This window comes from Erinaceus europaeus, chromosome 5, assembly GCF_950295315.1.
Source record: "Erinaceus europaeus chromosome 5, mEriEur2.1, whole genome shotgun sequence".
Lineage (NCBI taxonomy): Eukaryota > Metazoa > Chordata > Mammalia > Eulipotyphla > Erinaceidae > Erinaceus > Erinaceus europaeus.
In genome coordinates, this window is record NC_080166.1 from 82,977,448 (window position 1) to 83,121,626 (window position 144,179).

At 43.3% G+C, this 144,179-nt stretch overlaps 2 protein-coding genes across 2 annotated transcripts; one reads left to right on the forward strand and one right to left on the reverse strand.

Moving 5' to 3' along the window:
* Nucleotides 1-2,453: 2,453 nt before the first annotated feature.
* Nucleotides 2,454-100,075, reverse strand: SLC38A1 (solute carrier family 38 member 1). Its single transcript, XM_060191456.1, has 17 exons — nucleotides 99,939-100,075; nucleotides 76,577-76,688; nucleotides 71,240-71,470; nucleotides 58,778-58,853; nucleotides 57,872-57,987; nucleotides 28,120-28,193; nucleotides 24,984-25,076; nucleotides 23,625-23,706; nucleotides 22,517-22,599; nucleotides 20,051-20,109; nucleotides 19,814-19,930; nucleotides 17,392-17,471; nucleotides 14,875-14,975; nucleotides 12,004-12,122; nucleotides 10,247-10,388; nucleotides 10,036-10,133; nucleotides 2,454-8,146 (listed from the first exon to the last, which is right to left on the reverse strand). Exons 3-17 carry the CDS (start codon nucleotides 71,359-71,361, stop codon nucleotides 8,054-8,056), a joined length of 1,455 nt encoding a protein of 484 aa, XP_060047439.1. The 5' UTR covers nucleotides 71,362-71,470; nucleotides 76,577-76,688; nucleotides 99,939-100,075; the 3' UTR covers nucleotides 2,454-8,053.
* LOC132538628 (uncharacterized) lies at nucleotides 98,482-104,571 on the forward strand. Its single transcript, XM_060191457.1, has 2 exons — nucleotides 98,482-100,201; nucleotides 100,832-104,571. The coding sequence occupies exons 1-2, from the start codon at nucleotides 99,508-99,510 to the stop codon at nucleotides 100,843-100,845; spliced, it is 708 nt and encodes a 235-aa protein (XP_060047440.1). The 5' UTR covers nucleotides 98,482-99,507; the 3' UTR covers nucleotides 100,846-104,571.
* Nucleotides 104,572-144,179: the final 39,608 nt, after the last annotated feature.

Genomic DNA, 144,179 nt, shown 5'->3' on the forward strand with positions numbered 1-144,179 from the left:
ATCTCACTTCTATTTTTATATCATCACAGGAGCCAATTGATACCCCTTCCTTCTCCACTTCTCTAGACCGAACCTTTTGATTTAGTACAAAGATCAAGCATGTCCTCCCTAACCTTTTGGAAGTATATACTTTGACAACCCTGAGGTCTTGTTCGGTTGAGAAATAGACAAATGATAAAGATAACAAACAGCTTTACTGGTCATAAAGCTTGAGTGGAGTACATATATGGCTTGGACTCTTTGTGTCCAGTGCTAGGTGTCCCAGTGTGGCCTTCCAGAATGATCTGTCACCTGGCAGTTCAGAGAGAATCGAGATGGCCTGGACATCCAGTCATCCTAAGAAAGGCCCAGAATCCTATGGGATTCTTGGGCAGAGACATGGGATAGACTTAGGCTTTAATGTAGGGAGCAGTGTTTATTGTGCTGGCAGACCCAGCCAGGCTCATATCCACAAAAGACTGGGTCTTGAGCACAGTGGCACTTGTCCTTTTTTTTTTTTTTAAAAAAAAAAATTTGTTTATTCCTTTTTGTTGCCCTTGATTTTTTTTATTGTTGTAGTTATTATTGTCGCTGTTGGATAGGACAGGGAGAAATGGAGAGAGTAGGGGAAGACACAGAGGGGGAGAGAAAGATAGACACCTGCAGACCGGCTTCACTGCTTGTGAAGCGACTCTCCTGCAGGTGGAGAGCCGGGGGCTCGAATCGGGAATCTTATGCTGGTCCTTGCGCTTTGCACCACCTGCGCTTAATCTGCTGCGCTACTGCCCAACTCCCAGCACTTGCCTTTATACAGTTATCAGCTTTCCCATAGTAACTCATAGCAACATGCTTAACAGATTTTTTTATACAGAGAGCACAACTTGCTTGGGTTATTAGCAGACTCTTGGGCAGAAGTAGCAGATTCTAAGGCCACCAACCAAGGTCACTTTGGTTACAGCAGTAGAAAGCCCTCTTTATGCTGGGAGGAAGGGGAAAATTGCTGCAAACTACAATTTCTTTCAACTAAGAAGTTAACCCTTGGGGGCCGGGTGGTGGTGCACCTGGTTGAAGTGCATGTGTTACAATGAGCAAGGACTTGGGTTTGAACCCCTCAGCCCCCACCTGCAGGGGGAAGCTTTGTGAGTGGTGAAGCAGTGCTACAGGTATCTCTTTCTCTGTCGCTATCTCCATCTCCCCCTACCCTCTCCATTTCTGGCTCTCTCTATCTAATAAAGATAATAATAAAACAGAAATGATTAAAGAAGTTAACTTCTTTAATCATTTCTGTTTTATTATTATCTTTATTTCTTTCTAGAAGTTAACCCTTGTTTGACTCACACTGACTCTGTTCACAAGAGGATTCTGTCCATCTCATGAGTCCGATAAATCTTTCCTTAGCTGTTGGGGGCGGGATTTGATGGTGGGCAAAGAAAGTCAAGCTGTGTAAGCTTTCCTCCTAATAGTTCCTGGAGAAATAGTGCTGATAAGATTTTCTAATTTGGGGTGGCTATAATATAGGTTAAGTCCCTCCTACAATATAGTATAGAAATTTATGTTCAGTGTTTTGTTTTTTGCCTCCAGGGTTATCACTGGGGCTCGGTGCTTGCATTATGAATCCACTGCTCTTGGAGGCCATTTTGTTGCCCTTGTTATTATTATTGTTGTTGTCATTGCTGCTGTTGTTGTTGTTGGATAGGACAGAGAAAAATGGAGAGAGGAGGGGAGACAGAGGGGGAGAGAAAGACAAGTCACCTGCAGACCTGCTTCACTGCTTGTGAAGCAACCCCCTGCAGGTGGGGAGCTGGGGCCTCCAACTGGGATCCTTACACTCTGTGCCAGGTGCACTTAACCCGCTGTGCTACTGCCCAACCCCCATTCAGTTTTAATAGTCACAGCACAGAGAAAGAGCAAGAGACCACGGCCCTAAAACTTCCTTCAGTGCAATGGAGATCAGGTTCAAACCCAGGTTGCCCACATGGCCAAACTATTCCACCAGACCAAACCTGAGTTTCAAAGGAAGGCTCAAACTACTCTCATAACAAAGAGTGGAAAAACACACAGTGTTTCCAACTAGAATGACTGCTAGCAGAAGGGTTTTCTAAAGCTTGGGTGCTTGGGGATGGAGAGACAGCTTGCTGGTCAGGGTGCATGCTCTGCTCTGCACTCAGCCAAGGATTGAGTCCTCGCACTATTTTATCTGGGTGGTCTGTGGCACCCGGACGGATATAGGTGCTGGTGTCTTTCCCTCTCTGGATCTGAATGAAAAAGTATTTTAGAATGGAGACATCATGCATGTGTAAGACTCCATCTGCAGAGAAAGGGAGTTTTTTTTTGCATTCTTACAAACTTCCATGAAGTCAGTGTTCTGCAGCAGATGTGCAGTTATTCTCTCCAGCCCTGAAGACCCGAGCAGTGTGCTGTGCTGACATGCCCATTGCAGTATTGCACTCCTCCTCCAAGAATGAGCACACGACTTGTTTCAGTTCACAATTTTAATGTTTAAAAACTATAACTAAGGTAGTTATACAACAGAACTTCTTACATTTCTTTATTTACACCACATCCTGAAAAAGAAAAAAAAAAAAACCTATCGGAGTAACAGTGAAGTGCTGTAACTTGTAACTTACTAATCACATTCATCTGAAATCCATTTATAAGGTCTTTGCATGAGAAGATGGCAGTGGGCTACACGTACACTGGGCTCGGAAGATGGAGTCTAAAATACACTGGACTCTACAGAGTGGGCTACATACCAACAATCAGCTGTTTGAGGGGAGGAGGATTACTTAAAACAGTCTAAGTGGTGTCAACACTGAAAATAAAAGGCAAACATGCAAGATGCCCAGAGCTTGAGAAGAAGCTCTTCTTTCCTCCCTCTCACATGTGTGCTCATGGTTCAGACTGAGACATCTCACCTCCCCCTACCTCCCACACCGTCTCCAGTTCCCAAGGTTTCGGAAATGCAGCCATCCAATTTTGAGAAGAAAAGAAAAAAAAAAAAAAAAAGACAGGGGATTAAAATAAAAAAAAAAAAAGAAAAAAAAAAGAAGAAGAAGAACATTCTCTTTCCCACTGTCTGTTTTCATAAAATACTGTGCAGTGATTCAGTGTTAACAGTAAAACAGCATTACAGACAAGTTGTCACTGGGAGTTATGTCTACTTCTATATGACAAGCATTTGTCAGAGGACTTTTAAATAATTGGCCTTGACACCAGTAGAATCAATGTGATCGTGTCTCGGACATTTCCCTTTCTAAGCAAGTGAGAGTTTTAGGTTCCAAAATTACGTGAAGAGAACTATTTTTTTTTTAACCTGGGAGAAAAGGTACATTTTCCTACTAATTTCCAAACAATTCCCCTAAATATCTATGAGAACATTTGTTCTTGATAGGCAGAGACTAAGAGACCTCTATTTCAGTGCGGAATGACAATTGCAAAAATATACAGCCTATTTATTTACAACATATTTACATACAAGTGAAGCACTTCCTACAGTAAAGCCTCTGCTGCATAGATTCTTCCTGATTTGAAAGATACAAATTCAGGCCTGTCTCCAGATGGGCCCAGCTTCACAGTGTTCCCCCCCCACCCCAAGAAAACCCTGAAGAAGGAATGTCTCAGCCTTTGTGACAATTCACATGTTGCTCAAGAACTTTCCCTTGTTGGAGTCAGCATTTTTTTCTGTTGTTAGCTCCCCCCTCCCCATGTGTACGTGAAAGTCTCTTTTCTCCCCAGAAACAATTTACTCTGTGTATCTCTGAGGAAAGGTGTGTTCTGTTGCAAAACTACTGGACTTTCTTTGTTTGAAGTGACCAGAAGCTGGCTGTGGACTGCAATGGAGAATGGCAGACCTTAAAGCTCGGGTCCTTTGTAAGCCTCAAGACAAACGCAAGGGTACACGGGTGGCTTGAGCTCTCTGTTGAAGACCTGCTCTTCACCCTCACTGAAGGTGCCACCCAGCGTCCTCATCTCTGGAAATGGAGCCGAGCCTCCTTAAGTGGTGCTGACTTTACTGAGAAGTATCTTTGAAAGGAGGCCAGGGCTGATCACCTTCCACAGCAGGACCCTCCAGCAGGCCACAACATTTAACCCCTTTACCTCCAAGGGTGCATTTACAGCAGTTATTTCCTCTTGATCACCCCCAAATAAACCTCTTCCCCAAAGCCTTAACACCTCGTTTTTATTTCTGCACAGCTTTCAAGTATGGCAGCCTTCCTGTGCCTGAACCCAGTCACACCAGCCTTGTTTACAACTGTTGCCTGCACCTGTGGGCAGGGGATGAGGGACTCCTGAGGCCAAGGTCACGTCTTACACTCCCACCCCAACCCCCAAGACCTCACAAGTCTTGGGAGCCATCTTCTGAGGTAGGACTAGCGAGGAGGGATAGAGATTAAATGGCTCAGAACTTGCTGTGCTGACAAAGGTTGCCTGGAGGGTTTGTGAATACTGGGCTAGGGTGTCCCGCGAGGTGGTGCAGTGTATAGAGCAGTGGACTCTCGAGCGTGAGGTCCTGATTTTTGGTCTCCAGCATCGCACATGCCTGTTTCTCTCTTATAAATCAATCAATCTTGACAAAATATATACTAATAGCCTGCTGGGCCCTCACTCTTGGGATGTTAGATTTTGCTAGGTCTAGGGGCCAGAGAATTAGCATTCTGAAGAGTTCCAAGACTAAGCTGCTGTTGCTAATCTGGGGACCGCCTGCTGAGAACCTCTGGCTGAGAGGCTTCAGGCCACTCCAGAAGATGTGGGTTTTGGAGGAACTGTCTGAGACACCTCTGACGAAGCGCACAGGGGTCTGATGGCAGAACTTTGTCCACCTCAAGTCCTGCAGCCATGACCCACGTGAGTTGTTCTCATCTGGGTTTACTACCACACAAAACAGAATGGAGAAAGAGGACTGTTTCTATAGCTTACCACCTGTGAAATCATGCAGTATTGGTACTAAATCTATCTCAAGTGCTGTGTTCTGGCTTCAGAGGAGCAGGACTGCAGAAACACAAGGTTTATACAGACCATCAGGCAGGCCAAGCAAAAAAAGAGGGCACCATCTGTGGACTGTGCCTGGTGGCTTAGCCCCATAAGTGGCTCCTTTCATCTTCCCTCACCTCTTTCTCTTCTTCAGGTGCTGTTGGACCTGGATTTTCTCTTCCACCTCAGCTGGAGACCTTGCCTTGGGTGGCTTCTAATGGGTGGTGCCCCCGCCCCCCCCACCGTCCTGCAGGTGGTGTGTGGCTGGGGTGGGACGGTCCAGAGTCCACTAACAGCAGCAGCAAAGCCTTTGTGCAACACCCCCCCCCAACCCCCAAGATTCTCAGTGATGAGGCTCTTCAACAATCTCACTTTATTATCTTCCTGTCTGAGCTCAGCCATCTTTTCTACTGGCTCTGTTGGCCTAACCACTACACACAGCCTGCTTTTCAAAGGGAGCACATCCTAGGTTGCTAATGACAGGCTCAGAGTCTTTGATACCATTGTCTGACCCCAACTGTTCATAGCAAGAGCAGAATTCTGCCCTGTGCACAACCCCACCCCACAACTCTCAACAGCCAACTTTAGGGTTTACAGCAATTGGTGCTATAATGACTCGGATATCAGTGCTTAATCCAAAGCAGGAGATCAGCCCTGGTCACTGGAGTTGAGATTCCCACCTACCAAAAGAAGCCATTATTCCTAAAGGCTAAAGTGCAGTATTCTTTAGGCTAAGATCTAGCAGAAAAAACTTGTGCAGCACTTGATTGTGCTGCTAATGTCTGTAGTGCGTGTTTGGATACCAGTTCATGAGCCTGAACAAGGAGAGTAAGAGCCATACACGTAGTAGCTCATCCCACACAAAATGATAGAATTTTCAGTGGCTGCTGACAAATTCTAGGAGGGTCTATTCTATTCAGTCAACAATCCACTTAAGAGAGATTTCAGATTCCTGTCACTGTGGGTACCAATCTCTCAATAAATATATTTTTTAGTAAGAATAAAAACTCCCTGTACTGGCACATACAATCTAGATGTCTGAAAACATCACCATGCCTCCTAAGAGTGAATGAGAGTATTTTTCAATCGAGGTTATTCCGCTTGGCTATTTCATTATGGGTCGTCTAGGCAATGCCGCCCCCAAACAACCAACTTGTTTGGCCCCATCTCTGCATATGGAAGACACTTCTGAAAAGGCCAGCGGTGGCTGTGCATGTTACGAGGCTAGGTATCCTGTCTAAACAGTGAACTCTGACCTAGTTCTCAGGTGACACTAAAAGCTCTGACGATTCTTCCAAGAGCAGCAAGAAGTGATGTTTCTTCTCCCTCCTCCCTTCCCACCCCCAGAGGATCACCTGCGGGCGCTCTGATACCTGCTTTTCCTCTACGAGACCTATAGCTTGCAAAGAGAAGGGACAGGACTCAGGGCTAAGAACATGGGAACTCTTGCCAAGAGTCTGTGGGTAGGTGTCCCTTATCTCTGGATAAGAAATCAGTGCTCAGTGAACTTTCATGTTTGAGAAATCCAGCCAGAGTAGAGATAAGACACAGGTTCTGTTCCAAAGACCAGCTTAGAGAACACATATGTCTTTTAGTACTCACAATCCAGTCACAGGGGGTAACCTAGCTTGGGGTGGGGAGTGGCCTGGGTGTCTTTGCTTACAAACTACTGTTTCCCCTCTGTGCTTTCCCAGGCTCCATGCAGATTCATTCTGCATCCCAGAAGAGAGGGGATGGGTCAGAGTGCAAGGTAAGCCTATCCTGCCCACACACTAGGGTAGGGGCTAGTGGTGGCCTGCCCCTCCGTTAGGGACCAGACAAGAAGAGGAAACAGCACAGGTACTAACACCACCACCCCCATCCCAGCTGTGGGAAGGAAGAAAATGATTTCTCGAAAGTTCTTCTCCAAGGCCACTAGCTCTGAGAGTTCATCACTGTTTTTTTTTCACCCCCTGAAGATTCTGGGTGGATTGTTAATGGACAAGAAATAGGAATGAGACTTTTTTTAAGGTACAAAAATTCTTATATATTTTGTAATCACCTAGATTTATAGATATAAAACAAGTCTTTTAAAGACCCTCCCCCCTCCCCTGAAGCACCCCATATAAAACAGGAATTCCTTATCCTAGGCTCCTCCTTAGTGGAGACATTACTCTCAGAGCAAAATGGCTGGTGGACATAAGAGCTGCTGGGATTCTAACTGAATGAAATGCATCCCTCTTCCCCATCTCTAATAACATGGGTGGAGGGCTAGAGGCTACTTGCATTAGAGGAATTTTTCGTAGGCATCCGGACACTCCTTCTGCAGTGTTCTCACCACTCAGCTTGTTGCAAAGGTGCCACAGAAGCTGCCTCGGGAGAGTGAACTGACATAAAACACCAAGGGGGAAATGAGGCTTGGTGACCTACCTATACAGCCTCACATATTTACCTAGGCCCTGCCCAGCTGAGAGCACTCCCCGGAGTCCATGTGTGGAGGGACAGTGTGGAGGGCTGCTGGGCTGCAGGGGAGACAGCTGTCAGGGGATCAGAGCCCCCATAAACACGGGGCACACCCTGGTCCAGCGGTGACACAAACTTTACAACACGCCAGCTATCGCCCCTGTGTGCTATGGTAACCAAAATAAGCAAATTATTTAAGAAACCATTATTTTTTCTTCTGTAAAGCAAAATAAATCTATACAATTCAAAGTTCTTTTCTTTTCTAGAAAGATACAGAGAGGATGAGTATCAGGAGGAAAATGGATGGAGCGTCAACACGACGGTCATGTCTTCAAAGTTCTAAGAGACCGTGAGAGCAGAAAAATAAAAATAAAAGAGAATGAAAAGTAACCGACTAGGAGATGTAGCCAGGAGCTACATCTGCATCATTTTTTTTTTTTTTTGGGAAAAAGGAAAATCCATAATCCTTAACGTGACCCCAAATCTCAGAGGGACACAGACCATTCTAGGAAGGGGTCTCTGTTCTGCCCTAAGTGCTGTTCCACGGTGTATCCTGTGCTTGCTGTTGCTTCATAAACTTGCAAAAGATGGGATGAGGGGTTGTTGACGTGTGGTGACTTGACCGGGCAGCTGACAGGAATGCTTCCTCAGCTCGGCTGTCTCAGTGACTGCTCGATGAGCAGGCCCAGTCGTAGATAACCAGGGGGATGCTGACCAGCGAAAACAACACCCCGAGCACCAAGAAAAGGGCAGCCTGGAGCAACAGAAAGCCATGGGTTAGAGTCAGAGAAGTCCACACTCCCCACATGCACCTGCATAGAACCACAAAACCATTTGTCTCCTCCCTTCCTTTGGGTCCCCTTGCCCATGAAGCCGACTACAGCTATTGCTGAGCTGAGTGAGACTCTTCCTAAGATTCTGTAAGGATGGGATGGGGTGGGGTGCGGGGAGCAGTGTGGAGCCTGTCCTTTACCTTCTGTTCTTTAACCTCCACACTCATCTCAGACTGGGTCTGTTCTATAGCTGATGGGAAGGGACCGTACAGCCCCTTTCAAACTAAGATTACACCTCAAGAGAGACAGAGACAGAGAGAGAGAGAGAATATGGCTTTGGAAAATTCCCAAGTCATTGGTTATTCTTTTCCCAACCAGCCTAGGTTAAGGTTTTAACACTGGCAGGTCAACATTTCTGTGTGAAAGAGTGGGGAGGGACCAGGAGGTAGAGTGCATATGCTACAGTGTACAAGGACCTAGAGCTGAGCTCCTAGTCCCCACCTGCAGGAGGGATGCTTCATGAGACACGAAACAGTGCTGCAGGTATCTCTCTTTCTCTGTCTCCCCCTTCCCCTCTCAATTCTTCTCTGTCCTAGCAAATAAAATAAATAACAAAATATTAAGAAAATAAATAGTGGGGAAAGTGTCTATTAAAAGCAAAGGAAATCTGAACAGGTAAAGTAGGAACTAGTGTCTAATGCCAAGGTAGTTCAAAGGTAGTTGAATTCCCTACCTATAACACATGACTAAACCCAGAATCTGGAGCACACAGGGTTATAGACGGCTTGTCCTTAAGAGGGTGTGATGAGGCTTTGCACGGAGATTCACTGAGCAATGTAAGGGCCAAGGGGCCCAGACTGGACCATGTGGCAAAGATTCATGGGCAGCAGGCCTCCACCATTTCCTGACTGAATGTTAGTGCCTCTACTGCTGTGCTGGAGTCACAGCAGTTTCTATCTGTCTCCATGGAGCAACTAACTAAGGAGGTTTAGAAAGAAGTTAGGATCATGGCTTTAGGAGTACTCTTGTGGTGAGCTAAGTGCTCCCCCAACATGGATGCTCCTTCTCCAAATGCCTTCCTCCCTCTGTCTCTTTCCCTCTCTATCTCCCTCACTCCTCTCAATTTCTGTCTCTATCTTTAAAAAGAAAGAAAGAAAGAAAATAGATGCTTCAAGTAGCATCCCTTTCACCCCCACTCCCTTTACTATCTCTATTTTGTGCAGACACCTTTGAGCTTCACCAAACCCAGATCCAAGAATTCTAATACGGAAAGGTAGTTTCTGTGCCCAGGCCTGGTGCTCCAAAGGACTTCTGTGAGATCATTTTGGAAAAATACTCTACGCTGCTAGCTCAGCCATTCCTTGACTAGGAATCTTAGCACACACCACGGGTTACAATGAAAGCTCTGAGTCTCTGTCTACTTCAAATCCAGCTAAAGACAGAGTGTTGCCCTACATTTGAGACACAGAAAGCAAGACGGCCAGTCTCCCAGTTGGCCCTGCTCTCACTCATTGCAAAAACTCAAGTATCAGAGAAATAAAGCCAGAAGAGATATCGAAGGAAACAGAAGGTTTTGATAGCATAGTTTCACCCTCCCGAATGGGGAAACCACAAGGCTGCTGAGGTAACTAAAAGTAGTATTAGATGGTAGGAATGGTTGATTTATTTTTAGATAGAGACAGAGGGGCTGAGAAAGAGTGGGGGCTGGCCTCAAACCTGGGTGGCACACCCAGAAAAGTTGCACGCTATCCAAGTGAGCTATTTACTGAGCCAAAGATGGACTATTCATTTGACAAATACAAAAGAAAAACTAATCAGGAAAAAAGAAAGAAAGAAGGAAAGAAATCAGAGTGGCTGGCAAAAGACATACCCAAATTCTTTGATTTCCTTTATCTCCATCCTGGTTTGTGATTTTCAAATAGAGAGATGAAGGGAGAATGAAAATGAGCATATTAGCAGAGGTAACTCCTGTAAAAGAAAAACAGAAAAAAACAAAGTTAGGCCTGTTAATGTGAAAATGTGACTTTCTACACAGCCAGCGGCTGCCATAGGCCCACAAGGATTAAGCGCAGAAGCCATACCTATGACTCCAAAGATGTCCTTCATGGACTGGATGAAGATCACCAACAAGTTGATAATAACCAAGAGGATCAAGGTCACCACGACATGACGGCATAAATTGAACTTTGTTTTCTTTGCTAGTTCAAATAAAGATGAACGAACCTGCAGGAAAATAGAGATTCCATTTGGTGCCTATGGCACGCCAGCCAACCATTTCTCAGCAGAGACCCCATGTACCAGTGCACAGGAATCTGTGACGTGCTCTGTAATATTAGGTGAATGGATTTGTACAACTTAAGCAGTTTTGAGAGCAGGTAGCCTTTACTTTTGGAAAAAAAAAATTTTTTAGATTTTTTTTTAAAAACTTTATTTTATCTAATAGAGCAGAGAGAAATTAAGAAGAAAGAGATAGAAAGGGAGAGAAAAACAGAGAAACATCTACAGCACTACTTCACCACTCGTGAAGCATTCCCCCTGCAAGTGGGGACTGGGGGCTTGAACCTGGGTCCTTGTGCCTGGTAATACATGCACTTCATCAAGTGCACCACTACCCAGCTCTGGAAATTATTTTATATTAAATATTAAACATTATTTATTTATTTATTTAAGATAGAAATGGGGAGAAATTGAGAGGGAAGTGGGAGGACAGAGAGGGAGGGAGGGAGGGAGAGAGCAGCAGTACTGCCTCATCAGTTGTGAAGCTTCAGCCCTGCAGGTGGGGGCTGGAGACTTGAAGCAGGACCTTGTACATTGTAACAGGCATGCTCTATGGGGCGCATCACTGTCCAGTCCTTGGGAAGCAGTTTAATTTATATACAGTTCTTTTCTGAGGGGATAATTTATGGTTTTGTTTTACATAAGACAGATAAGAGCCAAAGAGAACTGAGTGTTCTCTTTGATCCCTTCACTGTTCATCTATCATGAATTACCAGAATTTGAGCAGACTACCTTTCTCTGTAACAAAAGGGACAGGTGTTATCGATGGAGGATTAGTTAAGTGACTGGTATACAAGTTATCAATGACAGCTGTCTATACACAACAGAATACTACTCTGTTATTAAAATGATGAACTTGCCATTTGCAACGAGATGGATGAGATTTGGAGTAGTAATTATGCTAAGTGAAATAAGATGGAAGGAGAAACATAATAACAAATGATTTCACTTATATGAGGAACACAAAGAACCAGACACATGAACAGACCAAACTAAGTGGAATCTGACGATAAAAGTGAGGTCACCAGCAGGGTGGAGAGGAAAGGGGGAGGCAGGGGGGGCAGGGCCCCAATGCACTGTGGTGGGGGGAGGGGTGTTAGCACTTTGGCGGAGGATGAAGTGTGGCGTCACATATCTGAAAGTGTGAGCCTATATTCACACATATACAACACTGTAAAGCAGTGCCACATCACAGCAAAAAGAGGGACCAACTAGCTAAAGTTAAGTAAGATTCATCCCACCAGAGGCTACCCTATCTCCCTTTTATTTATTTATTTTTTTAAGTAGAGAGTGAAAGACATGGAGGGAGAGAGATAGTGAGGAAGGACACCTGCTGCACTATTTCACAGCTAGTGAAGCTTGAGACTGCAGATGGGAGTTGGGGCTTGAACCCAGATTCTGTCACATGATAATATGTGCACTCTATCAGTACATGACCCAGCCCTGATCCCACTTCCTTTTTGAAGAGCTGTCAAAGCCTTGGGACCCTTCTCTAATGCTGTTTCCACGACACAAGAAGTTGGCCAGCAGTTGGCTTTCTCTGGAATAGTCTTTTACTCACTGTGAAAAACAACACTGGCACCGTGAGGATGACAGCTACGATGACAGCCAGCCGCACCGTCAGGATGAGAATGTCATTTTTATTTTGGTACTTGTGCAAGAGGTCTGACTGCACGCTTTCTAAAAAACAAGGGGAAAGACACAAGAGCACATCACCAGATGGTGGTTTTTCCCCAACAACAAGGACTCTGGAGACTAACAGGCCAGGGAAGAAATAGGTGTTGAAGTGTCCATTCTAATGGTTTATAAAGACAGCTTGGTATGAGCCAGGTTCCACCCATCCGTACGTGACTTTGCTGAAAAAGGCTTTATATCAAGTATTGTACAGCTACATGGGGAGGGCATGCCTAGCTTACCTAACTAAGTCTGGGTCAAGCACAAAGTCCCTCTTAATCTAGACTTTCCCGCCCACTCAGTGCCATGCACCAGACAGAGAAGGCCAAAACAGTCATTCATGGTCTTGCTAGGAATACACTCCCCCAGAGCCCAACTCCTTCTCCTAGTTCAGTAGAGATATGAATAGAATTCAACCACCATCATGAAAATAACTTTCTTCTACATGTTTTTCTTAGTATTACACTAAATCAAAGGATTCCAGGGAAGGTGCGGAAGGAGGGAGTTGGGGATTTCGGGTCTTGGTGCATGATGGTGGGAAAGGACCTAAGTTGGGGTGTGAGTGATTTGCAAACGCCAGCTATGGGGAGATGAGAAACCGTACCCACATGTCAATAACTATACTGTAAACCATTAACCTCCACACCAATAAAAGGGCTTTTAAAAAAATCTAGCCAGCTTATGTACCATGCTGAATGTTTTCTCAACTCTAAACTTAGAAAGTGTTAGTCTTAAGACGCTCGAAGTCAGAATGAGTTGTAAGTGCATGGAAATGCTCACTCTTCCGATAAGATATTTCTTTTGCCATGATTCTCTCTCTCTCTCTCTCTTTTTTTTTTTTTTTTTTTACCAGAGCACTGCTCAGCTCTGGCTTATGTTAGCGCAGGGGATTGAACCTGGGACTTTAGAGCCTCAGGCATGAGAATCTCTTTGCATAATAACCATTATGCTATCTACCCCTGCCCTGCCATGATTCTCATACTCACCAATCCATGACTTCTCATTGTACCATTTAGGGGATGAATTTTCGTCTGTACCTAGCTTTCATTTGGAAAAAAGGACTATAGATGATAATATCTCCTTAGTTCTAATTTCCTTGATTCAAAAACCGTAATTATTTAAATACTACTAGTCCTTTTGTATTTATTTATTTTTTCGAGATTTTTTTTATCACTTCTTTGTGAGAAACAGAGAGAGAATGAGAAAGGATTGAACTCGGGACCCTGAGTGTGAGAATCTAATACTTTATCCACTGTGCCACTTCCTGGGATGCTTTTCTTCTTTAAATGTAAAAATATGAAATGTCTTGATATTCTACTACATGTCGGGGAAATGCAGTTGCTAAGAAAAATCATACAAGATAACAGCAAGACATCCAACTAATATTAAGTTCTGTCTCACTGCCTCTGTAGCTACTCTCAATCCTACAGTTCAGTAGGAAACTTAGAAATACCACATCTGGGACAGTGAAATAGTTCACTTGGATAATGTGCTGCTTTGCTATGTGTAGACCTAGGTTCAGACCTGGGTCCCACTGCATTAAAGGGAGCTTTGCTTTTAGCCCCATCCCCTACCGCTGTCTGTCTTAAAAAAACAAAACAATAAAGAGAAATGCCAATTTTCTGTAACATGGTAATATTCTAGTACCAGGATAAATCAGTGATCGCTAAATGTGCTTTAAGTTCAGAGACACATTTGTATTTATGTTCACGAAAAATGTCCCCCAAGGAATATTACTCAAAAGAGAAGAATGTGAAATCTATATACTTAGATTAAATCCCAAGTTATACTGACAATGAAAGATGTTTAAGTTGCAGGGTAATTTGAATAGTAGATGAAGAAGCTGTGACAAAATAGAAGCTATTCATACTCAGATAGTCAAAATTACAAATAAAACTCTGCTCTCTTTTTCCAAGCTTTAGTTCTTTCAACTTTAGATATCATTCCTTTAAGTATTTGCAAGGATCCAGCTTCCGGCAAGCAAATTAGGCATTTTATTTTTAATTAACTCGGAGTGTCATGAGGGTAGCACTCTGTGCTTTCCCACTTTCAACATCTGTCTCTGACTTGCTTTTCTATTAATGGAACATGACCCAATTTGCAGCAATTAGGAAAGCCTTCCCCAAAGAGGTTTTAACTTCCTTCAGCAAAGGTGGCATGCTTATGAGATGGGATTTCTCTAAAGAACACTACTGGGAAAAAATTATAGTATGTAGTTTCAGTAATTATTCTACTGTATGTAATCATTTACTTTAAGAGAAGGAAAAAAACAAGCAAAAGTAATGGACATATTTGCTGCTTTTTTCTGGCTACCATGTTCCAAGTTATTTATCTTTTTTAAATAGTTTTTTATATTTATTTTCCCTTTTGTTGCCCTTTTTTTGTTATAGCTATTATTGTTGTTATTGATGTTGTTGTTGTTGGATAGGACAGAGAGGGAAGAGAAAGACAGACACCTACAGACCTGCTTTACCACCTGTGAAATGACTCTCCTGCAGATGGGGAGCCGAGGGCTTGAACCAGGATCCTTATGCCGGTCCTTGCGCTTTGCGTCACCTGCACTGAACCCGCTGCACTACCACCTAACTCTCCCAAGTTATTTATCTTTTAAAAAGATTTATTGATTACTGAGAGAACAAGAGATCGAACATGTCTAAGAGTCCAACCCTTTATCTACTACCTCCAGGGCCACATTCAATGTTATTTTGACATTGACCTTGACGGGTTCCTTCACAAGCGTCAGCATTTATGTACTCACCATAGAAAGTCAGGTAACCGAAGATGGCAGCCAGGAAGTACATGACAAACATGGCGAAAAAGGAGATATTTGAAACCATCTGCATCCTTTTCTGTGATCGACTGAAAATGAAGACAAAAGGAGGTAGAAAAGATCAAGATTTTTGTGACTGAATCTAAGCATCTGTATTAACACTGAAGAGTAGTAACTGAATGTCCCTTTTATTTGACCACGGGGCATATCTGACCAGCTAAACTCACCCCAAGTGTGGCCCTTTTACATCATATGGACACCACGAGGGAGTGATGCCATGCCACTAACAAGTGCTACAGTGTCCCGTCCCCCGTTCTTGATGCGTGTGCTTAACCAGGTGCGCCACCGCCTGGCCTCTTTCCCCATTCTTCTTGAAAGAATATCATGTTCTCATCTGAAGGGCAGAGGGTGTTTTTCATTTGTGTTTGATATTATCCCCACATTCAGAATGCACAGGTTAAAAAAGAAAAAAAAGGAAAGAAAAAAAGAAAAGAAAGAAAAGGGCAGAATACATTCAGGGCTGTACTTCCAGCCCCAGAGACCAGTGGCAGAGCTGGAACTTGACCTCAGGTATTCTGCTGCTGTTTAGGTTCCAGGGGTGCCAGAGGAGTCCTCGGGCTGCACCTGGAATCTACCTCCAGAGCAACAGGCACCGAGACCACAGGTAGATCGATGAAGGACTTGCTTGATACTTGAAGGCACATTTCTTTTCAGGATTTGGAAGATCCTTTCTGTCTCTTTTGTGGCTGAGACAGAACTTGAACTCAGGAACAGACCATGGCAGTTCTAGCTTTGGATTGTGTCAGAATAGGGAGTATGGGAAACAAAGAAGCCCACACGTGAGAAAAATACAAATAAGCAGTGGGTGGAGCTCAGGGGTGGAGTATTTGACTGCAGATCAAGAGAAAAATACAAATCGAAGGCTGGATTGCCAAAATGTAAAAGATGCCAAAGACATAGTTTAAATGCCTGCAATACAGGGATCATAAAGTAAATTAAAAAAAAAAAAAAAAACTTTACATCAGTAAACAAGCAGAGCTAGATATTTCACCATTTCACATTTCAAGTCCACAGAAAAGAGGAAGACTCCTGAGTGAATTTTACTCTCAGTGTGAGTGACTTTACTTTATTTCAAAGTGGAAATGGAGAACTATGTCATCTATCTCTACTGAGTTTGAGACAATGCCACAATGACCAGTTTTATGTAGAAAGTCTGACAAAAACAGGTCAAAAGAGAACACATGAGGACATTTAGAAGCAGGTTTCGAGTTTTCTCTAGAACACACAGAGCCAGAAAACAAATCTGTAGAAGGATCTTAGTCATTCCAAATGAACAGTAATAATATTCTTAGGTTATCGAAGAGCTCATTTGGGTAGTACAACAACTTTGCCCAGTGAGTGACCTAGGTGCTGGACTCTCTCTGCCTCTATCTTAAAAAAATAAGAAGAAGAAATAAGACACAAAAGAAAAGAAAACGGGGGAGTCGGGCGGTAGCACAGTGGGTTAAGCACACATGGCACAAAGTGCAAGGACCAGCCTAAGGGTTCCGGTTTGGGCCTCCGGCTCCCCGCCTGCAAGGGGGAGGGGTTGCTTCACAGGTGGTGAAGCAGATCTGCAGGTGTCTCTCTTTCTCTCCCCATCTGTCTTCCCCTCCTGTCTCCATTTCTCTCTGTCTTATGTAATGACAACATCAACAACAATAACTACAAGAACAATAAACAAATAAGGGCAACAAAAGGGAAAATAAATAAATATTAAAAAATTTTTAAAAAGGAAAGAAAACAGAAGAATAATATCCTGTTGTCCAGTTAATGGTCTTAAGATGGATTTTGTTTCTGTCTGATTAAGACTGACTTTTCCCACGTAGACCAATAGGCAAATCAGACATGGTGTCCTTAGCCATTTGGAGATCATTACTATCCATTTACAAAAGAAGTATAAGTCCCATAAATAAACACCCTGGCTTGAGCTCCTTTAGTGTTTACAAAAATCTGTTGTATCTAAAAGACAAAGCTAGCAAAAAAAAAAAAAAAAAAAAATCCACGTAGCCGACCACACTGCATCTTTATGGCCAAAGAATACAATAGGTTTCTGATCGTTTGTTGCTTCTCTCTTAAAATGCAGTAGTGCTCAGGAATGGCACCAAGTAACTGCAGAAGTTGGGAGTGGAATCCATGGGGGTCCATCAAGCACATCTGCCTAATTGTGTATGACTATTATTAGGGGTGTGGCAGGAATAAGATGTGAAACTTGGACCAGTTATGGTGTGCTGCACCAAAGCAAAGGACAAGAGAAAAGGGAAATGGATGGATAAAAGGAGTCTGGAGTTCTGTTGCTGATGGTGAAGGACCTATGCTGGGGAAGAAAGTGACTTGCAGACACTGATCATGGGAGATGAGAAACTGTACCCACGTACCAACAACTGTGCTGCAAACTATTAACTTCCCAATAGTGCGGGAGAAGAAAGGAAGGGCTAAGGCCTAACAGTTAAACAAGTCTCTTACTCTTTCAGTTCACTGTAAATTGGCAGGACAGACGGGTGGCAGACAAACGCAAATGCAATCGTTGGTAAAGCATACACGGTCTGTTTGAAAGGAAACAAAGAATTAGAAAGAGGCATTCCATCATCATGCTCATGGCAGTTCTGGTCTTTTTTTTTTTTGGACTTTCTGTTATTTTTCATTTATTATTTATTGGATAGAGACAGAGAGAAATTGAGAGGGAAGGGGAAGATATTTCTGGTCTTTCTAAGTGGCCTCCTCATCCTACAGCACTTGAGAACCCCCTTGGATGATTTGGTGGTTAGGAGCACCTTTTCTAAGAGAGCTTAATCTAGCTTGAGGCAGGATGCTCTGGGGACAGAGGCGTCTTATTCGGCTCACCTCCAAGTGTGTTTCTCACCTTCTGGGCAGAGCAGCACCTGCATTACACGGCACTAGCTCACCACAAGGCTTTTCCTTTCCATTTTTCCTACATGGCTTTGCCTTGTCCTCCACAGTCCTTAGCAGCAGCTAGACCACTGCTGTCCTCTCAACTCCAACGGGTGAGCTGGTCTACCCAGCACTTTGGCCACCATCTCACTGCTCTTTGCTAGATATTAAGACTTTTTTTCAAAAGGTATCAAAATAGATCTCAAATTTCGCATTAAATCAGGCTGAAAAGACGGTATCTACAAAGAAAGCCACAGGGCATTTGAAAACGGCTCACTGCTTTGCCGTGCATGTCACCCAGGCTCGAGCACAGCTCCTTAGCACACTGAAGGAATTTTGGTGCTGCAGTTTCTTTCACTCTCATAAATAAAAGAAAGAAAGAAAAGAAAGATAGAGGGAGCAAGTAAGCAAGAAGAAAAGGAAAGAAAAGATAGAAAGAAAGGAAGACAGGAAGGAAGGAAGGAAGGAAGGAAGGAAGGAAGGAAGGAAGGAAGGAAGGAAGGAAGGAAGGAAGGGGAGGCAGGCAGGCAGGGAGAAAAAGGGAGGGGGCTTGGGTGATGGCACACCGGGATGAGGACATGTTACAGTGTTGCAAAGACCAAGGTTCAAGCCCTCAGCCCCTACCTGCGGGGTGGAGGGGAAAGCCTCACGAGTAGTGCAGCACTGTTGCATCTATTTCTCTTCCTCTTTTCTCATCTCCCCCTGCCCTCTCAACTGCTGTCTCTACCAAATTAATTGATTATAAGAAAAAAAGAAAAGTGAAAAATTACTTCAGATTCACTACTTCGGCTTTAGAGTTTAAAAAACAAACAAGTAAACTCTTAAAAGCAAGATGAGTTTAGGCAGAAACAATTTGGCAGAGAAGAAAAATGAAGTGACAGTCTTGATGGTTTAGCGCTGCCAAACACTGAGTCAGTCATATTCTAGCGAGATGTTATAACATACATAATAGAATTCTCATTTTTGCATGTAGGTTAACTCACAGGAGGATTCAAATTCAATCCCGACTGTTTCTATTAGCCTACTATTTCCCAAACTATCAATAATTTCTCAATAATAAGAACGTATTTAAGAACTAATTTGTGGGGGCATCATGTTGTTACTGTACAAGTTAGGAAGTAGAGGGGTGCCTAGCTGTTACTCCCAGATAAGAAATAGTGACCTTGAGATGCTACTAATTTCCTTTTCACACAGGAAGAAAAGAGCTAAGATAATTAGCCAGAAGAGAACTTTTCATGGGTAAGAGAGAACATGACATATTTGTATAATTCTCAAAGATCTCTCAATGGTTTAGAAAATATGAAAGCAGCTGTATTATGCTTGACATTTATTTATTTTCCCTTTTCTTGCCCTTGTTGTTTTTTCATTGTTGTAGTTATTATTGTTGTTGTCGTCGTTGTTGGATAGGACAGAGAGAAATGGAGAGAGGAGGGGAAAACAGAGAGGGGGAGAGAAAGACAGACACCTGCAGACCTGCTTCACCACCTATGAAGTGACCCCCCCTGCAGGTGGAGAGCCGGGGGCTTGAACCGGGATCCTTACGCCGGTCCTTGTGCTTTGCGCCACCTGTGCTTAACCTGCTGTGCTACCACCCGACTCCCACTTTTTATTTTTATTTATTTTTTACCATCAAGGTAATCACTAGGGTTTGGTGCCTGCACACCTCCACCATTCTTAATGGTCACTTTTTTCTGGATAGAGAATGATAGACAGGGAGAGAGAGAAACAGAGAGGAGAAACAGCAGCAGCACTGTTCTACTACTCAAGAAGCTTCCCCCACCCCTACAGGTGGGGATTGGGAGCCTGACTTGAAGTCTTTGACCATAGTAATCATATGCTTTCTACTGGGTAAGCTACCAGCGAACCTTGTATAATGCTTTTTGAAAAGAACAAATTCCCCCAAAACAATTTACACATAAAAAATATGAGAAATATAATATCCTTCATAAAAGTGGACTCCCTCTCTTTTTTTTTTTCAAAAGACAAAGAAATTTACCTTTGAATTGAAGGTAAAATATTTTGGTATACACATGTCAGCATTTGTTGAGTTAGCACTTATTGTCGAATTTAGCTCTGTACCAGGGCAGGGGATCTTAAATTTCTTATAAATGACCTAGTATCAAAAACACAAGAGAAGCAACAGTGACTTTGTCAAATAAGGTCAAGTAATAAGTAATTAATACATGCATCACACTGTAACAAAAACAGACCCAATGTTTTAATCAGCACTTACCACTATTAGGAAAAAAACCATACAGCTCAAGGAAAATCCACTTGTGTAGCCAAGATAGCCTAAAAATAATTTAAAACACTCATTGTTATAATTTCATCTATCAACTTGGGTTTTCTTCCTCCAATGTATTAGTACAGACATTAGTTTGGGGTTCTATACATGCCAGTGTGGTAAGATCTATTCTTCGACAGTGCTGCTATGTGTGGCAGCAACAGTGGCTTTGCATAAACTCATTATTACTTTTTTTTTTTTTTTTACTTTGATTCCAGTTCTCCATAACTCACTAGAGAATTCACAACCGAGGGGCAAAGAACTAACTACCCCACTTTGGCCACGATTTGTGTTGCTCGACTCTGATAACAGGTAAACCCATTTACTTCTTGCTCCACGCTGAGCTATGTTCCCCTTACTGTCGGTACAGTGGGTGTCAGCTACAAAATTTGTCTCCCAAGACAGAGGGTATGCAAAGCACAGAGCAAAGGAAGTGACTTCCAGGGCTGAGCATCTGGGGGTTCTCACTGTGCCCTCAACCACACTCACTGACCATGACCTTCCACTAACTCTGGGGACTGCATCTACCTCAGTCCTACAGCTACTTAAACTGAAAAGAGCTACCAGGATGCAGGAAAAGTCCACACATAGGCCCAACAAAATAAGTAGCTTAAAAAAGAAAAAAAAAAGTCTAGTTATAGGTCCTCCATAACAGCTAGGAAGGCCTATGATTTTTTACACAAAATAAAACACTGTGGAGGCCTGGAGGTGGCACAGTGGTTAAAGCACTGAACTGTTAAGCATGAGGTCCTGAGTTTCATTTCTGGAGTAGCGTGTGTCAAAGTGATGCTTTGGTTTGTATTCTCTCTCCTCTCTCTTCCCCTCTACCCCACCCCCCTTAATGAACAGGGTTCGTGATAATTTTTGGAAGGATTTTAGACTTCAGTCTGGAATTAGACTGTAACAAAATGCATTTTGGAGATCCCCCCCTACCCCGAAACTGGGCAACAGCTTCCTCTCACTACTCAGTGTATGACATGCTCATAACATCAGAAGGAGCTATCTCCCAACATGAGCACATAAAATGTCAAAGGTTTGTGCTCCCAGAGGGATAAAGGACAGGAAAGCTTTCAAGGGAGAGAATGGGATACGGAACTCTGGTAGTGGAAATTGTTTAGCACTGTACCCCTCTCACCCTGTGGTCTTGTTGATATTTTTATTTTATGAATAAATTTTAAAAAAGCAAATGGATATGATTTAGTGATTACTCAAGTCTTTGGATTTTCTACTTTCCACTCCTTACAATGAAGTAAATGATCAAGATCAATAGTGCTGTTAAGAGTAAGTTTCTTTAAAATTTTTTTTATATATTTATTTTCCCTTTTGTTGCCCTTGTTTTTATTGTTGTTGTTATTGATGTAGTCATTGTTGGATAGGACAGAAAGAAATGGAGAGAGGAGGGGAAGACAGAGAGGGGGAGAGAAAGATAGACACCTGCAGACCTGCTTCACCGCTTGTGAAGGGATCCCCCCCTTGCAGGTGGGGAGCCAGGGGCTTGAACCGGGATCCTTATGCGGGTCCTTGCACTTTGCGCCACGTGTGCTTAACCCGCTGTGCTACCACCCGGCCCCCCAAGAATGACTTTCATACTTTGGTGGATATAAATAAATCTTTGTCTTGAAAATCGAAGCATCTATTTGACTAAATAGGGTATGTCAGACAGCCTATGAAGAGAATCCCATCCATGTTCTAGACTTTTGTCAGTGGATACTGCCCTCTGTGTTAATGGCTCCAGCCCTCCTGTCTCCTCTCCAAAGATTCATAAAGGGTCGGCTTAGAAAATCCTACACTTGGGGAGTCGGGCTGTAGCTCAGCGGGTTAAGTGCAGGTGGCACAAAGCACAAGGACCGGCATAAGGATCCCGGTTCGAGCCCTGGCTCCCCACCTGCAGGGGAGTCGCTTCACAGGCGGTGAAGCAGGTCTGCAGGTGTCTATCTTTCTCTCCCCCTCTCTGTCTTCCCCTCCTCTCTCCATTTCTCTCTGTCCTATCCAACAACGACAACATCAATAACTACAACAATAAAACAACAAGGGCAACGAAAGGGAATAAATAAATAAAAGAAAAAAAAAAAGAAAATCCTACACTACAGGTTCCATCCCCTGTCTCCCACCTGCAGAGGGAAAGCTTCACAAGTGGTGAAGCAGTGCTGCAGGTGTCTCTCTGTCTCTCTCCCTCTCTATCACCCCATTCCCTCTCAATTTCTGTCTCTATCCAACAAATAAAGATAAAAAAATTAAAAAAAAAAAGAAAATCATACACTGGCCAGTGATTTTATTCCACAGTAAAATCAAGTCCGACTCCTACTTGTAATTTACCATGCACTTAACCTTCAGCCTACAAGTGAAAGCAGGATAACTTTTTATTAGGGCTCTGACCCATTCTGGCATCAGGAGCAAAGTCAGAGCTTTCTTTACCTAGGTTCTTTAGGAGACACAGCGGAAGAATTATGCCAAAGGTCACTATCACTACCAGCACACGACCGTCCACATACCAGGCTCTGAAAGGCAATGAAGCAGTTAGGCCACAGTTTCTTAAAAAGCGACACTTCCCCCTTTCAAATGTAATATCACAATATATCATATATCAATATATGTTGACAGCATTCTTGTTATGTTTTATTTTCATCATTATTCAGGTTTTATAACAATCCTTGAACCCAACCATGACTTGTTACTTCCCTTCCGTGAGATGGGAGGAAGGAAACTGGCCCTCTCCTTCCTGAACCCCCATGGGTGAAATGAGGCATCCCTCTGAATTATTTACTTGTTTTCAAAGCTGAAGGCACACACTGCATTTTGTCAGATTACAACTTGTTCTATCAATATTTAAAGACAGAGTTTCTTTCTGTTCTGCTGGGCCTATATCAACAAGAAACAATTCACCACAGGTAGACATTGCTTTCTCCCTCATTTCTCATATTTGACCTGACTCCTCAGGCTAGAACACTAGGAACTCTACTCTCCCTTGAAAGACAACAGAGATACCAAGACAGACAAGAACTGTGAGAGAGAGTCAAGGCATAAAGGACATGCCAAACACAGTGTCCACATTTTCTAGGGATAATTAATTCCATTTTTGATGGTTAGTCCACGTATATTTTGCTCCCACAATACAATGTTCCTTCTTTAAGAGAGATGGGGGGGGGGCTGGGTCTTAAATTCTTTTTATCATTTTTTTAATGTTCCACTTCTGCAGTAAAAATATACTCCATGTCTACTCTATTTTATAGGAGTTTGATGTAGATTTCCGGCTCTGGGGAAAATGCATTTGCTGCAAGATGGATGAATCTACCTTTTAAATACTCGCTATTCAAATGGCTTCCTTTAAGCCTCAGCTTTATACAGCCCCAAAGAAATCAACTGTTGCAATCACAAAGAATAAAACAAAACAAAGAATAACCACAGTCTCAGGGAAAAAAATGTGTTTCTGCCATTTTCATAAAACTAAAACTTGGGTCAGTCTGCGGGTACATTTAAAACATTATACCTCTTTCACACACACAAAAAAGTATCTATGACTTACGTAAACGCCTCTTCCTCTCCCATCAGGAACTTTATGGCGGAGGGGAGCTCATTTTTTACTATGAAGAGGTAGCTCAGCATTGCTGGAATGAAAATGAGAACATGTTCAGAAAGGAGCTACCAGGACTCCTATTGTCAGGTCAGCGGCCTGTTCCCAGACTAAACTCTCAAGACGCAGAGGCAGCATGTGATGCTGTGAAAATGTGCTTGGCTTTCAACAAGTGGATGCCCGTTCTGTTTTACTTCACACAGCAATGAGAATGACAATGGTCATTGTTGGGAGGTGGCATACCGGGTTAAGCGTACATAGTTCAAGAATGACAAAAGCTTGAATTATATGCTAAAATACACCTAACACCAGAATTAGAAAAAGAGCATCAGGGCCTGGGAAGTAGCTTAATGTTTATGCAAAATATTTTCATTCCTGAAACTCTGAGACTCCAGATTCAATTTCCACCATCACCATAAGCCAGAGCTGAGCAGTGCTCTGGACTCTCTCTGTAGTCTCATTCATTAATAAGCAAGTAAATAAATGAATAAATAAAATAATGTAAAAGAGAATAACGATCTCTCTTTTATTTTCTTTTTTGTGCCACCAGGGTCATCACTGGGGTTTGGTGGCAGCACTATGAGTCCACTGCTCCCAGTGGCCAATTTTTCCCCTTCCTCCTACCCCTAGTTTTTATTAGATAGGACAGAGAGAAATTGAGATGGGAAAGGGAGATAGAAAGGGAAGCATCCTTCCCTGCAGGTGGAGAGCAGGGGGCTGGAACCCAGGCTCTTGTGCTTGTTAATACGTGTGCCTATTTTTAAAATTGGAAGGGGGAGAGAGGGGCAGGGGGGACAGAGGCAGAGAGAGAGGCAGAGAGAGAGAGAGAGAGAGGGAGAGAGAGAGAGAGAGAGAGTTGCAGCTCTGCTTTACCACCTGTGAAGCATCTCCCCTGCAGGTGGGGACTGGGGTTTGAAACTGAATCCTTGTGCATAGTAATGATCTCTGCCGGTTGCACCACTGCCTGGCCCCTGTGTCCAGTGCATGCTCTTTTAAAGTTGCTTTTTTTTTGGAGTTGGGCAGTAGCACATCGGGTTAAGCACACATGGCACGAAGCACAAGGACCGGTGTAAGGATCCCGGTTTGAGCCCCCGGCTCCCCACCTGCAGGGGAGTCGCTTCACAGGCATTAAAGCAGGTCTGCAGGTGTCTTTCTCTTCCCCTCTCTGTCTTCCCTGCCTCTCTCAATTTCTCTCTGTCCTATACAACAATGACATCAATAACAACAACTACAAGAACAATAAAAAAACAAGGACAACAAAAGGGAAAATAAATATATATATTTTTTAAAAAGTTGCTTTTTTTTTAATACCTCCCGTGTTCTGCAACGAGGTGGCTCCAAAGATTACAAGCTTCCCTGTGGTGCCAAAGACTTGTTCTCCCAGCTTTTCATAAACCATGCAGCCTATTTCAAAAATAAAAAACCACAGTTAAGAACAGGGTTCCAAAAATTAAGAATAGCAAAGATTTCACCCTTTTGTTGTCTGTTCCTCAAGTTATTTTTGGTCTTTTTTTCCAGCTATCACACAAATAATTTCTTTGCCTTTGTAAGGGTTAAGGACTACTCATTATAAAACAACCTCTTGACATTTTTAAAATGTCAAACATGGCCACCATTTCTCCTTTTCCTCAGGTTGGTGACAAAAGTCCTAAAATAAAGGTATTAGGTCATAGGCTTCGTTCTTAATCTCTCACACAGACTTCCTAGTTTACTGGAGGGGAATTCCCACTGTAATTTTATTCTCGGGTCTGGTCCTAACATTCAAATGAAAATTCAGTTTATAAAATGCTTATAGTTAAAACATAGACATCCTTTTTAATTAATTGCCTGGACTGAATAAATTAACAAAGGATGGTCCTAATACTATTCCTTCAATGCCTCACCTTCCTCAATATCCTAGCAGGTCTAAAAACATGTAATGGTCACGGCAGAATTCTGATCATTTGTAAATTTAGTTCCAGGGTATGCAGCTCAAAAAAGAAAGCAGCACATCTGTCTTTCAGAGAATAATTTGGTTATGATGAAATTCAGTTGGACATGTGCTCACTGGGTAGGGCACATGCCTTATTGTGTGCTGCTCAGGTTCAAGCCCTGGCATGGGACATGCTATGGCACCGAGGGAACAATCTCTGGTGCTGTGATTGGTGCCTCTCTCTCTCTCTGTGTGTGTGTCTGAAGAAGTGGCCCAGAGCGGTTGGGTGGCAGCATATCTGGTTGAGTGCATATGTTGCAATGCACAAAGACCCAAGTTCAAAACCCAAGTCCCCACCTGCAGGGGGAAAAGTCACAAGTGGTGAAACAGTGCTGCAGGTCTCTGTCTCCCCACCCCCAATTTCTCTCTATCCTATAAAATAAAACGGGAAAAAAGTGGCCCAGAGTTCTCCACAAATGAAATAAAACTTAACCAAAGTGTGAAACTGACTCATCTCAATAAATATTAAAGTTTGAAATCATTCATTTAAAATGTTTTTATACTTTTTCCCCTTTGGGAGGCAGAGCTGGGGCCTTGCACATGCACAATTCAACAATGTTGGGTCAATTTCTGACTTGGGGAGAGACAGAGAGAGCCCTGGGGCATCCTCTGTTGCCAATGGCACCTCCTATTATGTACCAGGGCTCAAACCTAGCAAAGCATGTACCCAAACTATGGCTCTGGTTTCTTCCTCTTTTTCCTTCACCCACCCTTCCTTCCTTCCTTCCTTCCTTCCTTCCTTCCTTCCTTCCTTCCTTCCTTCCTTCCTTCCTTCCTCCTTCCGTTTTTGTTGCTGAAGCTTCACCTCTCTGGGCCAACTTTTCTTCAGGCAGAAAGAGAGTTAGAGACACAGAGACCAGGAGAAATGGAAAGACCCCACAGCACTGAAGCTCCCTCACTGCGGTGGGGGGTCCAGTGTGAACCTGACTCATGCACATGACAGAGCAGGCACCCTTCCAGGTGAGATGCCTTGCCCATTTCTGCTAACCTTTATGACACTTCAGTTCACATTTTCAAAAGGTCCAAAGAAGGCAATATGGGTCAAATTATAATTAAACCTTTGTTTAAGCTCTCATTCCACTGGTGTTTAAACTAGGCAGTGGTGAGAGCCTCCAGCTATTCCAAAATGTCCCAGTAAAATGGAACCACCCATATACAACAGCAGTTGGCTAGTGTGGCTTTGGCTGAGGTAAGAGAGCCCACGCATTGCAAACATAATCCAGTGCCTCAGGAATCAAAAGTAAACACTGCAGGTATTACACTGGCCAAAGAATTTTTAAAAAGGCTCACAGCTCGCTCAGTTCCACCACTGCCTCAGGAGTAACACTTTCTTTTTGGAAAGCGGACAAGGGAGCACAGAAGCTCTGTTTACTTTTATAACCATGGAAGTCACAGTAGGAAAATATGTGCTCACTGTTCTGAGTTCATACGGCCCTAAGGAAGAACCAAAGCTGTAAGACAGAGTCACCTTCAACAAGGATAACTAGAGATTATTTATAACAGCGATGGTCATATATGGGTGCTGCTGGAGCTAGTCCTTTCTTTTATCACATTTTATTTATTTATCTTGCTTTACTGTATTTATGCTTCTTATTAGATAGAACAGAGAGAAACTGCTAAGGGATGAGGGAGTTAGAGAAAGAAAGACACTTGCAGCACTGCTTCACCACTTGGGAAGCTTTCCCCTTGAAGAAGGGGACTAGGGGTTTGAATCCAGGCCCTTGAACATGATAACATGCACTCAACCAAGTATACCACTATCTGGCCCCTATTTATTTTACTTCATCTAATGATTGAAACACAGAGAATGAGAGAGACCAGAGCACTGCTCAGCTATGACTTATGGTGGTGTTGGGTCTTGAACCTGGGGCTTCAGGGCTTCAGGCATGAGATTCTTTTTTTTTTTTTTTTTAAATATTTATCTATTCCTTTTTGTTGCCTTTGTCATCGTTGTTGGATAGGACAGAGAGAAATGGGGAGAGGAAGGGAAGACGGAGAGGGGGAGAGAAAGATAGACACCTGCAGACCTGTTTCACCACCTGTGAAGCCACTCCCTGCAGGTGGGGAGCCAGGGGCTCGAACCGGGATCCTTATGCCGGTCCTTGCACTTTGTGCCACCTGTGCTCAGGCATGAGATTCTTTTTGTAAATAAATGCATTACATTATCTCCCCAGGCTCTCCCTCCTCCTCTTTCTTGTCTCCTTCTCCTTTTAGATTTATTTCATGAGAGGGAGAGAACCATATGCAATGCCAGGGATAAAACTCAGGACTTCCTGCTTCTAAGTGTAGCATTCTACCACTGTGCCACCTCCCAGGCCACACTGTGCCTATTTCTCTAGGTAAATACCACTACAGAGCCTACAGTGACTGTAGGTCAAAGTGCTCTGGCTTTAGCAATTCAGTTGCTGAAGAGGGAAAGCATCATATACTCCTACCTGGAAAACTATGTCACAAATTGACACACAGCCAGCTTACCTGTTTCCTTTGAACAGATCAACAGAAGGTTTATTGAATATATTGACAGCAGTGTCACGGAGGTCAAAAGTATCCTAAACCAAAGAAAACAAGTCTTGCAGTTACTGTATGAGAACATACCCTGCCTTGACATTTCAGGAGGCAAAGGTTTATTTACATGGCCAACACTGCTTGTTGGAACAGTATCCAAATTTTGCAACCTATTAGTCATACTCTGTCTAAAATTCTTAATAACTATGTCCTGCCAAATAAAGAACTTCTCATTACAGCCCAGTAACTTTGACAGTTGAAATCCTATATGTAATTCAGAGGCTTAACTAGATCTCTGGGATCATTTCAGTAGAGATGACTTTAAACCAACATCTATGAAAGAGAGTTTGTACTCTGCTGTACTGTTACAACCAGTAAGAAGTGTGAAAACAGGGGTGTGGGGAGGGGGGTATGCTTTCAGTAACCTTTGGGGGCAGTAACCATGCAACCTGAGGCAACTTGTTTAATTTCTCCCATCCCTAATCCCTCAGAAGTTTTTTTTTTTTTTTTTTTTTTTTTAAACCAGAGCACTGCTCCACTTTGGCTTATGGTGGTGTGGGGGACTGAACCTGGGACTTTGGAGACTCAAGCATGAGTTTCTTTGCATAACCATTATGCTATCTACCCTCACCACAATTTTTACCAGAGCACTGCTCAGCTCTGGCTTATGGTGGTGCAGGGGATTGAACTTGGGACTTTGGAGCCTCAAGCATGAGAGTCTCCTTGCATAATCATTATGCTATCTACTTCCTTCCTCACCTATAAGAAAAAGGCACAAGCTGAGGTTCTTTTCACATAATTCCTTTATGTCTATTGGTGAATCTATACATTGGGTCACTGAGATCATTCACTGACTGTCTGCTTTTTAAATACTTATTCCTTTTGTTGCCCTTGTTTTTTATTGTTGTAGTTATTATTGTTGTTGTTACTGATGTCCTCATTTTTGGATAGGACAGAGAGAAATGGAGAGAGGAGGAGTGATAGATAGACACCTGCAGACCTGCTTCACCGCCTGTGGAGCGACCCTCCTGCAGGTGGGGAGCCGGGGGCTCGAACCGGGATCCTTATGCCACGTATGCTTAACCTGCTGCATTACTGCCCGACTCCCTCATTCACTGTTTCTACACCTGGTTCTTCTTAAAAGAGAAGCGTCTTTTGTCATCCACTCTCCCACTGGAAGGTGGTGATTGGGGCGAAGGAATTCTGACAATCAAAAAAGACTCCCCTGCCATGAATGAGGAATGCATGTTTTTGTTCTAGTGCATCTGGCTTGTAACCAGAAAGACTGTGGCTCCAATGGTGTGGGAAATCAAGAGGTGATTCTGGAATCACTGATTAGCAGACAACAATTGAAGATAAAGACCATGTGTTCAAAGGAGGGTGAGAATGCAAATCTTTACTTGGAACTACTCATTTTCAGATGTGGGAAAATACAACTCCAGAGCAAAACAGGAGGCAACTGATGTCCCCTAGCCTCTGCTGGCCCTCCGAAGCCCCACCCTAGCCTTCACACCAGTGGAGCCTGGCTCAGGGGTTCCCTCCTCCGGGGCCTGCCTTTGCCTCCGCGGAGTCTGCTGTGCTGCATTACTCCTGCTTATAGAGCAGTCATGACGGAATAAATGCGGGGAGGCCAGAAAATCCGGATAAAAGACAGTTTATCCGAGGTGGGGGTGCTCGAGCGCACACACACCTAACGTGTGGATGTCAAACTGAGCTGCTAGTAAAAGCAAGATTTCGATTAATATATGGCTTTATGAGAGGGAATTCAGATATAGACAGAATGAGCAGAGATCCTTCAAGAGGAAGGTGATTAAGAAGGAAAGTCTCTGATTACCTACTAGAGTTCAGAAGTAGGAGAAAACTGAGCAACCAACAATTGGTCCAACATTTATGGACCAATCCAGTAGTTTTGAGACATGTCATAGGAATGTGGTTTGATATGCTCTGTGATTTTTCCTTTTCTCCTTGCTCTTTTTATTTATTTACTTTTAAGATTTGCCTATTACTAGTGAGAAAGAGAAGCATCATTTTGGGCACATACAAAGCCAGGGATCGAACTTAGAACTTCATGCTTGAGAATCCAATGCTTTACCCACTGTGCCACCTCTCCGGCTGTGTGCTCTGTGATTTCCTTCCATCTTGTAAGATAAATGACATTTATGTGGAAGGAACAAGCTTGAATTTCACTCAGAACTCACTCATACTTTTAGGGACACTGAACACTGGCAATTTTTTTCTTTTAATTGGCACCAGTTTGGTGCTTGAAGAATGAATCCTGTGCTGGTAGTGGCCTGCCTGCCTTTCTTTCCTTCTTTCTCTGTTTCTTTCTTTTTTATCTTTTTATATTTATTTATTTATTTTTCCTTTTGTTGCCTTCTTTTTATTGTTGTTGTAGTTATTATTGTTGTTGTTATTGATGTTGTCTTTCTTAGATAGGACAGAGAGAAATGGAGAGAGGAGGGGAAGACAGAGAGGGGGAGAGAAAGACAGACACCTGCAGACCTGCTTCACCACTTGTGAAGTGACTCCCCTGCAGGTGGGGAGCCGGGAGCTTGAACTGGGATCCTTACACCGGTCCTTGTGCTCCGTGCCACGTGCGCTTAACCCTCTGTGCTACCGTCAGACTCCCTCCTTTCCTTCCTTCCTCCCTTTCTTTCTTAACAGGGAGAAATGGAAAGGAGAGGGGGAGACAGACAAGTACACACACACCCTGTAGCACTGCTTCACCACTTGTGAAGCTTCCCCCCTTCAAGTGAGGACTGGTGAGTTGAACCCGGATACTGCACATGGTAATGTGTGTGCTTTACCAGCTGTGTAGGTGGTGGCTTCTACTGTAGCATGGGACAGGACATAGAGGACTTCTTCACAAGATAGGATAACATGGGGCTAGGGTGAATGCAATTTGAAGATTAGCTGCAGCCTGTTCTGGAACAGCCTTGTACTTGTCAAGTCTTCTCCTGGGACTGACCTGAGAGGAGATAGGGTACTGAGGGAACCATGTGCCTAGCAGGAGGGATAATTACTGATACCTGTATATGGTCAAACAAAGGTCCTATGCCTGGGAAGACCAGTTACTCATTAGCAAAAGCAGCATTCTAAGGAAACATCTGCTACATAGATCCTGGGACCTTACTGTACATGGATATGGCTGTCCCTTCATGCAGTCTCTTGGGCGAGTCTCTCTGAGGATGATGCTTAGCTGGTTCATGGCCCTTGGCAAGAGGTAAAAACCTTTCTTTGAAAGTCCCTACCACTTCCTTTTCTTTTACAAGCAAAAGAAAAGTGTTGACCAGAAATGCTTTTAGCAGAGAGTTCATCTATCATCTTCCCCACATTTAAAAACAGATAAAGCCTTCCCACAGCGATGAAAACAACTCCCTCGCTCTCATGTTTCACAGACATAACATTCATGTCAGACAGGACCTGTAGTGAGAGTCTGATGGCCTTTGCCCTAACCCTAACCCCAACCCTAACCCAATCTCAAGTTTCTTCCATCTATCACAAAACAGAGCTTCCCATCAAAGACTGAACACAAGTATCAACAAAGATCTTTGCCTTCTATTAAGAAACAAATTGTGTATGTCAACTTGTAAGAATGCTTTAGCTTTAATAGGACCTAGCATTAATGGGATTAAAACCTAGACAAGAACTTTCTAAATGTTTGGAAAGGTGCAATATGTGATGTCAGTGACAATACTAGGCTCTAGAATTATTAAAGAGAATCCAGGCGGAGAAGTCAAGAGTTGCAGGAAGCACAGCATTTACAAGAAAAACAAAGAATGGCTCAAGAGAATATGATGGCTTACTTAAACAGTTCTATTTTGAGCACAGTCATGCTCTAGATATACAATTAGATATTTGTAAACAAAAAAGTGCTATCTCTCAACTCTGACACCAGCTTCTCAGGCAATACTTTTAGCCCACTTGAATGGTAGCTATCAGGCTCAGGCAAAATCTAAAGTCATGGCCCCCTTGGAACAGAACTAAAAGAGACTTCCTAGCTTCTTCCCACATGAAGACCCCTAGATTCATCTGCTTCATTCCTACCCTTGACTTCCTCTTTATTAGACAATTTTTCCTACTTTATATCTTACCACCTTTCAGCCATCAAGTTGCAGATGCTACTGATTCCATCCTGACTTCTGTGGGTAGACGACCTAACCAATGTGTCCTGGAACTTCAATTCTCCAAAACCCTGCCCCACTAGGGAAAGAGAGAGACAGTCTGGGAGTATGGATCGACCTGTCAACACCCATGTTCAGTGGGGAAGCAATTACAGAAGCCAGACCTCCTACCTTCTGCACCCCATAATGACCCTGGATCCATACTCCCAGAGGGATAAAGAATAGGAAAGCTATCGGGGAGGGGATGGGATACAGAGTTCTGATGGTGGGAATTATACCTCTCTTATCCTCTGGTCTTGCCAGTGTTTCCAATTTATAAATAATTTTTTTAAAGTAATAATAAAATGGGTCCAGCTTCTCACTCCAACCAGAGAGAGTCCAGTCCATGTCAACAAAAGTGCTCAAGTCTTCAAACAGGGCACACATGCACTGGCAGGGAACTAAGCTGCAGTCACTGCTGCTACCACCTTCAACACCTGGGTCTTCATTTCAGCCTCTGAACCAAGCTGAGAACTAAGCCCTCTTTCACCTTACAGATCTGGGGCTTTTTCTTTGAAGAGTGTGCTTTGTTACTTAGACATTCTCCATTCTTCTAGCTGTTCTCCTATGTTATAAAGTGTGTGTGTGTGTGTGTGTCTGTGTGTGTGTGTGTGTGTGTACACATTTTTAAAAAATAAACAGCCTGATTGCAAATCTTTTTTCTTAATTTTTTAAAACTTTTATTTATTGGATAGAGACAGCCAGAAATTAAGAGGAAAGGGGGTGATAGAGAGGGAGAGAGACAGAGAGACACCTACAGCACTTCTCCACTCGCAAAGCTTTCCCCATGCAGGTGGGGACCTGGGGCTCAAACCCGGGTCCTTGCACATTGTAATACATGCGCTCAACCAGGTGTGCCACCATCTGGTCCCACACACATTGTTTTTTTTTTTTTTTTTTTTTTAAATAGAGACATAGAAGCAGCAAGGTAGAGAGAGAAGAGACCACACCACCAAAGCTTCAAAGGTTCCTTCAATGCAGTGGGGGCCAAAGTCAAACCTGGGTTGCAGCATACGGCAAAGCAGTGCACTAGTCGAGGGAGGTATTTTACCCGCCCAAGATTATATTTTAAAGTCCTAGCTATATAGCAAGAAATCATAGGACAAGGGACCAGGCAGTGGCGCACCAGGTCGAGTGTACTTGTTACAATGTGCAAAGACCCAGGTTAAAGCCTCTGGTTCCCACTCACAAGGGGGAAGCAGCATGTGCACTCAACCAGGCGTGCCACCACCCGGCCCCTCACATTGCTCGCAGTGAGGCAGTGCTGGAGGTATCTCTCTTCCTCTCTATCTCCTCTTCCCCTCTTGATTTCTCCCTAGCTCTATCAAGTAAATAAATAAATACAAGAAGAGGGAGGGGGAGGAGGAGGAGGAGAAGGAGAAGAAGTAGAGAAAACTAAAAGAGAAGAAAAAGAAACCATAAGACAGTGCCGTGGGAGGGGCCCAGGGGATAAACTCTCAAGCATGAGGTCCAGAGCTTGACCCCCAGCATGGTATTGTCAGAATGATGCTCTGGTTCTCTCTCCACCTCCTCTCTCCTGTAAATCAATGAACTGATCAATCATGGGCAGCAGCTGGAAAAGTGGCTCAGTAGTGTCTGAGGCTCTGAAGAAAAAAGAGTTGAGCCAGTCAAGTTGTGCATGTGTGAGGTCCCGGTTCTGCATCCCTTCCCCCAGCTGTCTCCCCCCCTGCCTCTCTGCTTCCTGGGGCTCTACTATCCTGAGGAAGTCAACCAAGAAGTGGACAAGACCTTGCTTCCACACTCAGAGCTGCTCAGTCTGCTCCTAGTGAACAGTCTCTCCCATAATATATTCTTCATCACACTAAACTCGACACAGAACTGGAGAGAAGAACATGATTTCAGAAATGTTAAACGTTTATTCAGGGAAAGCGAAAGCACGTGCAGATTCCTGTGGGTAAAGAGCAGTGCCAGGAGGAAGCTGCTCTCTTAGGCACTTCTCTTTCTCTTGCTTTCTTTCTTTTTTCTTTTTAATTTTCTTGCCTCCAGGGTTATTGCTGGGGCTCAGTGCCTGCACTATGAATCCCCAGCTCCTGGAGGCCATTTTTCCCATTTTGTTGCCCTTGTTGTTGCCCTTGTTGTTGGATAGGACAGAGAGAAATCAAGAGAGAGGGGGAGAGAAAGATAAGACATCTGCAGACCTGCTTCACCACCTGTGAAGCGACTCCCCTGCAGGTGGGGAGTCATGGGCTTGAAATGGGATCTTAACATCTGTCCTGTCCTTGCGCTTTGCACCATGTGTGCTTAACCTGCTGTGCTATTGCCCAACTCCCCTCTTTTGCATTTCTAAGGTCCTGCCTTCACTTCACTTCAAAGCCACCCCTATCCCTACTGTCACCTCTCACTGCTTTTCAATTATCCTTTTCCCTCTCAGCTAAGGGAACCAAGGCCCTGGCTTCCTCAGGTTCTTCAGATTCCCCTTCTTCTCAGTGGCAAGGCCAAACACAAAGGTTCTTGGTCACAAAAGTTCTGAGTCCAGATGGAACAGGTATCTCTCTTCCTCTCTATCTCTCTTTCCCCTCTTGGTTTCTCTCTGGCTCTATCAAATAAATAAATAAATAAATAAATAAATAAATAGAAGAAGGAGGAGGAGGAAGAGAGAAAAAAGAGTAGGAGGAGGAGAAGGAGGAGGAGCAGGAGAAGGAGAAGGAGAAGAAGGAGAAGAAGAAGAGAAAGAAGAAGAAGAAGGAGAAGAAGAAGAAGAAGAAGGAGAAGGAGAAGGAGAAGAAGAAGGAGAAGAAGAGGAAGAAAACAAAGGAAGGAAGGAAGGAAACGAAACGAAACTAAAAGAGAAGAAAAGAAACCATAGGACAGTGACCTGGGAAGGGCCCTCTGGTCCTCACCTTCCCCCAAGACTTTGGATGGTCTCTCTAAATTTTATTTAATGCATTTCATGAATGTTCAAATTACCCTTTATTGTCTTTGATTTGAATGTTTTAAGATTTATCTGTTTATTATTGCAAAAGAGAAATGAGAACCAGAGCATCACTCTGACACATGTAATACCAGGGACTAAACCTTGAACCTCACAAAGAGAACCCATGCTTTATTCATTGTGCCACTTCTAGTCTGCTTTATCTATTACCTTACTTTTATAATAAATATATTAAAATATAAAGAACCTGTCAAATGATAAGATTATTCTAAACATGTGGTGGGGGAGTTAGGGAGTGGTATTTTACTCTTTAGTACCAAGTTCATTCATGTGGTCTTTTAAGCAACTCATAAAATGTTTATGTAAAAGGAACATATATTCAGCCCTAATGTGGCTTTCTTTTCACAATACCTTTACTTTTATTTTGTTTATCAAGGAAAGAGAGAGAATAGGAGAAAGAAAAGAAAAAAAAAAAACCAGGGAGTTGGCACACTGGGTTAAGCACACATAGTACGAAGCACAAGGACCCACGCTCCGGTTTGAGTCCCCAGCTTCCCACCTGCAGGGGGTCACTTCACAAGCAGTAGAGCAGGTCTTTAGGTGTCTACCTTTCTATCTCCCTATCTTTCCCTTCCTCTCTCAATTTTTCTCTGTGCTATCCAATAAAAATGAAAAATGACCACCAGAAGCAGTGGCTTTGTAGTGCTAGCACCAAGCCCCAACAATAACCCTGGAGGCAGAGAGAGAGAGAGAGAGAGATTTTGAACTAGAACATTATTCTGAACCATGCAATCTCTGGGATTGAACTCTGGACCTGATGCTTGAAAGTCCAAAGCTTCATCCACTGTACCACTTCAACATTCTGAGGGTCATATGACTACCATGCTAGACTCTAGCAGCATGCAATTATTTGTGAATTTTACAGACAGAACTGGGGCATGAAAAGGGATTTTCAAAAGGCTAGCCAGGAAACAGACAGGGAGTAATTACTGGTATAACTTCTTCCATTTCTGTCCTATAGATGCACCTAAACTGTTTGGTGTGTGTGTGCTGTTTTGTCAGTTTCCTCTTCCAACATGAGGACAGTGTTAGCATTTTGGCTACTTTCTTTCCCCCTGCCTCCAGAGTTATTGTTGGGGCTCGGTGCCTACACTATGAATCCACTACACCTGGAGGCCATTGTTTCCCATTTTGTTGCCCTTGTTGTTACTGTTCTTGCTATTGTTGTTGTTGGATAGGACAGACAGAAACAGGGGAAGACAGAGAGGGAGAGAAAGATAGATACCTGCAGACCTGCTTCACTGCTTGTGACCTCCCTACAGGTGAGAAGCGAGGGCTTGAACTGAGATCCTTACATTGCTTCTCACCATCTGCTCTTGACCTGCTGCACTACCACCCGGCCACCATACATAAACTTTTGAATGCAAAGCCTCACTACTAATGAGGTGTTCTGTGTCTAAAGAAAACACACACACACACACACACACACACACGAACAAACATATACACATCATTGCCAATCGAAGACTAGATAACATAACCATATAAAAAGAAAAGTATGCAAAAGTGGCAAGCAGACAAAAATAGAGTCCTATGAGGTTCAAGTAAGCAGGAGGTCTGGGTCTAAGAAGAAAGTTGTTCCAGTAAGAAAGCAAGCCGCTGGGACCCTAGTCAGGGAGTCCTGAGATTCCCAAACAGACATGATGGGCCTAGACCTCAAATAAATCCCTCTCTCCATTGTTACAGGTCATCTCTATCAGAAACAACAAAATAGACCCCTTTGTGGGGCCCCCCTAGGGCCTTGCCCTCAACTTGGATCAACAACGGTAGAGAATGTTCCATTATCCGAAGGGAGGACGGACAACTTACTCTATGCTACATCTGAGGAGAATGGGTCCTGATATTGGGGCAGCTTGGAATGTTCCTCCTCATGACCACAGAATGTGAGCTCAGATCTACAGGGATGCAGAGGTCACATAGGCTCCTAAGCTGAATATGAGCCCCAGACCAAATCAAATCAATGGGGTTTATAGTCAACAATATTTATACCCCTTCCCCATATTAGGGAGCTACTCTCTTCCCTGATCCAGCTTTCTGTTCCTTTTCCAGCCATGACATCACCTCCCCAGACAGTAACTTGGATCCACGTGCATATCAGATTTCAGGCTCAGAGGAAAAAAAAAAAAAAAACTAGTATAGCTACAGGCCCTTTGAAATATAACTAAAATATGCCTACTAGCTATCTACAAAATGGAGGATTCCCCCAACACTTCATCTGCACTATTCCAATTTTAGTATATGTGCTGCCGAAGCGAGCACAACTATTCCAGCCTTTAGGTCCATGATTGTTCAACAATTGTTTGGCTTTGTAGGTTACCTCTCTTTTCAGCCACAGGGTCCCAGATGCTAGCATGATGCTGACCAGACTTCCCTGGACAGATGATCCCACCAATGTGTCCTGGAGCTCCACTTCCCCAGAACCCCATCCTACTAGGGAAAGAGAGAGGCAGGCTGGGAGTATGGATCGACCAGTCAACGCCCATGTTCAGCAGGGAAGCAATTACAGAAGCCAGACCTTCTACCTTCTGCATCCCAAAAATGACTCTGGGTCCATACTCCCAGAGGGATAAAGAATAGGAAAGCTATCAGGGGAAGGGATGGGATACGGAGATCTGGTGGTGGGAATTGTGTAGAGTTGTACCCCTCTTATCCTATGGTTTTGTTAATGTCTCCTTTTTTAAATAAATTTTTTAAAATTAATAAAAATGAGGGGCTAACTATGAAAGATAAGCCAGGGGGGGAAAAAAACAAAAACCAAACCAAACAAAACCAAAAAACAACAGTGTAGCTTCCACATGGTGAAATGAACATCAGTTGCAAACAGCAGTTCCTATTTGCCCTAATCACAGATCATCTTGACCTTGTCAGATCTGTTTACCTCGGTGTTACTCAGACTTTATTTATAAAATAAACTTTATTTTACCAAGAAAAAAGAAAGAAAGTCGCATATACCACCATTTCCTGTTTTTGCCCCTCTTCGTAGGCTGATGGCTGTGGTTTTGTTTATGTTCCAGTTATAACTCTTCACATGTCCTGTTCCACAAGGATAACTGGTTTCCACTCTCCTCAAGCCTAGATCCATCCCTTTCAAAGGATGCCCTTGCTCACCATACTCTGAAGATGGAACAGAAAGCCTCTTTATTCCCACGGAGACAAAGGAATGTGTGTGGCTCTTGGTGGGCATTTTGGGCTTCCATCCCACTAGGGATGATGGCTTGGGGTTCTCTCCAGACTCTCTTATTCTATCTTTGTGCTAATGGTCTATGTTAAAGGAGAGACAGGGAGTTAAATCTCTATCCCCTGCTCTGAGGGGCCTGGGTGGTGGTGCACTTCCTTGAGTGCACACACACTTTATGGTGCAGGAGGACCCAGGTTCAAGCCCCACTCCAAACCTATAGGAAGCAAGCTTCACGAGTGGGGAAGCAGGTCTGCCGATGGTTCTCTTTCTCCCTACTCCCACTCCTCTCAAATTCTAACTGCCCTGATAAAAAAAATAAACAAAATAAAAGGGAGAGAAAGAATAGGCTACCAGGTGCAGTGGATTCATCAAGCCCCAGTGATACTATTTTAAGAATTTTTTAAAAAATATTTATTTATTTCCTTTTGTTGCCCTAGTTGTTTGATTGCTGTAGTTATTATTGTTGTTGATGTCATTGTTGGATAGGACAGAGAGAAGTGGATAGAGGAGGGGAAGACAGAGAGGGCGAGAGAAAGACAGACACCTGCAGACCTGCTTCACCGCCTGTGAAGTGACGCCCCTGCAGGTGGGGAGCCGGGGGCTCCAACTGGGATCCTTATGCTGGTCCTTGCACTATACACCACGTGTGCTTAACCCGCTGCGCTACTGCCTGACTTCCCCCAGTGATATTTTTTTATTGGTGGCAATAAAAAAAATAAAGGACACAGCTAAACTTGCTGTCCTCCTTCGGCCCTGCCTTGCTGAACAAGACACCTGGCCGCTGTGACTCTCAGTTTCTCTCTGCAAAATCAAAGAGGTAGGGTTGTTACAAAGAGCCTCTGAGAACATGTTTGCTTTATAACTCTCAACCTCTTCTTCTTCTTATTTCTTAAAAAAAAAAAAAACACCACTTTGAGGTAGCAAGCCATATAGCCAGCAGCTGCAGGTGGCTCCGGTCTGTAGACTGTAGTGTGTGTGCAGACAGTGACAACTGCACAGAGTGCAAGAAGGCAAGAAGGCTGGTGGCCACAGGAAAAGGCAAAACCAGCGGGCCACTCTGGGATGGTTTTTCCAATATATCAAACCACCAGGATCAGTAAGTAGGAGCTCTGAGAGTATAAATTCCCAAACCATCCTGTCACATACCTGGCCTATTATGACCAAGAAAGTGACTAGATAAGGCACCTTGTTGACTAAATAAAGAAATTATGAGATATATATTCTCTATGGAATACTACTCTGCCATCAGAAAGGATGCTTTTGGGTCCTTTGGGAGAAAATGGGTGGAACTGAAGGTGGTTATACTCAGCAACATAGGTAAAGAGATGAAAGACAAAATGCAGGTGGTTTCACTCATATGTGGAATCTAGAGAAATGAAATATATGAATTTGCAAAAACAAAGAAAGCGATCAGAGACACTATAAGATAACTAGGTGGTTATCTTTGGGAGGGTGAGGATGCAGTGTGGAACAATGCCCTTCACAATTTTGCAAACTACTATCACTCTCAATAAACAAAAGAACAAAGGCATCCTGTGCATGGTGGAGGTGACTCATACTTGAAACCACAGACATTCAAATTAAGTTGCCTTACTACTAGGGAAATAGCTCAGCAGGTATAGCATTGGACTTGCAGGCCTGGGGGTTCCTGTTCCAGATTCCCAGAACCCATATTTATCAGCGGGGCACACTGATTTGTCTTCCTCTCTCCCCTTCTCTCTGGTTCAGATGAAAGTCTCTCATATGTGATGAACAAAATAAAGATTTTTAAAAAAAGAATTAATTTGCTTTCCCAAAGTGAAGAGAAACAACACTCCTAAGTAGAGGCCAGAATGTTGTCCTTGGGTAGTGCTGTGGTGCTGGCTTTACCTGGCATATAGAGGAACACACACACACACACACACACACACACACACACACACACACACACACCATTGCCCTCAACCTCTCTAGAACAAGAGAACTGACTTATTATTAAAAAGCTCCTATCAGATACATCTCAGCTGACTCACCAACTCACCCTGCTCAACTTTAAAAAAAAAAAAATGGGTGGGACTCATCTCCCACACTTGCCAACTGTTTACCAGAGGGGCACTCATTTTTAGCACACTTAACCACTTTTCTGACTTCTGAAAAGCCTCTCAATCTAGTGGATCTCAATGGCACTTAAGGACACTGCCGCTGTCCTTTTCACATGTATTTCAGACGCTGGCAAGCTTGAATGTGTCGCTGCTCCCCTTCCAGTATTATTCTTCCCAAACAGGAGGCTCTGATGCCAGTGGATTTTGCTGCCAGCTGAAGGACAAGGACGTTCTCTTCAGATCATTTCTAAGGAGCAGTGACTATAGAGTGAAGAATTTAAACAAATAAGTCATGACTGACAAGATGGAAGATGAATATCACTGGACCCCAGGACCTCCTGGGAACATCCGGAAGACTGGTTTCCTTATTGATTTCCCCCTTTCAAAAATATTTTTTTAATTTATTCATTTACTGGACAGAAACAGAAACTGAGATGGAAGGAGGAGATAGAGAAGGGGAGAGAGATTCCTGCAGCTCTGCTTCACCACTCGTGAAGCTTTCTCCCTGCAGGTGGGGTCTGGGAGCTTAAACTCAGGCGGCCTGTAGCATGTGGGCTCAACCAAGTATGCCACCACCCATCACCCTTACTAACTTCCTCTTAACTGTCCCACTTTTATATCAGAAGATCCCATTTGAGTTATGTCCTTGGGAAGCAAAGGAAGGAGTGCAAAGAAGACAAGTTAGCACAGGTGTGGTTCAGGCTAGTATTTCATTGACACACAGAGTATTAAAGCAACGACAATGCAAGAACATGCTGAGGGAGGCCAGGTGGTGGCACACCTGGTTGAGCACACAAGTTACAATGCGCAGGTTCAAGCCCCTGGTCCCCACCTGCAGGGGGAAAGCTTCATGAGTGGTGAAGCAGTGCTGCAAGTGTCTCTCTGTCTCCCTATCACACCTTCCCTCTCAATTTTGGTCTGTATCTAATAATAATAAAACATACTGAGTAAAAAAAAAAAACATACTGAGTAATTGCAAGGGTACATTGCAAGCTCACTCCAATTTAAGAGTTTACTAAAAAACAGTCAGAGACTTCAGAGTATTTATTTCACTGCAAGCTTCTGGTAGAGTGAAGCATTCATTATGGTGACAAGAGAAAAACAAACAAATATCTGTAACAGATGAACAAGACTTAGGGTGAGTCTTGTTCTCCTGATTGAGATGTCTATAGTTCTAATTCCAGTTCTGCCCACCCAATGGAGGTTTGACTGTAAAATACTGAACTGTAAGAGCAGAGGCAGCTGGTAGTCTAGTCTCAATTTACAGAATCCCTAATTTTTCAGAGTTAACCTCAGTGGTATGGCTACTGCACTGGTTTGTTTGTAAATAATTTAATTGTAGTCAATACAATGGAGCATTCTGGGGTGTGAGGCTAGGAGTCTATAGGAGATAAGAGAGAAGAGATAAGAAGAAAAGAATTCATGGATAGTTAAATCAAACAGTCTATTACAAAATTAAGGCAACTGTTATAAATTGACAATTGCTATTCTTTCTGAAAACAGCAATCTAACAATAAATACCCTTTAGGTCATTTAATACTAATGTGTGTGTGTGTGTGTGTGTGTGTGTGTCCCTTCCTGCCGGCTCTGAATCTTTTTTTTTTAAATCACTTTCAAATGAAGGTGCCACTCCTAGGAAAGTAACCCTTGGAGCTGAGTCTAGTTAGCTTAGCACTAACTAAGATCATAAATACATATCTCCACAATCTATTGATACTAAAAACTCTAGGGAGAACAAAATCTTTCATTTGGTTTGTCCCCCTCTCAGGACTTCACAAAAATTGGGCCCAGGTGATGGTGTATCTGGTAGAATGCAAACATTACCGTGTACAAGGACCCAGGTTCAAGCGCCAAGCGGTGGAGCAGACTGAGATCTCTCTCTCACCCTCTATCTACCCTTCCCTCTCAATTTCCACCTTTATAAAAATTAACAATAATAAGACACCGTAAAGTATTTAATCAAATAGTTTCTACTTAGGCCTAGATGCTCTCCTTACATACTTCCTATTTCCCTTCCCCCAATCACTCCAAGGCTAGCCATGTCAGACAAAGTAAAGACTTCAAAAGCTGGGTAAGGGCAAGAGACCAGCACACATTAATGATGTCTCTTTTGGCCACTACCAGTCCACCTCATCCTCCAAGGCTCTACTTAGGGAATTCTGGGATTCTCACACAGACAGATGAGCCTAGACCCCTAACAGATCCCTCTTTCCACTATCACTGGTCAGGAACAACATAGTGGGATACCCTGTGGGCTTCTACAGGACCTTACCCTCAATGTGGATCAATATTGGTAAGGACTGCCCCACTCTCCAAAGGGAGGCTGGTCCAACATACTTTTGTCACTCTAGGAAGACGGTCCCACAATGAGTGCAGCCTAGAATGTTGCTAACTATCACCACAGAATTCGAGCTCAGACTGACAGGGATGCAGAGGTCAAACAGGTGCTGTACTGAATATGGACCCCAGACCAAATCAATGGGGTTTACAGTTAATGATACTTATATACTTTTGGCATATTTGGGAGTTACTCTCCTCCTTGATACAGCTTCCTAGTCTTATTTCCAGCTCTGACACCGTCTTCCCCAGACAATTTTAGCCCAGCTACATGTTAGCTGTCTGGCTCAGGCAAAAATTAGTAAAGTCAAGGGCCCCTTGGAAGATACCTAAAATAGACCTACTAGCTTTTTCCATAATGGAGACCCCAAATATCATCTACTCTATTCTTAACCTTTAGGTTCCTGACCATCAATTTTTCCTGCTTTATGTCTTGATGCTTTTTAAGCCATCAAGTTGCAGATGCTACCATGATGCCAACCTGATTTCTCTGGGCAGACAACCTCACCAATGTGTCCTGAAGCTCCACCTCCCCACTAGGGAAAGACAGAGACAGGCTGGAAGTATGGACCCACCTGCCAACATCCATGTCCAGTGGTAAAGCAATTACAGAGGCCAGACCTCCCACCTTCTGCACCCCATAATGATCCTGGGTCCATACTCCCAGAGGGATAAAAAGAATAGGAAAGCTATCAGGGGAGTGGATGGGATACAGAGACCTGGTGGTGGGAATTATGTGGCATTGTATCCCTCTTATCCTAAGGTCTTGTCCATCATTAAATCAATAAAAAAGTTAATAGGGGTGGTTGGGCAGTACTGCAGCAGGTTAAGCACACAGGGCACAATGCACAAGGATCCTGGCTCGAGCCCCCAGCTCCCCACCTGCAGGGGGGGTCGCTTCACAGGTGATGAAGCAGGTCTGCAGGTGTCTTTCTCTCCCCCTCTGTCTCCCCTCCTCTATTTCTCTCTGTCCTATCCAACAACAACGGCATCAATGGCAACAATAACGACAACACCAAGGTCAACAAAAGGAAAAAAAATAGCCTCCAGGAACAGTGGATTCATGGTGCAGGCACTGAGACCCAGCAATAACCCTGGAGGCAAAAAAAAAAATTAACACAAATAACAACAATTATTCATCTCTGCTGCCTAAAGTCTTGCTTTTATTCTGTAAAATCTAATTCTTATAAACCATTTCATTGTTAGTGAATCTTTATTGAAAAACAAGTGGCTCAAGCACTATTCCAGAACTCACAAGGAGAGGAGTAGGATATGAACAAAGAGTTAAGCATTAATCCAGTCCCCGCAGGGATCAGTGTTCAACAGAGAAGGGAAAACACATGGCTGGGATAATGGAAGTGAGACTTGCTTTTAGACAAAGACAAAAGAGTATGGGGGGGGAGGGCGGTGGTGTGTGGTGTGGAGTTGGGGTAGGGGATAGAGTCTCTCTTTATCTGGAAGGATCAGAGAAATGCTTCTGAAGAAGATGGCTCCGACATGGCCTCACAGGGAGAGGAGTAGGATATGAACAAAGCTTCCTTCAATGCAGTGGGAGCTGGGCTTGAATCTGGGCTGTGCACATGTACATAGCAAAGCAGTGCACTATCCAAGTTCAAAACCACTGCCCCTTACGTAGATGCTCAGAGAAAGCTTCAATCGGAACACTTTGCCCTGAAGTATCTATCGTGTCTCACAGTGGCTGCATATATCTGTTCCTGCATGTTCCTTCAGAACAGCTGTAGACCTTATTCCAGCTACTATTCTTTCTTTTTCTTTCTTTTTTTTTTGTCTCCAAGGTTATTACTGAGACTAGGTGCCTATACTACAAATCCACCATTCTTGGAAGCTATTTTTCCCCTTTTGTTGCCCTTGTTGTTTATCATTGTTATTGCTGTCATTGTTGTTGGATAGGACAGAGAGAAATGGAGAGAGGAGGGGAAGACAGAGAGGGGGAGTGAAAGACAGACACCTGCAGACCTGCTTCACCATCTGTGAAGCGATCTCCCTGCAGTTAGGGGGCTGGGGGCTCGAACTGGAATCCTTATGCTGGTCCTTGAGCTTTGCACTATGTGCGCTTAACCTGCTGCACTACCGCATGGCCCCCTCCAGCTACTATTCTATCTGCTCTTGGGATGAAATTAAAAGATCCAGAGTTTAGGCAAATTCAAAACCTTTCAGCATTCTCACAGCAGAGCAGGATTCACTAGGGCTGACTGAATCAGATGTGTGTTCTACAGGGATGAAAGCCATTATGGCTTGGGGGGGGGGGGAGAGGGAGAGACAGACAGATAGAGACCGAGAGGTATTGACTCAAATGCATCCAAGAAAAAGAAATCACCCAGCAAATTTCCAGATGACTCCAGAGAAAGCCCAACTTCCAGTCTTGGGGAGACATAGAGGAGCCGTCTCAGCTGCTTTTCTAAAGAGGCCTGGACAGGCTTGGACGCCTTTGCCATGTTGGTCAATAAGAGTCTGGAACGCGGCCCTGTACCAGATGAACAATCTCCATCCTGCCAACTGCTTTTGGCTTGGAGCAGCTGTGGGAACAGCTGGTTCAACCGCAGTCACAGAATGAGTCTTTGTCACAGGGTCTGAGTCTAACAGTTGGTGGAAAAGTTGAAATCGTGGCTCCCTTCTTCATCTGCCTTCATGAACTTCAAGTGGAAGGTCTGATGTGCTGTGTGTGTGTGTGTGTGTGTGTGTGTGTGTGTGTGTGTGTGTGTGTGTGTGTGTGTGTCCCGAAACTTGCAAGCAGCCAAACTGATTGACAATAGTAATATCCTTAGGGAAGCTTTCCTTCAATCAGGCAAGTCAATTTTTATTGAATGCTTTGCTTCAGTGAGAAATGGAGTCGTGAGTCAGGAGATTGATTGGTCCCTGGGATCAATATAACTAAAAACCAATCAAGCTTGAAGCATAGTAGATCGAAAAAATAATTTACTCCTGAATTGTAAACTGGAAGCGGGGAATGTCAAGAACACCCTCATTTGCACTACCCAAAAGGTGCTGGTGGGTGTAGGGGGGCAGTGGAAGGAACAGTAAAGGTGACCTGTTGCCCTTCTTGCAGTAAACAGTGGGACTCTTCAACCTAGGCATCTACACTGGAAAGCTGAGCCAGTCATTGCTCCAGCTCCATCCAGGTCAATGTCTGAAAATACATTCTGGGGCCAGGCAGTGATACACCTGGTTAAGCACTCACAATATGGTGCTCAAGGACCCAGCTTCAAGCCCCTAGTCCCCACCAGGAAGGGGAAAGCTTCATGAGTGGTTAAATAGGGCTGCAGATGTCTCTCTGTCTCTCTCCCTTTCTATCTCCTCCAACGGTCTCAATTCCACTGTCTCTATCCAATTAAAAAAGTCATTTAAAAAATAAATAAATAGGGAGTCTGGTGGTAGCGCAGTGGGTTAAGTGCACGTGGCACAAAGCACAAGGACCAGCTAATGATCCCAGTTTGATCCCCTGGCTCCCCACCTGCAGGGCAGTTACTTCACAGGCAGTGAAGCAGGTCTGCAGGTATCTATCTTTATCTCCCCCTCTCTATCTTCTCCTTCTCTCTCCATTTCTCTCCATCCTATCCAACAATGACGACTTCAATAACAACAACAATAATAACTACAACAATAAAAACAAGGGCAACAAAAGGGAAATAAAGTTTTTAAAAAATAAATAAATAAATAAATAAATAAAATGTCTTCTTAGCAAAGTATAAGGTAACAGTCTCTAGGTAAGAAACTAAGCCCATTTGTAGGCTAGAAGGGTGCTGGAATGAAAGCTGGGAACTGGATAAAGACATGCATGTTAACTTGTGTATTCATGTGCTTTCGCCAAGTGATGCTCTGGTTCTGTCTCTCATCCTCATGTTAATGAATAAATAACATCTTCAAAAAGAATCATAGGAGAGGTGAGGTGATTTGTGGTTGGACACATATGTTATGCACAAAGACCCAGGTTGGAGCCCCTGGTCTCTACCAAAAGGGGGAGGTTTCATGAGTGGAGAAGCAGTGCTGCAGGTGTCTGTGTTATATCCCTTTCCTCTCTCAACTTCTGTCCTAGCAAAGTAAAATAAAAAATATATATGTGGGAGTCAGGCGGTAGCGCAGCGGGTTAAGCGCAGGTGGTGGGTGCAAAGCGCAAGGACCAGCATAAGAATCCCAGTTCAAGCCCCTGGCTCCCCACCTGCAGGGGAGTCACTTCGCAGGCGGTGAAGCGGGTCTGCAGGTGTCTATCTTTCTCTTCTCCTTCTGTCTTCCCCTCCTCTCTCCATTTCTCTCTGTCCTATCCAACAACGACGATATCAATAACAACAATAATGACTACAACCACAATAAAAACCAACAAGGACAACAAAAGAAAAATAAATAAATATGAAAAAAATTAATATATATATGTATACACATATATCTACACACAAACACACACACACACACACACAAATATATATTACAAAAAAACACAAAGCAAATAATTATTTCAAAAAGTCTTCCAGGATCAATGAGTATGAGCTTTAATTAGAAGCTGGAGTCTATCAGTTTCCTTTCCCCTTTCTCAAGAATCAGTAAGAGACTTCCGCAGGCGGGGCTATGAGCAGCAGCAGATTTCTTTCTCTCCTCTCCTCTCTCCTCTCCTCTCCTCTCCTCTCCTCTCCTCTCCTCTCCTCTCCTCTCCTCTCCCCTCCCCTCCCCTCCCCTCCCCTCCCCTCCCCTCCTCTCTCCTTCCCTCCCCTCCCCTCCCCTCCCCTCTCCTTCCCTCCCCTCCACTCCCCTCCCTTCCTCTCCTCTCCTCTCCTCTCCTCTCCTCTCCTCTCCTCTCCTCTCCTCTCCTCTCCTCTCCTCTCCTCTCCTCTCCTCTCCTCTCCTCTCCTCTCTTCTCCTCTCAACTAGGAATACCAAAGGAGACCACCTAGGACCGAAACAAGACAGGACTAGAACGACTACAGGAACCCACCAAATCACCAGTGAGTGCAAACACGTGTGGCAGGTGACAGAGAGGAGAGACTAAGTGGCTGGTAACAGTCCGGCAGTTTATCAGTTGAGACACCACCTCCAGTCTGTTCCACCAACAAGGGGACAGCTGAAGGGAGGAGAGGACTCCCCGGAGACTCACCAAGTGCAACTCTGAGTCTCCATTGTTACTGCCCTCAGAATCTGGAGCAGCGACAGGGAGGGACACCAGGGGACAGAGATCTAACCAGGAAATTCAAGAAAAGACCTATACCTCAGTGGCATAGCTGTGGGGCTGTGAAAGTCTCTTTGCATAACCACTGGATTATCTCTGCCACACCCTGCCTTATCTCTTGGTCGGGAGTCAGTGATTAAGCTAAGAAGCCTACTGTAGTTTAAAAGCCCTCAGCCTCACACATCCTACAGGGAAGAAAAAAGAGGCTTTTAAACCACTGAGCTCCAACTCAGGGATTGAAATACTACTGAAACAACTGTTAACTTGCACCACTGTGAACCCTTTAATTACCTTACTTAGCCAGTGCACCACTATGTTCCATCGCTGGGGAGCCAGAGACGACCCGAACTGCCCCTGCGGCTACAGACAGACCCACATAGTCAACGACTGCCACCTTTCCAGATTCAAAGGAGGTCTTGAAACTTTACATCAGGCTCAACCTGACGCTGTTGTCTGGCTACTGAAGAAGGGCAAACGCTAGAAGAAGAACCTTACTTAGACACGACTCAATCCAGGCAATAGTGATCAGTAATTTGAAAAGTACTGAGAAAGGGAACTCATAACATAATATATAAAATGGGTAAACCAACAAGAAGAAATAATGGAGAAACAAACCAGGACAAGAGTCCAGCTAAAAGCCCCCCAAAGGGTGAAGCACAAAATAATGAGGTCAACATCCAAACACTAGCTAAGGAAATAATCACAGGAGTGAGTAAAGAGTTTGAAAGAAATGTAATCAGAAATACAGGAACAACAAATGAGAATATGGAAGAATACACTAATTATCTCAAGGTTATTAGAGAGCTGAACGCTGAAATAGCTGAGCTAAGAACACAACTAGCTGAACAAGCTAAAACAGTATCAGAAGAGGGTAACAAAATAGATGAACTCCAGAAAACAGTAGAGGGGAGAGAGAATAGAATCAATGAGGCTGAAGACAGAATTAGCAAGATCGAGAATGGATTAGAGACAACTAAAAAGAAGTAAGAGATCTCAAAGAGATTAAGAGATGCTAAAAACAACAACAGAATCCTATGGGATGACTTCAAAAGAAACAATATACGCATTATTGGCTTACCAGAGGAAGAAAGAGAGGGAGAGGAAGAAAGCATTCTTTAGGCCATAATAGCTGAAAACTTCCTTAGACAACATCAAAGACATAAAGGTTCAAGAAGCCCAGAGGGTCCCAAACAGAATTAACCCAGACTTAAAGACACCAAGACACATCATACTTAGAATGGAAAGGAATAAGGATAAAGAAAGGATCCTGAAGAGAAAAAATAAAGAAAGGATCCTGCAAGAGAAAAACAAAGAGTGGCCTACAGAGGAAAACCCATAAGATTAGCAGCAGACTTCTCCACACAAACACTACAGGCCAGAAGAAAATGGCAAGATATCTGTCGAGTGCTCAATGAGAAAGGCTTTCAACCAAAAATACTAGATCCTGCAAGAATGTCATTCAGACTAAATGGAGGCATAAAAACCTTCTCAGACAAGCAACAGTTGAAGGAATCAACTATCACCAAGCCTGCCTGAAAGAAGTTCTGAAAGGTCTTCCATATATATATATATATATATATATATATATATATATATATATATATATATATACATACAGTCAGACCATGACAAATGGGTCATATATCAGAACACTCTAAAACTCTACAAGAATGGCATCAAAATGTCTTCAATCTTTGATATTAATCAATGTCAATGGCCTGAATTCACCTATTAAAAGACACAGAGTAGGAACATGGATCAGAAAATACAACCCAACAATATGCTGTCTACAGGAAACCCACCTAACTCAACAAGACAAACACAGACTTAAAGTGAAAGGATGGAAAACTATCATACAAGCCAATGGCCCACAAAAAAGGGGAGGAACAGCTATTCTCATATCTGACACAATAGACTTTCAAATTAAAAAGATTAAAAAGATTAAAAATTTAAAAGATTAAAAAAGATAGGAATGGACACTACTTAATACTCAGAGGATGAGAGGACTTAACAATTATTAACATCTATGCACCCAATGAGAAGCCATCTAAATACATCAAATGTCTACTGAAAGAGCTACAGCAATACATTAACAGGAACACAGTCATAGTAGGGGACTTCAACACCCCACTCTCTCAACTTGACAGATCATCCAGGCAGAAAATCAATAAAGACATAAGGGAGCTAAATGAAGAGATAGATAAACTAGAACTATTGGACATTGTCAGAGTCATGCATCCCAAGAAACTGGAATACACATTTTACTCAAATCCACATGGGTCATTATTAAGGATAGACCATATGTTAGGTCACAAAGACAACATCAGCAAATTCAAGAGCATTGAAATCATCCCAAGCATCTTCTCAGATGACAGTGGAATTAGAATAGAACAAATGTTTATCTGGAACCAGAAAAGACCTAGTGTTGTTGTGCACGGGCCGTGGAGAAGAGAGAGAGGAGGGGTCCAGAGCGAAGAGGAAACACAAATCTTTATTTGCACTGGCACCTCAGAGTTGGGAGCTAGAGAAGCAGGTTGGGCCACGTGGAGGTAGCGAAAATGGCCGCCTCACGCAGTAACATTTCCTGCGTCTGAACACCGGAGTGAAGCACTGGCAAGAGAACGAGGTGCGGAAGAAGAAAGACTTTTATAGGAGCAGCTTTTGCGAGAATGGGAAGGGGAAGGAGTAACCGTAGCACTCCAGGAACCTAGAATTGCCAAAACAATCTTGAGAAAAAAGAACAGAACTGGAGGCATCACACTCCCAGATCTCAAAGTGTATTATAGGGACATTGTCATCAAAACTGCTTGGTACTGGAACATGAATAAACACACTGACCAGTGGACTAGAATTGAGAGCCCAGAAATGAGGCCCCACACCTATGGACATCTAATCTTTGACAAAGGGGCTCAAGACTATTAAATGGGGAAAGCAGAGTCTCTTCAACAAATGGTGCTGGAAACAATGGGTTGAAACATGCAGAAGAATGAAACTGAATCACTGTATTTCACCAAATACAAAAGTAAATTCCAAGTGGATCAAGGACTTGGATGTTAGACCACAAACTATCAGATACTTAGAGGAAAATATTGGCAGAACTCTTTTCCACATAAATTTTAAAGACATCTTCAATGAAACGATTCCAGTTACAAAGAAGACTAAGGCAAGTATAAACCTATGGGACTACATCAAATTAAAAAGCTTCTGCACAGCAAAAGAAACCACTACCCAAACCAAGAAACCCCTCACAGAATGGGAGAAGATCTTTACATGCCATACATCAGACAAGAGTTTAATAACCAACATATATAAAGAGCTTGCCAGACTCAACAACAAGACAACAAATAACCCCATCCAAAAATGGGGGGAGGACATGGACAGAATATTCACCACAGAAGAGATCGAAAAGGCTGAGAAACACATGAAAAAATGCTCCAAGTCTCTGATTGTCAGAGAAATGCAAATAAAGACAACATTGAGATACCACTTCATTCCTGTGAGAATGTCATACATCAGAAAAGGTAACAGCAGCAAATGCTAGAGAGGGTGTGGGGTCAAAGGAACCCTCCTGCACTGCTGGTGGGAATGTAAATTGGTCCAGCCTCTGTGGAGAACAGTTTGGAGAACTCTCAGAAGGCTAGACATGGACCTACCCTATGATCCTGCAATTCCTCTCCTGGGGATATATCCTAAGGAACCCAACACATCCATCCAAAAAGATCTGTGTACACATATGTTCTTAGCAGCACAATTTGTAATATCCAAATCCTGGAAGCAACCCAGGTGTCCAACAAGAGATGAGTGGCTGAGTTGTGGTATATATACACAATGGAATACTACTCAGCTGTAAAAAATGGTGACTTCACCGTTTTCAGCTGATCTTGGATGGACCTTAAAAACTCATGTTAAATGAAATAAGTCAGAAACAGAAGGATGAATATGGGATGATCTTACTCTCAGGCAGAAGTTGAAAAACAGATCAGAAAAAAAAAAAAAACCACAAGTAGAACCTGAAATGGAATTGGCGTATTGCACCAAAGTAAAAGACTCTGGGGTGGGTGTGTGTGCGGGGGTAGAATACAGGTTCAAGAAGGATGACAGAGGACCTAGTGGGGGTTGTATTGTTATATGGGAAACTGGGAATGTTATGCATGTACAAACTATTGTATTTACTGTTGAATGTAAAACATTAATTCCCCAATAAAGAAATAAAAAAGAAATACAAAAAAAAAAAAAAAAAGAATCAGTAAACAGTAAGGTAGTTAATACTGATCAAGTTTTTTTTTTTTTTTTAATGTTTATTTATGAGCAAGAGAAAAGAGAAAAACTCTGGCACAGGGTTGAATACAGAATTTCATGCTTGAGAGTCTAGTGCTTTTAATCTACTGTGCCACCTCCCAGGCTACAACGCTAATCAACAATTTTCTTTAACCACATACCATATCTACCTTGTTTCCTTACATAAACACCCTAAATGTAACCCTCCATGGGAAATGGTCTAATTACTACCTTTATCTGTGTGTCAGTGCAATTCTTTCATCCCCAGTGAAGACACTGTGTGGGTCTCCTGAATTTTCAGATTTACACTGTTTTTAATATATCTGAAGTTTTCCATAATAGAAAAAAACTATCATTAGAACCTGTAAAGATAACAAGACCATAAAATATAAGTAAAATAATATAAAAGGAACATTTAAGAAATTCCCATAAAAAATAACAGTAATAGCATATTCAATAGAGAGTTGGGAGAAAGTTGAGGACACAGCCCAGAAAGCACCATGAAATGTTCAGAAATTATAAAGGAAAACTGACAAATTAGAGGACTCATACAGAGGACCCAAAATCTGGGTAAGAGCTCAAGAGAAAAAGAGAGAAAAGAAAGAAATACACAATAATGCAAGAAAATGTCTCCAAAACTGAAGGCCACAAATGTCTAAGGGGAAAGGATGGAGCAAGTGCCTGTCACAGTGGATGATAACATTGGGACTAGTATCACTGGGAAAATGCACAACACTGGCAACAATGAGATTTGAGGAGCTTCCAGTCAAAACAAACGCCCTGGCTACATGTAAATAATTGGGTATCATGTGCATGTGGGACTTCACAGCAGGAAACAAGTAGGCAATAGAGCAATTGCTTCAAAATCCTGAAGGAAAATGATTAGCCATGTAGAGCTCCAAAGGCAACCAAACCACCAAAGAGGAAGGGGAAAAAAATCATTCCTCAGACAAGAAGGTCTCAAAAGATTTATCTCTAGTTATTCTTTCTCAGCAATAGAAGCAAGGAAGTAGATCTAGAAAGAGGAAGAGAGCAGGGGATCTTCCAAAGAGAGGTGAAGGGAGTTCCCAGAATAACAACAAAAGAAATATACAAAAGTAAAAGCTGCCCCTCTCTACCTCCATTTGTTTTCTATGAAATAGGGAACTAACCACAGTACCTTCCTCACAGTGGCTACAAGGGTTCCATGTAAAACATGCACAAACTCAGAGCTACAATAATCATCATCCTCATTAAAGAGTTGTCTCTATATCCTAGATTAATGTAGCCCGTCAATTACGATTTTGGAAAAATAAACCAAAGTAAAATACATTCCTCAGTGACAGAACCTAAGTATCACCTCCAGAATGACTCAAAGTAGCTAGTCATAAAGTTTTGTAGGCTGGCAGAGTCCTGTCATTATTCTAGAGATATGTATTCATTTCAAAAAGGAGGAAAAGAAGCTTAGTACGACTAACTAGCTTAAGACTACGGAGCCTTTTAGAAGAGGAACTGTGCCCAGCAGTCAGATGTCCTGCCTTGGTGCACTTCTTCTTCTAGCGTTTGCCCTTCTTCCGTAGCCAGACAACAGCGTCAGGTTGAGCCTGATGTAAAGTTTCGAGACCTCCTTTGAATCTGGAGAGGTGGCAGTCGTTGACTATGTGGGTCATAGTCTGTCTGGAGCCGCAGGGGCAGTTCGGGTCATCTCTGGCTCCCCAGCGATGGAACATAGCGGCGCACCGGCCATGGCCTGTTCGATAGCGATTGAGGAGGGCCCAATCATAACGTGCTAGGTCAAAGCCGGGTTGACGCTTGCAGGGGTCTGTGATGAGGTGTTTGTTCTTTACCTCAGCTGACTGCCAACTCTGTTTCCAAGAGTCTGGAAGAGAGAAGTTCAGAGTAGGCGTAGGGGACCAGATTGGGTGACGAGACGTCAAGCGTTGGACAGGGTGGGCGAAGATATCCGCGTATATTGGCAGGTCCGGTCGAGCGTAGACGTGGGAAATGAACTTAGATGATGCCGCATCCCAACGAATATCTGGCAGGGCGATGTTGCTAAGAACTGGCAGCCATGGAACCGGGGTGGAATGGATGGTTCCAGAAATTATCCTCATGGAGGAATATAATTTGGAATCGACCAAGTGGACATGGGGGCTACGGAACCATACTGGGGCACAGTATTCTGCAGTGGAATAGCATAATGCCAGAGATGATGATCGTAGTGTGGAAGCACTCGCGCCCCATGAGGAGCTGGCCAGTCTTGCAATGAAGTTATTCCTCACACCCACCTTTGCTGCAGTTTTTATGAGATGTTCGTGAAGTGACAGAGTGCGATCGAGAGTAACGCCAAGATAGACTCGGTGCACTGAAAAGCAGGCACACAAACACACAAGCTGCACCCTCATCTCCTCAGAAGGTTAGAGTCCCACACATACCAAAACAATCGTCATAAAAAAAATTTGTGCTACCGCAGCATCATGGATGGAGCTTGAAGGAATCATGTTAAGTGAGATCAGCCAGAAAGAGAAGGATAAATATGGGATGGTCTCTCTCATAGACAGAAGTTGAAAAATAAAAACAGAAGGGAAAACTCAAAGCAGAACTTGGACTGGAGTTTGTATATTGCACCAAAGTAAAAGATTCTGGGGTGGTGGAGAGGATTTAGTTCCAGGAACATGATGGCAGAAGAGGACCTAGAACGGGTTGAATTGTTATGTGGAAAACTGAGAAATGTGACACATGTACAAACCACTATATTTTACTATTGACTGTAAACCATTAATTCCCCAATTAAGAAAATATATATTCTGCAGCCCAGGAGGTGGCACAGTAGCTTGAGCACTTTAATCTCAAGCATGAGGTCCTGAGTTCGATTCCTGACATCCAATGTGCCAGAGAGATACTCTGATGTTCTCTCTCATTAATAACTACACTAAAGAATACTTTGAAGGAAAAAAAAATATTTTGGAGGCCTGGGTGGTGGCACACCTGGTTGAGTGCACATATTACAATGAGCAAGGACCCAGGTTCAAGCCCCCAATCCCCACCTGCAGTAGAAAAGATTCACAAGTGGTGAAGCAGGGCTGCAGGTGTTTGTCTCTCTCCCCCTCTATCGCCCTCTTCCTCTCGATTTCTGGATGTCTCTATCCAATAAATAAAGATAATTAAAAAATTAAACAAAAAATATTTTGTGGGATCAGGGAAGTAGCTCAGTAGTGGAGTGTCTGCCCTGCATGCAAGGTCTCCCTCCCTCTCCCTCTCCCTCTCTCTCACCCCTCTCCCTCTCTCTCACCCCTCTCCCTCTCTCCCCTCCCTCTGCCTCACCCCTCTCCCTCTCCCCTCTCCCTCTGCCTCTCCCTCTTCCTCTCCCTCTCCCTCGCATGTTTGTGCATGTGTGTATTCCTGTTTTTCAAGCTCTCAATTAAAGGGTAGGGTGTGGCTCAAAGGTAGAGATCCTGAGTTAATCTCTGATACTAGATTTAAAAAAAAAACAACGAAAAACAAAAGACTTTGGACAAGGAGGGCAGGGGGTGAGAGTAGGGGGTGAGAGGTGGGAAGCTTTGGGGTTCTGGTACTTGACAGTGGAAAAGGACCCAAGTTGGGGGTGAAAGCAGTTTTTGTTTGTTCCTTTTTACTGGATAGGACAGAGAGAAATTGAGAGAGGAGGGACAATAGAGAGGGGGAGAGAAAGCAACACCTGCAGACCTGCTTCACCGTTTGTGAAGCAAACTGCCCCCCCCACAGGTAGGGAGTCGGGGGCTCGAACTGGGATCCTTGAGTAGGTCCTTGCGCTTCTTACATGTGTGCTTAACCCAGTGCACCACCGCCCAGCCTTCTGTGAGAGAGCGTTTTGTAGATACCTACCATAGGGAGATGAGAGACTGTATCATGTGTCAATGTCTATATTGTAGACCATTAACCACACACACACACACACACACACACACACACACACACACACACACACACTGCTTAAAAAGAAAAGAAAAGAAATAGTTGTCAAGTCCTGGAACATGAGGGCAGAGGAGGACCCAGGGGAGGTTGAACTGTTATGTGGAAAACTAGGAAATGTTACACATGTACAAACTATGGTGTTTTACTGTCAACTGTAAACCATTAATCCCCCAATAAAGAAACTAATACATAAATGAATTAAAAAAATAGCTGATTCAATTCTTGTCATTTTACCCTAAAACCTAGTGTTTGGCTCAAAAGACACAGAAGAGGAAAGGCCCCAGAGAGCTCTTCTCAGTTAGATTTATAACAAGGAAGAAGTACTGAACTCACTGTCCTACACGGCATCTTCCCCATTCTAGGCAGGCACATCAAATGAGGGGGTTTACACACCAACATGACCCACAGTACGGGTGCCTGAGTCGCAGGTGGCAAGCATATCCTTAGAAGCTTAAGGAGATGTTTGAGCCATTGTTTCTAAGGAAATGATGCAGAGCCGAAACAAGCCAGCAGTGAGAGTTAAGGCAAAATCTTGGGAGAAGAGAAAAGTCTTCCTGGCCTCATTGGGCAAAACACCACTGACTGACAAGTCTGCAAGGTTTAAGAGGGGTACTTGGGCAGGGTAAGGATTCTCCTGACAGCAATTCTGTGATGTCTTAGTTCTGCTAACTGGAAAACAAGCCCTCAGTGGATCTGCAGAGTCCCATTCAAGAGTGTGAGCAGAATTTAGTTCCAGTGACAATCACCCATTTTCTTTCCACCAAATCTGAGAGAAAGAAGACACCAATTCCTCATCTTCCAAACGTTGAATACTTCTATGCTTCTGGAATACTTACCAGTAACAAATTCGTAGTTATCTTTGGATACATGCTTCACATGGTACATGCTTCACAGCAACCCAAATACCTAAGCAGTGACTGACTAGGTATTTTGGCCAACTTAACTGTGATTTAAAATAACAGTCACAGTATAAATGTAAAGGGGAAATAGTTATTTTCAAGGGTTGAAGTCCTTTTTAGTAAGTGCTTACTTCACCACTGGTGATTAATAAAAATATTTTCTCCTTCCTTTTAAAATATATTTTATTTTTGGGGTAGAGAAAAATCAAGAAAGGGGAGAAAAAGAGGGAGAACGAGAGACACCTGCAGCAGTTTCACCATCCATGAAGCTTTCCTGCTGCAGGTGGGGGCCAGGGACTTGAACCTAGTTCCTCATGCATGGTACCGTGCAATCTATTGGGCATGCCACCAGCCAGATGCTTTCCTTCCTTTTTCATAAACAAGATGAAACAGGTGGTCTGGGAGGTGGCACAGTGGATAAAGCATCAGACTCTCAAGCATGAGGTCCAGAGTTCAATCCCTGGCAGCACATGTACCAGAGTGATGTCTGGTTCTTTCTACTCCTATCTTTTTCATTAATAAATAAATAAAATCTTTAAAAAACAATATGAAACAGTAGTTGCACTGTGAAGAATGCTTCACACAATGTTAAATATGCACTAGCAGCCATTTAGAAAAACATGAGAAGAAATGCAAAACTCTAGAAACATTACCAATGCCTTCTATATATGAACCGACACATAGACAAAATACAGCTGTAAAATGGAAATATATCAACACTTACAGAAAAAGTAGGATTCCGGTGTTTGCCAGGGCATAAGCCAATCCTAAAATCCCACTGCCCATAATAGCGTTGCTTAGGTTGAAAACAGACATGCCCAATGAAGTTGTTCCTGGAATCTGAACAAAGAGAGGAATATTCATTCACACTAAGCAGAACTGCCCCCAGCAAAATTTATCATAACCCTTAAGTGTTATTAGGTCAGAGTACATAGCACAGTGGTTCTGCATAAGACTTGTGCACCAAAGGTTCCAGGTTTGATCCCTGCCACTACCAATAGGTAAGTGGTATACTGGTAAATAATTATATGTATGTATGTATACATGCATGCATGTATGTATGTTTGTATGTATGGTGGGGGGCTCTTAGAAACCAACATGGAAAGAAAATGCAAGAAGAAACCTAAGTGTCTTTTTTCTCTCTTTTTTTTTCTTTACAGGATTCCAAGGAAAATATAAATGCTATGAAGAATGTTCTGGAGAATGTAGATGGCAATACTTTTGGTACTATGCTCATGAATTAAAATTATCTGCCCCAATGACCTCACCAAGGTGCCCCTCCCCAGAGTCCTACCCCACTAGGGAAGGACAAAACAGGCTGGGGGTATGAATCGATCTGCCAATGCCCATGTCCAGCAGAGAAGCAATTACAGAAGCCAGACCTCCTAACTTCCACACCCCAAGAAGAATTTTGGTCCATACTCCCAGAGGGATAAAGAATAGGGAAGCTTCCAATAGAATGGAATAGATGGAACACAGAACTCTGGTCCTAGGAACTGTATAGAATTGTACTCCTGTTATCTCACAATCTTGTAAACCACTATTAAATCATTAATAATTTTTTTAAAATCTGCCCTAATTGATGTGATTAAAAAGGTCCGTAAACAAGCTTTATTACAATGACACTTACATATTCATCACATTTCTTTTTCTCCAAGTGGCTGTTAGTCAGGCTTCTTCTACTCTCTCGATCAGAGATAAACTTGCTGTAAAACATATGTAGAGCACATTTAACTTCACTACAGTAATATGAAGCTTAACATTCTGACTAGATGATTTACTACTTCCCCAGACAACACACCTATTAAAGCTTACGGTCCTAGTCAATGCCTCCTACTTTCCACCCACCCCCCACCCTCCAATATCAGTTATTTAATTGTTTTACCAGATAAACAGTGATCCAAGGACAAGTACTTTGCCTTATTCTTTTGTTTCTTGTCTTTTATTGAAGTATAATTAATATAAAACACATGAGTTTTAGGTATACAGTATAATGACTGGGCCTATATTACCAATTTATGCACAACAAATCTAGTTAATGTCCATCAGCCCTAAACACATTATTTTCTGTTTGTTTTTTCCTTGCAATAAGAACTTTGAAAATCTGGACTCAGCTCATCCGGGAAGGTGCCTGTTTGGCCACGTTCCTGTCCCTTAGGCACTGTGGAAAGCTTAGGTACTGTGATCTATCTTTTTCTACCATTTTACCCAGCTCATCTTCATCCTAACCTTTAGCCATCACTGGCTATTCCTTGTACTTAAGACTTTGTTTTTTTGAAGGAAAGTGCACAATAATTTTCAGTGAGTCAAAAAATGAAGCAAGAAAGTAGAAAGAACTGAAAAGACACCTTAAAGTACCTAATGAAAGAGTTTCTACTTAGACCTAGAAACCCTCCTCACCTACCTCCTATTACATGTGCCCCAATCACTCCAAAGTTAACCTTGCCAGGCATAGTAAGGACTACAAAAGCTGAATAGGTGCAAGAGACTGGCATACTTTAATGATGACGCTTTAGTCACTACCAGGCCACCCCATCACACCCTATCACCTGGGGCCTAGGCAAGGAGACCTGGGGTTCCCACACAGACATGTGGGATCTCTAACAGATCCTTCTAGCCACTGTCACTGGTCATCCCCAGCAGGAACAACGGACCCCTTTGTGGGCTCCTATAGGACCTTGCCCTCAATGTGTATCAACTATGGTAGGGAACGTTCCACTCTCTGAAGGGAGGTTGGACAACATACTCTACCTACTACCCGAGGAAGATAGGCCCTGAAATTAGTGCAGCCTGGAATGTTTCTAGCCATGACCACAGAATGTGAGCCCAGACCTACAGGGATGCAGGTCACATAGGCTCTTGTGCTGAACATGGGCCCCAGATCAAATCAATGGGGTTTATAGTTAACAATGTTACAATGTTTATATACTTTCCCCATATTTGATCTTCCCCAAATTGATCTTCCCTGATCAATTTTCTAGTCCTTTTTCCAACTCTGACAACATCTCCCCAGACAATAACCTGGACCCACCTGCATATTAGATGTCAGGCTCAGGCAAAAACTACTAAAGTCACAGGCTGTGGTGACGCAGTATACCGGCGACCATGGATGGAAGTCCCCACACAGTGCTGACGTCAGCCTTGGCTACAGAGTATGCAGTGGTCTGCGCAGGTGCATGGTGGACTGTGGGCAGATCCAGTATGTGCTGGTGTACAAAGAAAAGTACAGCCAGCCAGAACTGGCCTTTCTGGCTGTTGCTGCTTCTCCTGGTCATAAGCATCTCGGTGGAGGTGCTCCAGGCATCCATCCACCATGGCTACTTCTCCTGGGAACTGAACACGTGTGACTCTGCTAGCCAGTAAACTTTTAGACCCTCTACAACCATGAGCAACCTTTATCAGAGCTGACAATGTTTATCTTATGGGACTAAACCTTTGATAACTATGTTCAGACTTTATGGACCTAGTGTACTCTTAACCCTTGATGATAAGTGCATATTTTGCCTTTCACCTGTTTTACCCTAATAAACCCTGTATTGTTTAAACCAGTTCCCAGCCCCCACTGTGAATCCTTTCACACACCGCAAGCAGACTTTAACCAACCCCCTTTTTAAGTTAAATAACAACAATGGGCCCTCTGGAATATACCTAAAATAGACCTACTAGCTTTTTCCAAAACAGAGACCCCAATCTTAATTTGCAATATTCTTGTCTTTAGGTTCATGATTAGTCAACAGTTTGTTCTGCATTATATCTTAACTCTTCTTCAGTTACCAGGTTCCAGATGATACCATAATGCCAACCAAACTTCCTTGGGCAGAGAACCCCACCTTGTGTCTTAGAGCCCTGCCTCTCCAGAGCCCCACCCCACTGGGGAAAGAGAGAGACAGGCTGGGAATATGGACTGCCTGTCATCACCCGTGTTCAGCAGAGAAGCAGTTATAGAAGCCAGACCTTCCACCTTCTGCACCCCAAGGTGATTCTGGGTCCCTACTCCCAGAGGGATTAAGAATAGGAAAGTTATCAAGGGAGGGGATTGAATATGGAGCTCTGGGGGTGGGCAATGTGTGGAAATGTACCCCTCTTATCCTATGATCTTATCAATGTTTCCATTTTATAAATAAAAAAATAAAAGCTAAAAAAAAATGTAAAGACTTTGTTTTTATTCCACATTCAACATGTTAGTAAGATAATGTGGCACTTGTCTTTCACTGTCTGACATACTTATCTTAGTATGATACCCTCAAGGTCTATTCATATTATTGCAACTAGAAAGATCATCATTTTGTTGTATATGCCATGCCACAATTTATTTGTTTATTAATCAATTTATTTATTTACTGGTTATTGTTAGGGCTTCATTACTTTGGCTTGAGTTTTTCAGATAGAGAGACAGAGGGGAAGATACCATAAACCAATGCTTCCTCCAGTGAGGCAGGAGCTGGGTTGCACGCATGGCAAAGAAGGCACCTTCATGGGTGAGCCATCTTGTAGGTCTGCACCACAATTTCTTTCTTCCTGTAGCTCTACTTCACCATTCATGAACCTTCCCCCTTGCAGATGGGGGCCAGGGACTTAAACCCGAGTCTCTGTGCATGGTAACACATTCACTCAACCCAGTGTGCCACCACCCTGGCCCTGCCACAACTTCTATTTTCACTCCTCACAGATGGTCTCAATTCAAAAAGAGCTATCCATTTCTCATTTTCATTTTGAGAACTTCGCACACTGTACTATATATATATATATTTCTTTAACTGAAAGAAATTAGGTAAGTTGAACTTGGAAAAATGACACAGGCAGGATTCCTTCTGAGCTCTCATTCTTAGAGAACCAAGTGATTCAATTAGTAGTCACCTTCCCTACAGAAAAGCAAGCAGTTCTCACGTCAAGCACGCTTTCAGCACATACTGCATGCTGATGAGGAAGACACAGATGTGTAATGCAAATCTGAGGCTATAGGAATCCAGACTAAGAAATGATGGTGAGAGCACAGCAACAGTCCATGGTCAAGGTCAGGTCAGAGCCGAGGCTTTAAGGAAACAGTGGGCTCATGAGCTCTGAGCATCTGCAGGGCCAGGCCCAGAGTCCGAGTGATTGGTGTCAATCACTCGTCTTCATAGGAGAAGTGGAACATGTGCTGGGCTGGGTGAGATTCAGGCAGGCTAAGAAGACAGAAACTACATGCAAATGTCCAGAAGCAGGGATTCAGAATGTTCCAAGAACCATAAATATATACTTGAAAGCAGAATTGGAAGGCCTACGGTTATTATAAGAATACCCCATGATAAATAACAAGCACAATTGTCAAAGCCAAGACCAGGCACACTGCTCTATGTGCAAGCAAGATGTATTAGAGATGCTTTTCATTTCTTTTAGATCTGGACATTTAATTAGCTGGTGAAATAGCTCACTTGCTGTGCTATTGTGCCATGTGCATAATCCAGGTTTGATCCCAACCCCCACTGCACTGGAGGAAGCTCTAGACTGTGGTGTCTTTCACTCTCTCTCTCCGCATCTGTCTACCTTAAAAAGGAAGAAATAGGGAGTCCGGTGGTAGTGCAGCAGATTAAGTGCACATGGTGCAAAGCACAAGGACCGGTATAAGGATCCCGGTTTGAGCCCCTGGATCCCCACCTGCAGGGGAGTCGCTTCACAGGCAGTGAAGCAGGTCTGCAGGTGTCTGTCTTTCCCCTTTTTCTGTCTTTCCCTCCTCTCCATTTCTCTCTGTCCTATCTTGTTGTCTTGTTGGGACTATGTGTAAGCCTGATAGAGCTTAGGGAGAACCACCCCCGTCTTTGGATGGAGGTCTGAGAAGATAACCTCTTGGTAAGTCTCTCTCAACCGAGGTAAGCATAAGGGGGGAAACTCAGACTTGGTTCTTTCCTTCTTGACTCTCAGGCCCAATACTTCCCTCCATTAACTGCAGGCCACATGGCCACAGATTCACGTATTCAAAGTCACCTTCTGATCACAGAAGAACACACCTTATCACACACTTCATCACACACCTCAGACCGCAGACAAGAGAAATTCCAAACTATATGGCCTTTTGATGTCCATCTTCTCTCTGTCTCACCCTACGGGTTTAACCCTATGCTTCTCTCAAATACCTTTGGATAATTAAGTTGCTTGTGTCATGGAGAATAACTGTCTTGTATCTCATCAATTCCTGTCATACCAGCCCCCTAACTTAGGGGCATGCCGACCGTTAAGAAACCTGTAATTTCTGACATATTTCAGTAATAATTCCCTTCATTTGTTTTTCTATTTAACTCATGTCCACCTTGCTAATAAACGAGTTCTGAGTTCTGAACATGCTGGAGAGCTCCCTGGTGTCTTTTACTTCGTGTCACCCCTGTCGTGAGTGAGAAAGAACCAGTCCGTTACCTTTCCCCTGGAGACCACCCCGCCAGAGAGACCTGACACTATCTAGCACAACAACATCAATAACAACAACAATGAAAAACAACAAGGGCAACAAAAGGGAAAATAAATAAATATTTTAAAAGGAAGCAATAAGAAGAAGAAGAAGAAGAAAGAGGGAAGAGGAGGAGCTAGAATGCAGGAAGAGGATGGAAGGCAGAAGGAGGAAGAGACGGGGAGGAGGAGGAAGAAACCGGTCATGATGAGAACTAACCAAAGTAATTTTTTCACTAATAAATGTAGATCTTGGCCAGCAAAACAATTTACTTGACTATTGAACAGCCTCACCATGTGTGTGGTCCAGGATTAAGCCTGATCCCCACAGCTCTGGAGGAAGCCCTGGTGCCCTCCTGTCTTTCCCTGTCTCCGTATATATCTGAATAAGTCAGCCCAGAGCAGTGAAACCCCAGCAACGACAAAAGAGAAAGAATAAACCTAAATACACTAGAACAAGACTATCTTTTTTTATATTTATTTATTTTCCCTGTTGTTGCCCTTGTTGTTTTTATTATTATTGTTGTTGTTATTATTGATGTTATTGTTGGATAGGACAGAGAGAAATGGAGAGAGGAGGGGAAGACAGAGAGGGGGAGAGAGAAAGACAGACAGACACCTACACACCTGCTTCACTGCCTGTGAAGCGACTCCCCTGCAGGTGGGGAGCCAGGGGCTCAAACCAGGATCCTTAGGCCGGTCCTTGTGCTTTGTGCCACGTGCGCTTAAGCCACTGTGCTACCGCCCAACTCCCTGAACAAGACTATCTTAAATGGTACATATATTTCCATGTAATTTTTTTTGAAATATAATAATAACAACACTTTTTTTTTTTGGATAAAGACAGAGAAATTGAGAGGAGAGTGAGAGAGAGAGGGAGAGCCAGAGAGATACACCTGCAGCACTGCTCCACCACCTGTGAAGCTTTCCCCCACAGGTGGGGACCAGGGGCTTGAACCTGGGTCATTGCACACTGTAACGTGTACTTAACCAGGTGCACCACTGCCTGGCGCCCGTAATTACACACTTCTAAGTGAAACATGAAATGTTTTTCAAGCTTTTATTTTTAAGACAGAGACAGAGAGGCAGAGTGTGAGCACTAAAGCTCCCTTCAGTGCGGTCAGGCTGGGGCTTGAACCTGGGTCGTGCACATGGCAAAGCAGCACACTATCTAAAAGAGCTACTTCACCAGCCCCTATGTCAGTTTTACTAAATTTTCATATCTAATAAGAAGGGCCTCCCTGGTATCACTTCTCCAAGATGCCTTGTTTTCCCAGGAAAAGCCAAAGACGGGCAACATACTTCCTATGAACATCCTGTGAGGCCCACACCTGCTGAAAACAGCCCAGCCCACAGGTCCCTTTAGTACCCTCCCCTGCCAGGGAACCTGCTCCTTGACTGTGAGGAGTCTGAAAGAAGTAGAGGAAAATCCTGATTTCCCAAAATGCAGAAACCAACGCTCCATCTAAGAGATACTGTATCAGTATCAGCAGTCAAATGAGATCAGGACCCCAGAGTGGGAAGCAAGCCTCACTCGGGGGGGGGGGGGGGAAGAAAGGGGGCTGATTAGCCTAAGGAAATACAAAAGCAGAAGTAAGGGAGACAGTGCTGCAGGCCAGGCACAGACGAATGACAGCATGAAAACACTATCTCTCATAGCCAACCTGGCGGTTGTATGGTGTCACTGCGTGGGTTTGACCTTTCCTCTGACCTTGACTCTTTGAATCTTTCCAAAGAACTGAGGTTTACACATCTGCATGGACACGGGGAGGGGGAAGCCCCTTATTCCCTTTTCACAGAAGATGACCCACAGCTAACACTGCTGTTAAATAAGAGGCCATTTTTTAAGTATTTATTTATTTTCCCTTTTGTTGCCCTTGTTTTTTTATTGTTGTTGTCATTGTTAAATAGGACAGAGAGAAATGAAGAGAGGAGGGGATACAGAGAGGGGGAGAGAAAGATAAACATCTGCAGACCTGCTACACCGCCTATGAAGCAACTCCCCTGAAGGTGAGGAGCTGGGGGCTCAAACTGGGATCTTTATGCAGGTCCCTGCATTTTGCGCCACATGCACTTAACCCGCTGTGCTACCACCCGACTCCCTAAGAGGCCATTTTCCAGGCTAATTTTGACAACAAACTTTTGGTCTAAGTCTGCCAAATTTTTAATTGACTTTTTGTTTTTTAAACCAGGGCACAGCTCAGCTCTACCTTATGGTGGTGCTGTGGATTGAATCCTGCCAAATTGTAAATGTTTTTGGTTTTGATGGTGCCTGGGCCTGGCATTTATTTAACTTCACTGCTCTCTGACTAACCGATACTTTCTAAATCATTTTAAGTTTAGATAGAGATGGAGACACCACAGCATGGGAGCTTCCTCAGGTGCTGTGGAACGCCCAGGTGGTACTGGGTTTCAAGCCCAAGTGTGCTTATGGCAAAGCAGTGCTTTATTGAGAGTAAAAAAAAAAAAAAAACAAGTAGTAAGACACCGTTCTCCTTTAGAGAACCCCTGTACCTCCTCTCTACCAAGTTCTCTTGACAGTTCAAAGCTTTCCTCCTCCATGAATCTGATTCTGCCTTGACTCCAACCTTAATGCACGTTCTATGGCCTAAACTGGGGCTTACCTTGTGCCCAGTGGTTGTGTGATCCCAGAGCCCCTCAAGTGTGCACCTGTTCATGCCTTAGCTCAGAGCAACACTCAGCAAACTCAATGTGCATCTTCTAGTGATAAAGCAGGGAGTAGTTTGGGCTGACAGAAAGAAGTACTTAGGGGCCGGGTGGGAGTGCACTTGGCTGAGAGCACATGTCACAGTGCACAAAGACCCAGGTTCAAACCCCCATTCCCCACCTGCAATGAATGTACGGCTGTCAGGCACACATGCTTTGTGTTCTACCACTGAGCTAACACCGCCAACTTCAAACAAGCCTTATTATTTTTTTAATAATGAAATGTTCTATTTAAGCATAACTAAGTGGGTTGGGGAAACAGCATAATGGTTATGTAAAAGGCTTTCATGCTTGAGGCTCTGAAGTCCCAGGTTCAGCCCCCAACACTACTGTAAGCCAGCACTACCCAGTGTTCTGGGTTGACATCCTCTCTTTCTCTCTCTCTCTCTTCTTCTTCTTCTTCTTCTTCTTCTTCTTCTTCTTCTTCTTCTTCTCTCTCTCTCTCTCTCTCTCTCTCTCACTGAATGATAATAATTAAAAAAAATAAAATAACCAATTCAAATTGCTGATTCTAGGTATGTCTTTTCACTGTTTTAAATGCTGTACCAATTCCAGTGGCCTCTGACAAAGTAGTTAAAATTCCTTTTTATTGACTTAAAAATATTGACTCTGGGAGGAGGTGGCTTTGTTGTGTGGACCCGAGACAGCAGTATTATTTCAACTGAGTTTTCACTCAGTTTGCCTGCACCCACATAGCAGAATTCAATCAACTATTAGGGTAGCTACTTGTGGCCATAAGGTGACTGTGGTATGGACCTTTTATACACAAAGGCTTACAGGGGACAAAGGTGTCACAGTGAGGCTCCAAGAGCAAGGGAGAGTGGGCATTTAAAACTAAAAGTAAACTGACAACAGTCTTCAAATTAAGGACAGGTTGCACCATGGTAGGATAATCTTCCTATTTTAATCGCTACCAGGCAGGCTCTTACTAGGTGAGAGTGTCCCCTGTGAGACTGAGTAACACAGAGAGATGAGTGGTGGCACAAAATAACCTTTCTCGGTTCTTTAGCTGAAATGCTAACATGCTATCAACAAAAAAGAACAGGAGGGAAGAGGTAAGGAGGGAATTGGAAAACAGTAAATAACTAAAGAAATGGCAGGCATTGAAAGAGAAGTACGATAAGCAAAGCCTTACTTGGTGAAGAAACTATTCAATAATAAAAACAGAATACAATAGCTCTGACTAATTGTAATCAGAGTGTGTAAAGCCAGGATTTTTTTTTTAAGGTAGAGACAGAGAAGGCAGAGAGGTAGAGAGAGACTGAAAGAGACCACAGCACCAAAGTTTCCTCCAGTGTGAACCTGGATTGCACGTATGGTAAAGCATCAAACTAACCCAAATGAACTATTCCACCAGACCAGGAAAAATTTTCCTGACATGAACACTGAATATGGAAAGAAGCTCTGTCTGGAATCTTGTTTTCTAAGATATAGAGAAGTTGTCAGGAGAAGAGACTGCTTTTCAAGGACCCTCCCAAGTGATACAAGTTGAATACATGGATCCTAAAAAGATGTATGGTACAAGGTACTGTGATAAAAATTGCTTCAAGGTCTTTTAAGAAACATCTTAATGGGATGCTCTCCAGTTTTGTTAGCTGCTTCCTGAGCCATGGCCATAATAACACCAGGCAGAGACGAGACCAAAAGAAGATGAGTATCCTCCTGGATGGTGAGTTGCTTTTACCATGTATGTGACCAAGGTTCAAGCCCAGCCCCCACCACATTGGAGAAAGCTTCACTACTGTGGTCTCTTTCAGTCTTTCTCTGTCTCCAGCTTTAAAAAAAAGTGATTATCTAAATACAATTTAAATAATTTGATATTTTGCCAAATTTAATGTAACCAGCAACTATCCCACAACTGCAACAATGGCATCGTAACTCTGGGGGGTAGAAGAATGGTTGCCAAAGAAAGGCATTTCTCAGACTAAGGAGCTTACTGTTGCCTGAGAGGGTGCCAAGCCCTTCATCTGAATTTTCTCATCAATTTCCACAACACAGTCACGTGTGGTCAGTAGTACTTGTAGTTCTCTTTTAGAGAAGTTCAGTCACTTGATCCCAGTCACTAATCCCTAATACTGCTGAGTCAGGTGAGTTCTTAACCTATAAACTGTACTATGTTAAGTATTCCCTCAACAACCCCACCGGGAAAGGCATTGCTATTTGTCTTGTCTTACAGGATTGGAACTGAGGTTCTGAAGATCACGGAAGATCTACTGATAAGGCTGCTATTCGATATAGTTCAAAATCCAAACTATGCCCAAGACTGACCTGCAAGTACTGTGTAATGGTAACACCGTAGCAGCCACAAAGCTTACTATTAAGACAGGTACCCCTTGATACTCGAAATGTGCCCATGGACATCACCTGAGAATTCACTAAAAAATAGTAATAAGGGGGTAGGGTGGTAGTGCAGCAGATTAAGCGCACATGGTGCAAAGCAAAGGACCAGCGTAAGGATCCCGGTTTGAGCCACTGACTCCCAACCTGCAGAGGGGTCGCTTCACAGGCGGTGAAGCAGGTCTGCAGGTGTCTGTCTTTCTCTCTCCCTGTCTCCCCTACTCTCTCAATTTCTCTCTATCTTATCCAACAACAACAACAATAACAATAACAACAACAACAACAAAAATTAAAAAATGGGAAAAAGTGGCTCTAGGAGCAGTGGCTTCGCAGTGCAGGCACCAAACCCCAGCAATAACCCTGGAGGCAAAAAAAGAAAGAAAAGAAGAAATATCTGAGTTGCAGATTTAACCTCTAAAATAACACTTAAGGAAGAAAAAGGAAAGGCAAGGGCCATAACTCCTGAGTGCGGGAGAACACACCCAGAAGGCAGAAAAAAACAGAAGTTATTTCCCCAAAGAGGTCAAGCTAACTGACAATGATTTTATGATTTTAACCCCTACCCCACTTCAATGTTCTCTTGACAGCCCTGCAAAGTGCAGCACTTTATTCTAATAAATAGACCTATACATGCCTCTCTTTAGCTTCTTAAGAGCTTTCTCATTCACAGCTATATACAAGATACTGGGTATTATACAACAAATCCTAATAAAGGGACTTTTCAAAGTTAACCCAACTACCAAATAATGTGATGATAACAATAACTAGCCACTGTCTTCTTGAACCCTAAGACAGCAGGAACTTCACATTTCCATTATAGAGCCTATATTTCCCCCAGTCCTGGAATCTTAGGGTGGGGTGCACTTTCCTGCATGCTTGTCTCAATTCATATCAAATAATATTGCATCCACCAATCAGAACCTAATCAATGCAACGAGTGCCACCTCAGCATGCTTCACTTCAGACTGTGTCCAGAGACTTCAGGTGTGGAATGTCAACCCTTCAGCTTCATTACTTGGATGAGACCTTTCCTTTCATAGTATTCTCTAATTCCATCCCAGGTGGTTCACTTCCTAACAAAGTCCCCAAACCTAGATATAGACCAGGTCCCCTGAGATAGAGCATATGTTCACACATATCCATAAACTAGGGCAAAATATATACCTGAAAGCAAAAGTACACAATAGTCTGCAGTGAGTACCCCCAACACTTCATCTGCACTATTGCAGCCTTTAGGTCCATGGTTGGTCAACAATTTGTTTGGCTTTGTAGGTTAACTCTCTTTTCAGCCACCAGGTTCCAGATACCAACAATGATGCCGATCAGACTTCCCTGGACAGACAACCCCACCAATGTGTCCTGGAGCTCCACTTCCCCAGAGACCCACCTTACTAGGGAAAGATAGAGGCAGGCTGGGAGTATGGACCGACCAGTCAACGCCCATGTTTAGTGGGGAAGCAATTACAGAAGCCAGACCTTCAACCTTCTGCAACCCACAATGAACTTGGGTCTATACTCCCAGAGGGATACAGAATAGGAAAGCTATCAAGGGATGGGATGGGATATAGAGATCTGGTGGTGGGAACGGTGTGGAGTTGTACCCTTCCTATCCTACGGTTTTGTTAATGTCTCCTTTTTTAAATAAATAAATAAATAAATAAGCTTTCTCATTACAGATAAGCCACACCATTCACTCCCAAGCCAGAGAGAGCTTCCTGCTAAGGCTTCTACAGTAGCAGGCTGTCAAATTAGTAGGCTGCAGGATGCCCCAAACCTAAAAGCGAAATGGGGAGGGAGGGAGTGATTTTCTCCTCATCTGGTAAGCACAGGAAGTGTCTGAGATCAAGGTTGAGGCTAGGTGCTCCCAGGCCAGGCTTCTGCACTGGCCTTGCTCCTTCTCCTTTCTGGTGTCCTTCCTTCCTTCTTAAATATTTTTTTATTTTAATGAGAGAGCACTACACAGAGAAAGACACAGACACAGAAAGACCAGAGCACTGCTCAGCTCTGGCTTATGGTAGTGTTGGGGATTGAACCCAGGGCCTCCTCAGGCATGAGAATCTTTGTACAGACCTGCTGTCTCCCCAGGCAACATCTTTTCTATTTCCTGTTACTACTTTCTCTACTATAATTTTTCATTGAGGTTTCTGGACTCAACCATTGTTGTTATCACTTAAATCCCACATTACAAACAATGCCCCTCATGGTACATGTATAGCTTTCACAGGAGAACACTGGCAAATAGGACTTGCTGAGAACATGAGTGAAGCTGGATGGCTACACCTTTACACAAGGGGTGCAGTGAAATTCCAACAGCATGCTTGATTCATAAGCTTTTGAAAAGTTATGCCTGGTTAGGGTCCAATGTATTTATACATTTTTATTAGCCTCGATCGAGAGATTTGAAAGAGTGAATAAATTACTTTCTGATTTGCTTCATCTGCAACTGCCAACTACGCTCAACAGATGTCACATAAGAAATTCAAATTACATCTTCAAATGGAGCAGAACTTTCATAATGAATAATTCAAGAGAAGAACCAAAAAATCAGAATGATATTCCAGAGCCCTCTCTTTCATTGGATGGCAAGAGTAAGTGGAAAAATACTCACCTATTTATTTGACCATTTTCTACTTCGGTGAAATCGTTGGAGTCATTGCTAACGTTGTCGTCTTCAGGCACTGTCATGTTTTGCAACTCAGTTAGTTCGAGTCCACTTTTGAAATGCATCATGGTTAGAAAGTATTCGTCGTCCAACAACAACAACAACAAAAAGTGGACCAAATTCTCCGATTCTGTGTGTATTTACAAGTGGAGAACAGAAAAAATAAGCGTGGCACCCCTAAAATACAACACAGGAGAAAAAAAGAATGACACCACTGATTAAATAGCAATGGTTACACTGACAATACACAGTTAATTCACTGATGACATCACATTGACGCTGTGCTACCCTGCACATTAAAGCTATCTTGGCACATCAAGTGCAAGAGGGCTGGGCTTAAATTTATGCCTGTCATAAATTTCCTCCATTTAAAAAAGTTACTTTGTTTTTAGGTAGAAACAGAGGACGTGGTAATGGAAGGAGGGGAGGGAAGAAGGAAGGGAGAGAGAGAGAGAGAGAGAAAGAGAGAGAGAGAGAGAGAGAGAGAGAGCCACTACCACTCCAAAGCTTCCTTCAGTGCGGTGGGGGACAGGGTGAAACCTGGGTCAAGCACATTGCAAAGCAATGCACTACCAAAGGGAGCTATTTCACTAGCCCAGTTTCTTCCACTTTTAACTATGAAATGAGCATGTTTTGGGGGTCGGGCAGTAGTGCAGTGGGTTAAGCACACATGGCACAAAGCACAAGGACTGGCGTAAGGATCCTGGTTTGAGCCTCCAGCTCCCCACTTGCAGGGGAGTCGCTTCACAATCGGTGAAGCAGGTCTGCAGGTGTCTGTCTTTCTCTCCCTCTCTCTGTCTTCCCCTCCTCTCTCCATTTCTCTCGATCCTATCCAACAACAGTGATAGCAGTAATAACAACGATAAACAACAAGGGCAACAAAAGGGAAAAATGGCCTCCAGGAGCAGTGGACTCAGTGCAGGCACTAAGACCCAGCAATAACCCTGGAGGCAAAAAAAAAAAAAGAAAAAGAAATGAGCATGTTCTAGAACCTCCCTGTTCACACTTGCAGGAATATGATGTCAACTGCAGGCAATACAGACACCCCTTTTATGAAAAACTGTGCTTTAGAGGAAAGCAAGCTAGTTATTTGAAGGCATCAGCTCACAGGACACACACATCTAGCTGGGGAAAGACCACTGGGCCACAGGAACACTTCTGATTTAGCAATCCCAGTTTAATAAAAATGCAAATCCTCCCATAAATGGCATCGTGAGGGATCAACTGCCCAGCCCAGAGGTCAGGCAGCAAAGGACAAATACGTGTGTTTTGAAATCTAGCAAAGAGTTAATCCATCGACTGCAAGAGATTAAATCAATCTCTTCCATGAAATCACTCCCTGTCAGGGAGTTAGGGAATTAAAAACTCATACTCGGGGGATTTAGGTTAATCCACCTGAAACTATTTCCTCATCAGAAACAAAGGACTTTACATCCTCCCCTCACTCCCCTCCACGGGTGACTTAAATTTAGATGTGAGTGATGTGAGGTTCTGAGGCTCCGACAATCCTCATAAGCGGTGGGAGAGTTCCAGACACGCAAGGTCACAAATGAAAGAGCAGAGGGCATGAAAGGGGAACGCGGCTTGAAAAGCAAGGCCTGTATGTGTACAGGCGTCTCACTGGGCTGATCTCGATGAGGTCAACGAGAGCAGGGAACGGAGGAGAATGTCAAGATTTTTTTTTTTTTAATTCAATGGTAAAGCTGCTTAGGCAATGTTTTGATGTTGTCTGAACCTGACTTCCTTCAGCGGACTGTCCAGTTAGAGTTAGAGCTCCCATGTGTCCAACAAAGAATTCTCGTATCTCCCAGGAGCATTCTGCTGATTGATACTGCTCTCAGGGTTCACAGAAAGTACTGGCTATGCTAAAAAAAAATTTTTTTCAGGAATTTTCTTTTTATTTATTTATGGATACAGAAAGAAATTCAGAGGGTAGGGGAAGATCGAGAAACCTGTAGCATTGCTTCACCACTCATGAACCCCACCCCCCACTGGGGGAACTGAAGTTGGGTCCTTGTGTATGGTAAGGTGTGCACTCAACTGGGCGTGCCATCACTCGACCCCAGGAACTTTCTTCTTCTTTTTTTAAAAAATATTTTTAAAATATTTATTTTCTTTTTTGTTGCCCTTGTTTTATTACTGTCTGTTATTGTTGTTATCAATACCGTTGTTGTTGGATAAGACAGAGAGAAATGGAGAGGAGAGAAAGATAGACATCTGCAGACCTGCTTCACCACTTGTGAAGTGACCCCCCTACAGGTGGGGAGCCAGGAGCTGGAACCGGAATCCTCATGCCAGTTCTTGCACTTTACACCAAATGTGCTTAACCCGCTGTGCTACCACCTGACTCCTCCTAGGAACTTTCTCAAAAGATCTATTTATTTATAAGAAAGACAAGGGGGGAAAGGGAGCAAGTGGAATCGAGCCAGGAATGGAGCTCTGGGACCATCACAGGCTTGAGAATCCATTGTTCTATCTTCCAGGCCATCTTTCACAAATTTTCTTGTCTTCCCCAGTTAGGTCAACTATTAGTCCTTTTACTCAGTATCCTATCTAGAATGAAGCTTTTTTTTTAATCAGTTATAATTTATTTTTGAAATAAGGATTTCATATTGATTTACAAAACCGTAAGGTAACAGGTAATATTCTACACCTTTCCCACCACTGGAGTCCCGTGTCCCATCTCCTCCACTGGAAACTAGTAGTTCTCCCACGGTCACTGATACAGGCTGATTCTACAACTGTCTATCTACATCTATTTTTCCCCATTTTTTAAGTGATCCTGCCTTCACTTCCGTCCTAGTTTACCCCTACACTTATTACTAGAACGAAACCTTCATGGCTCCATAATTCTTCACAACTCCCACTGCTTTAATACTTCCTTCTCCTCCCCCCTCACCCCCGCCCTTTATTCTCCCGACTCCCACAAGGGTTATCTCTGAAGTTCAGTGCCTGCAAGACTGCACTGCTGGGAGCAGTGGACAAGAGCTCAAGAGTCAGGGAGATAGAAGAGACACTGCATCACTGCTCCACCACTCGTGAAGCTTCCACTTGCATGTTGGGACCAGGGGCTTGAAACTGGGTCCTCAAGCACGAAAATATATGTGCTATACTGGGTGGGTTACCCCAGGCCCACAGCTTCAGTATTTTCTAATCCTTCAGGTTCCAGGAGCCTTGCCTGGATCCAGCGAGGTAGGCCTCTCCTGCAAATAGGACACCAGACGAGGAGAGCTGAGCTCCAGAACTCCCAGGTAAGGTCAAGCTAGGGGCTAGGAGATTCTTCCAGACAGCTATGTCTCACAGGGTCTCCTCTGTGCTATTTGTGCTCTAAGCTCTTTTTGTTTGTTTGTTTGTTTTAATTTTTATTATAAGATGACATTTTGGAGGTCTAATTTGTTCATGAAAATGAAACTGGCAAATGAACAAAGCTAGTTTTCCGGTCGTGACGTTAGTGACAGCAGTCACTGAGAATGAGGTCATAGTCAGCAAACACTATCCAATCAATTGTTCATATTTGCTGAGGGCCGGTGAGCTGAGGTTGTTTCATAAAAAAGCTACATTTGGATGACCTTTTTTTCCCCCCTCCAGGGTTATCTCTGGGGCTCAGTGCCTGTACTACAAATCCACTGTTCCTCCTGGAGGCCATTTTTTCCCCATTTTGTGGTTGCCCTTGTTGTTGTTAGTATTGTTATTGTTGTTGCTGGATAGGACAGAGAGAAATCAAGAGGAGGGGAAGAGAAAGATAGACACCTGCAGACCTGCTTCACCACTTGTGAAGCAACACCCCTGTAGGTAGGGAGGCGGGGGCTCTAACAGGATCCTTTTGCTGGTCTGTGTGCTTCGCACCATGTGTGCTTAACCCATTGGCGTTACTGCCCACCCCACCCCCATGACTTTTTTTCAAAGAGAGAGACAGAGGCAGTAAGGCAGAGAGAGAGACAGACAGACAGACAGACAGACAGACCAACTGACCACAGCACCTAAGCTTCTTTCAATGCAGTGGAGATCAGGCTCAAACCTCAGCTGCGCACATGGCAAAGCCGCACACTATCCAAGTGAGCTATTTTGCCTACCATGAAGTACATCTTCCTTTCTTTCTTTCTTTCTTTCTTTCTCTCTCTCTCTCTCTCTCTCTCTCTCTCTTTCTTTCTTTCTTTCCTTTTTTTGCCCTGATTGTTTTATTGTTGTAGTTATTACTGTTGTTGTTATTGATGTTGTCATTGTTGGATAGGACAGAGAGAAATGGAGAGAGGAGGAGAAGACAGAGAGGGGGAGAAAGACACCTGCAGACCTGCTTCACTGCCTGTGAAGCGACTCCCCTGCAGGTGGGGAGCCAGGGGCTCTAACTGGGATCCTTACAGTCCTTGTGCTTTGCGTCATGTGTGCTTAACCCGCTGGCTACCGCCCGACTCCTGAAATATATCTTCTAAAGCATCTTTTTTTTTGGGGGGGAGCCAGGGAGGCAAGTGCACCCATTTGAGCACACACTACAATGTGCAAGGGTCCCAGCTCAAGCCCCTGCTCCCCGCTTGCAAGAGGGACGCTTCCTGAGAGGTAAAGCAGGTTTGCAGGGGTCTATCTTTGTATCTCCCTCTTTCCCCCACCCTCTCAATTTCCTTCTGGTCTATCAAACAAAATAGAAAGAGGAGGGGGAAATTAACAAAAGGAAACAAACAAACTAACTAACAGTGTCTGGGACCAGTGGATTATTTAGCAGTACCATCACTGAGCCCCAGTAATAACCCTAGTGGTAATTTTTTTTAATGTCCTTTTTCTTTCTAGTTTTAAAACTAATACACATGCACTGTAGGAACTGGTAACCAGGTAACCCAGAACCACAAAATGGGTCACTGTTAGATTATGATGTGCTTCTCTTCCTTTTCCTATTCTCTTTTTATTATAATTCAACTTTGGGCTTTAAACTTGGGTCTTTTTCATATAGTGTCACATTTTAAGTTCCTTCTTTTTTCTTTTTTTAAGAACAGGATTTTAAAAGAACGTATTGGGGCTGTGTGGTGGTATACCCAGTTGAGTACATACTGCCACAGCAAGGACCTGGGTTCAAGTCCCCAGTCTACACCTGCAGGGGGGAAGCTTCACGAGTGGTAAAGCAGGGCTGTGGGCATTCCTCTTTCTCTCTCCCTCTTTTCTCTGTCTCTAGCCAATAAATGAACAAGTAAATAAAACCTCTTTTAAAAGTCACTAGTTCCACATTAATAAGTAATACAGAGCTCTGAAGAAAAGTTCTGAAGAAAACACAATTTGGCAAACGCAAGAAGTCACCTGTTATCTCAGCAAGCAGAGAAGCTCAGTGTATAAATGCCGGTATCCGGTGTGGCAGGCTTTCTGTATGCACACAGGGATAGCGACTGGCACAGAGGCACTCAGGAGTTATCTGTGATATCAAAAGAAAATTTGCAGAAAGTTAAATATGCATACACTTACAACACCCGGAAATTACACCTATGCATCTTTAAAACCTGTGTTCCAATTCACAAGGTAAAGTCTGTGACCCTGAGTTAGAGCGGTGCACAGTGCTAGTGCCTTCTTAATGCCTGTCTGTCCTAAATGTCACCCAAGCCATTCCTGCTGGGTATCCACAACAGTGTGGAAAACAAGAGATTGACAGGTGGAGATGGAGCCTGAGCTGAGAGTCCTCAGAGGGGAAGATCATGGTCAATGGCACAGAGTCAGGTTAAGTTCAAGAAACAATTACAGTTTTGCTAAGAAAACACAAGTGAAGATCCAAGTGCTCAATTAATTAAAAGGCCAACCAGGGTCATGGTGTGTTTATCTAGATGTTCACCTAGCCATAATTACCACTTCTTAACATTGATAAGAGATCATGAATTACACTTTACTCAGCACAGAATATGTCTGATCCTTTCCAGCCTTGGGAGTTACTCAGGAGCAAGCACTATCACCTTAGGCAGATACCTTAGAGACTCAGCCAACCAGAGAACAGGGGTGGAGGGGGCAAAGCTTCCATTCAGCTGCAGTTCCAGCCTGTGTAGTAGACATCACTAGAGCGAGCCAACAACTGTAAGCCAACTACAGATTTCTACCCATTAGATTTGACTAAGTGACATGTTTCTGGAGCAACCAATGGAGAATGACTTACTGGTTTGTTTGTTTGTTTTGGCTTCCTGATGGGGGCTTAAGGAGCAACTCTGTTAGTTCTTCCAACAATTTCACAGGAACCCGATTCACTGTATTAAGCTTTTAGTTTTGATTAGGACACATAGAAATTTCTCTGTTGCATGTAGGCAAACTCTAATCATCTCAATTTTATTTTTCTCCTCCCACCTAAATAGCTTCATTGTGGGAAGATTTTGTTGTTTGTTTTTTTTTGCCTCCAGGGCTTGATGCCTGCACTATGAATCCACTGCTCCTGGAGGCCATTTTTTCCCATTTTTGTTGCCTTTGTTGTTATATTTATTGTTATAGTCATTTGCTGTTGCTGGATATAACAGAGAGAAATCAAGAAAGGAGAAGACAGAGAGGGGGAGAGAAAGACACCTGCAGACCTGCTTTACAGCTTGTTAAGTGACCCCTCTGTAGGTGGGGAGCTGGGGGCTCGAACCAGGATCCTTAGGCCGGTTCTGGAGCTTCTTGCCATGTGCACTTAACCTGCAGTGCTACCACCTGGTTCCCCATGGGAAGTTTTAAACATATATGGAAGTGGTCAGATGTTATAAAGCACCTCTGTGTAACAAATTCAACAATGGCTAACTCGGGCCAATTTTACTGAGACTTTATCCACCATGACCTAAAATCATGTTAAATCTTAAAATTATTTTATTTGATTTAGAGAGAAGGAAAGCGGGGGAGAGGGGGGCATGTGCATAGAACTGAAGCCTCCTTCAACACACTGGGGGCTGGGTTTGGCCTTGGGTTACTCACATGGCAAAGCAACTTACTATCCATGTGATCCAGCCACTTGGTCAGCCTGACTTAAAAAATTATTTCAAAGGATATTATTTTAATATCCCAGATATTCTGTCATCTACAAATATGTTGACACTTATCCCTAAAAGGGAAGTATCTGATTTTAAAGCAGCAGCATCACAGCACTGCTTAATTTGGAGAATAACAAAAACTTAGGTCAATAAACATCTAGTCACATACATTTAATTTTAAAATTTGTTATGAATCACCATTGGTGGTTTTAATTTGAAGAACTAATAAGATTAAGTCTGTCCTTGCTGAGTTTCTGAGGATAAGTTATAATTATGTCCATGGTTTTGAGGTGCTAAGCCCAAGGCTAGTGATGAGCTTATGACTCTCCCTGCCATCTCTTTCTTTTCTTTTCTCTTCTTTCTTTCTTTCTCTCTTTTTCTTGTTTTAATTTCTTTATTGGGGAATTAATGTTTACATTCGACAGTAAGTACAATAGTTTGTACATGCATAACATTTCCCAGTTTTCCCTATAACAATACAACCCCCACTAGGTCCTCTGTCATCCTTCTTTGGATCTGTGTTCTCCCCCTGCCATCTCTTTCTATAACTGACTGAGCCTGTTTACTGACTTGCAGTCCTTGGATAACAGAGCTTTTAGATGATTAAAAAGACGAATCTATGTGCTGTTTGTTCCTGAAGATGTCTCAGATAACTTTTAAAGGCTTGACTGAAATATCAGTTACCCTTGTTTTTGGCTAACTTGCATTAATTCAAGGTGATAATACTGGATTCTCATAGTAATAAAAAGGAAAAATGAAGTCATAGATCAAAGCCGATAGTCAAAACTCATTCTACAGTGTTTGTAGGGTCTGGACATTGTACATCAATTATATCTTAATTAGTAGTTTAATTAAAATTGATACGTGGTGCAGCGAATAAAACATTGAACCCTCCAGCATAAAGTGCTGAGTCTCATCCATGGCATCAAATGTGCCAGAGTAATGCTTTGTCTTCCCTTTTTCTCTAGTAAATAAATCTTTTTTAAAAACTGATAACTCGGATTACAAACATGGGGTTTGAAGGAGGTGGGGAATAATAAAAATAGCCTTTAGAAATGAGAAGGCCAAGAGCTAGTCTAATCATCTAAGAAGAAATGGTTATTTTATCTCTTCTTGCCCAAGTGGCATGGTTTCACCAGCTCCACTTGGGCCTTACATGGTCACTTCCTCTCCACTGGCTTCTGACGATCACTTGTACATCTGGAAAGTAGCTTGTTTATAGCCTTACACTACCACCTCAAACCCTTTTCTTGGGCCCACAGTCTCTGACCTGCCTGCTCCCACCTAACAAATCCTGGCTCCACTACTTTGAAACTGGGTGATGGTAGAATGACCTTTTCTTTACCCCAGTGTCATGGAAGGAAGGAAGGAAGGAAGGAAGGAAGGAAGGAAGGAAGGAAGGAAGGAAGGAAGGAAAGAAAGAAGGAAGGGAGCTCTTAGCTCATGCAGTCTTTATAAAAAGTCCGCAATTGAGTCCTAGTCCATCTGGTCTAGTGGTGGCTGGCCCTTGTGACCAGAATTGCAACTATAGGTACCACATACTTTCTTATCAGCTAAATAGCCCTTTCTCAGTCTGAATTTTCTTCAACTCCTGTCATAGCAGAGAGCAGTGTTCACTGACCTCCATCACTCTCCCCAGCCTCTCTCTTCCCAGAGCTGCCTTTCTCCACCCACCAAATAGGGCAGCTCTGAAGCCTTCTACATGCCCTGATGCCTTCCTTTCCAAGGATATAGGCCTCAAAAAGCACCCAGCTTCATTCCACAAGGGCAATTCTTTATTATACATTTGTTTGTATAATTTGTGTGTGTGTGTGTGTGTGTGTGTGTATATATATATTTATTTATTTTTTTTAACAAAACACTTTTTTTTTTTTTTGCCTCCAGGATCATCACTGGACCTTGGTGCCTACACTAGGAATCCACCGTTCCTGTGGCTTTTTTTTTTTTGGATAGGACAGAGAGAAATTGACTGGGGAGGAGAATACAGAACACCCCTGCAGGTGGGGAACAAGGGACTCGAACCGGGATCCTTACACTTCATACTCTGTGCACTTAACGTGGTGTGCCACTGTCCAGCCCCCACAAGAGGACAAGACTGGAAGATTACAGGGTACAGTTCCACACCACACCCACCACCAAAGTTCTGTGCTCCCACCCTCCCAAGGATAACTACCAAAGTTTCCACAAGTCTTAGATATAGTTTGCTTATTTCTGGTTTTGTTTTTCTTTTCAAGTTCAAGTGCTTCAGTTATTGTCTCCATATACAAGTGAAAAGGGCCCAGTAGTTGTCTTTCACCTCATATTTCACTAATCATAATCAACTCCAGTTCCATCAATTTTGTCCCAAAGGGCATATCATCTTCATTTATTTTTTATTTTTTATCATCTTTATTCATTATTAATAGTATGTTACAAGATTATAAGATTACAGTGTGGAGTTCCACATCACACCCGCTAGCAAAGTTCTGTATCCCCACCCTCCCAAACATAACCATCAGAGTTCTCAAGTCTCAGAAACAGTTTGCTTGCTTCTGTTTTGTTTGGGTTTCCTCTTTCATTTCTTTTCTTTCTTTCTTTTTTGGGGGGGCAAGTTCATGTAAATCAAGCCTCTAGATTCCACAGATGAGTGAAACCATCTGGTAGTTACCTTTTGTTTCTTATTTCACTAAGCATAATCACCCCCCCCATTCCATCCATTCTCTCCAAAAGGACACACCATCATCTTTTTTGATTGCGGAGTAGTATTCCATGGAATATATTAACCCATAGCTTCTTTATCCAATCATCTGTTGATGAGGATGTAGGCTACACATGTCCCTTCAAATTAGTGTCTCCGTGTGCACTCCATAAAAGTCTAAGTGTAGTACTGATGGATCATAAGGTAATTCCAATTTATTTGTTTAAGGACTGTCCATATAGTCGTCCAAAGGGGCTGCCCCAGTTTGCATTCCCATCAGCAATGCAGCAGGGTTCCCTTTCTCCACAATCTCTCCAACACCTGTCATTTCCTGGTTGGTTGATGTAAGTCATTCTCTCAGGTGTGAGATGGGATCCTAGTGTAGTTTTAATTTGCATTTCCCTAATGACAAGCGGAGCATTTCTTCATGTGTCTGTGGGCCATGTGTCTCTCTTCTTTAGGAAACTGTTTAGTTCTTTGGACCACTTTTTAAAAAATTTATCTATAATTAATTTTTAAAATTTATTTATTTTAAATGAAAGAGAGACCAAGAGAGTATGATATACAAAGAGACCAAGCAGAGTACTGCTAAACTCTGGCTTATGGCAATGCTAAGGACTGAGCCAGGGACTCTGGAGCCTCAGGCATGAAAGTTTTTTACATAACCATTATGCTGTTTCCCCAGCCTTGATCCACTGTTTTACTGGGTTATTTCTGCTTCTTTTGTAGATCTGTACCAATTCTGTGTAGATGTTTAATATTAGCCACTTGTCTGATGTGTGATGTGCAAGTATCTTCTCCCATTTACTCAGCTCCCTGGTCATCCTTGTGTATTTTTTCTCTTGGTGTGTAGAAGTGTTTTAGTTTCGTGTCATCTCATTTATTTACTGCTCATTTTATTTCCCACGTTCAGGGGGTTGAGTGTCCAAATACACCTCTGATGTGAAGCTTTCACCAACATTTTCTTTTATAAATTTTACAGTTTTATCTAGACCTTAAATTTATTTTGATTTGACCTTGGTGTAAGGTGTTATAGGTCTAGTTTCACTTTTCTGCATGTATCTGTCCAATTTTCCCAGCATCAGCTGTTAGAGAGATGATCATTTCCCTATTGAATGGTTTGGATACTTTTGTTGTCTATTAGGTAGCTGGCTGTATAAGTGTGGGCTTATTTCTGAGCTTTCAATGCTGCTCCCTTGATCTAAGTGTCCATTTTTATTCCAGGACCATGCTGTTTTGATTACTATTGCTTTGTAGTATAAACTGAAGTGCTTTTGTAATTCATGGCCTTTTGTGGTTCCACACAAATTTTTGGACAAGTTGTTCAACTTGCTTTTAAAAAATGTGTGGTCTGGGAGGTGGTGCAGTGGATAAAGCACTAGACACTCAACCATGAGATTCTGAGTTTAATCCCCGGCAGCACATGTACCAGAGTGATGTCTGGTTCTTTCTCTCTCTGCCTATTTTTATCATGAATAAATAAATAAATTCTTTTTTTTAAATTGCTTAAAAATGACATTGGAACTTTAATAGGAATTGCATTGAAATTATAGATTGCTTTTGGTAGAAAGGACATTTTAATAATGTTTATTCTTCCAATCTAGGAACAAGGATTGTTTTTCTACTTCTGTGTGTCCTATTTTTCTTTAGCAATGTCCTATAGTTTTCGTTATAAAGGTCCTTCACCTCATCATTTCACCCCAAGGTATTTGTATTTTGGAGCTCAATTGTAAATGTGATTGAGTCTTTCCCTTTCCTCTGACAGGAATGCAACAGATGTATGTGAAGCTTTCCCATTGCAAGTGGGAACCAGTGGCTTGAATATGCCTCCTTGTGCAATGCAATTTGAGTGCTTAACCAAGTGTGCCATTGCCTGGCCCCTATCCCGTAACTTCTTTTCCGGTCATATGTCAAGGAACATCTTAGGCTGCTTCTGCTCTTTGACTACTCTGAATAATGCAGCTGTGAACATAAGAGGTGCAAATGCCCCTTCAAATTAGTGTTTGCATGTCCTCTGGATAAATTTCCAAGAGTGGTATTGCTGGACCTATTTTTATTTAAGGACTTTCAATCTTTCAAAAAGGCTGTGCCAGTCAGCATTCCCACTGACAATGTCCCTTTCTCTCCACAAGCCTGCCAACACCTCTCATTTTCTATTTTTATTGGTGAAGGCCGTTCTTATAGGTGTGAGGTATAATCTCAGTGTAGTTCTAATTTGCAATTTTCTAACGATAAGTGAAGTAGAGCACTTCTTCATATACGTGTGGATCAGGTGTATCTCTTCTTTGGAAAATTTCTATTCAGTTCTTTTTTACTGGGTTATTTTTTCCCTTTGCTGAGCTATACCAGCTCTTTTTTAAAAAATATTTTATTTATTTATTAATGAGAAAGAACGGAAGAGAGAAAGAAAGAACCAGACATCACTCTGGTACATGTGCTGCCAGGGACTGAACTCAGGATCTTGTGCTTGAAAGTCCAGTGTTTTATCCACTGCGCCATCTCCTGGACCACTATATCAGTTCTTTATAGGTGCTTGATATAAAAGATTATCAGATGTGTGACATGCAAATGCTTTCTCCCAATCACTGGGTTGCCTGGCTATGCTTGTGTTGTTTGCTTTCACTGTGCAGGAGCTTTTTAGTTGGATATAGTAAGAGCTTCTTTTAGATCATACCGCCCAGATCTTTCCACTGTGTAAAGGTCTCATCCTTTTGCCTGATGAAACAGGAGCTCCCTCCTAAGTACCACTAGATAATGGCCACTTCGCTTAGCACATTACATGCTTCTCCATCTGTAAAATGAGAGGGGCTGGAGAGAGAGAGATGATCCCTCAGGTCCTTCCTGTTCAGGGAAATTTCCACACATTCTCCTCAGACTCCAGCTGCCCAAGGGGCTCCTCCATGCCAGAGGCCTGCCATTAACTCAAATGCCATATGTCTAAAACTGAATATATCACCTGACTTTGCTTATCTACCTATTTCTTGTTTTTAATTTATATATTTTTTCCTTATTAGGGAATTAATGTTTTATAGTAGATACTAAATACAATAGTTTGCACATGCATAACATTTCTCAGTTTTCCACATAACAATACAACCCCCACTAGGTCCTCTGTCATCCTTTTTGGACCTGTACTCTCCCCCCACCCACCCCTGAGTCTTTTACTTTAGTTCAATACACCAACTTCATTCCAAATTCTGCTTAGTGTTTTCTTTTCTGATCTTGTTTTTCAACTTCTGCCTGAGAGTGAGATCATCCCATATTCATCCTTCTGTTTCTAACTTATTTCACTTAACAAGATGTCTTCAAGCTCCATCCAAGATGGGCTGAAAATGGTGAAGTCACCATTTTTAATAGCTGAGTAGTATTCCATTGTGTATACAGACCACAACTTGCTCAGCCACTTGTCTGTTGTTGATGAGTTATTTCTTTTTTTCCAAAGATCAGTTCTCAAGTGTTTTATTTTGGTTAAAGGTTATTTATTACCAATGAAATAAACAGACATTGGGGGAGGGGGCAAGAAAAATCAGAGCACTCCTCCAGCACGTGTCCCTGGGGATCAAGCAGAGAGCCTCACACATGCAAATCCTGTGTTCTACCAGCTGAGCTACTCACTTTCCCTACTACTCCCACCACTGCTTTCCCCTTTCTGTGAAAGGTAGCATTAGTGGCCTAGGAGGTGAGTAGAGCTTTGGACTTAAAAGCACAAGACACAGAGTTTGATTCCTAGTTGCTTCTTTCTCTCCCCTCCTCTTTCTCTTATGTTAACAGGTAAATCAGACGCTTTCTTCTTTCATTCATATGCAAATGACTAAACAAAGTATAAAATGACTAAAACAAAGGAACTTGCAAAAAAAGCCAAAAGGATAACAAGACTGTTTCTTGTAAAAATGTGAGAATTAAAATGGCTTGGAGGGGGGTGTAATTAGGGAGGAACACAAGTTTGGTGTGTGTGTGGGGGGTGGTGACTTGCATGCACCATGTGGTTATGAACTTACTCCTGAAATCTGATAATTCTGTAAAACAAAGTTAAATTACTAATAAAAAGAAAAATAGAATTAGAAGTAAATTTCTGCCAAAATAAAATCAAATAAATAAAAGCAAGTAAAACTTAAAACAAATAAATAGGAAACATTTATTCTCCATCAAGTTCAGACTTAGAACCTGGGAATATCAATTTAGTGCTGCCTCATATCATCAAATCCATCACCAACTCCAGCCAACACTCCTTCACAAAATCCCTTCTCTTCTTCCCTTCCACGCCACTAAGTAACCTCAATCCAGTCAAACATCCTCCACATCCTATACTGGTCTCTAGCACCTCTCATGTCCAGATGCAGATCCTTCCTGAAGCTCTATGTCTGGATAACCCCTCTTTTCCCTTGGCCAACTATGACTGTTCAAGATGGCCATAGGACGAAGCCGGTGGTCTTGATCTCAGAGTCATTACTACTTATCACATTCTTCACCAGGACATTCCTTCTGAACCTTCTTCTTTTTATTTTATTCATTTATGGATAGAGACAGAGAAACTGAGAGGGAAGATAGAGACCTAGGAGTTGGGCGGTAGGGCAGTGGGTCAAGCCCACGTGGCGTAAGGATCCCGGTTCCAGCCCCTGGCTCCCCACCTGCAGGGGAGTCGCTTCACAGGCGGGGAAGCAGGTTTGCAGGTGTCTATCTTTCTCTTCCCCTCTCTGTCTTCCCCTCCTCTCTCCATTTCTCTCTGTCCTTTCTAACAACATCAATAACAACAACAATAAAAAAAAAAAGCAACAAAAGGTAAAACAAAATAAATAAATTTAGAAAAAATTTTAAAAAATAATAGATACCTGTAGCACTATTTTATCACTTGTGAAGCTCCCCCCTGCAGTGCTAACCAGGGGCTTGAACCTCTTAACCTGATCCTTGTACCTGGTGCATAGGTTCTACCAAGTGCACCACCACCCAGCCCCTCCTTTGTGTACCTTCCTTCCTCTGTCTCTCTCTCTCTCTCTTTCTCTCATTCATTAAAATAAAATACAATATATTTAAAAAGAGAAGTAAAAGTGCTTAATCAGTTACATCAAGTCACGATGTTAGAAATGTTTGAAAATTCTTAGCATGATTTATGCAAGCCCGGAAAATATGAGAGCAGTGGTGGGGAAAATTTGCCACCTGATACACTAGAACCACTTTTTTGTTGTGACAGTAAAGATGGAGTTTCGGGCTTCTAGCGGCTAAACATGAGGGAAGCTGCTGAACATCACTGAGCAGGCCAGTCCGTTCTGTCTAGAAACTGACCTACCTTCATTCCCGTGTTTGGTAACCACTGGTCTCCCAAAGACAGAAAATCCCAATAACTCCAGACTTTAATGAGGTCAACCTCTAACTCCTAGACGGTCTATACCACATTTTAAAAAACCAAATCATTGGGAGCTTAATTATAACAGTGAATGTAGAATTTGAGCAGCTCAAATACCAACTAAACTTCAAACCTTTCTCAATGTACTTAATAAAAACATGTAGAGCAGGGGCCGGGCAAGTGGCACAGACTGTTAAGTGCGCGTACTACTATGCACAAGGACCTGGGTTGGAGGCCCTGGCCCCCAACAGCAGGGCAGATGCTTCACAAGCAGTGAAGCAGGTCTACAGATGTCTAATTTTTCTCTCTCCCTCTCTATCTCCCCCCCCCCCCATTTTCTCTGTCCTATTTAATAAAAAAGAAAGAGAAAGAAAGAGTAAAGAGAGAAAGGGCCCCTGGAAGCAGTGAATTTGTAGTGCCACCAAGCCCCACTGACAATCCTGGTGGCAGAGAACAACAACAACAAATGTGTAATGTTGATTTTTATTTTATTTTATTTATTTTTAGGTTTTGTTTTGTTTTTTTAAATCTGAGCACTGCTCAGCTCTGGCTTATGGTGGTACGGAGGACTGAACCTGGGACTTTGGAGCCTCAGGTATAAGAGTATTTGGCATAATCATTATGCTGTCTTCCCAGCCTCAAAAGATTTTCTTAATGAATCTTCTGCAGAGACAAGTAGATGGACAAATCTTATGAATCACTGACATAGACAGGAAGTCTCCATTTCTAACTGGACATAGCAATCACCTTTGATATTCAAAAATAAATAAATGTAACAATCCCCATCTCCAAGCACACACCAGATTTGTCTTTACTGGCCCAGGATGGGAGCCAGACACAGGTACTTTAAGTGCTCTCTAGGGGATAGAAAGGTGCAGTCAGCATGCAGATGATGAGATTCAGACTAAAGACTAAATCCAGATGCCGTCAGAACCCAGACAAGTAAAAGAAGAAGCCACCAGGCACAAGGAACCAAGCAAGCACCTGGTTCCATTAATTCCAGTAGAAGTAAGCCAGAGCTACGGATCTTTTATCCAAGGGCCAAAAGCAGATTTTAAATGGAATTCTGATGTTTAACTACTTAGCAACAGATTGCAAACAATTTTAAAAGAAAGTAGACCACATAAAAGATACCCTGAGGGCCAATGCAGTGGATAAAGCATTGAACTTTCAAGCATGAGATCCCAAGTTCCATCCCAGGCACTGTATATGTCAGGAAGATGCTCTTGTTCTTCTCCCACCCCCTTCCCCCCCCCAAAAAAAATCAGTAAAAATCTTAATATATTTTATTTGCTTTATTCTAATGAAAGAGAGAGAGAGAGGGAGAGAGACCGATACCAGAACACTGCTCAGCTCAGACAAGAGACTGAAACTGGGACTTTGGAGCCTCAGGCATGAAATTTTTTTTGCATAATCATTATGCAGTCTCCCTAGCCCAAGTGATATTTTTTCTTTTTTTAATGGCCATTTTTTAATATTTATGTATTTATTCCCTTTTGTTGCCCTTGTTGTTTTATTGTTGTTGTTGTTGAGGTTGTTGTTGTTGGATAGGACAGAGAAATGGAGAGAGAAGGGGAAGACAGAGAGGGGAGAGAAAGATAGACACCTGCACACCTGCTTCACCACCTGTGAAGCGACTCCCCGACAAGTGGGGAGCCTGGGGCTCGAACCGGGTTCCTTACTCCCGTCCTTGCACTTTGTGCCACATACGCTTAACCAGCTGCGCTACTGCCCAACTCCCCAAAAGTGATAATTTTTTAAGATACCCACGGACAGAATCACTGGGTTCTGCAGCTACCAGTTTGTAACATAAACCAAATCAGCTCAACAGATGAAATACAACCTTTGCTTGGCACTCTTGTTGATTGTGTTTTTCCTTCTTGCATTTTCCCCCACTGGTGCACCATACAGCTCTGGATATCGTTGATACCAGCCAGCACTGAGCCTGGGACCTTATGCATGCAAGTCTGGTGCACCATCGCTGTGCTATCTCTCCAGTCCTCTGTACTGTGCTCTGCCTCTCAGCCACTCAGACCTTCTTCCTCCCCTATCTAATGCCACAGCTAGCCCTTTGCTTTCCACTGTCTCTTTCTCTCCCAAGCTCCTTCACCACTCTTGAGGGGTGGAAGCCGAGACCCACACATTAAAGCTTTATGTGGCCCTAACTATCATCACACAGGCCCCACTCACTGCCTGTGGAAATGCAAGTTGTCAACTGTAGCCTGAGAGTGCTGCTCCATGTCACCAAAGTGCTGGTTCCGTAAAGTCAGGGGAAGCAGCGTCAAGTTCAGAGTCTCTCACTGACCAAACAACACTGAGAGGTGCTCCAGTAATTCATTTTATTTGCTTTTAAATCTTGTATTTTTGCCACCAGAATTGTTGGAGCCTGAACCACTCCACCATTCCTGGCAGCTTTTTTTTTTCTTTCCTCTAGGTAGAGAGTGAAAGACAGATAGGGAGAGGGGGAGGGGGGGAGGGGGAGAGGGGGAGAGGGAGAGAGGGAGAGAGGGAGAGAGGGAGGGAGGGAGGGAGGGAGGGAGGGAGGGAGGGAGAGAGAGAGAGAAACAGACAGAAAAGGGGAGACTGCAATTGCTCTCTACTGCTTGGAAAACCTCTCCCTGACAGGCAGGCACTCCCATGTGGCAGCTGGGGGCTCAGAACTGGGTCTTTTCACAGTGACTTGAGTGTCCCATTGTGTGAGTCACCTCGAGGCCCCTTGCTTTAAAGTCTTTCTTTTCTTTTCTTTTTTTTTTTTTTTTTTTGCCGCCAGGTTATTGTTGGGACTTTGTGCCTGCATAAAGCCACCACTTCAAGCAGCCGTTTCCCCCCATTTTATTTCCTTTCTCCCTTTCTTCCTTTTGACAGAGTGAAAGAGTGATAACTGAAGCACTGCCCAACCACTTGTGTCGCATCCCTCCTGCAGGTGGGGATCAAGGACCTGAATTTGCATATTCTAACCATCCCTGGTACTATTTTAATTCTTATGTCTGGTCTCCATCCCATGTTAGTAAAATCTGCATCTAATTTAGCTTGTGAAAGATCCCAGGTGAGTCTAAAGTCAAGTCAGAATGAAGAATCACAAACCTATTAATGCCACCCCCCAACCATACAGATCAGCAGCACATCTAACTCCAGATGATCACCGACAGGTCTGAGAACTATCAAAGCTCTGTCCTCAGGGCACACTCAGAGCTCTATGCATTTGGAAGCTCTGGACAGATAGAAGACAGTTGATGCATAGGAGTGTGAGGTAAGTTGCACGAGTGTATCCAGCCAGTTATTAGCAAAGAGACACTGTAACCTCACTAGAGACGCTTCCTTACAAAGTCTCCCCCAATCTTCCCAACCACTGAATTCCTTTATTGTACAGGCAGTCCCTAACAAATGACTCTAGCAATGTTTTCAAAGACTCAATTGAGAATCAGTGGTCCTAGGTGTCTTCTTCTGAAGTCTCTGATGAGACATTCCATGTACTTACTTCTCCATTCTACATCACCTTCCACACGTGGGTATTCTCCCAGACACTCAAAAGAACCACTCAGTTTTCCATTAAGATAGTGTTTCCAGACAAGTATGTTTAAACAATTTAACAGTCATAGACCAGGGGCTGGGCAGTGGTGCACCCAACTAAATGTACACATCACCACGCACAAAGACCCAGGTTCAAGCAGTGCTGTATCTCTTTCTCTCCTTCTTTATCTCCCCCCTTCCTTCTCAATTGCTTTATGTAATATAGAAGTAAATTCAGGAGTTTTTTTTTTTGCAAGTCCTAGACCATCAGACAGGGGAAGATTTACTTAGCAACTTTCCCTACCACTTCTGAGAATGAGAAAGTTGAAGTACTTTTTAATTTATGTGTGTATGTACATACACATATAAACACATTTTAAAAAAATATTTATTTATTTATTCCCTTTTGTTGACCTTGTTGTTTTATTGTTGTAGTTATTATTGTTGTTGTTATTGGTATCATCGTTGTTGGATAGGACTGAGAGAAATGGAGAGAGGAGGGGAAAACAGAGAGGGGGAGAGAAAGATAGACACCTGCAGACCTGCTTCATCGCTTGTGAAGTGACTCCCCTGCAGGTGGGGAGCTGGGGGCTCGAACCGAGATCCTTACTCTGGTCCTTGTGCTTTGCACCACCTGCACTCAACCAGCTGTGCTACCGACTACCTCCCTCATATATACACATTTACACACACACATTTACACACACACACACACACACACACACACACATCTCGCTGGCAAGGTGCCACGCACTTCACGTCCCTTATCTAAATCTTCAGGATAACTCAATGAGGTGAGTACCACCACGATAATGGTGATTAGTGTCATTATTCCACTTTAACAAATGAGAAACAAACTGGCCTAAGGTCCCTAGGCCTTGAAAGTTGAGGCTGGGCATTTACATTTGACGAGAGACTAAGGCCATGCCCTCTGCCTCCCAACACCTAGGGCAGTGACTAGTGCATGAACTGGAAGGCAAACAAAGCTTTATGAAAATAGTAGGAGGTAGTCAATGAAAAGCCATGTGATAAGAGAGAAAAGTGGCATCTGGCTAGGCTGTCACAAATTTGTAGGGTTTAGTAGGCATTCTTGCCTAGAATAAACAGATTATTGAGGCCATGAAGTACAAAGGACCCAAGAGGTAGCATATCATGTTACTATGCACAAGGACCTGGGTTCAAGCCCCTGGTCCCCACCTGCAAGGGTGGGGGAAGCTTCACAAGAGGTGCAGCACTGCTATAGTGGTCTCTCTCTCTCTCTCTCTCTCTCTCTCTTTCTCCTTCCCCCTCCATTTCAGTTTCTAAAAAAAAAAAAAAAAAAAAAAAAACCTTTTTTCCTTTATTTATTAGATAGAGACAGCCAGAAATCAAGAGGGAATAGAGAGAGAGAGAGACTGAGACCTGCAACACTGCTTCACCACTTGCAAAGCTTTCCCCCTGCAGGTGGGGACCCAGGGACTTGAACCCAAGCCCTTGCGCACTTTAACTTGTGCGCTGAATCAGGTGGACCACTACTGGCCCCTTCACTGTTTCTAGGCAATAAATACGTGACCAGGAAGGTTTAGTGGTAACCAGGAGAAAGATGGAAGGAGATGGGGTCAGATTGTGAAGGGTCCTGGGTACTCATCTAAGGAAACTGAACTTTATTTGAAGGCCCTGAAAATTCACCAGACTTTTTTTGTTTTTTTGTCAACTGAAAAACAGACCAAACTGGATTTTAAATGAGTTTATTAAATAGTCAAGGTGATAATGTGAGCCTTGAAGGAAGTCAAATCTAATGAAGATGGGGGTGGGTGTGTGTGTGTGGTGGGGGGGAAGAGTCCTGGTACAAGGATTGGGCCAGGTATGGAGATTCCATGCATGAGGGTGGACTACAGAAAATGTATTTTTAAGATTACAGCAAGTAGAGTGAATCAGACATCATGCCTGATACTGTCTATATACTGAAGAAACTGGACATGGCTAGGTAGCATAATGGTTATGCAATATACTCTCATGCTTAAGTCCCCATAGTCCCAGGTTCAGTTCCCTTGCACCACCGATAGGCCAAAGCTGAGCAGTGCATTGTTTTTTGTTTTTTTTTTAAAGTATACTGAAGAAACCAAGCACAGTCATTTTTTTTTTTTCTATCTACCCTTAGCATGTAACACCTAATCAACCTCCTTGGAAGGTTGGGGGCACACACTACAGCTCACCTATTCCTTGTGTGTTCTCGATGTTTGGTTCATGCCAAGTCTCAGGATATAGTGACTGAGTCAGGAAGTCTGGTTCTGGCCTCTTCACAGAACCAGAATGGCAGAGTTCTGACTCGTGGCATATTGGATATTAAAGAAAGATGACAGCTATTGGCAGATTTCTTTTTGTAACAGTTCTGTCTTGGGGGATACCTTGGCTTAGAAGATTTTTCAGAAGTACAAATTCTTACCTCTTCAAAATGTTATCACCCCTTGCTCTTCAGCTAAGCACGACCTACCTCCACCAAGGTCTTCTGTACTCCTTTTCACTTCTATAAGCTACTCTTCAAGCCCCAATCATCCATCAAGAAGGAAAGAGAAAGAAAGCAATAGAGCAAAGTCCAATGAAGATAGGCTGGCTGCTTTAACCATTCACACTTTCACATCCTCTCCCTTCTGGTCACAGTCGCTGTGAGATCTCCCTGCTGACCACACAATAATTTTTGTCCCCCATTTACCTTCCCTTCGGTTAAAACAGATGCTCATGGGAGTCGGTTGGTAGCGCAGCGGGTTAAGCATATGTGGTGCAAAGCGCAAGGACCGGAGGAAGGATACCGGTTTGAGCCCCCGGCTCCCCACCTGTAAGGGGAGTCGCTTCACAGGTGGTGAAGCAGATCTGCAGGTGTCTATATCTTTCTCTCCCCCCCTCTTTCTTCCCCTTCTCTCTCCATTTCTCTCTGTTCTATCCAATAACAATGACATCAATAACAACAATAATAACTACAATAATAAAACAACCAGGGCAACAAAACGGAATAAATAAATATTAAAATAAAATAAAAACTAAATAAAATAATTATATAAAAAAAAACCAGATGCTCACAAGAAGTCATAGCTATCAATTCTATCTTCTGGTCCATTGTGTCTTAGTTCCTTGTCTCAATGTCAGCTAACACTTCACAACTTATATACTATGTAACTCCTCTCAGAGGAATAGTAATTTAGAGTTAGAACAACTTTAAGAAAAAGGAAAAAAGTTGAAGTTTTCTTCTCAGACACTCTGAAAGAGATCTATTACTAGTCATCTAGAGTAATTAATATTTAAATTTATTTCTCTTCACACATATTTCTCTGTAAAATTATTTATGAGGCTTTAGCATGAGCAACCATAAGACAAGCAGTTTCTGTACTATTTCCTACCAGATTTTAGTTTTCTAGGAGTTTTTGTTATATTCAGCAATGTATGCCATCCAAATCACTTATAATAGACTTTTTCAAAACTATGTGCTCAAAGCAGCTCTGATAACACACCATTTAGAGGATGGGAATGTAAACCCTTTAGTCAAGTTTTTGTTTGAAGGTCAAATATTCCTGACTAACTTCCCCAACATTTGGTGTTTTTTTTTTTTTTTTTAAATTATTTATCTATTCCCTTTTGTTGCCCTTGTTGTTTTATTGTTGTTGTTATTGATGTCATAGTTGTTGGATAGAACAGAGAGAAATGGAGAGAGGAAGGGAAGACAGAGAAGGGGAGAGAAAGACAGACACCTGCAGACCTGCTTCACCGCCTGTGAAGCGACTCCCCTGCAGGTGGGAAGCCGGGGGTTCGAACCGGGAACCTTACTCTGGTCCTTGTGCTTTGGCGCCACCTGTGCTTAACCTGCTGCGCTACCACCCGGCTCCCCCAACATTTGGTTTTATATCCTTTGTATCTGATTCTAGAAATAATGAGTTTACCTTGAGATGGCTTTTCTTTAAAGAAAATATTTTCATTTGTTTTATCTGTCCTAACAGAAAACGTACTTCTTTTGTGGGACTTTGTGCCTTCATCGATCCTATTCCCAGAAGACTTTTTCTTTCTTCCTCCATTCCTTTCCTTTCTTTTTCAGATAGAGGGTGAGAGACAGGAGGGGAGAGACACCACAACACCACTCCACGACTGGTGAAGCTCCTCAGTGCAGGCACTCCCATGGAGGGTAGGGGCCTGAACCTGTGTCCTCACACATGGTATCTCCCATCCCAGCTCCCAAATCTGGGGGAAATTTAGAATGCATAGCCCTTAAAGTCTTAATGTTCTAACTTCAAACGTATAAGCCACTATTTAAAACACAGCTGTGTCAGCATTTTCTAGAAGGCTTACAAAATTTTTTTCAGTATTTTCAGACCATGTTTTTTTTTCAATATTTTCAGACCATGTGTTTCTCTCCATCTAACATAGGCACGATCTATTCACGGATTCAAACCCCCAGTTTCCAAAGTAAACCCAAGTTGGGTAACCAGCATTTTAGTAAAATGAGTTATATTCGATGAATTTCCATGATCAAACTTAGTAAAAGTAAAGTCAGTTATTACCTCTGTTGGATAACAAAAGTTAATTCCTGATCATGAATACAACAAAAGTAGTATGCACATTATAGCAATTTTTAATATATTTTTAATTTTTTATATTTATTTATTTTCCCTTTTGTTGCCATTGTTTTTTATTGTTGTAGTTATTATTGCTGCTGCTGTTGTCATCGTTGTTGGATAGCACAGAGAGAAATGAAGAGAGGAGGGGAAGACAGAGAGGGGGAGAGAAAGATAGACACCTGCAGACCTGTTTCACCGCCTGTGAAGCGACTCCCCTGCAGGTGGGGAGCCAGGGGCTCAAACCGGGATCCTTACACCAGTCCTAGCGCTTTGCGCCACGTGGGCTTAACCTGCTGTGATACCACCCAACTCCCTCATTATAGCAATTTTTAAAGACATACATGATTCAAACCAAACTTTATCTTTTTTTTTTTTCTTTCCTTCTTTTTTAACCAAAGCATTGCTTTGGCTGACAATGGCACTGGGGACTGAACCTGGGAGCTCAAGAGCATTGGGCATAAAAACACTATATTGTCTGCCCAAATAGTTTTTTTTTTTTTTTTTTATTTACGGCTGACCCCTCCACACCCTCAGAAACCTCGTGTGGGAAAGCCTTGCACAGGACAATTCACGGGCATCAGAGGTTCACCAAACAGGCCTCCCCCAATGGGGAAATGCCAAATGTCTTCATACCTTCATCCCGACAGAACCCACTGCCTGCTAGACTTCACCGCTAACTGCCAAGATCTCCCTAGACCCCTCTCCAAGAGCCAGAACCTCCCTGCCCTGAAGGTGCCCACTCACCATCTTGATCAATGCAGCTTGTGTCCCAGATACCACCGAGACGTGTGTCTGCACTTGGACAGGCTCCCAAACTCCCAAATAGTTTAACTAGTTTTAATTTATAAAAAATTTTCCTAGATGACATTTCTTGATAACATTTGGTGTTGGGACACCAGGGGACTCTTAGTGGGACTCTAGGATTCTGGGACTCAAGGACTCAGATTCTAGATTCACACTAAGAGTCCCCTGGTGTCTTTTACTTTATGTCACCCCTGTCATGAGCGAGAAAGAACCAGCCCGTTACCTTTCCCCTGGAGGCCACCCTGCCGGAGAAGGAGAGAGACACCCCGAAATCTTGGGGTTAGTCATTCTAATAAAATAAAACACAAAAGAGGAAAGAGACAAATATTCATGTAGATACAATTAGAGATATATTAGTTTCTCTTGAAAAGTTTATCCATGTTAAGCTCCAAATAGACTTTTTAAAGTTACTCTTGATTCAAAAAAGCTTCTACTCAAAATGTTTCATTAAATTACAAAGCCCAACTCAGTCCAATCATCAAGACACACAGACAGGCATACAGACAATGAGACATAAAATTCACTGGCTCACAATTGTATTTCCTCCCACTTAGGGAGTAATTTGTAAGTAAGTACTGTATATAAACTCCGGGGGAGGATTTGCTGGCGGAAGACAGCTGTGGCTTCAGATTTTTTTTCTTTCTTTCTTTCTTTCTTTTTTTTTTTTTTTTTTTTCTGTAATGCCCTTGTAATTTAGTCATCTGGAATCACCTTTTTCTGATTCCCAAAGCAACAATCCCACCTTTTTACCCTGGACCACTACATTTGTTTCCCTTTCTTTTACCTCTGGCACTTTCTTCCTTGCCTCTCCAGAAGAGGATACTCTATCCTTCCTAGAACAATCATTTATTCATTTTACATTCTTTTTTTTTTTTGCTGTTTGGTACTCCCCTGCCACTCCAGCAGAAAATGCTTTGTCCTTCTTGAGATAATCTTCACTAGCTCCAGGACCATCGACCAAGAAGGGAGGAGACCCAGGAGACACCCTGTCTAAAAGCTCTGGCTAACGGGGTGGGAACGGTATGGGCTTCAAGGGGCTCATGCTGGTACTGGGAAAGGTGCCAAGGGAAGCTGGTTCCTTCCTTATCTCAGGTGGATGGACGATCTGCTCTGGGTCCCTTTGTGAGTCTCCATAGTGCCAGCTCCAAAGCAGACTTTGGACTTCTGGTGCATTCTGTCAGGAATCAGCCTGAGGACTGTGGGGGGGGGGGGGGGGCAGGAACTGTAATCCAAGAACAACTCTTAGACCAGTCTGAGAGAAAAAGCTGCTATGAAGGAGCTGGTCCTGAGAAAGAGTCTTTATACGTAGGGTGCATATGGCACGGGGGCATTTTTAGCAATGCTATAAAGGACAGTGAGTCAGAAAACAAAAATCTCCCAGTCTGATCTTATCCATACACTGAGGCAATTAAACAAGGCCTTTTCTTGGGGGTTGGGGGGGGGATTCCTGTCCACCTTTGTTTATAAAATCTGGTGTGGCTTGCCCTTTCAGAGGTAGGAGGTTTGGAGTGTGGTTTCTGCATAGAGCCAGTAGCCTGAGTTCTGACATGGCTCAATACTTAATTTTGGGAACAGAACATAGGAAGCCTTTATGAATTGGCAGCTTCACCCTTTGCCACTGCTATGCCAACGCCTGCCACAGGCCGCTCCCTCCCCCACTGCTGGTTTCTCAGCATTCCACATCTGGTTCATGATTCTTGCATGGCAATACACCTTTGAGCCACTGCTGTGTCTCCCTCTGATGACAGGGAACTGGGCTTAGACAATGGGAACACTGGAGGTGAGAGGTTAAGTTTGAGCACTTGCCTTACTAGTAACTGCTCAAAAGTGGGGGCAGGAAAGGTTAAGAAAGAAAAAGTAATGGGGTCCAGGAGGTGGTGCAGTAGAAAGGACCTTGGACTCTCAAGCATGAGGTCCTGAGGTCAACCCCCTGATTCCCATGTGCTATATTTAACAAATACATCTTAAAATAAATATTTTAAAAAGAAAAGAAGGAAGGGAAGTGAAGCAGACTGGGGAGATAGCATCAGGACTTTCATGCTTGAAGCAATAAAAGTCCCAGGTGCAATCCCCAGCACCACCAAACCAGAGTTTAGCAATACTCTGGATTAAAAAAAAGGGGGGAGGGGGGAGGAAGGAAGAGGAGAAGGAGGAAGAGGGAGGAGGAAGGACAATGGAGAAGAAATACTAATAGTAATTTCAAAATCATCACAAGGGGAATAAACAGCAAGATGCAGAAAGGAAGGAATGGTCAACAACACCATAAAGAGGGGACCGGATGTCATGATTAAAATCTCAATCCAATAACCGTTTATCAATCCGCTACTTTGTGCTAGGCATCCCACGGAGTCAAGGGCACAGACTGGCTTTTGCCCTCAGCTATCACCCACAGTGAGGAACAGACAATACCGCAATAGCCAGATGTTATAGACCTCCCAGGTCTCAGGAAAAATGTCACAAATGTAGCCCTCACCCAGGTTCTCCCAGAGGGGTACAGTCAATCATAGGATCCCTCTTTCTTCCTCTTTTTCTTTTTTCTTCCTTTCATTCTTTCCAGAGCTGGTGCTGGACTTTGAACCTGGGATTTTTGGTGCCTCAGGCAAGAATATCTTTTTTGCATAATCATTATGCTATCTCCCCAGACCCCTGCTTTACTTTTTCACAGCCCTAATACTTGAACTTCTATACAAACATTTATTAGCCATTTCCTCCCAAAGGATGGCAACATCGCAGAAATAGGAACTTTTGCCAGCTGCAGCCCTCCACAGAAGCCCTCAATAGGAAATTCCCGTCTAATACCATGGAAGGAGAACTGAATCGACCGCAGCAAGTCCAAGCAGGTGCGGTTCCAGATGCTTTGAAAGGAGCGACAGACTTGAGAATTGAAGCGGTTCTAAAGGGCAATGCCACTTTGAATCTAGAGCCTAACCAAATCGCGGGGTTCCCCCCACCCCCCTCGACTGTTGTGCATAGATTTCAGAAGTCCCCACAAGGAGGCCAACCACCTAGCTCAGGTTTTATTTCCGTTGCCTTGCTGACGTCAGAAAAAGCACGAGTTGTTGCTCAGCTCCTTCCATCAAGGTGACAAATTACAGCCTGGCTGGGGCCCTGCAGTCTGAAGAGTCTTCCTATATTAACAATTTTAAAAATTGGCCGCCGCCGCCCCCGCCTACACTCTCTCTCCCTCTCTCTCCCTCCCTCTCTCTCTCTCTCTCTCTCTCTCTCTCTCTCTCTGCAGAGCTAAGTCCCCTCCCACCCAGTGGCTGGCCTTTCACAGGCTGGCTGCCCGCCTTGGCACCGGCCGGGTCAAGCCGGAGGAAGCTCGACCCTGGGCTGCCAGCTCTCCTACGGAGATACAGCCCGAGTCCCAGGTCCCAGGTCCCGGGTTCCGGGTGCGCACAGCCTGGCAGTACGTAAAGGCCTCACACTCGCAGTACCTCCTTCCCCCGCCGAGACCGCCCACGAAAGGAAGCACGGATCGCCCTGACTGCAAAACTCCTTTTGCCATCACAAGCCCTAGGACCGGATCTGGACACCGTTCAGATCCGCGAGGAAGAAGCTCCCAACAGCTCCAGAACTTGTGTGGGAAGGGGGGGGGGGGTTTCCAGTGGGTGCTGGAAGGAGGCGGGGGCACGATCGGGGAGGTAGATTGGGGCAGGCATCCCGGGCGCGCAGAAAACTGAGGCACCCAACGAGAGTTTAAAGACCTTTGGTGGCAACATCTGGGGGACCCGGAGGAGGGGGTGCGGGAGGCAGTGGGCATGCGGGCGAGCGCAGTCCTCACCGGGGCGCGCAAGCGGTGGCCCTTTGTTCGCAGGCTCCCGCGGCCCTCGGCTCTCAGACACGTTCTTTCTCCGCATCTTTCGCAAAGCGCCTCCCCAGGGCGGCAAAGACCTGTGAGTCATCCACAGCATCCTTGAGAAACTGCCCCCCCCCACATCCCCTGCCTTGGTTAACTGTCCCCCAAGAGCTGGACTTTGGGGCAGCGAGCCCTGGAGTTAGGCCCCTGGGGAACCCCCAGGCCAGCCGCAATCAACCCGCGGGGGTATCGCAGGCTCTCCTTCTCCGAGGCCCCAGGGTCACCCCCGCCATACCAGTGTCCGGGCTCTCGACACTCCCCGAAGCGCGGCATCGCGCCCTCACGTCGGCTGGGTGCTCCCTCCGGGCCGGTTGGCTCCCGGGCCCTCACACCCTCCAACCGCCCTGTGGGTGCCGCACGCTTCCAACCTGCAAACAGGCCCCCGAAGTGAGCCGGGCGCGCGCAGAGGGGCAACCCAGGCCACGGCACCCTCGCACGCTGCCCAGTGCGCCCGGGAGGACGCGGGGCTGGACGGCGGCGCATGGAGACCTACATGCCGCCGCTTCCCTCCGCAGCCAGCAGCAGCATCTCCCGGCTCCCCCCGGAGGCTTCTAGGCACGGAAAGGCTCCTTACCTCGGGCCAGGAGGGCAGAGGTGGCCAAAGGAGATGGCGAGGCGTCCACCCTTCCGGGGCTCCCGCGCCCAGCCGTGCGGTGTCCTTTGTGTCGCGGTCTGCTGGCCTCGGCGCGGCGAGGTGGCCGTCGGCAGCGCGGGCTGGGCGAGGAGGCACCGCGGGGAGGAAGGCGGACTTGCCAGGAAGGTGAAGGGCGGAGGCTCCGGCGACCTTCAGGCCGCGCCGCGTGGCTGCCCAGCCCTCACTCCCCGGCTGCGCTCCTCCTCTCGGGGCCGACGCATCACAGACTGCCCCCACCCCCGCCCGCACCCCCCTAGCCAGCCTCGCCTCGCACTTACACACGCGCTCTGGGGCGCCGAGGGGCTCGGCTCCGGCTCATGCTCCTGCGGGGCGCTCGGCTGCTGTTGCTGCTGCCGCCGGCGGCGCGGGCACAGTCACCCCATTTCTTTGCCTCCCGCTCGCCTTGAAGCTCCCGAGGCTGCGTGGAGCCCGGCGCAGCACGTCACATGGTCTCTGCGGGCGGCCGCGCCTTCCCGCCTCGCAGTCGCCTTGCCCGGGATGCGGCCACCGCGGCCGGCGGAACCTGAGCAGCCGGGACGGGGTGAGGGGGGGCCGCCCGGACACCTGCCCCCGCCCCCCGGGGCCGCCAGCCTGCGATCCGGCGGCTGGAGACTGGGAGTTCTCGGGGCTAGCGGGGGGGGGGGGGGGGATGGGGTAGAGGGGGGACTTGGGGGGTACGCAGGCGAGGGGAGCTGCATTGTGGGAAGGGCGCGGCTGCGGGGGTAGGGGGGCAGGGCCCAGAGCTGCGGGCCGCGGTGGGGTCGGCGTGGGGACCCCGGGCACCGCCACCCGAAGCCGGGGAGGGGGACGCGCGGCCCCCTCTGCAGACCCTTTGTCCCTGGCCCGCGGAGGGAGGCGCTTCCGCCTTTACGGATCCTGCAGCCGCAGACCCCCCCTCTAGGCCTGCGCCGGGGAGCTCTCATTTGGGGGGTGGGGGGTGCTGAGTGTGGCGCGACCCCCAGGATTCGCGGGTTTCCGAGTAGCCAAGGGGAGACCCCCGCTCCAGTGCAGCGGCGGGTGGGAGTGGGGTGGGATAGAGAAGCACGATGTCTCTCCGGAGGCCCTGGCGCTGCGGAGTTAGCTGAGCCCGGACGCTCCAGATGGAGAGGGGCGGGGGTCGTGCAAAGCACATGGGCCCGACTGCCTGGCTTCTGCGTCCCCTTTGTTCCAGGCGCAGCCCGGTGAAGGCGACTGGCCGCCTGCTCGCGGGGGAGTTGCATTTCCGTAAAATGGCGACAGGAACTCCCACCTGCGCGCCTGCCTGAGACCCACATTGCAGCGCGCAATAGGGGCGGGAGCGCAGGCATTTAGTGACAGTGAACGTTCGGTCTCCGTGTTCCATCAAAACAGGAAAGGGAAGGTGAATCATACTTCATAAATCAATCTACCTGGGGTGCTCCAAGCAGGCATCCGAGTCCTTACTGCAGTGGAAAGGCCACCACCATGCACAGTCACATTTACAGCACTGCATCACTGACTCATGTCTGATTCCCCATGAATGCAGTCGCTGGGCTTTGACTGGCTCACAAGGTTCTTGACTAAACCTGAGACCTTGAAACGTCGAATGGGAAGCAAAATGACCCAGCTCATTTAGGTGGCCTACCTCAGACATACCTCTAATACTGCTTCCCTCCTCTGTTTTAAGTTTTGTCCTGGTCCAGCTCTCCCAATTTGCGAAAAGGAAAGTGAATAGGGGCCCAGGCGGTGGTGCACCTGGTCAAGAGCTCACATTACAGTGCACAAGGACCCAGATTCAAGTCCTGCTTCCCACCTGCAGGGAGGAAGCTTTGTGAGTGATGAAGCAGGGCTGCAGGTCTCTCTCTGTCTCTCTCTCCCTCTCCCCTCTCAATTTCTCTTCTCTACCCAATAATAAATAAATAAAAATATTTTAATTAAAAAAGAAAAATAGCATCTGTCTCACTGTCTTACTCTACAGATTATCAAAAAGTTGGGACTTCCCTCCCTCTTTCATAAATGTGTGAAATATTAGGAGGAAATCACTGATTTTAAATAGTGTACACCACGCCTAGCAAATCATTCTGATGAGTAGGTAATAAACCTCAGTAAACTACACAGAACTCCATGGGTCTGTTGAAGTGTTGATAACTTATTAAGGGCTGGGGAGATAGCATAATGGTTATATAAAAAGACTGTCATGCCTGAGGCACCAAAAGTCCCAGGATCACCAGGTTCAATCCACAGCACCATCCTATGCCAAAGAGGAGCAGTGCTCTGGTAAAAAAAAAAAAAAAAAAGTATTCATCCATATTTGTTTGGGGAGCATCATCTGATTTCAAGTTTATCACTTACCTTTAACAACAGTAATTTGCTTGTTAGCTTCTATGCCCCACAAAGGCCATATATATTATCCAGAGCAGCACTCTGCCACATACAATGCTGGGGGCTGAACTAAGTACCTCATGCTTGAGAGTCCAATATTTTATCCACTATGCCACCTCCCAGGATGCTCCTAGTATTTTTTATATATTTATTTTATACTTTTATATATTGTATAAATTAATAAGTTTGTAAAATTACAGTGTATAGTTCCACACCACGCTCATCACCAAAGTTCTGTATCCTTTTGGGAGGTGGTTCCAAGGATAACCACTATAGTTCTCACAAGTCTTAGGAACAGTTTGCTTGCTTCAGGTTGTTTTTTTTTTCCAAATTTATGTGACTCAGTTCTGTAGATTCCACATATGAGTGAAACTTTTTTTTAATATTTATTTATTTTCCCTTTTGTTGCCCTTGTTGTTTTATTGTTGTAGTTATTTTTTGTTGTTATTGATGTCGTTGTTGTTGGATAGGACAGAGAGAAATGGAGAGAGGAGGGGGAGAGAAAGATAGACACCTGCAGACCTGCTTCACCACCTGTGAAGCGACTCCCCTGCAGGTGGGGAACCGGGGGCTTGAACCGGGATCCTTATTCTGGTCCTTGCGCTTTGCGCCACCTGCGTTTAACCCGCTGCGTTACCGCCCAACTCCCAGGCTTCTTTTTTTTTTTTATTGTTGTAGTTATTGTTGTTATTGGATAGGACAGAGAGAAATGGAGAGAGAAGGGGAAGACAGAGAGGCAGAGGACAGACACCTGCAGACCTGCTTCACTGCTTGTGAAGTGACACCCCTGCAAATGGGGAGCTGGGGGCTCGAACCGTGATCCTTAGGCTGGTTCTTGTGCTTTGTGCCACATGCGCTTAACCTGCTGCACTACCACCTGACTCCCGAGTGAAACTTTTTAATTTGAATTCAGTAGTGATGAACTGAGCTTCAAGTCCTTGTGAAGTACTTCACATGTAAATGTTGCCTATTTGGTCCTTTCAACCACTCAGTATCTTTTTCTTTGCATAAACAAGAAGGATTCAAAGAGGCTACAAGGGTCCTGTTCACTGAAGACAGGACATGAACAGGCAATGAGGGGAGGGATTCCAGTTTAGTTCTGAATTCAATGTCACCATGGCAACTCATTCTTTTGAGAGACAAGCAACAGGCTAAGCACTTCATAGAGTCTCACATCAACTTCACAGGAAGGCCAGCAAGAGAGCTCACCTGCATAGTGCACCTGCTTTGTCATGGGCATGCATGATCCAGGTTCAAGTCCACCTCCACTACACTGGAGGGACTTTCAATGTTGTGGTGTCTTTCTCTCTCTCCATCTCTTTCATTCTGCAAAAGTCAGCTTACAGAGGTGAAACCCAATGAGGATAAAAATAAATGAACACAGGAGTCGGGCAGTAGCGTAGTGGGTTAAGCACACATAGCACAAAGCTCAAGGACCAGTGTAAGGATCCCAGTTGGAGCCCCCAGCTCCCCACCTGCTGCGTCACGTCACAGGCGGTGAAGCAGGTCTGCAGGTGTCTATCTTTCTCTCCCCCTCTCTGTCTTCCCCTCCTCTCTCCATTTCTCTCTGTCCTATCCAACAACAACGACATCAATAACAAAAACAATAATAACTACAACAACAATAAATAAAACAAGGGCAACAAAAGAGAAAATAAATATAAAAAAAAATAAGTGAAAACACAAACTTCAACAGTTTTCCTAAGAAATGCAGACTAGCTTAATCGCTGGTTCAGGGGTTAAATAATTTAGGCCAAACCTACACAGCTCTAATTTGGCATATCTAGCTCTTGATTCTGGGACTAATTACACAAATTGATTCTCTGTAAAACAGAAAAGAAAAAGTGTTAAAGACAAAGACAGTTAACCAAACTGTAGGAAGAAGAGAAACCCCAGATAATGGGAGGCCTTAAGAAACCCTCTCTCCCCGTGATATATTTTATCCTCACAGTTCATAAACTTATAAGTCCTAAGGCTAACCTTTCGCCAGACACAGCTATACAGGAAAAGAACAATAACTAAGGCAATCAGACCCAGAGCTATAGCCTCCCCTTCTGTGAGAATGCTCTCTGCAGGGTGAAGCTAGATAGCAGAATGGTTATGCAAACAGATTTTCCTCCCTGAGGCCCCAAAGTCCCGGGTTCAATCTCCTGCACCACCATAAACCAGAAAACATGCTTTCTGCTCTCAGCCTACAGCCGTATATAAGCCGTACCTTTCCTTTGTTCAGGGCCCAGCATCCTTTAAAAGCACGAGCTCTGGGGGCCGGGTGGTAGAGGTGTGGGTTAAGCGGATATGGCTCAAAGCGCAAGGACGGGCGTAAGGATCCGGATCCAGCCCCCGGCTCCCCGCTTGCAGGGGGGTCATTTCACAAGCAGGTCTGCAGGTGTCTTATCTATCTCTCCACCCTGTCTCCATCTCCTCTCTTGATTTCTTTCTGTCCTATCCAACAACAACAGCTATCATTACAATAAAAGCAACAACAAGGGCAATAAAAATAGGAAAATGGCTTCCAGGAGCAGAGGATTCGTGGTGCAAGCACTGAGTGCCAGCAATAAACCTGGAAGCAAACAAACAAACAAGCAAACAAAAAACTACAAGCTCTTTCTGTGGCCCATTAACATCAATAAAATGCCTCCTTGTTGACGGCTCTTAGTCTTGAACCCTCAACACCTGTGCTTGACTCTGAAGTGTTCCCTGATACTGGAACAACCCTTTTCATAGCACCAGGAGGCTTTGTGGGTTCCAGGTGACTGTTTCAGTAGGAAACGATGGTCTCCTCGATGTCTGGAACATTAGTTTGCTCTGTAGTAGATCTGTGGGTTCCACACCCATTGTCAATAGTATCTAATGTTACTTATGGACTTTCTCAAATAAGCAGACTCCTGCCCACATAGTACTAAGGCTCACCACACATTAACAAGTGCTATTGTGGGTTGCCCTATGGAACAGGGCAAGAAAATTTATCTGCTATGAGAAGTAAGGCTAGACAAGAAATCTGTACTGTAAAAGGAGAATTGAGTAACTTCAGGTCAAGTGGGAATTTTGCAGTGGCTCCACAGGGCATCTTTTGTGTGGTTCCAGGAATGAGGGGGCAGCTTTGTGAAGAAAGATCAATCACACCCCAAAAAGGATTCTGTCTGAATTTAAGCTACATCTGTTCCTTTTTCAGCCTCACCCTGCACTCACCTGGGCTGAACTCCTCTGGGGTGTCTAGTGGCACAACTCTACAACTGCAGAAAACATGGACTTTTCTCCCTAGGCTGTCAATCTTTCCAGATAAATCTGGTCTGGTGCTAACAGACTTCTTGTGTCTGAATATTGAGTGATAGAACTGAAGCAGTCTTCTGAATACATGTAATTTTTCTTGATAGGTTAAAAATCTTGATAATTTTTCTATATTGGAAGACCTGAATTTTATTTATTTATTAATGAACCAGAGCGGGAGTCGGGCTGCAGCACAGCAGGTTAAGCGCACGTGGCACAAAATGCAAGGACTGGCTCAAGGATCCTAGTTTGAGCCCCCTGCTCCCACCTGCAGGGGAGTCACTTCACAAGCAGTAAAGCAAGTCTGCAGGTGTCTTTCTTTTCTTCTCTCTGTCTTCCCCTCCTCTGCATTTCTCTCTGTCCTATCCAACAACAACATCAATAACAACAATAATAACTACAACAATAAAACAGCAAGGGCAATAAAAATGAATAAATAAATAAATAAATATTTTTAAAAATGAACCAGAGCATCACCCTATTTGCAGAAGCTGAGACATGGTGGTACAGTGAGGCCTTGAGTTCAGTATCCGACATCCTATGAGCCAGAGTGATGCTCTGGTGTTCTCTCTCTCCCTCTTCCTCCCACCCAATCTTGGGTTAATTAATTAAATCTTTAAAATTAAGATCTTTGTGAACAAAAATGCAAAACAGCCTTTTTTAGTTAAATGCATATGTAATAATAAAATCCCTGATGACATTAATAAACATAGATGGTGCAGATCAGAGTCAGCATATTTAAAATTTATTTTGGGTGGTGTGCTGAAAAATGGGTTTAATCCAGGCAAAATGGACTAGGGAATGTCTACTACCTTTGACCAGACAACCACTCACTGAAGACATTTATTGATTTTTTTTTCCCCTTTTGATCACATTTCTTCACCTGGTTAGCCCTTTTATCAACCATAACAGTCCTGAGACCTCCCATGTTTTTGACACCAGACACCTGTTAAATAGTCATAGCAGGGCAGGAAAAATAGCTCATTTGGATAGTGCACTGATTTGCCATATGTGCAACCCAGGTTGAAGCCTGGCCCCACACTGCACTGAAGGAAGCTTTGATGCTATGGAGCTTCTTTCTTCCTTCCTCCCTCCCTCCCTTTCTTTTCTCTCTCTCTCTCTCCTCCTTCCTTCCATCCTTTCTCTTTCTTTCTTTCGCCTCCACATTACTTGGCTTCTGCATTACAACTCCACAGCGCCTGGTGGCCATTTTTTCCATTTTATTGGATAGGACAGAGAGAAATTGAGAGGGGAGGAGGAAATAAAGAGAGAGAAAGATACCTGAAGACCTGCTTTGCAGCTTGTCAAGTGGCCTCCCTCGACACCTCCACCCCCTGTAGGTGGGAAACAGGGGCTCGAACCTCAGTCCTTCAGTGGGTCCTTGCACTTAGTATTGTGCACTTAACCAGTGTGCCACTGCCTGGCCCTCTGCAGCAAAACAGGACTCCCTGGTTGTTTCAGTCACTCTTAGAAAATACATGGCCCAGGACATCCTAGGCTTACCCCCACCCCCCCATGTCCCACTGCCCACCAATAGCACTGAGACAGGGGCTCTAGCACCTCTTATAGCAGTAACAGACACGCTCCTTCACACATCTGTAGTTCTGCTATCTCAACAAACCCTACTTATGCTAAACTGAATTTACATAAAAATTCCAGAATGGGTCTCTTTCAAAATGTTTATTGAAAAAATAAAAGAATATGGGGGCCAGGCAGTAGCGCACCTGGTAGAATGCAATTGTTAAAATGCATAAGGATCTGCGTTCAAGTCCCTGAGTTTAAGTCCAGGTCTCTACCCGCAGGGCAGAAGCTTCATGAGCAGTGCTGTAGGTATCTGTCTTTCTGTTTTTCAATCTCCCTCTTCGCTCTCAATTTCTCTGTCCAATAAATAAGAAAAAAAACATATAAATAAAATGTTTATTGTCACTGACTCTGTGACCTGGGTCAGCTTTGCAGGTTCCCTTCTGTTTCACCTGCCGGGATAACTAGGTATAGGGTCCATTCTGTGTCATGATTATATGACAGTGCAGTCTCAATCATTCCAGCTAAGCCCAAGAGCTAAGGTCAGTGACATTTCTGCAAGTTTAATGCCCAATTTACCCTCCATCTGTATCATTATGCTGGTCAAATACATGTGTGTCTCCACAGCTTGTTGCCAGATGGATAGTGATACCCGTCAGATGATCAGATGACTCAGCCCCCACAGGCTACATACCATAATGCTTTGTACATAGTAAGTGCTGGGTAAAGAACATATGCTAATTAAGCTTTTCACTTTTTAGAAGTTGGCATGGAACAATGGATTTTCAGAGCGTGTATAGACACAGGGAATTCTATTATATTTCCCTGTCCTGAAACAACTGTGAAAACTCTTACCTCTACTTGCTCCCACTTTGGGAATGGGGAGACAGGAGGTATAGACAACAGTCTTCCACTTCAGTAGTCTACCTTATTTTTAAGACTAGAAAGATAAGCTAAGGATGGATCTGTGTAAGAATCATGAGGCCCCCAAAGGTGGTGCAGTGGATAGAGCACTGGACTCTCAGATACAAGATCTCAAGTTCAAACCACATCTTTTTGTTTTGTTTTGGTTTGGTTTGGTTTTTTTACCTCCAGTGTTATTGCTGGGGCTCAGTGCCTGTGCTACTAATCCACTGCTCCTGAAAGCTATTTTTTTCCCCTTTTGTTGCCCTTGTTATCGTTATTGTTGTTGTTGTTGATGTCATTGTTGTTGGATAGGACAGAGAGAAATGGAGAAAGGAGGGGAAGATAGAGAGGGGGAGAGAAAGATAGACATCTGCAGACCTACCTGCCTCACCTTTTGTGAAGAGACCCCCTGCAGGTGGGGAGCCAGGGGCTCGAACCAGGATCTCTGGTCCTTGCACTTTGCGCCATGTGTGCTTAACCCACTGCGCTACCACCTGGCTCCCTCAAACCCCATTTCACATGTGCCACAGTGATGTTCTGTTTTTTTCTATCTCTCGTTAATGAATAATTAAATAAATCTCTTTTTTATAATTTTTATATGTATTTATTTATTTTCCCTTTTGTTTCCTTTGCTGTTTTTTTATTGTTGTTGTAGTTATTATTGTTGTTGTTATTGATGTCGTCATTGTTGGATAGGACAGAGAGAAATGGAGAGAGGAGGGGAAGACAGAGACGGGGAGAGAAAGACAGATACCTGCAGACCTGCTTCACCGCCTTGAAGTGACTCCCCTGCAGGTGGGGAGCGGGGTGCTCGAATCAATACTGTAGCTGCATGTAATAATGAGTTCAGGGTAAGCTGGTACAACTTTGTGTGAGGAAGTAACCTCAGTGGTTAAGAACATGGACTCAAGTTAGCAAGATAGCTCACCTGGATAGTGTGCTGCTTTGCTATGCATATGGCCTAGGTTCAAGCTCAGGTCCCCACCTCACTGGATGAAGCTTCAATGCTGTGGCCTTTTTCCCTCTCCCAACCCCCACCCGGGCTGTCTCTCTTTCTTTCCCTCCTTTTCTACCTGAAAAAGTCAAACTGAAATGGCGAAGCTAAGGGGATGACAAAGGATAAATAAGTAAATAAATAAGAACTTTGGGCCTAATTCCCCACCTTTTCTTTTTTTTTTTTAATTTTATTTATTTATTTATTTTCCCTTTTGTTGCCCTTGTTGTCTTTTTTTATTGTTGTTGTAGTTATTAAAGTTGTTGTTATTGATGTGGTTGTTATTGGATAGAACAGAGAGAAATGGAGAGAGGAGGGGAAGACAGAGGGGGGAGAGAAAGATAGACACCTGCAGACCTGCTTCACCGCCTGTGAAGCGACTCCCCTGCAGGTGGGGAGCTGGGGACTGGAACCCGGATCCTTACGCCGGGCCTTGCGCTTTGCGCCACCTGCGCTTAACCCACTGCGCTACCGCCCAACTCCCAATTCCCCACCTTTTCATCCTGACTGCTGAGCCTACTAGCACTGTAAGCTTGAGACAGTTCCTTAAGTTCTCTTTGGCTCAGTTTCCTCAACTTTAATGTGGATATAATTATATATAATTATACATATCCACCTATCATAAGGCTACATGAACTATGGGTTAATATGTATGTTAAAATAATTCACTCCAGGGGGTCGGGTGGTGGAGCAGTGGGTTAAGCGCATGTGGTGCAAAGCACAAGGACCAGCGTAAAGAACCCGGTTCGAGCCCCCGGCTCCCCACCTGCAGGGGAGTCACTTCACAGGCGGTGAAGCAGGTCTGCAGGTGTTTGTCTTTCCCCCCTCTGTCTTCCCCACCTCTCTCCATTTCTCTCTGTCCTATCCAACAATTCTTCTTCTTCTAGCGTTTGCCCTTCTTCCGTAGCCAGTCAACAGCGTCAGGTTGAGCCTGATGTAAAGTTTCGAGACCTCCTTTGAATCTGGAGAGGTGGCAGTCGTTGACTATGTGGGTCATAGTCTGTCTGGAGCCGCAGGGGCAGTTCGGGTCGTCTCTGGCTCCCCAGAGATGGAACATAGCGGCGCACTGGCCATGGCCTGTTCGATAGCTATTGAGGAGGGCCCAGTCATAAGGTGCTAGGTCAAAGCCGGGTTGACGCTTGCAGGGGTCTGTGATGAGCTGTTTGTTCTTTACCTCAGCTGACTGCCAGCTCTGTTTCCAAGAGACTGGAACAGAGAAGTTCAGAGTAGGCGTAGGGGACCAGATTGGGTGACGAGACGTCAAGCGTTGGACAGGGTGGGCGAAGATATCCGCATATATTGGCAGGTCCGGTCGAGCATAGACGTGGGAAATGAACTTAGATGATGCCGCATCCCAACGAATATCTGGCAGGGCGATGTTGCTAAGAACTGGCAGCCATGGAACCGGGGTGGAACGGATGGTTCCAGAAATTATCCTCATGGAGGAGTATAATTTGGAATCGACCAAGTGGACATGGGGGCTACGGAACCATACTGGGTGGGGCACAGTATTCTGCAGTGGAATAGCATAATGCCAGAGATGATGATTTGTAGTGTGGAAGCGCTCGCGCTCCATGAGGAGCTGGCCAGTCTTGCAATGATGTTATTCCTCGCGCCCACCTTTGCTGCAGTTTTTATGAGATGTTTGTAAAATGACAGGGTGCGATCGAGAGTAATGCCAAGATAGACTGGCTGGACTTCATGCCGGATTCTCGTATCGTCAAGCTGCACATTAAGCTCACGCAAGGCCGAGGCATGATGTAGATGGAAAACAGATGATACCGTTTTTGCAGTGCTAGGGATTAGTCGCTATTTTTTACAGTAATCAGATATCAGAGACATGTCTTTCATGAGTGTTTCCTTGAGGATGTCAAACTTGGATGCCTGAGTTGCACAGCAGATGTCATCGGCATAGATGAACTTCCTTGAAGAAGTTTCTGGAAGGTTATTGATGTAAATATTAAATAGCATAGGAGCCAGAACAGAGCCCTGGGGGAGGCCACTTGAGATGTATTGATCGACCTTCCCGTGGTGCATCCCGTGAGTACCCATTCATTGGGGAAACTGATGATCCTTCTTAGCTGACTGAATGCACATGGATCCCAGTCACTTTCAAAGCCAGCAACAAGCAGCTCCTGACAGCTTTCAAGCTGTTGGTTCTGCTCTTCGAGTCCTCCAACTTAATGTTGAGGGGCTGTCCTTTGCCAAACGCGTTCTTATTGGTCAATTGGCGATTCAGCATCAGGCAGATGTTATTTGCCTACAAGAAACACATATAGCAGTCGAGGAAGCTGCTCGATTCACCATCAGTGGATTCGATTTAACTGGCTTATGGTGTTGCTGGGGATTGAGCCTGGGACCTTAGGTGCCTCAGACATGAAAAAATGTTTGATGACTTTTATTCTACCTTACCAGCCCACAACATATTTGAAATATTCAAATAATTAAAAATTACTGAAAAACAGTTTACCAACGAAGAAGAGGAATTTAGAGCCCATTGGTGTTACTCTGGGGAATCCTTACCCTAAAAATAAATGCACAAGATGTCCACTAGTAGCATAAGCTGTATAGAGACAAGCTTTGGAAGGTAGAGGGGGTTGGGAGGTGGCACACCCTATTAAGTGTGCATAGTATGAAGCACAAGGACCCAGGTTCAAGCCTCCGGCTCCCCACCTGCAGGGGGGTGCTTAACAGGCAGTGAAGCAATTCTGCTTGTATCTCTCTTTCTCTCGCCCTCTTTATCTTCCCTTCCTCTCTCAATTTCTCTCTGTCTTATTCAATAAAAAAATGGGGGGGATAGCATCCAGAAACAGTGGATTCGATAACCCTGAAGGCAAAATAAGTAAATAAATATCTAAAAAATGCATTCTTTTTTATGGGTTTAAAATAATTATAACTATGTATATTGTTTTTAAACATTTTTAAACATTTTTAAAACTATATATATATGTATATATATATATATATATATATATATATATATATATATTCATTAGTGTAACTCCTAATACTTGGTACCAAAAAACAAGATAGCTAGACAAGTTTCCATTTTCTCTAAATTATGTATTTAGTTCAGTATTGGGGATCATATGAAATTTTTATATTTAGTTTCTTTTTCCCCAAATACCCATTTTACATAGAGGATGCATCAACATACATTTCTGCAAGCAATATATTACTTCTTTTTTTCTCCTCAATTTCAACAATACATGTGTTGCTGCAGTCTTTTGATAAGCTCATTCTCACAAGTGTGAGACAATATTTCATTGTGATTTTTCTTGGAAATTCCTTAGTAATAAATGAAATTGAGTATGTTTCATGAACCTTCTGGTTATGTGTATGTCTTCTTTGCAGAAGTGTCTATGTCAATATAAAAATATTTTATGGGGTTATTTTTGCAATGGACGTGTGAATTATTCATATATTTGTATAATGTTTTATTTAATCTATGATGTACAAGTATGTTCTGTCATCAGCAGGTTGCCTTTTCCTTTACTTTTCCAATTTTTGTTAACTTATTTATGAGGGAGGGGGGTCACAGGGAGGAAGAGAGGGGCAAAAAGAATGGGGAGGAAGAAGTGAAGAAAGAATCAGAACCTTATATTAATACGTGCTATGTTGGAGACTGACCTCAGACCCCAAGTCCTGAAAGACCAAGACCTACACACTGTGCCATGTCGTTGGTTGTACCTCTTCATTTTGTGCTATCTATGACACTGTATACTTGCTACAGTTCTATGTATTATAACATTTTTTTTATATTTCTTTATTTTCCCTTTTGTTGCCCTTGTTTTTTGCATTGTTGTTGTTATTGATGTTGTCGTTGTTAGGACAGAGAAAAATGGAGAGAGGAGGGGAAGACAGAGAGTGGGAGAGAAAGATAGACACCTGCAGCTCTGCTTTACTGCCTGTGAAGCGACTCCCCTGCAGGTGGGGAGCCAGGGGCTTGAACCGGGATCATTACGGTGGTCCTTGTGCTATGTGTGTTCCCAATTCTTTACCTTCAATTCACTCTTTAAATGTACATTTCCAGGGAGTTGGGCGGTAGCATAGCGGGTTAAGTGCACTTGGCGGGAAGTGCAAGGACCGGAGTAAGGATCCTGGTTCGAGCCTCTGGCTCCCCACCTGTAGGTGAGCCACTTCACATGTGGTGAAGCAGATCTGCAGGTGTCTATCTTTCTCTCCCCTTCTCTGTCTTCCCCTCCTCTCTCCATTTCTTTCTGTCCTATCCAATGACAGCAACAACAACAATAATAATAACCACAACAGATAGGGGCCAGGTAGTGGCACACCTGGTTAAGCACACACATAATAACCACAATAATGATAAAACAACAAAGGCAACAAAAGGGGGAAAAAAAAAAAGGTCTCCAGGAGCAGTGGATTCATGGTGCAGGCACCGAGCCCCGGCAATAACCCTGGAGGCAAAAATAAATAAACAAATATACATACATATCCAGTGATTGAAGAAATAGCTCCACTGGTAAATTGTTGGGTTTGTATATTCAGTTCAGCTCAATTCCCAGCACTGCATGCACCAGAGTGTGCTCTGGCTTCATTTCCTCTTCTCTCTGTTTTGTATGAAACTCTCTTTCATATGTCATCAATAAAGCAAATCTTTAAGATTCTTATAATAAATAAACATAAATCACATGATTGAGAATTAATCTTTTCTCTCTGTAGCAAAGTTGTGAAGTGTAGTAAAATAGAAAGCAGAAAACCAAGATCACCCATAAATAACCACTAGAAAACATTTTATGTGTAGGCCTTCTTATATACAGAAGTCTGCCCAATTTTATATTTGATGTGACCTTAAACTATGCTGATTTTCTTATACCCATTAAAAATTTATTTAGGGGGGCTGGTTGGTGGCACACCTGGCTGAGCGCACTTATTATAATGTGCAAGGACCCAGGTTCAAGCCCCCAGTCTCCACCTGCAGAAGGAAAGCTTTGTGAGTGGTGAAGTAGTGCTGCAGGTGTCTCTCTGTCTCTTTCCCTCTCTATCACCCTCTTGATTTCTGGCTGTCTCTATCCAATAAATAAAGATAATAATAAGAAAAAAATTTTAAAAGATTCATTTAGGGAGTCAGGCGGTAGCGCGGTGGGTGGATTAAGTGCCCAGCTTCCACCTGCAGAGGGATCCCTTCACAGGTGGTGAAGCAGGTCTTCAGGTGTTTGTCTTTCTCTCCCCCTCTCTGTCTTCCCTTTCTCTTTCGATTTCTCTCTGTCCTATCAAGCAACAACAATAACAACAACAACAATAATAATAGCAGCAAGGGCAACAAAATGGGAAAAATGGCCTCCAGAAGCAGTGGATTTGTAGTGCAGGCACTGAACCCCAGCAATAATCCTGGAGGCAAAAAAAAAAATTCATTTAAAGCAAATTTAAAATCCAAAACATTCCATTATATGGACTTCCAACTATTTTCACTAAATCTAAGATTTTACTGTTTTTTACATGTACATATATATTTTTTTCATCTTTCAGTATTTCTATAAGATAAAATTCTAGGGGCTTAGAGTATAAAGCAAAATGTAGCAATGTTTTAAAACTTGATGCAAATTTAGAATGACTTTCTAGAGGGCATTCATTAAAATATCAAGTACTGCAGATTTGCGCAGCACTTCAACTTTAGCATTTCTGAGTATTATAATATCATTTGCTTTTGTTAATTTGTGAGTAATAAAGAGTTCTGACTTCAATTTGCATTTCTTTTGTTAGGGGTTTATTCATCTTTTAAAATATGCTTATTACTCCTTTTGTTTCTTTCACGAATGGTGTATCATGTACTCTACTAGTTTTTACCCTAATATTTCAGTGTTTTCAAATCCATGTGTCTAAGTTCTTTATATTTTAAATGTCATAATTGGAATTACGCTTTTTCAATGTTTTTGTTTGTCTTTTTTTTTTTTTTTTTTTTTGCCTCCAGGGTTATCGCTGGGGCTGGGTGTCTGCACCACAAATCCACTGCTCCTGGAGACTATTTTTTTCCCCTTTCATTGCCTTTGTTGTTTTATCATTATTGCTGTCATCGATGTCATTGTTGCTGAATAGGACAGAGAGAAATGGAGAGAGGAGGAGAAGACAGAGAGGGGGGAAGAAAGATGGGTACCTGTAGACCTGCTTCACTGATTGTGAAACGACGTGAAACGACATCCCTGAGATGGGGAGCCAGAGGCTTCAACAGGGATCCTTATGCCTGTCCTTGAGCTTCGCACCATGTACGCTTAACCCGCTGTGCTACCGCCCGACCCCCTATCTTTTCCTTATGCTCAGAAGTTTAAACCTTTTGTGGCAACCAAAGTTTTTTCATAGACCTACAAATTAATTTCTTATACAGAGATAATATTCACCAGAATTTGAGCTTAGTTTGACTGACTCAGATGTCCTCCCTATTCTTTTTTTCTTTAATCATTTTGGGGGGTGCTTATTGCTTTACAGTGTTGTCATTGACACATGGGCATTTTCTCATCTCCTTATGAAAGTTTTCTTCAGAACACTCTTACCCACAACCAGGTCCATTCACATTATCATGCAACAGGACCTGAAGATTCTCTCAGCCCCTCCCTCCTCCTCCCTTTCCATCTCCCCTCCCCCTCCCTTTCCTCCCCCAGAGTCCTTTTCTTTGTTGCCCTGTTCAAGTTTTCACTCTGTGTTCTCCCTCCCTGTCCCTATTTACTAAGTCCTACCTGTGAGATCATTCAGTATGTGTCTTTCTCTTTATAACTTACCTCACTTAACATGATGTCTTCAAATTCCATCCAAGATGATGTGAAGGGGATGATGGCTTCATCATTTAAAAAAAAACATTTATTTACTTATTTATTTATTTATCCCCTTTTGTTACCCTTGTTGTTTTATTGCTGTAGTTATTATTGTTATTGATATCATTGTTGGATAGGACAGAGAGAAATGGAGAGAAGAAGGGAAGACAGAGAGGGGGAGAGAAAGATAGACACCTGCAGACCTGCTTCACCACTTGTGAAGCGACTCCCCTTCAGGTGGGGAGCCAGGGGCTTGAACCCGAATCCTTATACTGGTCCTTGCGCTTTGCGCCACCTGCGTTTAACCCGCTGCGTTACCACCCAACTCCCCGGCTTCATTTTTTTTTATTGTTGTAGTTATTGTTGTTATTGATGTCATCGTTGTTGGATAAGACAGAAATGGAGAAAGAAGGGGAAGACAGAGAAGGGCAGAGAAAGATAGACACCTGCAGACCTGCTTCACCGCTTGTGAAGTGACGCCCCTGCAATGGGGAGCCGGGGGCTCAACCTGGATGCTTATGCCGGTCCTTGCGCTTTGTGCCACGTGCACTTAATCCACTGCGCTACCACCCGACTCTCAGCTTCATCATTTAAAAAAAACAATTAAGATTTAAAAAAAAATACTTATTTTCCCTTTTGTTGCCCTTGTTGTGGTTATTGATGTTGTTGTTGGATAGGACAGAGAGAAATGGAGAGAGGAGGGGTAGAGAAAGACTGACACCTGCAGACCTACTTCATCGTGTGTGAAGTGATTCCCCAGCAGGTGGGGAGCCCGGGGCTGGAACAGGGATCCTTAAGCCGGTCCTTGCGCTTTGCACCACTTGTGCTTAACCCGCTGCACCACCACCAGACTCCTGGCTTCATCATTTTTAACGTCTGTTAACTCCTTTTTTTTTTTTTTTTTTTTTTTGCCTCCAGGGTTATTGCCGGGGCTTGGTGCCTGCACCAGGAATCCACTGCTCCTGGAGGCCATTTTCCCCCTTTTTTGTTACCTTGGTCGTTTTACCATTGTTGTGGTTATTATTTTCATTGCTATTGGACAGGACAGAGAGAAGGGAAAGACAGAGAGGGGGAGAGAAAGGCACCTGCAGACCTGCTTCACCGCCTGGTGGTGAGCTGAAGGCTCCAACCGGGATCCTTCCACCAGTCCTTGTGCTTTGCACCACAGCACGCTTAACCCACTGCGCTACCGCCAACCCCCTGTTACTCCCCATTCTAACAAATCTAAATTGGCTTGCTCCAGGGTTTGGTTGGTGGTAAAAGTTCATATAAATGCACAAAGACCCAGGTTCAAGGCCCCAGTCCTACCTACAGGGGGAAAAGTTCATGAGTGCTACAGGTGCCTTTCTCTCTTCCTATCTCTCCTTCCTCTTCCAGTTTTCACTCTATCCTATCAAATAATAAATATTTTTTAAAAAAAAACACAAATAAACTGGCTTGCTTCAAATCCCAAATCAGCTATTCCTCTCCCTTTTCAGCTGTTCTTTGGTTATCAATATTAACCTATTAGATCTTTATTGTATATTTTAATATCATGAAAGATGCAAGCCTCTTCCTGTCTTTCTTAGCTGTTCTTAGTTGTTTGTTATTGTAGATAAATTTAGGGTCATTTGTTTTATTATCTTTTAAAAATATTTTTCTAGAAGAAGAACATAAAGGGAACCTCAAAGCAGGATTTGACTGAATTTGGAGTAGGGGCTGGGGGGGCGGGGTGAGGATGGGGAGGATGGGATGGGACACAGTCTATTGGTGGTGGGAATGGTGTTAATAGTGTTTACATGCCTATTAATTTGTAGTCATATAAATCAGCATTTAATTAATATGAGAGGGGGATTTTAAAGAATAAAAAAATTTCTAATATATATATGGAGAGAGAGTGGGACCTCAGGCATGAGAACCTTTTTATGTAACCATTATGCTGTCTCCCAAGCTCTTGGATCATTTCAAAACAAAAACACTCAATGTTGGACTTGTGTCGTGTTCACAAATCAGCTGAGTACACACATAAAACATATTACCCCAAATACATGTTGGCATGTGTTCATTCAACATTTATTTCTAAATATTTCAGTGGCCTGGCAGTTCAGTTTTATGGGCATGTGCGAATGTATACTTAACTTATAAAGCAATCTTTTCCTTAACCATGGAGGTACCATAGTACAGGAAAAGTACAGAATTCTCGATCATCCTTGACTTTTCTTTGCCAGATCAAATAACAATAAGATTTATAGTACAAGAAAAAAATATTGTACATTCCTGACTTTACCTATGTATCTGAGAAAAAAAAAAAGATGTGAAAGGAGTTGTGCTAGAATTCACATTCAAATCTGTCTGCTCTCTGTATCTGTATGCCTCTTTTTTTTTTTGTATTACTGAATCATAAGGTATTTCTGTGTTTTTATTATTTCTTTATGGGAGACTAGTGTTTTATAGTTGACATTAAATACAATAATTTGTATATGCATAACATTTCCCAGGTTTCCTCATAACCCAACCCCTACTAGGTCCACTGGAATTTGGGTGGTGGGTATGGTGTTGTTACATTTATAGAGGCATGAAGCTGTACTCACAAGATTCTGTCATATTTTAAATCAATGCTACATCAATAAAATTTTGTTTAAAAAAGATTTGGGGGCAGTGAAATAGCTCCCTGGTACTGTATGCTACTGTGTCATATGTGTGACACAGTTCTTAAATGCGGATTCTGAATCTGCATTTAAGAAAGCTTTGGTACTGTGACATCTCCCCCCCCCATCTTCCCCTCCCTCCCTCTTTGTCTCTATCTAAAAAAATCAGTATTTTTTACATTAACATTAACTGTATTCCTTTTTTTAAAAAATACATATACATACTGGGAGTCCAGTGGTAGTGCAGTGGGTTAAGTACACATGGCACGAAGCGCAAGGACCAGAGGAAGGATTCCGGCTCCCCACCTGCAGGGGAGTCACTTCACAGGTGGTGAAGCAGGTCTGCAGGTGTCTATCTTTCTCTCTCCCTCTCTGTCTTCCCCTCCTCTCTCCATTTCTGTCTGTCCTGTCCAACAATGATGACATCAATAACAACAATAATAACCACAACAATAACACAACAAGGGAAACAAAAGGGAATAAATAAATAAATATTAAAAAAAGAAAGTAAAAAAAATTAATAATGTTACAATTTCTTGAAACAGTTGTAAAGGAAAGAATGGAGTCACTTCTTCTTCTAGCGTTTGCCCTTCTTCCGTAGCCAGTCAATAGCGTCAGGTAGAGCCTGATGTAAAGTTTCCAGACCTCCTTTGAATCTGGAGAGATGGCAGTCGTTGACTGTGTGGGTCATAGTCTGTCTGTAGCCGCAGGGGCAGTTCGGGTCGTCTCTGGCTCCCCAGCGATGGAACATAGCGGAGTCACTAAGCCTTAGTTTCCCCATCTTTCAAGTGAAGACAGTGTGCAGACAAATTGCTGTAATGAATGCAAGTACCTTGCTTGACACTTGGGAAAAGCACATCGATGGTACAAAGGCAGGTATAGCTAGTCTTGGGGATGGGTGGAGATGAGTGAAAACAGAAAATATAGGGAAAGTGCATACTTCTAGGAGTAATAATAATGGGAATAGTGATCAAATGCTCACTCTTTGTTGGGTGCTATCTCCCAAAGTGCTTTATAGAAAGGAAAGCATGGGTGGAATGTCACTACTATCCTAAGAGGTCCTACTGCTAATCCCATTGGTCAGATTGGAACCTGCAAGGCAGAGAAGCTATGCACTATGAGTAAGTTGCTGCAAACAGAATTCAAGTGCAGCGTGACTTCCAATCCTGCACTGTCCACCCCTGGTGTTCTTCCTGTCTAGGCATCCTAGGTGGCCAGGAGCAGCTGGAAAAGCAGGCCAAGGAAGGGAGAGAAAAATTAAGTGAGGACGAGACAGCAGTGTGTTGGCAAATGCCTACGGATCCTGGAAGGAAAATGGTGCCCTGGATACATACTGGACTCAGCCTTGTTTGGATTTGTGTTTGCCGTCCCTGAAACCCTCAAGCTCTTGGGAGAATGGATGGTGGCGGTGTGTGTGTGTGTGTGTGTGTGCTAAACTTTATTATCAGTGTTGTTTTTATCATTATTTTGACAGCAGGACTACTTCTGCTTTGGGCCTGAGAGCAGTCTGAACTGCTCACTCACCTGAAGCCTGTGTGCTCAGTGATTAGCTCTGTACACAGGTGAGCTGTTCTTTCTAGTGGTACAGATCTAAAGAGCATGAGTGGCTTTTTTTTTTTTGCATTCACACTCCATTTAATTCGTACCAGTTGCACCTTCCTGCACAGATGGCCTGATTTTCCTCTTCCTGTGCTTAATTCTCACTGAAGCCAGATAGTGTGAAATGCCCATGAGGAGGAGTTGGTGTAGGAATATAGGAAGAGACATCAGATGGCACTAATATTGCCACCAGATCGGAGGGGAATGTGGTTCATAAGGCTCTATTATGCATAATGTGTTGAAGACATATTTTTGTAGCATAGTTAATGAAACAGGGAGATGTATGTTGACAGAAAAATAAGCAGGAAAACAAATAGTGTGTATGGGGCATGATTCTTAAGTGTCTATTTGAACTAAAATTTGAAAGGTGTCTATGAATATATATGCAAAAATATATGTACAGGCAGGGGGTAGATAGCATAGTGGTCACACACAGAGCCTCATGCCTGAGGCTCCAAAGTCCCAGACTCAGTTGTCTGCAGAACTGAGCTTATTCTCATGGCTCATATTCTCTTTTCCAGATTCATTATTTATTCACTGACTTTTTTTATTAGATAGGATAGAGAGAAATTGAGAAGGGAAGGGAAGACAGAGATGGATAAAAGGGGCAGGGTGGTGGTGCACCAGGTTGAGTGCACATGTTACAGCGTGCAGGATGCAGGTTTGAGCCCCTGGTTCCCACCAGCAGGGGGAAAGTTTTACAGGTGGTGAGGCAGTGTTGTAGGTGTCTCTCTGTCTCTCTCCCTATCTCCCCCTTCCCTCTGAATTTTTGGCTGTCTCTAGCCAATAAATAAATAAATAAATAAATATAATGAAAAAGAGGGGGAGAAAGAGAGACACCTGCTAATCTGCTCCATCACTTATGGGGCAGGTGGGAACTGGAGGCTCAAACTTGGATCCTGGTTGAGGGCACAAATTACCATGCACAAGGATCCCAGGTTCATTATTTATTGATGAAAAGAGCAGCAGAGCATCACTGGCACATGTGGTGCTGGGGGTCTAGCTCAGAACCTCATGCTTGCAAGTTCTGTACTCTATCCCTGTACCACCTCCAGGGTTGCAAAGTTCACATTTTCATAATTTACTTATTATTATCACTTTTTTTTTTTGCAGAACCATAGTCTCATACACAGTGTGCTTTCACTTTCCTCAGGTTATGTTGTCCATATTCAGAGAGAGAGGAAAGACATCGCAGCACCACAGCTCCCCTAGTGTCACTGTGGTAGCTCCATGTGGTGCTGTAGTTCAAATCTGGACACTGACTAGCATGTATGCATTCCTTATACGTGGTAAGCTGTCCCTCTAGCCCTGTCTCACACTTTTATTTTTATTTTATTTATTTATCTTTTTGCCTCTAGGGTTATTGTTGGGGCTCGGTGCCTGAACTATGAATCCACTGCTCCTGGAGGCCATTTTTTCCCTTTTGTTGCCCTTGTTGTTTTTATCATTGTTGTTATTGCTGTCGATGTTGGATAGGACAGAGAGAAATGGAGAGAGGAAAGGAAGACTGAAAGGGGGAGAGAAAGACAGACACTTGCAGATCTGCTTCACTGCTTGTGAAGCAACTCCCCTGCAGATGGGGAGCCAGGGGCTCGAACTGATATCCTTGCACATCATGGTATGTGTGCTTAACCCACTGCGCTACCACCTGGCCCACATCTCACATCTAAAAAAATTATTTATTATTCCCTTTTGTTGCCCTTTTTTATTGTTGTAGTTATTATTGTTGTTGTCATTGTTAGATAGGACAGAGAGAAATGAAGAAAGGAGGGGAAGACAGAGAAGGGGAGAGAATGATAGACACCTGCAGACTTGCTTCACTGCTTGTGAATCGACTCCCCTGTAGGTGAGGAGCCAGGGGCTTGAACCAGGATCGTTGTGCTGGTCCTTGTGCTTTGTGCCACCTGCGTTTAACCCACTGTGCTACTGCCCGACTCCCCCATCTACATTTTTATAAAGGCAGGAACTTCTAAAAAGATAACATTGGTTGACTGGTGAAGCATCACAGTGATTCAATCAATAGACTTTGTGCCTAAGTTTCCATAGGTTCTAAGTTCAATCTTTGGTACCACCATAAGTCAGAATTGAGCAATGCTCTAGTTAAAATAATAATAATAAAGGCACAAGGGCAGGAAGGGAAAAACATGAAGTGAAACTGGGACTGGGTGTGGTTTATTGCACCAAAACAAAGGACTGTGGTGGGAGAAGCGGAAAGGGAGAAGAAGGGAGGGGAAGAGAGGGTGCTGAGGTTCTTGTGCACAATGGTGGAAAATAACTTAAGTTGGGGGTACAGACAACTATCATGGGGAGATGAGATGTTGTATCCATGTGTCAACAACAACTGTACTGTAATCCATGAATTCCTCCAATAAGGTGAAAAAAAAAAAGGAAAAAGAATGTTTAGTAATAATGATAATGGTGCTTATTTCTGGGTGATAAAATTTGTGGTTCTTTTCTTTTTCTTTCCCAGAGTACTGCTTAACTCTGGCTTGTGGTGGCGCAGGGGATTGAACCTGGGACTTTGGAGCCTCAGGAATGAAAGTCTTTGGCATAAACATTGTTATCTCCCTGTCTAGGTTATTTTAAATTCTTCTTTAAATTTACCTTCTTTTTATCCTTATGTTGAGTGTGTATTAATTTTGTAATAAAAGAATAGTACTTTGTTTCCTGTTAGCTGCTTACATTAGAATGAAATCCACCAAGTTTCGGATGACTTGTGTTAGTTCTATTTATCATCTGAGGAGGGCAGTATCCATTACCAGGATTTCTGCAGTTGCCTGGCTACTGGTTTGTTTGCAGCGTCCTAAGCATGGGAGGAAGAGAAGTTTCTCCTCTTTCATCAGCTGTGGAATGTTGAGCAACAGCCAGGTCCAATTGTTCTTCCTCTGAAAAGTCAGCCAAGTGGAGCAGAAGTGGGGGGGGGGGGGCGGTAGTGAGGAAAGAACCTTCAAAAAAGCCTTCCTCTTTAGCTTTTTGCAGGGATGATTCCTCTAGGACTTGTAGCATGCAGCTATGTTTCCAGCTGTGCTGGGAGGAGTTGGATGATGGGTATGTCTAGTGCCCTGTGGCCCTTTTCTGGGGCATGAAGACCAGCTGGTGAATACAGCAGGGCAGGGGCTGCACTGGATCTCAAGCTTTCTGGGCATTGCTCAGAGAGCTGAAGTTCTGCCTTTCCGAACTTGAAAAGATCAAGTGTGGGGCCAGGTGGTGGTGCACCTGGTTGAGTGCACATATCACCATGCAAAGAGACCTGGGTTCAAGTTCCAGGGTCCACCTCAGGCGGTACTGTTTCATAAGCTGTGGAGTAGTGTTGCAGGTCTCTCTCTTCCTCTCTATCTACCCTTCCCCTCTCAATTTCTCTCTCTCCCATCACATAAAATAAATAAAATGGAACACGTCCCTGAGTCTCTTATGTATTAATAAAATACATAATCTGCAGGTGCGCTGAACCAAGCACACATATGGTTAAAAGAGGGGGGGTCTGAGAGGTAGTGTAGTGGATAAAGTATCTCAAGCATGAGGTCCTGAGTTCAATCCCTGGCAGCATATGTACCAGAGTGATGCTCTGGTTCTCTTTCTCCCTACTCCTCTCTCACAAATAAATAAATAAATATTAAAAATATATACCTAGAGGGCTTGGCAGTGGCACACCCAGTTAAGCACGTGTATTACCAAGAGGAAGGAACCAGGCTCAAGCCCCTGCTCCCTGCCTGCAAGGAGAATGTTTCATGAGCAGTGAAACAGGTCTGCAGGTGTTTATCTTTCTCTCCCTCTCTTTATCTTCCCTCCCTTCTCAATTTCCCTCTGTCCTATACAATTTTTAAAAAGTAGAAAAAAAAACTGGAAAAAATGGCAACCAGGAGTAGTGGATTTGTAGTGTCAGCACTAAGCTCTAATGATGGATATATATATATGTAGAGGATAGAAAATAAAGGAAAAGAATTAATGGAGGTAGGGGGAGGAAGTGGAGCGAAAGACAGAAAGAGAGAGACACAGAGGAAAGGCTATAAAACTTCATGCTAATTGTCATAAATGGTGTAGGCTACATGGCTTTATTGCCTAGCATATTTTAGGATTCTAAAATAATATCACAAAGATCATTAAGAATGTGTTGGGAAGCATTGTAGCTGGGAATATAGTATAATAGTTTTGCAAAAAGACTTTCTTCATTGAGTCTCAGAGATCTCAAATTCAATCCCTGGCACTACCATAAGCCAGAACAGAGCAGTACTCTGGTAAAAATTAATTAATTAATTAAATGATTATTTGGGAACTCAATTATTTTTGTTTGTGGGTGATTTCAAGATTTTTTTTTGCCTCCATGTTTATTTCTGGGGCGCCATGCCTGCACTACAAATACACTGTTTCTGGCAGCCATATTTTTCCATTTTATGGGGTAGGACATAGAGAAATTGAGAGAGATGGGGAGATAAGGAAAGATAGACACCTACAGACCTGTTTCACTGCTTGTGAAGTGACCCCCCACTGCAGGTGGGGAAGCCTAGATCTGACCCAGATCTTTGCGTGGATCCTTGTGCTTCGTGCTGTGTTTAACCAGGTGCGCCACTGCCCAGCCCCTCAAGGATAGACATTTATGGGCCCAACATGCTTCCACTGCGCTACTCTGCTATCTTCAAGGATAGATATTTATAATATTAAGCCATTTTACAGAAAATTTTGGGAACATCATTCTATCTTGACTAGAGAATTTTCTAGGAATAGTAGGGACCTTTATAACAGATTTGCTTAAACCCTCTTGGAGAAATATGGAAAGGTTCACAGGCTCTATTCACAACCACCAGTTGAAGTTTCAGAGACAATGATTGTTTTCTGAATATTTAAAGCTTCCTGGAGAGGCTGAAGAAGTCTTACTATTAAGAGTAATGCCAAAACAGCATTACACATTTGATATGAGGAATTAAAGAGAATGACTAATGAAGTTTTAGCAAAGCTACTTTTAAATTATGCCTCTGTTCTCTGCTGGCATTATGAATCTTGTATTTTTCACTTGAAATTTAAGCAATGAATTCTCTTAGAAATTGAGACACCATCAAGCAATGATAAAGTCTACTCTAAAAGAAATATGGGGGTGGTGGTGGCACACCTGATTGAGCGCACATGTTACAGTGCACAAGGACCCTGGTTCAAGCCCCCGGACCCCAACTGCAGAGGGAAAGCTTCACGAGTGGTGAAGCAGGGCTGCAGGTGTCTCTCTGTCTCTCTCCCTATCTCCCCCTTCCTCTCAATTTCTGGCTGTCTCTTGTTGGCATTCTTCGTATTGGTTTGGCCCCCTTCCCCCGACCTCTGAGAGAATTGGTTTGGCCCTTGCTAGTTTTGCGCCCTGCTTTCTCCCCGCCCCCTATGCTAAGGACATCCAGAGTCCCAGCAGCAGTGGCGGAGGAAGAATGATGGAGAAGCACATGGTGTGGTGATTTGCCCACTCATGAATAAAGATTAAACTGCAGCTTCTCAGCCCAGGCATGTGTCCTCGAGTCTCTGGTTGTCTCTGTCTACCACTGCGACGGTAGCCTGGCCTGCTGGCGCCTCTGAACGTTAACAAAAGTCTCTATCCAATAAAAATAAAGATAATAATTTGTTTAAAACAGAACAGTATATTTGTTAAACATATATATATACATATACATATGGGAGGGTTTTGGGTAGTGGTATACCAGGTTAAGCACACAGACCTGCTCAAGGGTCCCAGTTCCCTACCTGCGGGGGGGGGGGGGTGTCACCTCACAAGTGATGAAGCAGGTCTGCTGGTGTCATTCTTTTTCTTCCTCTTTACCTTCCCCTTCTCTCTAAACCCCTCTGTCCTATCCAATTAAAACAACAAACAAACAAACAAAACCAGAAAAAAATGGCTGCCAGGAGCAGTGGATTCATAGTGCAGACACCAAGCCCCAGTGATAACCCTGGAGGAAATAAAATAAAATAAAATAATAAATATGAATATTCAATTGATTTTCCAAATGATCTTCTTTAAGGATTAAAATGAAAAATATTATCAATATGCTAAAGCAAGGAGTTATGTGTTGTTTTTGCCGGGCTGGCTTCACGGGCGGGTAACAGATGACCAGGGACTCATGGTTGAGCTGTAGGCAGTATCTCTTTATTCATGCAGGACGCAGCACAATCTAAGCCGAGCTAAGCTAAACTAAAAACTACAAACAATCTTGTCCTTACAAATATACTAGCCCAGTAGGGTGGGAACAGGATGCAACGCAGAGAGGGTGGAGAGAAAAGTGACTGGTGAAAATCAGGGTATGACAAGGAGAGGGGGCGGAGCAGGCGAGAATTCTACCACTGAACCACCAATGCCCTGGAGGGAGGGTGGTGCTTGTTAACAGAGGTTATGTAAATAGAATGAAGTGGTTATGTAAATAGAATAGTGTTAAGCAGTGGGGATTAAACTAATGAAACAGAAGGGGTTTTTAGAAGCATACCAACAGAGTTAGATTGAAATCATATTACTGACTTGGAGTTATGCAATGCTTTTTTAATTTGATAGGTACAGCAAATGATACTTGGGGACTTGATCTCTTATATAACTGTTGAAAATTCCTACATAGAAAAAAAAAGAACACTATGTAATTCAATTCAGAGCTTATTTGCATCCTACATTTAATCATACTTGTTGCAACAGATAAATGTCGATCTATAAAACAGATGAGAAATAATAGGCCAGAGCTGCTTAGCTTGCCGACCAGTATTATTACTATCAGAAATTACCTATTGCATTCAGTAAGTTAATTGACTGCTAGCCCTTTGATAACAGAGGTTTCATGGGAAGCGACCCAGTGTTCTGTAGTACAGGGAGATGACAGAGTGGCTGAGGGTGAGGTCTGCTGATGCCTGTCATGGGAAGATATGTGCATGTGTGTGTGTGTGTGTGTGTGTACACATATATATGTCTTCCCACATGACTTCTCCAAATTTCCAGGTAACACAATGAATATAGGGGTGTATTTGTCCCTCAGAAAACCTTCAGAAGATCTGACAAAGGTCTGTGTACTAAGAATCCACGTACAAAGAATACAAACAGGTAACTGAAATTTCCCAAGTGTGAGGCATAGTGAGGCTCTGCTCCTAACATCTTGATATCTCCTGTAAGTCTTAGAGATTGGAAGCACAAAGTATTAAAGCCATCAAGGTGGGGGGGTCGGGCAATAGTGTAACGGGTTAAGCGCACATGGCGCAAAGCTCAAAAACCCACATAAGGATCCCGGTTCAAGCCCCTGCCTCCCTACCTGGAGGGGAGTCGCTTCACAGGCGGGGAAGCAGGTCTTCAGGTGTCTGTCTTTCTCTCCTCCTCTGTCTTCCCCTCCTCTCTCCATTTCTCTCTGTCCTATTCAACAATGATGACATAAATAACAACAATAATAACTACAACAATAAAGCAAGGGCAACAAAGGGAAAATAAATAAATAAATATTAAACAAACAAAAAACGCCATCAAGGGCAGAGCAGTGATGCCCCTGGTTAGTGTACACATTGCTATGCACAAGGGCCTGAGTTCAAGCCCCTGATACCCACTTGTGGGGATGGGGGGGGAGCTTCAGGAGCAATGAAGCAGTGCTTCAGGTCTCTCACTCTTCCTCACTCTTGCCCCTTTACCATCTTGATTTCCTTCTGTCTCTATAAAAAAAATAAAGGGAGTCGGTGGTAGCTAAGTAGGTTAAGCACATATGGCGCGAATTGCAAGGATCAGCCTAAAGATCCCAGTGCGAGCCCCTGGCTCCCCACCTGCAGGAGAGTCACTTCACAGGCAGTGAAGCAGGTCTGCAGGTGTCTGCCTTTCTCTCTGCCTCTCTGTCTTCCCCTCCTCTCTCCATTTCTCTTTGTCCTAGCAAGGACGACATTAATAACAACAATAATAACTGCAACAACAATAAAAAACAACAAGGGCAACAAAAAGGAATAAATAAATAAAGATTAAAAAATTAAAAAAAAATAAAAACAAAACAAAGCTAAAAAAAATAAATAAAATATTAAAATGGAGGTTGGGGTGGTGCATCTGGTTGAGAACACACGTGGCCATGCAACAGTACCTGAGTTCCAGCCCCAGGTCCCCACCAGCAAGGGGGAAGTTTCAAGAACAATGAAGCAGTGCTACAGGTGTCTCTCTCCTCTACCCCCACACCAATTTTTCACTCTCAATCCAATGACTAGATTAATATGTTTAAATAAAAATAAGATAAAAGTTCTCCATTCCCCTGCACCCAAAAGATTGTAAGCGTTTTGCTTTTTCTGTTCCTTCTATTAATCATGCCAGCCCTGCTGATAGATTTGAATGGGTGGTATTGTCTCAGGGCATGGCCAATAGTCCCATGTTGGGCACCAGATTTAGGTATCTCTTTCTCTCTGGTTGGGGTGGTTTCCAGGGGAAAGGTAACGGGCTGGTTCTTTCTCGCTCATGACGGGTGACACGAAGTAAAAGATACCAGGGGACTCTTAGGGTGCCTGGAATCCTAGAATCCGTAGAATCCGTCAATTTGCAGAGTGGACATGAGTTAAATAGAAAAGCAAATGAAGGGAACATTACTGAAATATGTCAGAAATTACAGGTTTCTTAACGGTCGGCATGCCTCTAAGGTAGGGGGCTGGTATGACAGGAATTGATGAAATATAAGACAGTTATTCTCCATGACACAAGCAACTTAATTATCCAAAGGTATTTGAGAGAAGCATAGGGGTTAAACCCGTAGGGTAAGACAAAGAGAAGATGGATATCAAAAGGCCATATAGTTTGGAATTTCTCTTGTCTGGAGTCTGAGGTGTGTGATGAAGTGTGTGATAAGGTGTGTTCTTCTGTGATCAGAAGGTGACTTTGAATGAGTGAATCTGCAGCCATGTGGCCTGTGGTTAATGGAGGGAAGTACTGGGGTATCTGTGGGCCTGAGAGTCAAGAAGGAAAGAACCAAGTCTGAGTTTCCCCCCTTATGCTCACCTCGGTTGAGAGAGACTTACCAAGAGGTTATCTTCTCAGACCTCCATCCAAAGACGGGTGTGGTTCTCCCTAAGCTCTATCAGGCTTACACATGGTCCCAACAATAAAATATTAAAATGAAGGTTGGGGTGGTGCATCTGGTTGAGAACACATGTGGCCATGCAACAGTACCTGAGTTCCAGCCCCAGGTCCCCGCCAGCAAGGGGGAAGTTTCAAGAACAATGAAGCAGTGCTACAGGTGTCTCTCTCCTCTACCCCCACACCAATTTTTCACTCTCAATCCAATGACTAGATTAATATGTTTAAATAAAAATAAGATAAAAGTTGTCAACTTTCCCACCTCCCCAAGACAACAATCCCTAAACTGTGTGTGATGACTCAGATGATAACCCTGGTCTGCTGCACTTGCTCGACTGAGACCCCTCTTCGTATGCTACTCCAAGTAGCTCTGTGTCATAATGTGATAGTAAGCTGAAGACCTTGTCTCAGTTCAAGCAGACCACTGATGAAGAAATTCTTTGTGAGGCATGATCAGATTCACTGACACAGTGCTATAAAGGAAACCACATGTTTGAGAAACTGAGATAACTCACCAAACAAAAGGAAACTAGAATTAGAATGGACAGGCTTTGGAGGAAAGCAGAGTCTTACAAAACTTAAATAAGTGTTTATTCTTAGGCATTTATCCAAGTTCAAAGGGATATAAGCACCCCATGTTCATAGCTGCATTCTTCACCACAGCCAAAGATTGGAAGCAGCCTAAATGTCCATGGACAGATGATTGGCTAAAGAAGTTATGAGCTATATGCTCCATAGAATTCTGCAATCATAGGGAGTCGGGAGGTAGCACAGCGGGTTAAGCACACGTGGACAAAGCACAAGGACCAAAGTGAGGATTCTGGTTTGAGCCCCCGGCTCCCCACCTGCAGGGGAGTTGCTTCACAGGCAGTGAAGCAGGTCTGCAGGTGTCTGTCTTTCTCTCCCCCTCTCTGTCTTCCCCTTCTCTCTCCATTTCTCTCTGTCCTATCCAACAATGACAAGAACAATAATAACTACAACAATAAAACAACAAGGGAAACAAAAAGGAATAAATAAATATTAAAAAAAAAAAAGAATTCTGCAATCAGAAATGACAATGTTGTATCCTATGGGACAAAATGGATGGAACTCCATTGTGGTTGTGCTTATTGAAATAAGTAGAGAGATGAAAGAAAACGACCAGATGATTATACTCATGTGGAATCTAGAGAACTGACACATATGAACTTGCAAAATAAGTAAATAAGACAAACAAGCCAACAAACAAAACTCTAGAAGCAAACAAACTATCTCTAAGACTTTATGAGAACTATGGTGGTATTTGATGGAAGGGTGGGGACACAGAACTTTGGTGGTAAGTGCTGTGTAGGAGGAACTATACCTGCAATCTTACAATCTTATAACCTACTATTAATCACAAATAAAAAATGGCTCTGGTGGTCCGGGAGGTGGCATAGTGGATAAAGCATTGGACTCTTAAGCATGAGGTTCTGAGTTCAAGCCCTGGCAGCACATGTACCAGAGTGATATCTGGTTCTTTCTCTCTGTCTCCTCCTATCTTTCTCATTAATAAATTAATTAAATATTTTATTTAAAAATGGTTTTATGAAAGTTAGTATTTAGATAGCCAAAGTGTAAAACAAGGCTGTATGAAATGACCAACATTTTATCCAAATTGCAAAGTTGGGCTCCAGGAGGAAAGCATAAAGCCAGGGGAGCCAGACAGTGGCATATCCAGTAGAGCACATACATTACCATGCTCAACAACCCAGGTTCAAGACCCCAATCCCCACCTGCAGGAGGAAAGCGTCATGAGTGGTGGATCAATATTGCAGGTGTGTCTCTCTTTCACTTTCCCCCTCTCTTTCTCTCTGTCTCTAACATAAAAGAAAGAAAAAAACAAAAGGGATCAGATTGTAGCATACTTGGTTGAGTGCACACATTACCATGCACAAGAACCTAGGTTCAAGCCCTCTTCCTCCATGCAGGGTGGGGAACTTCAGGAGCAGTAGAGGAGAGCTACAGGTTGCTATCAATCAATCAATCACTCTTTTTTTTTTCCTCCAAGGTTATTGCTGGGGCTCCGAGCCTGCACTACAAATCCTGCTCCTGGAGGCTATTTCTTTCCCTTTTTATTGCCCTTGTTGTTTATTGTTGTCGTTGTTGGATAGGACAGAGAGAAATCAAGAGAAGACAGTAAGACAGAGAAGGGTGAGAGAAAGATAGACACCTACAGACCTGCTTCACTGCTTGTGAAGCGACCACCCTGCAGGTGGGTGGAGCTGGGGGCTCGAACTGGAATCCTTATGCTGGTCCTTGCGCTTTGTGCTATGTGTATTTAGTCCTCTGCATTACTGCCTGGCCCCCCTATTTATCTATCTATCTGTCTGTCTGTCTATCTATCTATCTACCTATTTATCTATCTATCTATCTATCTCTCCCTCCCCTCAATTTCTCTCTGTCCTATCAAATAAAAGGGAAAAATGACCACTAGGAACAGTGACTTCATTATGCAGGCACTGAACCCCAGTGATAACACTGGTGGCAAAAAAAAAAAAATTTAAACTAAAAGCATTAAGCTAAATCTGGAATGCTGTGTGCTTACCTCTCAATGCTTATCTCTGATCTATTATCCAAAGTTCAGCACCTGCTGGATTGCTTCTGTGTCAAAGTTCATTTAGATGCTTCAGGCAAGTGTGTGTGTGTGGGGGGGGGGGGGGGGAGTGCTTTCCTTCTTAATGAGATAATCTTTAGCTCCAATTTCAATCAAATTGTCTAACCTTCCGATAGGCACTGATTAGAGAGGGCCAAGTTTCCTGGTGGGGGAAGGGCAGGAAGTGGGGAGGAGTGACTTAAATTAAGCCAAGAACCTTAGGAAGACGGGAGTTGTGATGATGCCTCACAGCTGCAGGGTGTCCTTGGGGAAAATATTGTTTCCTGTTCACTCTGCAGATGGCTTTTGTGGTGTCCCTATCCCTGTGTGATAAATGGTAGGGCTGATTTTTGCAGCCAAAGCTGTTTTATTTCCTTGTTATCTTGATAGATCACACTGGCTCTGTAGCTAGAGCAAGATGTAAACTTGTGTAAAATTGGGGAACCCATGGTGGCTCATTGGTGCACACAACCACAGGCAAGGACCCAGGTTCAAGTTCTTGGCCCCTAGTTGGTCCCCAGCAGGAGGGAAGCTTCCCAAGCAGTGAGGCAGTGCTGCAGGTATCTCTCTTTCTCTTTCCACCTCTATCTCCCCTCTTCTCTCTTGATTTCTCTCTGTCCTATCACATAAAACAATAATAATAAAAAAAAAAGAATCACAATTAGGGGGCCAGGCAGTGGCACACCCAGTTAAGCACATGTATTACCAGAAGTTGTATTACAGGGGCTGAATGGTGGCACAATCAGCTGAGCGTGCATGTTATAATGCATAAGGACACAGGTTCAAGCCCCTGGTCCCCACATTCAGGGAGAACTGCTTCATGAGTAGTAAAGCAGTGCTATAGGAATTGCTCTTTCTCTCCATATCTCCCTCTTCCCTCTCAGTTTCTGTTTCTATCCAAAAATGAATAAATAAAATTATATAGAAAGGATTTGTGTTACACTTACACAGTGGAATACCACTCAGCTACTAAAAACACGTAAAACACTGCCTTTCGTGACAACATGAATGAAAATTGAGCTGATATGCTCAGCAAAAATAAGGCAAAAAAAATCAACTAAAGGACAATTATTGCCTCTATGACAACCTTAGTTAGGATCATCAAAAAAGTAAATGCAGTATAACTTGAAGTGAATTTAGATTCCACTAAAAGCCTAGGTGTAGTTCCTCTCTAACTTAAGGCCAGGCCTCAGAAGCCCAATACTGATTTAGATATAACAAATGTCACTCATCACTTTAACAACGGGGAGAAAGTCAGATAAAGAGGGGACTACAAAAACTGGGAAAGAGCAAGATACTAGCTCACTTAATGATGCTACCAGGACATCCTATCCCCTGGGGCCCTAGTCAGGGAATCCTTGGATTTCTCCACGGGTATAATAGGCATAGACCTCTAGTAGAGCCATCTCTCCACCATCACTGGTCACTTTCATCAGAAACTTCATCATAAGCCCTTTGTGGGCCACTCCACTAGAGCAGCAATGGTAGGGTCTGCCTTACTTACTCTCTGAAGAAAGGCTGTGTGATCTTACTCTGCCACTGGAGGAAGACTGGTCCTGAAGTGAGGGCAGCCTAGAATGTTCCCAGCTGTGACCATGGAATGTGAGCTCAGACTGACAGGGACTCAGAGGCTATATAGGCTTCTGTGCTAAATATGAATATACTTGAGCCCTGCATCAGATTGATGGGGTAAACAGTTAATTGTATTTTTATATTTTCTTCAAGTCTAGGAGCTACTCTCTATCCTAATCCAGTTTTCTAGCCCTATTCTAAACTCTGATACCATCTTCCCAGATGACATTTTTAGTCCACCTTCATGTTAGCTGTCAAGCTCAAGTGAAAATTATTGAAATCATGGGCCCCTGGGAACATATGTAAAGTAGACTTCCTAGCTTCTTTCCACCCTAAGATCCCTATTTTCATCTGCTCTATTTCTACTTTCTGGTTCCTTTTTATTAAACATTTTGTCCTGCTTTATATCTAACTGCCTTTCAGACACCAAGTTGCAAATGATTCTATTAATGATTCCATTCTGAATTCCCTGGGCAGAAAACCTTACCAATGTGCCCCAGAACCTCACCTCTCCAGAGCCCTATGCCACTAGGGAAATACAGAAACAGGCTGGGGGTATGGATTGACCTGCTGATGTCTATGTCCAATGGAGAAGCAATTACAGAAGTCAAAACTCCCACCTTCTGCAAAATTTTTGGTGTGTACCAAACATTTTCTCCAGAGAGGGAGAAGTGTTACAGCAAGATTACTAGAGGGCTCTTAACCCCAATTCTATCTGAACTCTGGAAGAGAAGGGGGGAAAAAAAGGAAGGTCTTTTAGAAATAATAAGAGGTGTAGGTGTGACTTTAAAAGAAGGAGAAGGCAGGACCATAGGGAATATATATATATATATATATATATATATATATATATATATATATATATATATATTAGAAGTAATAGTCAACCCATATCTATGATCTTGGGAGAACTACTGCAGCTTCCAATGGAAGGAATGAGGACATGGAACTCTGTCCATGTAGTGTGAAAGGTGGGGAATTATTATACCCCTTTTGTCTTATAATTCTGTAAATCAATATCAACCGGGTGGTGGTGCACCTGATTGAGTTCACTTATTACAGTGCACAAAGACCCAGGTTTGAGCCCTTGGTCCCCACCTGCAGGGGGGAAGCTTCACAAGTGGTGAAGCAATGCTGTAGGTGTCTCTCTGTCTTCTTCTCCCCCTACCTTCTCAATTTCTGGCTGTCTCTATCTAATAAATACAGATATATTTTTTAAAATAAGGCAAAAAAAGAGACAATTACTAAAAAGTCTCATTAATATGAGAAATGTGAATGACCAAAGGAAACAAGCTAATGAAACACAACAAAAAGAACTCTTTTATTTTATTATTGTTGCCCTTGTTGTTTTATTGTTGTTGCGGTTATTATTATTGTTGTTATTGATGTTGTTGTTGTTGTTGGATAGGACACAGAGAAATGGAGAGAGGAGGGTAAGACAGAGAGGGGGAGAGAAAGATAAACACCTGCAGACCTGCTTCAGAGCTTGTGAAGCGACTCCCCTGCAGGTAGGGAGTGGGGGGCTCGAACCAGGATCCTTAAGCCTGTCATTGCGCTTTGCGCCACGTGTGCTTAACCCGCTGAGCTACCGCAGGACCCCTAAAAAGAACTCTTAAGAATGGGAGGGGACAGATGGTCGTGCGCCTGGTGGAGTGAGTGCACATGCACAATGACCTGGGTCCAAGCTACAGGGAGCAAGCTTCAAGAGTAGTGAAGCAGTGTTGCAGTCTGACTGGGACAAATATGGAGGTCGCCAGAGAGGAAGAAATGTGGGAGGAAGGATAAGGGGATCAATTGCATACCAACAATGGCACTAGAATCTTTAGTGCAGTGAGGTGTGAAGTTGCAGTCTCAAAAATTTTATAGTGTTGTAAACTAATGGCAAATAATAAATTTTAATTATCAGAAGATTAAGCTGCAGACTTTTTTTTTTTTCATTTTGTTTTGTTTGGTTAACCTGGCTTATCTGGGATGAAATTTCCATTTCAATTAACTCCTCATAAAATGAGCTATTAATTTAGGAGATGGCAGCAGGCAGCAGAAAACAATTACTGGGAGATAAAAAGATGAATAACTGGGAGTCGGGCGGTAGGTTAGTGGGTTAAGCACACAAGGCGCAAAGCGCAAGGACCGGCGTAAGGATCCCGGTTGGAGCCTCCAGCTCTCCACCTGTAGGGAAGTCGCTTCACAGACAGTGAAGCAGGTCTACAGGTATCTTTCTCTCCCCCTCAGTCTTCCTCTCCTCTCTCGATTTTTCTCTGTCCTATCCAACGACAGCAGCAACAACAATAATAATAATGACCACAACAATGATGGAACAGCAAGGGCAACAAAAGGGGAAAAATGGTCTCCAGGAGCAGTGGATTCGTGGTTCGGGCACCAAGCTCCAGAGGGCAAAAAAAAAAAAAGATGAATAACTGTATTATGATGTGGCGGAACATTTGATAAAACTCCCACCTGAATGAGTTTGGAAAGGACACCAAGTTCGTAATAATTTACAGCCTTAGATGTTTGAAAATAAAATGTAAATACCCCTATGTTTGGCAGTGTATTTTAAGAAATAGATAAACTCAAGAAAGAACTGGCCACTTTGGAAGCACTGAAGGCAATCATGTCCATAAAATCGGGAGTTTATAGGGTTGCAAATGACAATGATTTCTGAGTCCCCAGACAGTAAAAAGCAGCATGGACAAATGATTTAATGACAATTGCTGATTAAAACTCAGTCCCATAACAAGGATCAAATCAAGGTACAGCCATTGATCTTGGCACGATCTACGAGTCGCACCTGCTGTTATCTTTGTTTGTTAACTTTTTTTCCCGACTTAGTTATTCATTAAAGAGAGAGGGGGGAGAGGGAGAGACAGAGAGGAAGAGGATTGGGGAGGGAGAGGAGGAGGGGGGAACTGGAGCACCACTCTGCCACAGACCTTCTCGTGCTTGAGAGTTCAGCACTCTAGCCACTGCGCCACCTCCTGGTGATGTGCTGTATCTTTTCAATAGCTCAGAGTTGAACAAACTAAAGGTATAATAACTCCAAGTCACTCCCAAGGCAAAAAGAGACAAGAAATTATTAAAATGGGGCCCAGCAGTAGGGCAGCGGGTTAAGTGCACATGACGTGAAGTGCAAAGACCGGTGTAAGGAGCCCGTTTCGAGGATCCCGTTTCGAGCCGCTGGCTCCCCACCATCACTCACAAGCAGTGAAGCAGGTCTGCAGGTGTCTGTCTTTCTCTCCTCTGCTGTCTTCCTCTCTTCTCTCGATTTCTCTCTGTCCTATCCAATAACAGCAACAACAATTACAACAAAGAAAACAAAATGGACAAAAAGGCCTCCAGGAGCAGTGGATTCATAGTGCAGGTACCAAGCAATAACCCTGCAGAGAACCTGGAGAGAACCTGGTGATAACCCTGAAGAGAAAAAATATATACAGGAAGGGCTGGGCAGTGGTACATCTGGCATCTGGTTGAGCGCACACCCCATTACGCTCAAGGACCTGTTTGAGCTCTTGCTTCCCATCTGCAGGGAGGAAGCTTCATGAATTGTGAAGAAGGCTAGCAGGTGTCCTTCTCTCTTCCTTTTTATAGCTTCATTCTTTGCTCGCTCAATTTCTTTTTGTCCTATCAAATAAAATAGAAAATAAATAAAGGGAAAAATGGCCTCTGGGAGCAGTGGATTTGTAGTGCTGGCATCGAGCCACATTGGTAAACTTGGTAAAATAAAATGCAAGCAAAGAGAAGCGAAAACACCATTTGAAAATTGTGTACAATAATATTATTACTTGTAATAAACAACCAAAATGTTAAAGCAAGTCAAATATCTATCATCTGATAGATAAGTCAAATGCCATACATCATCTTGGATATTACTTGAAAAAATTATGTTAAGTGAGATAAAGCAAAAAAGAGAATGATGAGGGGGCCAGGCAGTAGTGCAGCGAGTTAAGCACACATGGCACAAAGCACAAGGACTGGCATAAGGATCCTGGTTCAAGCCCCCAGGCTCCCCACCTGCAGAGGAGTCGCTTCACAAGCTGTGAAGCAGGTCTGCAGATGTCTATCTTTCTCTCCCCCTCTCTGTCTTCCCCTCCTCTCTCCATTTCTCTCTGTCCTATCTAACAACAATAATAACAACAATGATAAACAACAACAACAACAAAAAGGGAAAAAATGGCCTCCAGGAGCAGTGGGTTCGTAGTGCAGACACTGAGCCCCAGCAATAACCCTGGAGACAAAAAAATAAAAAGGGGGGGAGGAGAGAAGGATGAATAGTGAATGTTCTCACTTATGGGCAGAATTTAAGAAGCAAGGACAGAAAGGGAAAACACAAAGTAAAATCTGGACTAGATTTGGTGTATTGCACCAAAGTGAAGAACTCTGGGGAAGGAAGGGAGGGAGAGGGCTGGGGGCTGGGGGGAGTCCTGGAGCATGATAGTGGAAAATGACTTAAGTTGAGGGTGAGAATATTTTGCAGACACCTATCATGAAGTGATGAGAAATTGTACCCATGTGTTACAACTGTACTGTAAATCGTTATATTACATAAAATAAATTAAAATGGTATTGCTTGTATCTGTACTTCTTTTTTTTAAATAATTTATTTCTTTATTGGGGAATTAATGCTTTACATTCAACAGTAAATACAATAGTTTGTACATGCATAACATTCCCCAGATTCCCATTTAACAATACAACCCCCACTATGTCATTCATCATCTTTCATGGACCTGTATTCTCCCCACCCACCCATCCACCCCAGAGTCTTTTACTTTGGTGTAATACGCCAATTCCATTTCAGGTTCTACTTGTGTTTTCTTTTCTAATCTTGTTTTTCAACTTCGGCCTGAGAGTGAGATCATCCCATATTCATCCTTCAGTTTCTGACTTATTTCACTCAACATGATTTTTTCAAGGTCCATCCAAAATCGGCTGAAAATGGTGAAGTCACCATTTTTTACAGCTGAGTAGTATTCCATTGTGTATATATACCACAACTTGCTCAGCCACTCATATGTTGTTGGACACCTGGGTTGCTTCCAGGTTTTGGCTATTACAAATTGTGCTGCCAAGAACATATGTGTACACAGATCTTTTTGGATGGATGTGTTGGGTTCCTTAGGATATATCCCCAGGAGGGGAATTGCAGGGTCATAGGGTAGGTCCATTTCTAGCCTTCTGAGAGTTCTCCAGACTGTTCTCCACAGAGGTTGGACCAATTTACATTCCCACCAGCAGTGCAGGAGGGTTCCTTTGACCCCACACCCTCTCCAGCATTTGCTGCTGTTACCTTTTCTGATGTATGACATTCTCACCAGAGTGAAGTGATATCTCATTTTTGTCTTGATTTGCATTTCTCTGACAATCAGAGACTTGGAGCATTTTTTCATGTGTTTCTCGGCCTTTTGGATCTCTTCTGTGGTGAATATTCTGTCCAAGTCTTCCCCCCATTTTTGGATGGGGTTATTTGTTGTCTTGTTGTTGAGTCTGGCAAGCTCTTTATATATGTTGGTTATTAAACTCTTATCTGATGTATGGCATGTAAAGATCTTCTCCCATTCTGTGAGGGGTCTCTTGGTTTGGGTAGTGGTTTCTTTTGCTGTGAAGAAGCTTTTTAATTTGATGTAGTCCCATAGGTTTATACTTGCCTTAGTCTTCCTTGTAATTGGATTCGTTTCATTGAAAATGTCTTTAAAATTTATGCGGAAAAAAGTTCTGCCAATATTTTCTTCTAAGTGTCTGATAGTTTCTGGTCTAACATCCAAGTCCTTGATCCACTTGGAATTTACTTTTGTATTTGTGAAATACAGTGATTCAGTTTCATTCTTCTGCATGTTTCAACCCATTGTTTCCAACACCATTTGTTGAAGAGACTCTGCTTTCCCCATGTAATAGTCTGGGCCCCTTTGTCAAAGATTAGATGTCCATCCGTGTGGGGCCTCATTTCTGGGCTCTCAATTCTATTTCACTGGTCAGTGTGTCTATTCATGTTCCAGTACCAAGCAGTTCTGATGACAATGGCCCTATAATACAGTTTGAGATCTGGGAGTGTGATGCCTCTGGTTCTGTTCTTTTTCTCAAGATGGTTTTGGCAATTCTAGGTCTTTTCTGGTTCCAGATAAACATTTGTAGCATTTTTTCTATTCTCCTAAAAAATGTGCTTGGGATCTTGATGGGGATAGCATTAAATTTGTAGATGGCTCTGGGTAATACATTCATTTTGATGCTGTTAATTCTTCCAACCCATGAACATGGAATATCTTTCCACTTCTTTGTGTCTTTTTCAATTTCTTTGAGTAGTGATTCATAATTTTCAGTATACAAGTCTTTCACTTCTTTGGTAAGGTTTACTCCTAGATATTTTATTGTTTTTGTTGCTATAGAAAAAGGAACTGATTTCTGGATTTCAATTTCTTCTAACTTAGTGTTTGCATAGAGGAATGCCACTGACTTTTGAATGTTAATTTTGTAGCCTGACACCTTACTGTATTGCCTGATGATTTCCAAAAGCTTCTTGCTGGATTCCTTAGGTTTTTCCATGTATACTATCATGTCATCTGCAAATAAGGAGAGTTTGACTTCTTCTCTTCCAATCTGTATGCCTTTAATTCCTTGCTCCTGCCTGATTGCTATGGCAAGAACTTCCAACACTATGTTGAATAATAATGGTGATAGTGGGTGATAGCCCTGTCTAGTACCTGATCTGAGTGAAAATGCTTCCAGTTTTTCACCATTGAGTATGATGTTGGCTGTAGGTTTGCTATCTATAGACTCCACTATCTTCAGGAATTTTCCATCTAGTCCCATTTTTTGTAGTGTTTTGATCATAAAGGGATGTTGTATTTTGTCAAAGGCTTTCTCTGCATCTATTGATATGACCATGTGGTTTTTGGTCTTGCTTTTGTTGATGTGGTGGATCACATTGATTGATTTGCGTATATTAAACCAACCTTGCATGCCTGGGATAAACCCCACTTGGTCATGATGAACCATCTTTTTAATATACTGCTGTATCAGGTTGGCTAGAATTTTGTTCAATATTTTCGCATCTATGTTCATCAGAGATATTGGTCTGTAGTTTTCTTTTTTGGTTGTGTCCCTGTCTGCTTTTGGTATCAGGGTGATGTTGGCTTCATAGAAGCTGGCAGGGAGTATTCCAGTGTCTTCAATCTTCTGGAAGACTTTTAAAAGTAGAGGTATTAGTTCTTCTTTGAAAGTTTTGTAGAATTCATTTGTAAAACCATCTGGTCCAGGACTTTTATTTTTGGGAGGATTTTTGATAACTGTTTCAATTTCATTAGCTCTGATGGGCCTGTTCATGTTATCCACTTCCTCTTTACTTAGTTTTGGAAGTTGGTAGGTATCTAGGAAATCATTCATTTCTTCCAGGTTCTCTAGCTTGGTGGCATATAGTTGTTCATAGAAGCCTCGCATGATATGTTGAATTTCTGCGGTGTCTGTTGTGATATCTCCTCTTTCATTTACTATCCGATTTATTTGGGTCTTCTCCCTTTTTTGTTTTGTGAGTCTGGCTAAAGGTTTGTCGATTTTGTTTACTCTTTCGAAGAACCAACATTTACTTTCATTGATCTTTTGTATGGTTTTCCTATTCTCAATGTTATTCATTTCTGCCCTAACTTTAGTGATTTCTGTCCTTCTGGTTGCTGTACTTCTTTTTTTATTGATGGATTCTATTCCATTGTATTAGATATACTGAATTACATATTTTTATCATTTTATGTACAACATTAATGAAGCTTGAGAACATTCAGGGGAGTCAGGCAGTAGTGCAGCAGGTTGAGTGCATGTGGCACAAAGCAGAAGGAGTGGTGTTCGAGCCCCCATCTCCCCACCTGCAGAAAAGTTGCTTGGTGAAGCAGGTCTGCAGGTGTCTATCTGTCTCTCTCCCTCTCTGTCTTCCCCTCCTCTCTCCATTTCTCTCTGTCCTATCCAACAATGACGACATCAACAGCAACAATAATAACTACAACAATAAAACAACAAAGGCAACAAAAGGAAATAAATAAAAAATATTAAAAAGAAAACATTCTGCTGTGGCAGTGGTAGTTACAAAGGACCGTGTATTGTATGACTCACATGAAATGTCTTAGAATCAACGAAGTCATAGAGACAGAAATTAGATTGTTTTTATGTGTCTATTACTAGGGGCACAGTTGGGTATGGGGAAGAAGGAGAAACAGGAAGTGACAGAAATGGGAATAGGATTTCATTTTGGGATGATAAAAGTATATTCTAGAGATCCAGGAGATAGCACAGTGGGTGAAACTTTGAACTTTCAGGCAGGAGGTTCTGAGTTCAATCTTGACATTGTATGAGCCAGTGCAATGCTGTGGTCCTCCCTCCTCCCTCTTTCTTTCCATTTCTTTCTCCCTTCCTTCTATCCTTTCATAGTGACAGAGAGGAGAGAGAGAGAGAGAGAGAGATACCATAAAAGTTGCTTTCAGTGCAGTGGGGCCAGGTTTGAAGCTGGTTTTTGCACATGGCAAAGCAGTAGCTTAACACTCTATGCTGGTGAGTTAATTCACTCTTACTTTATTGATCCTGAGAAATAATCAGTAGATTCTGTTTGCCACCCTCAGACCAGGAGAGCTATTCATAAACAGTGTGGCCTTAAGACAAACTAGTGTGAGGGCTGGGTTAAGCGCACATGGCGAAAAGTGCAAGGACTGGCGTAAGGATCCCAGCTGGAGCCCCAGGCTCCCCATCTGCAAGAGGGTCGCTTCATAAGTGGTAAAGCAGGTCTGCAGGTATCTTATCTTTCTCTTCTCCTCTCTGTGTTCCCCTCGTCTTTCCATCTTTCTCTGTCCTATCCAACAATAACAGCAACAACAACAACAATAACAACGATAAATAATGAGGGCAACTAAAGGGGGGGGATAAGCTTCAGGAGCACTGAGCCCAAGAGATAATCCTGGAAACAAAGAAAAAAAGACAAACTAGTGTGTGACCATTACAGCAATGGTTGATTCTTGTTTTCTGTTTTCTAAATTATTTATTTATTTTCCCTTTTGTTGCCCTTGTATTATTGTCGTTGTAGTTATTATTGTTGTTGTCATTGTTAGATAGCACAGAGAGAAATGGAGAGAGGAGGGGAAGACAGAGAGGGGGAGAGAAAGACAGACACCTGCAGACCTGCTTCACCGTCTGTGAAGTGACTCCCATGCAGGTGGGGAGCCCGGGGCTGGAACCAGAATCCTTACACAGGTCCTTGTGCTTGGCGCCACCTGCGCTTGACCTGCTGTGCTACCGCCTGACTCCCGAATAATTGATTCTTAACTCTTCTGCAGTTAATAGAGTAGCAAAATTTCTGATGGCCCTTTAAATATTCTCTCTCTCTCTCTCTCTCTGTAAGAAAGAGTGGTCTTTTAAAATGTAATTCACAGTGTCTCTCTCCCCTAAGCAAGAATGTTCTCTTGCTTGCCTCACTGATTCCAATGCTGGCAGACAGAATTAAACATTTTTTGGATAGTTTCTGAGGAGAATGGATTTGAATTTATGAGACTCATGCATTTTGAGAGGAGGTTTTTGTATTCCATATATTTCCTTCTTTGGATCTTTCTATTTATGGATTGGTTTAAAAATATAATCCCTCTCTCGGGAGCAAAAGGGTTGTGAACCATGAGTTTCTCATCTCTAGAGACAACCATTCACTTTAAAGGGAAACACAAAGAGAATGAAAGGAAATAGGAAAGAAATATATCTTATTTCTGGCATGGAATACAGTATAATTCCATGATAGGTTATAGCAGGTTGGAGGCATTGGAAGCTATTCATCAAATTTTTAAAAGTTGCATTCTTTTTCTTTTTTAAAGAATATTTTACTTAATTAAAAATATATATATTTATTTATTCCCTTTTGTTACCCTTGTTTTTTATTGTTGTAGTTATTGTTGTTATTGATGTCATTGTTGGATAGGGCAGAGAGAAATGGAGAGAGGAGGGGAAGACAGAGAGAGGGAGAGAAAGATAGACACCTGCAGACCTGTTTCACAGCTTGTAAGCGACTCCTCTGCAGGTTGGGAGCCAGGGGCTCTATTTTACTTATTTGTAATGAGGGAGAAATATAAAGAGAAAGAAAATAGGGAGGAAGGAAGTAAAGAAAGAGAATAAAAGACCAAAGTACTGCTCAGCTTTGGTTTACGGCAGTGCCGAGAATTGAACGTTTGATTTTTGATTATACTGGCATGAATGAGAATCATTTCCATAAATATTATGCTGTCTTTCCAGCCCCAAGCTTTCTTTTCTTTTTTTTTTAAATTGGGAAATTAATGTTTTATATTCAACAGTAAGTACAATAGTTTGTACATGCATAACATTCCCCAGTTTCCCATATAACAATACAACCCCCACTAGGTCCTCTGGATCCTTCCTGGACTTGTATTTCCCCACCCACCCGCCCACCCCAGAGTCTTTTACTTTGGTGCAATACACCAATTCCATTTCAGGTTCTACTTCTGTTTTCTTTTCTTCTTTTTTTTTTTTAATTTAGGAAAGGATTAATTAACAAAACCTTAAGGTAGGAGGGGTACAACTCCACACAATTCCCACCACCCAATCTCCATAACCCACCCCCTCCCCTGATAGCTTTCCCATTCTCTATCCCTCTGGGAGCATGGACTCAGGGTCATTGAGGGTTGCAGAAGGTAGAAGGCCTGGCTTCCGTAATTGCTTCCCCTCTGAACATGGGCGTTGGCTGGTCGGTCCATACTCCCAGTGTGCCTCTCTCTTTCCCTAGTAGGGTGTGTTTCTGGGGAAGCTGAGCTCCAGGACACATTGGTGAGGTCTTCAATCCAGGGAAACCTGGCCAGCATCCTGGTGGCATCTGGAACCGTTTCCAGAAGATGTGATCAGAGCTCAAGCCACTAGCAGCTTTTCAGTCCGCCGTCTTCAGGCCAATCTGTTTTCTTTTCTGATCTTGTTTTTCAACTTCTGCCTGAGAGTGAGATCATCCCATATTCATCCTTCTGTTTTTTACTTATTTCACTCAACATGATTTTTTCAAAGTCCATCCAAGATCGGCTGAAAACGGTGAAGTCACCATTTTTTACAGCTGAGTAGTATTCCATTGTGTATATATACCACAACTTGCTCAGCCACTCATTTGTTGTTGGACACCTGGGTTGCTTCCAGGTTTTGGCTATTACAAATTATGCTGGTAAGAACATATGTGTACACAGATCTTTTTGGATGGATGTATTGGGTTCCTTAGGATATATCCCAGGAGAGGAATTGCAGGATCATAGGGTAGGTCCATTTCTAGCCTTCT

What these genes read in the sequence shown, in the direction of transcription:
- SLC38A1 (XM_060191456.1), bottom strand. Translation starts at nt 71,361, where the DNA reads ATGATGCATTTCAAAAGTGGACTCGAACTAACTGAGTTGCAAAACATG. An exon ending in GGAGAGGAAGAGGCGTTTAC is followed by an intron (nt 22,600 to 23,624) that starts GTAAGTCATAGA and finishes ATTGCCTTTCAG; the next exon opens with AGCCTGGTATGTGGACGGTC. An exon ending in TGGTTTTTTTCCTAATAGTG is followed by an intron (nt 19,931 to 20,050) that starts GTAAGTGCTGAT and finishes TTTTGATACTAG; the next exon opens with GTCATTTATAAGAAATTTAA.
- LOC132538628 (XM_060191457.1), top strand. Translation starts at nt 99,508, where the DNA reads ATGGAGACCTACATGCCGCCGCTTCCCTCCGCAGCCAGCAGCAGCATC.